At 44.8% G+C, this 144,179-nt stretch overlaps 2 protein-coding genes across 7 annotated transcripts; one reads left to right on the top strand and one right to left on the bottom strand.

Moving 5' to 3' along the window:
* Positions 1-34,848: 34,848 nt before the first annotated feature.
* Positions 34,849-102,272, top strand: FN1 (fibronectin 1). 6 transcript variants are annotated; one of them, XM_073306735.2, is made up of 46 exons: positions 34,849-35,217; positions 36,499-36,627; positions 37,730-37,867; positions 40,851-40,982; positions 41,559-41,696; positions 44,259-44,417; positions 46,341-46,538; positions 47,403-47,582; positions 49,370-49,546; positions 51,166-51,318; positions 53,357-53,485; positions 55,269-55,412; positions 60,060-60,181; positions 61,650-61,827; positions 62,181-62,357; positions 63,238-63,366; positions 63,493-63,582; positions 64,090-64,284; positions 66,172-66,444; positions 69,737-70,003; positions 71,212-71,306; positions 71,869-72,037; positions 72,556-72,642; positions 73,537-73,728; positions 75,976-76,248; positions 77,337-77,519; positions 78,909-78,998; positions 79,775-80,044; positions 80,836-80,952; positions 81,432-81,596; positions 82,478-82,633; positions 83,931-84,044; positions 85,778-86,047; positions 88,708-88,895; positions 90,264-90,351; positions 90,586-90,762; positions 91,882-91,971; positions 92,192-92,371; positions 93,117-93,206; positions 94,004-94,482; positions 95,389-95,527; positions 97,403-97,567; positions 98,807-98,932; positions 99,729-99,835; positions 100,708-100,818; positions 101,465-102,272. In XM_073306735.2, the coding sequence occupies exons 1-46, from the start codon at positions 35,067-35,069 to the stop codon at positions 101,537-101,539; spliced, it is 7,455 nt and encodes a 2,484-aa protein (XP_073162836.1). In that variant the 5' UTR covers positions 34,849-35,066; the 3' UTR covers positions 101,540-102,272. The 6 variants fall into 6 exon arrangements, with proteins under 6 accessions (XP_073162836.1, XP_073162837.1, XP_073162841.1 ...); XM_073306736.2 differs by lacking the exon at positions 55,269-55,412; XM_073306740.2 differs by lacking the exon at positions 75,976-76,248.
* A 4,844-nt stretch (positions 102,273-107,116) lies between these two features.
* On the bottom strand, positions 107,117-142,538 carry ATIC (5-aminoimidazole-4-carboxamide ribonucleotide formyltransferase/IMP cyclohydrolase). Its single transcript, XM_073306734.2, has 16 exons — positions 142,417-142,538; positions 139,656-139,782; positions 137,514-137,590; positions 136,137-136,203; positions 135,245-135,333; positions 133,736-133,887; positions 133,493-133,649; positions 130,018-130,143; positions 128,342-128,449; positions 127,060-127,145; positions 125,531-125,620; positions 123,813-123,941; positions 122,720-122,812; positions 110,132-110,314; positions 108,288-108,443; positions 107,117-107,442 (listed from the first exon to the last, which is right to left on the bottom strand). Exons 1-16 carry the CDS (start codon positions 142,436-142,438, stop codon positions 107,323-107,325), a joined length of 1,782 nt encoding a protein of 593 aa, XP_073162835.1. The 5' UTR covers positions 142,439-142,538; the 3' UTR covers positions 107,117-107,322.
* Between the last annotated feature and the right edge of the window lie 1,641 nt (positions 142,539-144,179).

Here is a 144,179-nt window from a genome sequence, read left to right as displayed (position 1 = left end):
TTGAGTTCTGAAACGACATATTGTTCCACAGCTTTGCAATCTACCTGCCTGACTCAGAGTTTAAGGCCAGACAGGACCACCATATCATTTAGTCTGACCTCCTGTCTATCACAGATCACTGAACACCCCCTAGCCACCTCCCACCAAGCAACAACCAGAATTAGATCAAAGTATTACAGCCTTCATGAGACTAAACTATTGTGTGCCACAGGGAGAGAACAAGAGGGACTGAGGTGCACCAGTATCTGAGGCCCCCTCCAATGGCAGGGCACAGATTAGTGAGATATACCCTGTCTGTCTTCCTACTCTTTTCCTGCAGCGTTCTCTGGGATGTGTCATTACTGCCTTCATCTGTGAACATCCCTTCACGGAGAATGATATCCAACTCTACATCGCTCAACATGCTCTCTGAACCATTGATCTCCTGCCTACCTGTTTGCATTAACTATCAGTTGTCTAAGCATCTATCTCATGCTATCTGCATGGTACCCGAGCGCTTTACAACTTTTTGTAATACAAGCTCCCTGCTGCATCATAAATTCCTTCTTATGGAGGCTTAGAAGACTGAAATCCTCTTGGGTAAACGGTCCTCTTTGTTTTAGGCCTCTAACTTTGCTGTCATTTTCCTTAACCACGATCTCAACTTCACTCCCAGGGTCAAAAATCAGAATTATTCTTTGTCCTGCAATATCTTTATCTTCCCACAATTTGTGTGTCGGCAAGTCTTCCCATCTCCACCTCTGGAACATGGCCAGACTTTGTCCTTATCTTGACCCTGTTTCTTTTTAAATGCTTACTCTGTTCATGTCTCGTCTCGTGTGATATGCTCTTTTATAAGCTTCCCAAACCCTTGCTCTCTAAATCTCATGAGGTTTGCAAATCTACAACCAGATGACTCTTACTGGAAGAAGTGGGAACAAATTCCACCCATTCTCAGACTTGTTTACTGGCTTCTTACTCCTGTCTATCACTTAATCCAGGGGTTCTCAAACTGGGGGTCACGAGGTTATTACATGTGGGGTCGCGAGCTGTCAGCCTCCACCCTAAACCCTGCTTTGCCTCCAGCATTTATAATGGTGTTAAATATATAAAAAGTGTTTTTAATTTATAAGGGAGGGTAGCACTCAGAGGCTTGCTATTTGAAAGGGGTCACCAGTACAAAAGTTTGAGAACAACTGACTTACTCCAATTCAGTTACTCTCCTGGTTTTAAAGATCCTCTATCTCACCTCTGACCTCATTAACCTATGCCCCTAGCCACTGACTTTATTTCTCTAACTCCTTCCTCCCCTATGCCTGCTATTCACTGCAGTTGGGGATTGCTATTTCATTGGTGTGGTTCCATCTCTCTGGAATTCTTTCCTTCCCCCTTGCTCTTGAGTCACTTCCTGTTTTCAATCTCACCCTACAACACCCCTTTTTTGCTTTTAGGTGTTGACTGACTCTTGATAAAGCATTTTTTAATTTCTTTTTATATAGCTCCTTCAACAAAGTCAATGTCACCGTATTTCAGAATACGAGTTAGCCAGGGATTACATTTGCAAGTATCACTGAAGTCACATTTAAGCCCTACTGCAGTGTACCAGAAAAGGGATTCCATCCTCTTCCAACATAACATCTCTTCTGAGAGTTTAAGTGAATCTTTGGTGGTGCATACATGTTGTGCTGGCCCTCTTCATGGGGTGAATTCCATCTCACCATTACAGCTTATCGCACTGAGTGTGCTGTGTATATGGTCACCAGAATTACTAAACTACATTTCAGGTTTCAGAGTAACAGCCGTGTTAGTCTGTATCCGCAAAAAGAAAAGGAGTACTTGTGGCACCTTAGAGACTAACCAATTTATTTGAGCATAAGCTTTCGTGAGCTACAGCTCACTTCATCATGCTTCTGCTAAATGCCTGTCTCCTAGATGCACGAAGAGCTTCCAAAGTGCCCACACAAATGCCTCCTGGTGAAATCCATAAATAGTTGTGACACTTTTCTCCTTTCTAGGAAAGTTTTGATGAAAGTGTACTTGCACAAATGTTTGGGGAGGGGGAGAAAGAAGAGGGGTCGTGATGTTTGTGGAAACAAAGTTCTGCATTTTAGCTGAACAAATAGTCACAAAGTAGAGCTGGTCAAAACGTGCCAGAATTTCCCATGGAAGTGAAATGCCATTTCCAGAAAGGTTTTGTTCCAAATAGGACCCAGACCTAACCATTTAAAAACATTTCCTGCACCAAGGAAATTCCAAAAGTGATTTTTTTTTTGGAAACATCAACTTTTTTCCATATAATTTTTCAAAAATGAAATGGAGCAGGCAGCTGCCATGACTGAAGCTCCATAGCAGCCTGCCGGCTTTTCAGCCACAGTTTGTCAAACCTGAAACTTTTCTGGAAAATGTTTCCGTTTGGGTGAGTCAGCATTTTCTATTGGGAAAAATCCCAGTCAGGTGTATTCAAAACCTCATGTTTGCAATATTCATCCTTCTGCTGCTGCTGAGTCACCAACTCTGTCCATAGGGCCCTGTGCTCTGGAATTTGAACAGATTGAAAGCGAGCAAGAATAAGAGCACTAAGCCACAGCCCAGAAGACAAAGCATATATGCAGAGCAATGAGGAGAAAACCAGAATGTGATGCCAGAAGTGCCTCTGGGACAATGCTAGTTTGGAAACGCTTGATTAGAAATGCATTACCCCAATTAAATGTGTTGTTTGTATAAGGTCCTGTATTGCTAATAAATCGGTTCCAATGAATCAAAAGCTTATGCCCAAATAAATTTGTTAGTCTCTAAGGTGTCACCAGGACTCCTCGTTGTTTCTAATGAATCTGTCCTGCCCACATATTTTATTGGGTACTAATTTAGATACAGCACTCTGAACTATTAGGATTGTATGGTAGCATTAATAGGCCCATTGTGCTAGGTTCTGCATAAAACACAGAATAAGAGACAGTCCCTGTCCCAAAGAACTTATAGCCTAAAGAGACAAGACAGAGGGTGGGAGGGAAGAGAGGTGAAGCAACCATGGTCACACAGCAGGTCAGTGGCAAAGCCAGGAATAGACCCCATCTCTCCTGCTTCATTGCCCTATTCACGAGGCCACACTATCCTCTCTTATCTTAGGGAAAGAAAATACCTAAGAACTGCTTTCTTTGGTTGCATTCATTTTAAAGGAAGCAAGTGAAGTGGTTTATTAAATAAAGAGAAGTTTGAGATGGTTGTGAACTTTTCCTTAGAAATCCACCCGTTCAGTATATCACCAGTGATGTTACACGGTAGGATAATATAACCATTGTACCCGGCAAGAAGTGAGCAACTGGTACAACAACAAGCATGGTTGGCTTCACACACCCAGCACCCCTGTAGCAGCAGGGAAACGAATGTCAAAAGCAGTCAGATCCAAGAATCAGGGCGTGGTTGCTGGCCACCCTGATGGCTCGAATTCCCCACTACCTTGCACCATCTCTTTCAGCTGTGCCAACTAGATCTAAAATACTACCACATGAGAATTCTCTACTCTTACACCACTGGGAGCATTTGAGACTCTTTGCCCTCACTGCACAAGGGTAAATGGCCACCTGCGGCCAAAGGAAGTTAGGCCCCAAGTCAATACGTGACAACGCTGTATGCCCCGAACAATGCAGCAACCACACCCCCCCACCGTGAATTGATGCAACCTGCGAATGGGAAGGTACAAACATTGCAATGTCACGACAATGTGTTGCAACTGGGGTTTGAGGAACCCCCGCCCCAACCAACCTTTCTAAACCCCACCCTGCAAATTTTAAAGCCAACCTTCACCAAGAAGGGGTGAGAAGGGGTCAGGAAAGAGAAAAGGAGCCCCCAGCTGGAAAAAACCAGAACATCACATCAGTGCTCTAGTGTCAGTCGACAGTGGTAAATATGGGCCAGATCTTCATCTGGGATAAACCGGTGAGTGGAGCTATGTCCGTTTACACCAGTTGAGGATCTCGGCTATTAAGTACTTAACCTTGAACAGATAGGGAAGTTTAGGGCAATTTTGGTAAGTGCTTGTGGTGTGGTTGGGAAAAAGTCTCTCTGTACCTGTACTCGGTGTCCATGTCCCTTCATAATAACCAAGCACAGAGCTATGTCAACATATGACTCAGAAGAGAAGGAGGAGGTGATGGAAAATAGGTCAAAGAAAGGCAGTGATGCTGGAAAAAAGCAAATAGAAACAGCCGCCAAAATAAACCATCTGTGGTCTGGGGGTGGGGGAAAAGAGTGTGTGACTAGGAAATATGTTAAGTTAAAAAGGAATTAGCTTTCCATACTTCCTAATACTTATAACAAGCCAGCTTTACATTCTGAGTGGGGTAGGGGAATGCAAGACATACCTTGGGATAGTTAAGCACAAACAGGATGACTAAGAAGTTTCCTTTCCCTAAATCCACCCCATCCCCCTAGCTAACACCACATTCCATCCTTATTTCCCATCAGTTGTCTACCAGAGTGTCTAGTGCTCCTCTAGCAAGGGAACCTTGTAGGGTTGTTAGTGAGTGACTCACAAGTCCAGCCATGCATAAAATACACAGGCAATAGATGAAGCCAACAGATTTTTGTTCTTAAGGGATCCAGAAGTGGCTTGCACGATGTTCCCATACACTTCAGCCCCTACTTTACATAGGTGCCCGTGCCCTGCTATAAGCCACAAAGCTGTAGCTATGGAATCTGTCAGGGTTCTCTAGCAAACACACACCAGCTGAGACACCCCATAATCCGTAGTGCCCAAGTGGTTCTCTTGTTCCCACAGAATGCTTCATTTTCATGACGTTGAAGCATTTTGTTTTGGTTTGGACTTTAATAAATATAAAATTAACGCCAGTTTAGAAACAAAAAGTCCCTTTGAGATGAAAAACTGAAACATCCCAGAGGGCTTTGACGAAACCCTTTGATTTTTACTTTTGTCAAAACAAAATTTTGACCAAAAAAAAAAAAATCCCTTGGAAAGTTTCCATATCAATGGAATGGCTTTTCCCATTGGAAAAAACATTCTGTTGGGAAGGTTTCAATGAGCTCTAATGACAACGCGGTTGCATAGATGGTTACACAGGGATGGATTCAGCACTTACACATTTGGACTGCAAAGAATTCAAAATAGCTGTCAAGTACAACACACTTTCAACAAAACAAATCACACGGGACTTTTCTGATGGCTGAAAATAATAAATCCTCCAGCATACATTGCATAAGGTCAATCGAAAAGATAGAGTGTTAATGAAAGCAGATCCTTCTGCTTTTCAAATAAGACATCATACTAAACCCCTGACTGCTTGTGGTCACTAAAGATCCCACTGCACTTGCCACAAGCGTAGGAGCAATAGCCCCAGAGTCCTGGCCCGGTTTCAGCTTGGGTAATTACATTCCTTCTACCTATAATTTCTCTTGTGGTTTTAACTGGAGAAGTTATTCTTCACTTCCACTTGTAAATGCTGTTGTGCAGGGATGCTGGTCAGAATGGCTGCTGCATTCCACCCCAGTCACAGCCATCTTTGCAAGGAGGGTGAGTAACTAAAAGCACTTGCGGATCCTTCAGGATGGAAGGTGCTCTTCGGTATATTTTGCTCAGATGCATCTTCTCCCCAGCTGTGCAACTGCTGCAGCAGGGGTGCTGGAACAATTTGCATAGTGGGGGTGCTGAGAGCCATTGGGCCAAATTGTAAACCCTGGATACAATGGAAACTACTCCAAGTCAGGGGGTGCTGCAGCATCCCTCACACCCTTAGTTCCAGCACCTATGTGGTGCAGTGCTGTACTCTGAGCCTTCCAACCCGTGCCGGTACGTTTCTCTCCCTCAGCCTTGATTTTGAGCCTATTATTTTAGCGCAAACAGATTGAGCTTAAAGTTTGCTGTCAACAGATCAGTTTATAATGAATATTTATAACAAACAGTCTCAGTGCAAACACTTCTGAGGATTTACACCTGTAGGCCCAGATCCTCAACTGATGGAAACTGGAGTAACTCCATTGAATCAATGGCGTCACATTGAATTAGATCACCTGAGAATCTGGCCCACAATAGTCCATTTCCCCAGTGAACCACAAGGAGTTGGCCTCCTTAGAAGCCTTTCATTGTTTCCCCCTGCTTGTCCACACAATGGGTAGGCTGCTGTTTTGTCACTGGTATTTGTGCTACCAGGAAGTGCTGCTGGCTGAGACAGGAAGTTTTAATTTCCCTTTCAGCATAACAATGACAATAACTTTTCATTAAAATGGCCATTCAGATTATTCACTTTTAAATGTCAGCTGTCAAGAGAATTAACACAGAAACCAGGGGAACAGCAGCTTGATCATGGAACAACACCAGTGGGTGTGTTTTTGTAGCCAGTGCAGCCCAAGCAGGGACACTTTGTGAACAGACAGTTTCTTCTTAAATTGAGAAGGATAATAAATTTCAGCAGGAAAAACAGAAAGCAAAAACAGCTTTTGAATCTGACCTTTCATACATATTCCAGGCCCAATTATCTGTCTAGCTAGCTTCTTATACTGGTGTTTATCACCTACTGAAGTCAGTAGGGTTGCACAGGTGTAACTGCAAAAAGTGGACCCCCAAGAGTTTTATAATCTAAACCAGGTTAGACTGCATTCCTTTTATGACCTTTGTTCTCCTGTTGAAAATCTACAACTGGAGGGTTAAGGTGCAAGGTGGGATAATTTATGTACTGGCTTGTCCCTCTGAGGATTTGGATTCCATCTTAGTTGGGTTAGCAGAAAAGAGTTGTTACCTTTTGAAAATGTTATAGAGGAGTCAGCTGTTGTATGCCTCGATCCCATGAACACTGTGATCTTTATTTTAATCTCAAACCAGTTTTACATTGATCTAACTCTCTTGACTTCATCGGAGTTACTTCTCATTTACATTGGTGTAAGATCAGAATCAAGTCCAATTGTTTGAGATGCTCAGAGATATTACTTAGACATTTTAACTGAACTTTTTTTGCCCTGTAAATCATGTATTGTAAATCTACCAGGTTTACATACCTTCTTCAAAATACTGTATCAGTCCCCTTAAACTTTTCAAATCCTTCACTGATTGCAGACTAACAGATGTCCTGTTACAGTCTTCCAAAAATGAATATCACCTTTTGGGCATCCTCCAAAAATAATATCAGGACACAAGAAAAAGTTTAAAAGTCAAGATTAGAGGATCTGGATAGCTCAGTAGTACAGTTGTGCAAATAACTGATTTTTCATAACTGTGGCCACCGAACTAAAACCTAGGGCAGGGGGGAATTAGTTTTGGGTTGACCTGAAATGAAATGTTTTTGAGTTTTTCAGTGAACTTAAAAATATCCAGTTCTCCTAGCCTACTAGGACTCGTGTCCTAGCCACTAAACCCCCTCCACACTCCCTAATTCTTTGATTTGGAGACATAGCAATAGACAAAATTGCTGGATCTGAGTTTAAGAGGCTGTTCCTGTAAAAAACACCTCTTTCCTTACTCTGCTGATTGGGAGCAAAAAAGCAGACACTACTAACTAAAGAATTAATTTTTTAAAAAGGGTGACTCATGCAAATCAAACACAATTATCTTCTCTACCTGTCTGTCAACAATGGGTTTTTCCCATGACAGACTCTGCTATTCTGGGATCTGCTAACAGTATGTGTCTGAGAAGCTATTCCAATGTGACTCACTTTTCTTCAGTTTGTTTTCAAAACACACACACACATGCGCGTGCACTTGAAGCGTGTAACTGCTATTTGGGTTAGGACAGAATTGCTATTTTTAAATGATTCTGCCAGACAGAAAGGATCTTTTGTTGATGGCTGTTCCTGCTGCTACTGCTTACACAAGTTTATACACATTTCTTGGGATGATGAATCCACAAGAAAAAAATAGAAAAATGGATTAAAAAACTCTAAACATGTATCCACATGTATCCACATCTTATCTCCTACCACCAACTATCAACATGTATAACGGAACTGCTGGCAATCTCACGAAGGGACCGTGAATAAGCAACTGATTAAGTATCCTGAATTTAGAAAACAAAGGAAATGTTGGATAAGTGTCGGTTTAAATAAGACATATTTTTAGCATTTAGCATTGTTTTCTTTTGAACTGCCAAAAAAAAAAAATGTCCATTTTACATGGATCTTGATTCCCTGGCACAGAGATCAGGAACACCAGGATCTAAATTAGGCAGTCTCTGGAAGGGATATTTTGATGGCCTTCAGTGATGGAAACCTTCTGAAATAAAGCCAAAGATGTTGGCACTCAGCAGAGTCTATTCAAGTGCATGTGTGTACCTCCAGAGGGGGAAGAGACAGAGGCATCTATTAGGTCTGACAGAAGGACCACCAGAATTCCAACACCATTTATATGCACTGCTAGCCCTTGGAAAATCTTTTTTAATGACCTAGCTGTGAACCCCTTAATCACATGGGTGAGCAGTTACTCCAGAGGCACTGTCAGGTAAGTAACTGCCCATTTATGTGAGTACGGGGTTCACGATCGGTCTCTAAAATATCAATGAGGTCCAGGCTTCTACTATTCCCAAGGTTCAATGAACCATTTTATAACATGGTTGGACCCCATCTAGACACAGGTCCCATCTTCATTACAGAAAGCTACCAGGCTGCAGGACCTGCTTACAACACGGTAGTGCCTGACATGTTTAAAGCACGTACACTACAAGACTGATCCAATAGGAGCAAACTATATTTTAGACCTGTGTCAGAGGGTCCACTCACCACTAGGGCACCTCCTCCTGGATGCTCTGGGGATTTGCTTCTTCCAGGTCCAACACCCCCTTCTGCTGCTTATTCGCACCCCCTGCCACCTCTCTTTCTCTCTGAGACTCAGGGTGGTGCTCTCTCTTCATGGCTTGGCCCTCCAGGTGACTGTGTGTTTTCCCCCTTCCAGGGTATCAAAGTCCTTCCTCAAAGATGGCTACCTTCCCTTCACTGCCCAAACCGTGCCACTTCCCCAGTGGCTGGAAGGGGAGCCCAGGCCTACCCTCTACTCCAGGTTCCAACTCAGGGACCCTCTGCTCAGCAGCCAAGGCCTGCACCATCTTAAATCTTGCTGCCTTTTCTCATGAGCCTTTCCCTACCCTTTCTCCATCTCATTTCCCTTCATTCCCTCTCTTCTCTCCAGAGAGTAGATACAGGCTCCCTCACTGCCAGCTCCCCGGCTTTACCCTAACCCTGCCTGTTTCTTCCCACTTGGGTTCTATCATCATTCAGGGGTTACTTAGGCCAGCTCATTCCCTTCAGCTGTGGCCTAGCCCGTTAACTGGCCCCTCCTCAGCCTCATTAACCCTTTCTAGACTGGTGTGGGGTGAACACCCCATCACATCCTGTTGTTAGTGAAGACGTGGGGACTGCCTTGGCAACCTCCCACTGTTCTGAAAAAAATGTGTAGCGCAGCTGAAGCTCTGAAACCTTCGCAGTGCATAAAGTCAAGATCATGTTTAACTCTATATGGGACTGGGGCCTTGTGCAGTAGCACCTCTGAAATTCAGTTAAACTCCTGTTCTCCAGTATCTGTGGGGCTTTGTTCTTTTTTCTACAAGGACCACAATCTCAACCCTTGTGGTTTAATTGATCCTAATCCCCTAGTCTGCTTTTCCTTCAAGCCCCTCAACCCCTTGGTTCTCCGGGAATAAAATGAGGCACCTCTGAAACTCATTTATATTGTGTGTGTATAGGGGTGCGGGGGGGTGAGAAAACCTGGATTTGTGCTGGAAATGGCCCACCTTGATTATCATGCACATTGTAGGGAGAGTGGTCGCTTTGGATAAGCTATTACCAGCAGGAGAGTGAGTTTGTGTGTGTGTGTGTGGTTTTTGGAGGGGGGTGGGGGGGTGAGAAAACCTGGATTTGTGCTGGAAATGGCCCACCTTGATTATCATGCACATTGTAGGGAGAGTGGTCACTTTGGATAAGCTATTACCAGCAGGATAGTGAGTTTGTGTGTGTGGTTTTTGGAGGGGGGTGAGGGAGTGAGAGAACCTGGATTTGTGCAGGAAATGGCCCACCTTGATTATCATACACATTGTGAAGAGAGTGGTCACTTTGGATGGGCTATTACCAGCAGGAGAGTGAGTTTGTGTGGGGGGAGCGGAGGGTGAGAAAACCTGGATTTGTGCTGGAAATGGCCCAACTTGATGATCACTTTAGATAAGCTATTACCAGCAGGACAGTGGGGTGGGAGGAGGTATTGTTTCATGGTCTCTGTGTGTATATAATGTCTTCTGCAGTTTCCACGGTATGCATCCGATGAAGTGAGCTGTAGCTCACGAAAGCTCATGCTCAAATAAATTGGTTAGTCTCTAAGGTGCCACAAGTACTCCTTTTCTTTTTGCGAATACAGACTAACACGGCTGTTACTCTGAAACCTGTCATTTATATTAGTTGCTTCCATTGCCTCCCCATGTATCTTATGCTGTAAATGTATAGCCCCTCATGAAATGGTGATGACTTCACATTTGAGAGACGCTCGGATACGGAGCACCAGACCTAGATACAGATGCACATCCAATCTCTCTCTGTAATAAACAAAAATCAAATAACAGGACAAGTCCTGACCCCTTTAAAATCAATGGGAGTTTTGCCACAGACTTCAATGAGGCCAATGAATCCAAAAACCCTTCAATCTGGACTTCAAATCCCAAATTGAGGAGTATTCATATCTCGGGTTTATGTTCTACCCATTATAGCCCTGATTCAGCAAGGTACTGAGTATGTCTATTCCTACTGAACTGAGCAGGACTACTCCTGTGCTTATGGGCTGTCCTGAATGGGGGCCTAAACAGATACGAAATTTAGCTCTAGATCTGGAGTTTAGATCCAAAGTTTCATTTCATAGAATATCAGGGTTGGAAGGGACCGCAGGAGGTCATCTAGTCCAACCCCCTGCTTAAAGCAGGACCAATCCCCAATTTTTGCCCCAGATCCCTAACTGGCCCCCTCAAGGATTGAACTCACAACCCTGGGTTTAGCAGGCCAATGCTCAAACCACTGAGCTATCCCTCCCCCCATCTTCAATACTGCGTGCAGATGTGGTCGCCCCATCTCAAAAAAGATATGTTGGAATTGGAAAAAGTTCAGAAAAGGATAACAAAAAGGATTAGGGGTATGGACCAGCTGCCATATGAGGAGAGATTAACAAAACTGGGACTTTTCAGCTTGGAAAAGACATGACTAAGGGGGGATATGATAGAGGTCTATACAATCATGACTGGTGTGGAGAAAATAAATAAGGAAGTGTTATTTACTCCTTCACATAAGACAAGAACTAGGCATCAACAAATGAAATTAATAGGCAGCAGATTTAAAACAAACAAAAGGAAGCATTTTTTCACACAACGCACAGTCAACCTGTGGAACTCCTTTCCAGAGGATGTTGTGAAGGCCAACACTATACATAACAGGCTTCAAAAAAGAACTAGATAAGTTCCTGGAGGATAGGTCCATGAATGGCTATTAGCCAGGATGGTGTCTCTAGCCTTTGTTTGCCAGAAGCTGGGAATGGGCGACAGGGGGTGGATCCCTTGATGATTCCCTGTTCTGTTTATTTCCCCTGGGACACTTGGCATTGGCCACTGTCGGAAGACAGGATTCTGTGCTAGATGGACCTTTGGTCTGAACCAGTATGGCCGTTCTTATGAATGATTTGATTTAGAAAAAGGAATGGTGTCCCCAGCCTCTATTTGTCAGAGAGTGGAGATGGATGGCAGGAGAGAGATCACTAGATCATTACCTGTTAGGTTCACTCCCTCTGGGGCACCTGGCATTGGCCACTGTCGGTAGACAGGATACTGGGCTGGATGGACCTTTGGTCTGACCCATTGTGGCCGTTCTTAATTTGTCCATTGTTGAAATGCAGCATGTATTTAACTGTGCACAGCAAGACAGATCATGAATGATACCATATCCTTTGGAAATAACAGAATGAATTCTTCTGAAGAATCGGTTTATTTTTCATGGTTGGTCTCAGGGTAAGCGTTTTGAAAATCTAAGTATACCATAGGCACTGACTTGCTTTTATCTCCTATAGCAGTTATAGCCTTGAAGGACACCAGAAAAGAAACAGGATGATATTGTGATAAGCAGATCCTATATCCCTTCCATCTTCACCTTCATTTATATCTTGTGTCCTTTCCACCAATTAGAGCTGGAACAGAACCCTGACTTTATGGCTGCTTGATATGCCCTATAGGAAGCAATCATCTGTTCCTGCATTAACATACTTCCTTCCTTAGTTCCCTCACTATTGTTTTCCAAATCAGCCTCTGGACAGCTGAAAACTTTCATGTTCATTGTACTGGTCATTTTTCACTTATTATTACAGATGCTTGATATTTTTTCATTGACTTTTTTTCGATGCAAAATAGGCTTTTCAACCAACCTGAAAACGTTCACAGAAAATTTTGATTGAAATGTTCTGATTTTTACACACACACAAAATTGAAATTAAAAAATGATTTTTTTTCAGTCAACATTTTCAGTTTCTAGCTTTGTTTTTTCACTGAAAAGCAAAAAAATAACCAGGAAATTTCAGACAAAAACAAAAATACTGAAAAATTCCCTAAAAAAAATAAATTTATCATTGGAATTTTCCAACGAGTTCATTTATTCTTCTTCTGTTATTATTCAGAACAGAGAGGAGAGAGGAAATATAAACCCACAAAAAAGGCACATAATGCACTCCACCAGTAACAACATAACGTGCAGGGCCTGATTTTCAGGAGCTTTGAGCACTTACATCACCAGTGGAAGACAATGGAGTATCAGGTCTTCAGTATCCATACAGTTAGTGTGTAGAGGGGAACCAGATCTAGTGGACGGCTCAATGGTAGGACAAAATACTTTGGAGGAAATGCCATCTATGTGCTCTTGTCTCACCTTCCCCCAAGTAAGTGGAGCTCAGCAGGGATCAGGCTTCATGAGTCAGGAGGCAGGGCTGGAGGGACAGCCGGTTTTTGCAGAATCAACCCCCAGGAAGCCTGGGACAAATCAGTGATGAAGTCAACCGAGGAGCTCATGAGTACAGGATTCTAAAAGTCCCTGGCCAAATGTCATAGGCCGCGGAGCTGAGGGGGGCCACCTGGGTCATGGCCTGACCACTTTTTGGCCAAGCCAAACTTGAATGGTGCTGTGACCTTGTGCACCAGGTGAGGGGGGAGCAAATCTGTCCCCACACACACACACACTTTCAATGGTGCTCTGCCAAAAGTGAACCCCGAGCTAGTCTAGAATGCAGTGGGACCAGTGTGTGTGGGTTCTTGATTTTAAAAAAGTATGCCACTGATACAGGTGGGTTGAGGAAAAAATATGGTATAATTGATGGCCCAAGAAACTTGGCCTCAGTAGGAGGGTGATACTAGCGAGGTCTAGTATTCTCAGGGCAGATAGGCGAGACAAAACAGCAAGGGCAGTGCCGATGTGGTAAGAGAGGCTATTGACTCAGCAGAAAGAAATACAACCAGTGCTCGGTCAGATTTAGTATACGTGGTGTATTTTGTTATGTATCTGTTAAAGTGTTGCTTTCTGGGTAGCACAGCTTTAACTCTCTAAGAACTCTGCTGTCTGCCGTGCAAGAAGCCATTTTGAGAGACAGAGTTTTTGCAGCCTGCCACAGAGAGACACCCACAATGCTCCCTCATGCAGATTGGTGTTTCTGGCAGCAGGTATATAGATCCATTGCAGGTGCCATTTGAACAACAATGCACAGTGTTGATATATTTCAGAGTAGCAGCCGTGTTAGTCTGTATTCGCAAAAAGAAAAGGAGGACTTGTGGCACCTTAAGAGACTAACAAATTTATTTATTTATTAAATTTGCTAGTCTCTAAGGTGCCACACGTCCTCCTTTTCTTTTTAGTGTTGATATAGGATCCAGAGATATTATCTCTGCCACTGCCAGTATTTTTCATCTAACAACCTTTAGGTATAGTGGTATTGTAACTCCTCAGGTCATTGTAATGTGGCACCCTGTATGTTTTTGTTTGTGTGGATATGTCCTACACCTAACCAATTATCTAGTCAGAAAAACTAAGGGTGTGTCTTCACAGCACAAAAACAACAAAGAGTCCGGTGGCACCTTAAAGACCAACAGATTTATTTGGGCAGAAGCTTTCACGGATAAAAACCCCACTTCTTCACATGCATGGATAGATCTTCACAGCACAGTTAGCTTGAATTATAATTCACGTGTTACCCCTAACTTGACTCTCATCAACACACAAAAATCACTACTCAAGTAAAGTGGTGCTTTAAACTCAAGCTAGCTGGACTGTCGGGGGTGGGGTGGGGTGGATTGAAGCTCAAATGATGCTGAGGCTCAAACTAGTAATGCAGTGGGGATGCAATAGCCAGAGTTACAATAACTCATCAATTGCTAATCCAACCACCCTGCTAATTCAACCTCTGTGCAGCTAATTAAATCACTCTGCATAGGGGGGAGGGATAGCTCAGTGGTTTGAGCACTGGCCAACTAAACCCAGGGTTGTGAGTTCAATCCTTGAGGGGGCCATTTAGGGATCTGGGGCAAAAATTGGGGATTGGTCCTACTTTGAGCAAGGGGTTGGACTAAAAGAGCTCCTGAGGTCCCTTCAAACCCTGATATTCTATAACTTCAGTGCTGCATTGAAGTGTGGTCACTTCAGCTAGCTGCCACTCAAGTGCGTTATTAACTCCTGTGTACCAACTTTTGCAGTGGAGACTAGCCCTCAGGGAGTAAGTAGACTTTACTAGTAGAAGCAGGATCAGCTTCCTCAAAGAACTGCACCACAAATAACAATTTCTCCAAGATCTAGCAGCCTATAAAATCAGTTAAACAGAACTTGTAGGACTACTTGTGATAGCACCATCTAGTGGTTTCCAGTGACATGATCGCTATCCGATGAGAATATACTCCCTTTCACCTTTTTTTCCCCTGAAGACAATGGTTCACCAAAGCTACTGCTTTCTGCTACTGTTGCAGCATAGCGAGAAGGAGAAGCTGATTAAAATGTCATCAATCTAATTTTAAAATAATGTTTGCAGCCCAATGCAATTCTCACGTTTGAGAGGCATCGGCCATTTTGTTATGCATGAGCGTGATTGGCAAAAGGTTTTGAGGAGAGGAGGATAAAAAGATGTTCCTTCTGGAATGTTGAACCCCAACAGCATCCCTCATGTTCAACCATACTCAAGAGTGTAACAGCACGACTAAGGATGACTGTGCAATTCATACAAAGCTATTGCTACTGCCGTGAGCTACTGTATTTACACTTTACGGCTAATTCACAACTGAGGACAGGCAGAATGTTTCCTTTGTTCTCCTGAGATTCTACAGTCGCCTGCAAACTCAGTGAGGTTTCCTTTTCAGGGGGGAGTAGATTGGAACCCTGATTTCTAAGTAATTTCCATGCAGGATCATACATGATCTCAACAAGCCTTTTCTCTGAAGCAATGGTGCTCTGTTTATCCTCACCCCTCTAATAACAGATTAACGTAGTTGAGTCTTATCCAGCAGTTCGATGAATATGAGATAGTTAGTGCATTTAGGCAGAAATTTTGCAACCCTGATATTGGCTAGAGATGGGTGTCAGCTAAAACCCTAGATCCAAACACCTCCAAGCTTTGGGTGTGTTTGAAATCCAAGCCCAGATTCACTTTTTGTAAGTGGACCCTCTCTTTGCAATGGGCCAGACCAAACCCCAGACCTGAGGTCTGAGATGTTTGAAATCCAGATCTGCACTTTTCAGCTTGGGTCCATCTCTAACAGCAGGGTTAAACTTCAGAAGATGTTACCTTCACTGGAAATGAGCCTGGCAGGTAGACAAGTTCAGTGTGCCGTTACCAGAATTGTACATGGAAATCAGTAGAGTGCATATGTACAAGTAGCTATGTAGTTATGGCTGTTTGTGTGCACAATTTGTGCAGGCAATGACAGTAACTGCATATAGAAGTTGGGGGCCAGATTCTAGCCCTAGTCTCAGCTCATATACATAGCTGCAGTGACATACAGGGACAATCAAGGGGCCACAACAACCCAGTGGAACACTACCCTGCTGCAGAAGGAGTATGGGGTGAGCATATGCACCCCTGTGCTATCCCCTCTTGGGGTCCCTGGTATAGCAGGCATCTTACATCATGACTCACCTCCTGGCATACTCCCTTGTGGCAATCCTGGCATTCCGGCACTTGCAGCTTAGATTCCCCATAACAAATTTCAGCCTACTCTCGCCACAAAGATCTCTTGGCCTTCCCAATAAGCCACTTCAGAGCATTCACCTTCCGTGGTAACAGAGTCCCTTAGCTCCAGTCCAAAAACAACATCAAAACAAGGTCTTCAGCCCCGCTGGGCTCAGACTTCACCCCTCTTCCTTACAGGCAGACGCCCAGCAGCAACAGCCTGTCTTGTTGCCGGCTCCTGGGGTCCAATCAACCCAATCTTCCAGGTCAAATCTGCCCTCTTACCCAGGGCCACTGGCAGGCCACAGCCCTCAGCCAGTTCCAAGTGAGAGCCCGGCTTCTGACCCCACATCAGAGCAGCCTGCCTCAACTGCTGAGCTTTCCACCTCTAACACCCAGCACAGGTGTCACAGGACAGGGCTAACTGAACGGGGAGCCCTGGGCTTCCTGCCCCATACAGGGGCAGGCTGCCCCGTGACAGGGCATGCTGGGGAAGGAAGGGGTGTGTTGGGGTGGGAGGGGAGTAGCTCAGGACTACAACTATTCTGAGCTGTGCAGCAGCCCACTGGGATCCTAGGAGGCTGCCATTAAGTAAGAGCACTTGGCTGCCAGGGGCTCACACAGTTCAGTCAGCAGACTACGGTACTTCCCCCTTTGAGACTCTGTCCTGGAAACCATTTCTTTCCATGCGCAGGGCTTCTTCACCTCCCACACCCTCCCCAAATCTCTCTTTTCTTAAGACTTCCCTCTTTGTCTTTTCATATTCACCATTCAAGGGGGAGACTCACCTGATCTGCCCCATCTGTCCGCCTCTGAAACACGTAGGCAAGCCCTTCCAAGTTCCTGCCTTCCAGTGTCTGCTTCTTACATGGCCACCCCTAATCATACTGCTGCCTACTGGGGCACTCATACCTCAGTGACCAGGTCTTCTACACCAGAAATACCAAGGCATTTCTCCCTTTTCAGGTGGCAGTGACCTTCCTGCCACTGTGCCACAAACCACACTGGCTGTATTTCCTGCTGAACGGCGCAGTGCGCCTTTTGCTGCTTCTGCTGACCCTGCTGGAGTTGCTGAAAGAGTGCTTGGATCCATAGCTGCTGCTCTGCCGGTAGACAAACAGCATCCTCCATCTGATAACCTGTGCACCCAAAGTGTCAGTCCTCTCCTATGATTCCAGGGGCGAGCCTTGCCCACGTTCTCCACCATGTTCCATGTTCTCTCACTGTCCCAGAGCACCCCCACCATGTTCTTCCAGCTACTCTTGCTGTTGAGGTGATCTGGCCCTTGACCCAAGCCACTCTAAAGCATTCAGCCCCTTCTGGGATTAACAGAGTCCCTTAGTCCAAGTCCAACACAACATCAAAACAATCTTCAGCCCTGCTGGGCTCAGCCAACAGCCCCCCTTACAGGCAGGACCCAGGGGCAACAGTCTCTCTCACTGTCTAACCACCAGCTCCTGGGATCAAAACAGGCCCACCATCTGGGTCAGGACTACCCTCCTACCAAGGACCTCAGGCAGGCGATAGCCCTCAGTCACTTCCAAGCTTGACCCCACATCAGAGCAGCCTGCCTACTCCCCTAGCCAGTCAGCCTCAGCTGCTGGGCTTTCTGCTGCTAACACCCAGCACAGGTGTCACAGGACAGGGCTAACTCAACAGAGTGCCCTGGGCCTCCTGGCCTTAAAGGGGCAGGCTTCCCTGTGACAGGGCATATCAGGGAAGGATGGGTGTGTTGGGGTGGGAGGGGAGTGGCCATATCGCTCAGGACTACAACCATTCTGGGCTGTGCAGCAGCCCACTGGGAATCATATGGAGGCTGCCATAAGTTAGAGCGACCCCCACTGGTGGTCTAAAATTACTCCAATGAGGAGTGAAATAAAACCGAATTTCAGTTTCTTGCCAGCGTCCTCATGCGTGTGGTCCATATTACACTCTCCAGACATGTGAAGCGATCACTCCGCAGGCGTTTTCTCGTCCATATCAGACCAAGAGTGGCACTAGTGGGCAGAAAACATGGCCTACATGCTCTGGCACAGACGTCCCCTGTTGTGCAGTAGTTCCTGAGCACAAACAACCCATTTAGACTGCTTCTGGTCATGGATGGACTAATTCATACGGGGAAGGATGCGAATGGCGACAGAGATGGCCAGAGCACAGGGTCACATTCAGGGGTGCCGGAATGGGGGAGGAGAGTTGGAGGCCATGACCCTCCCACTTTTTATCGGCTGTAAGGACAAGTGGCGGGAGGAGGGGGGGAAGTCTTGGAGGGACGAGGCGGCACAAAGGCAGGGGCTCAGGGAGAAGGGACGGTCCGGGAGGTAGGACCAGGGTTTGGGTGCTGGTGGCCCCTGCACTGTTAGGAAGCTTCTGCCACCCCATGTCACATTAATGCTGTGTGCAGCCATTTTGGAAGCAAATGGTGCAGCACCAGAATTTGAAATAATAAACATAAAGATGCAGTTTGGGTATAAAGTCTGGACAGTCATTTTCCACTAGTAATGATATCTTTTTGCAGCTGTAAAAGAGCATGTGCATATGACACTGCAAACAGTATAGACTCATTTTTAATAATAATAAATAATAATTTTATTTTTTTATGTAATCTCCGGCCTCAAAGGTTTAGATATTGGACCCCTTTTCAAGTGTTAGCACCACAAGTTAGGCAGTAAAATGTGTCTCCAAGACATTGGCATGTTCTTTCATCCTTAAAAGTAATAATGTATGTGGAAACAATAAGTAAGCAGATTAGTGGCTGAATTCAGCTGCCATGAAACCCGCTGAGTGACATTCAGGGTGACCCCCAAGTCCCTTTACCGTTTTAGGCCTAATCAATTTGATTGTCAGGGCATTTTAGGTATCTGGTTCCCAGATTTAAAATATTATAATACAAGTTGTGAAAGCCAGCAAAGAATCAACTGTTGGGCACAAATATCATAGGCCATATTCATTCATGATATAACTGCATGCAATCAATGAGGGGATAAATTTGGCACAAGGTGTTATATTATGGGTGGGGTTTTCACAGATGCCTAACAGATTAGAATACCGAATTCCCATTCCTGTCTAATGAGAAATTGGCATCCTGGAGATACTTTACGTGGCTTTGAAAATTCTACCCTATCTGTTAATTTAAAAGTAATTTGATTGGCTAAACATTCTAGTATGTCTCTTATTTTTTCTTTTAATAAAGAACTTTACCCCTTTCTACAACACTCATGGTTTGTTCCATTGTTACTTATGAGGGTGGAGTTTATTTAAGTGTCTGTCAAGGCTGACGTCAAACCCAACATTCTGGCTTTACTTACTTATTGTTTCTGTGGATTTTTAATTAGTAATGATATTCAGACATGAAATACTCTATTTCCAAAAGGCCAGATGAAAAATCTCATGTGAATCACCTCATCTGATTTCCAATATATTTTTTACTTATTTGGAAATGTTTGATGGTTTTCTAAATATGCCTTAATGAGACAATACAATATTTAAAAAAACATAAACCTATTTTTCATTTCTATTACCCAAAGCACTTTTGATTACTATCTCTGATTTATTTTTAAATAAACTAATTTTTTGATCATTAATTCTGTTATTTATATTTTGCACTGGCCAATGAATATAGATTAATAAGTATCACTTTCGTTTGCTGTGCATTTCTCATCAATTTCCTTTTCAGGGTCTCATGAAGAAATGCCTCCATGCTGGGACTGTAAATATTGCAGGAAAATATTTAAACCCCGAGCCTGCAAAGATTTAAGCACATGCTTAACTTTAAGCATGTGAATAGTCACCGTGAAGTCAGTGGGACTATTCACACACTTAAAGGTAAGCACGTGTAGTGGGATCAGAGACTAATTTAAAAAAAACCCAACAGTTTGCACTGAAATTTTTAAAAATAGTGACATTTCTATTAGTCCTAGAGTTTCAATCCTTCTATGTTAAATAATAAGAAAGATATTAAACAAAACAAATTGTGGACCCAATTCTGCTCCCACTGAAACCAAGGGCAAAACTCCCTTTAGCTTCAATGGGAGCAGAATCCAATGATATAACATTTTGCTTCCCTTGTAAATAGAAATATTGCCTCCCCTTTTCATCTGATATTGTCTTCCATATCCCACATGCATCCACTCATCATGGTCTGTTGCCAATGTTTGTTTTATTATCTGTCTAATTTAGGACCCCATCCTGCAGCCCTTATTCACATGAGTAGACTAGAATGGGACTACTCCCATGATTAAGTGCTTCTCATGGGAGTACGGTGAGTCCTGCAAAGTGAAACGTGTGTTTAACTTTATTCGCATAGCTAGTCCCATTGACATCAAGGGGCTACTCAGGTGAAACAAGTTAATTGGATTATTCCTGCATAAGTACTTGCAGGATTGAGACCTAAGGTTCTAAACTGCTAGCAGGAAAGGAATTTGTCTTCTTATATACCTGCACAGATTTATGCACACTCACAGATCTCTGTGGTGTGGGCTATGTAATAATAACAAATATTGATAATTAATAGTAAATAATATACTAGCTTTATTGTAATCGGATGCTTTACTCCTCACACCTTGCTGATCTTCAATATAGCTCTTCCCCCAGTAGTCTTTAAGGATCAGACTTATGTTTAAATGATGTAAAAAATGGGACCTAAAGAGGTTGACTGTGAGTAACATTGTCAAAACCACCTAAGAGACGTGGAAGCCTAAGTCCCATTTTCAAAAATGACTTAGGCACTTTGGCTTAGATCCTCAAAGGTATTGAGGTATCTAATCCCCACTGAAATTCCAATGACACTCTTTCAATGAGACTTAGGCTTCTAAGGCACTTCGGCATTTTTGTTTTTTAAAAGTCAGTTCTGGAAAACCATAAATAAATGCTACCAAACGTATTAACCGTAGTAGAGCAATGCTGAAGTACTATGGAGTTTTTTACACTCCTTTGCATTTCTGTGACTTTAATGTTTCCTCTTTACAACACGTAGATGTTCCAGTGTTTATATGCAGTGTTGTTGTAGCTGGGTTGGTCCCAGGGTAGAAGAAGAGATCTGTAAACTCAAAAGTTTGTCTCTCTCACAGGCAGAAATTGGTCCAATAAAACACATTGCCTCGCCCTCCCTGTCTCTCTAATTTATAATGAAAGTTTTGATCAAAATAGAATTTTTCTTCCTTTTTATTGGCCTATCTAGGATTTCCACGTAAGAGAATATTATGTCTCACTATGTTATTTTAGCCAGTGGAAAAGGGGTAAATTTTAGAAGCCGTGCTTAGGAAAACAGCACACAACATATCTTCTAACGAAATGATGGGAATTATACATTTCCTTTCCAGCACCCAATTTTTATCCACCTGCATCTTTCTGAAATGGTACCTGCAAATGGTGACTCAGGAGGTAAATGCCACTACCATGTGTAGTATTAATTTTTATTTTCAATGCTACATAATAATGGTTTTGATTATAAACAGAGAGAAGAGTCATGTTGCTACAAGAACTTTGCACTGATGTAATGTGGACATGCTATGTAGTGTACAGTAGTACACCAGATGGAAAATAGGAGTGCTTGGACTGGAAAGTAAGTCATGCTGTCTTTCCATGTTGTGTATAAATCTACAGAGCATAATTAAAAGCAGAAGCATTGAATATCTCCAGACTCTAAAGCCTTTACCTGGCTCTATAAATCCTTCAGCCATATAACAGACAGAGAGCTCGGTTTAAGCTAATCTAGGCAGATGGATTATTTGTGTTTGGTAACGTTTGTTTCACTGCGGCATGACTGGGCAAAGGGAAAATGTGTCCTGAAGTAAATACATGTCCTTTCTTTGCCGGCGGGGAGGGGGGAAGGGTGGGAAGAAAGAAGGATTAGTGACTGATCATAACATCATCTGTTCAAAGCTTCCTACCTCACTCAGTAACTGTCCAGCTTTTCTGGCATGGCCAGAATGACCGTTTTGTACAGTGTTCTGAGAAGCCCCCTGTTCCAAAGTGATTCTCATTGGTTAGAGGTTTCTTTCCTATTAAACCTTGCCCCTCTGTGTCCATATCCATGAAATGGGGATAATATTGATCTATCTTAAAGGGTCTTGGGTGGATTCATTAGTTACTGGGCCCAATTCTGTTCCTTTTGGAATCTATTGGAATGTTGCCCTTCAGTTTAATAGGTTAGCTGGCAACTAATGTAGCTATGTAGGGAGAGAATTCCTACCCTCCACTCCATACATTAAGGCTGCTGGCTACCAGGATCTCCCTGTATCAGTGTGCCTGCATGTTTGTTGTTGCTCCCATTATCACAACAAAGTGGATAGGGAGGGGATGGAGACAAGGAGAGAGTTAGTGGAACTATGACTGCCCACTCCCATGCACTAGTCAGAGAAGCTGGCTGGACATAAGGGAGGAGAATAGGGTGCGAATACCATACTGCCCTTCCCACACAGGAAAAGGGGAGCATGGGAGGACTAGTACCCAGGGTTCCTCCTGGGTCAGTGCAGCCTAGGCATCATCCCTCACACAGGCCTACGCCTGAGGGTACCGTCTGGCCCAATGGGAATAGAGATGGGCTGAATGCTTGGAAAGCGCTTTGAAACTATAAAGCGGCGTGAGTTATGGGATCAGATTCCCCACTGAAGTTAATGGGGCTGCACCCAACTGGAGTATCTAGTCCACTGCCTTTATTTATCATTATTTCATATGCAAAAATTTGTGCAGTATATTTAACTCTTTGACCACCAAGGCTTGCAAATACCGACGGATGGTGAGTGAAACTTCTACAAAAAACAAAGACAAAAAAGCCATTGTTTTTTGCATAAGAATATGCACTCCAAATGGGCTGGAGAATTAATTAAGTACAATGAATGTGTTCTTTAAAAACTGCATTTCAAATATTTATTGTCACTACAGCAATTCCTCATTCCAACCATGGAATGCTGAAAATACCATAAACGCTGTAAAAAAGGTAAAAGCAACAAATGGCAAGTTTTTGGAGGGTACCTACTCTAAATGTGATGGGCTGCATGGCCATTTAGTTCCTCACATAGTGCCTAACTCTGAGTCAATCCAATTTGAAAGCAGCCCAACAGAGAGCTATAGCTATGACCAGAAAACATGTGCAAACTATTATCAGCTTTGAATGCCAGCAAAAGAAAGGTCTAACCGACCATAATCATCATTTGGATGTAAGGAATTAATTCAAAACATTAATGATAGAGCAGAACTGCATGGGTTAGCCCAGAAAATCCTTTGCTGCTGAGAATCAGTTTGGAATTAAAGGAAACGTCTGAAATAAATTGGGTTTAAGGGTCTCTTTTGCAGCCCTAGCAAACAGAGATCCTTACCACAAAATTCATCCTTGGTCTGGCATAAATATAAGCCTGCTCAGAAAAAGCCAAAGAAAAGGTTTAGTATGGAGATTGGATTGCCACACAGCCCAAGACAAGATGGTGCAGGCATTGATGAAGTCTTTGGCTCACAGAGCTCAGCATACTGCTCACTTGACTGTCCCTGGCAGCTGCTGCAACACATTGGATAATTACAGCTCTCAGCCTGTTCCAATGCTCATCCAGAACGCAAGCTCTGCAGACAAACCAAGAAGTTTTTTTAAAAAGGGAAAGAAATCATTTTTATTGAAGGGGATTCTGTTTTGACTCAAGGCTAGCTCAGAAATGGCTGAGAAGCTAGAAGAAGTAGGGCTGGGAAAACTTGTTTCCTAATCGGACTCTATAGCTGATGGATTGTAGTGCAAACGGTTTGCTGAAATGGGGAAAACAAACCCATAGGACCAGATCCTTCACTGCTGTAAACTGCCTAAGTGTGATAGGGTGTCTCGCCTACACAGGACTGAAAGGGGTTAAGGTGGCCAGGGAGGCCTATTAACTTCACAAGCTGCACCTGGAGAAAGAGCCAGGAAGTAGGGAATTGATTGCAAGCAGGCTCAGCTGGGCAGGAAGAGGCGGGACCTATAAAGCCAGGAAGCTGGCACTAGACAAAGACAGGTTTCAGAGTAACAGCCGTGTTAGTCTGTAGTCCCAAAAAGAAAAGGAGTACTTGTGGCACCTTAGAGACTAACCAATTTAGTCTCAAATAAATTGGTTAGTCTCTAAGGTGCCACAAGTACTCCTTTTCTTTAGACAAAGACAGTAATCGCTCACTCCCTAGGAGGGGTGGTTGGAGGCTGTAGGGCCCTGTGGACTACAGTCACTCCCTGGGATGAGGGAGGATATTTGGAACTGGTGCACCCAGAAAAAGGGGGAGAGGGAGTGCCCAGAGAAGGAGCAGCGAGGACTGGGAGAGGAAAGCCCTGAGCTTCTGGGTAGAGGGTCCCTGGACTGGAACCCGGAGTACGGGATGGGTCTGGGTTCCCTACCTGACACTGGGGAAGTAGCACTAGTGGGCAGTGAACTGGAAGACCGCCAAGTTGCTTTGGGAGTGGCCGAGGGTTTGAAAGACTGTACCCTGGAAGGGTGGGAACGCACAGTGACCTAGCTGGAGGGCTGAGTCATGAGGAGGAGGATGCAGTTCAGGGAGCAAGAGAGGGGCTGGAGAGAGAGATGGAGTGATGGTGTGCAACCCCCGGGTGGGGGTGTTGACCTCGTGAGCTAATCCCCAGAGCAGCCAGGAGGAGGCTTCCATGGAGTTGACTCCAATGGAGCGACATACTGAATGACACCAGCTGAGGAGCTGGCCTCTGCCTAGAACAGTGGTCCCCAAACTGTGGGCTGTTCCCCCTAGGAATATTTAGGGGAGGCATGGTGAGGCCTGGGCCGTGGGGAGGGAGCACCAACCAGCCCTGCTCTGCCCCCAGTTCTGCTCTGGCTCCAGCTGCAGCCTCTGGGCCTGACCATGGCTCTGCCCTGGCTCCCAGCCCAGCAGCAGCTCGGGCCCCAGCCTCAGCCCCCTTACCACTGTCTGCACCCTTCCCACCCTGGGAGCTTCAGTCCTGGTTCCTGACTGTGGCTCTGGGAGGGGGTGGGGCGGAGTGCAGAGATGGGTGAATGGGATGTAAGAAGTTTGGGGACCACTGTGGTCTTTTCTAGAGGTTTTTTTTGCCTATTGTTTTGATACTGGGGCTTCCCAGGGATGCTAGGTGGGGCTGTTCCTCTCTCCTCTTTCAGGGGATAAAAAGAAAAGGAGGACTTGTGGCACCTTAGAGACGAACCAATTTATTTGAGCAGAAGCTTTCGTGAGCTACAGCTCACTTCATCGGATGCATACTGTAGCTCACGAAAGCTTATGCTCAAATAAATTGGTTCGTCTCTAAGGTGCCACAAGTCCTCCTTTTCTTTTTGCGAATACAGACTAACACGGCTACTGCTCTGAAACCTTTCAGGGGATAAGTCGCCTGTGTGCAGAAGGCCAGCACAAGACTGCGATTCATGGAATTCCTATCACTGGCTCAGCATAGTGAGGAGGAACGTTTGCTGAAAGTGTCTTCCATAGACCCCTCAAAATAGGGCTTAAATGGTGCGTCGGCCTTGTTCCGGCCCTTTGAATAGGGGCATATAGCACTATTAGCTAGTAAGGATCCACAAAAGAAAAGAGATCCTTTCTGCAGGATGAAAAAGCTTGGCGTTAAAAGCTAGTGTTTAAGCAGTGATGTGGACTTGGGGCTGAACTCTGTCTTTGTTCTACTCAGCTGAGCAGGGGAGTCAGGCCCATCTGATGGAGGGGAAGAGGGTTTGGCCCACCCATTGTAGCAGCCCTGTTTGGCTGTTCTTCCCCAGGAGGGGGGAAAATCAAGCTGCCTTCCTCGTTGTGAGACTGGCTCCAGCAAGGGCCCCAAATCCGGTTACTGGCAAGGAACTCCCAAGAGTCGGCAATACTGCACCCCTCTACCCTCACTGGTTGGACTATCTGGCCAGAGTGAGGTAGGGAGTTAGCTGTGTGCTCTCAAGAAGTGAGAAAGGAGTAGAGGATGAACTGTAGCTGTCCCAATTTCTTCCCAGGCTGGCCAGGCTAGCTATGCGATTCTCCATTTCGGTCCCAGTTACATACCCTGCTGTATCATCATCCTAAATAGCTGTTTGCAACAGACAAACCTTCTTCAGTGCATTCAGCTTTCTACAGAAAGGTGAGCACAACTGCTTGCTAGCCTTTGTCTCTGTATGAGACCCAATCTGCCTAAGCCAAACCAATGTTGGTGTGAGCTGCAAATGCTCTCTGCAAATCTGTGCTCATAAATACTATGGTTTATTGACAGGTTTCAGAGTAACAGCCGTGTTAGTCTGTATTCGCAAAAAGAAAAGGAGTACTTGTGGCATCTTAGAGACTAACCAATTTCTTTGAGCATAAGCTTTCGTGAGCTACAGCTCACTTCATCGGATGCATACTGTGGAAAGTGTAGAAGATCTTTTATACACACAAAGCACGAAAGTGTATAAAAGATCTTCTACACTTTCCACAGTATGCATCCAATGAAGTGAGCTGTAGCTCACGAAAGCTTATGCTCAAATAAATTGGTTAGTCTCTAAGGTGCCACAAGTCCTCCTTTTCTCTTTATGGTTTATTGCTGAGTTCACTTCAAGCTGCTATGGGAAATAGCACTGTAATTGAACAAGTACGTTCACTTTTTATATTTTTAAGATCTTTGGTGAAGAGTCATAACTAACTTCAGTAACACAAAGCTGCTGTGTTGCTTTCTGCATTACAGAAATGGGGGATTGTGGTAAAAGCTAAGGTATTTTTATTTTAAAATTACACAGTCCTAACACAAGGGCATCTAGAATATGGTTCCAAGCACTGCCTTCCAAACTGGAGGATACCCTATGGCCTCTGTAGCCACAGCCTCACCACAATGATACTGACAAAGACCCTGTTGCTTTGGCATTCTTAATGCGTTTGAAGTAGTCTGAACAAACATCTTGGAACGTCCCGCTGAGCAGCTCAGGCTGGGATTTTCAAAGGATTTTAAGGGATTTAGGCAACTCCAGTGGGATATGGGGCTCCAAGCTCAGTATTGCCAACCCCCAAGTTTCAAATCCAGGGGGTACACTGACAAAAATCATGAGATTGGCCTCAAAATCATAATTTTTTTAATAGATCACTGGTTTTCAACCTGTGGTCTGTGGACCTGTGGGAGTCCACAGGCTGTCTAAGATTTCCAAAGGGGTCTTCCTCTTTTTTGGAAATTTTTTAGCGGTCTGCAAGTGAAAAGGTTGAAAATCATGAGAATAGATATGGTGGTTTGTGGTGGGTCTTTTGATTTTTGAACTCCCCTTGCCCAGCCTGTGTGTGTTTCAGTTAGTGTTGCCAGAGTGCCAACAATTACAAAAGTGATTTAGCCTCCCCACATCTGTCCATGCCCCTGCCCAGAAATTATTATTGCCCCCTCTAGCCTCACCTCTAGTCCTCCTGTAGCTTCAGGGGTTCTTCAACTGCTATCTGGTCTGGTGGGGAGGAGGGAGCTGGATCAGGGTACCCTGAGCTGCCCTCTTCATAGGGGAGAGGAAAGGACTCCTCTGCCCCTGCACCGGCAGGTGCTGTATAGTGGGAAGGGGGAGGACTGGGGTGGCGTGGGGAGAGATGCAGAGGGGCTGCTGGGCTCTTTAGCTCTTATCAGAACACATAGTGTCCCAGAGAGCTCTGCTCTGTCTGCTTCCTGCGGCAGCCCTGATTGGCTGCTGGCCCCCATAGAGCAGCCAATCGGAGGGGAGTTCCCATCAGGCAGGGCTCTCATATGTGAGAGGGCTGCTGGTGTTTCCCATTGCATTGTTAGACATGCTGTGATGTGGGGGGAGCCAGTGAGAGCTAGTGACTCTAACTCCCCTGGACCCGCTGGAAAATCCCAGCTTGATGTCCCCAAAGTGGAAGGTCCATGGTCAAATGCTCAGCTGGTGCACACTCACGTTGTGGCCAGCTCTCACCGTGTGTTTGCAGTGGTGGGATTTCGATCAGGGCAGGAACTTGTCTGGTGATGACACAAAGCTGCAGCCCTCTAGTCAATTTCAACCATACCTGTGGGGGAAACCCCATTCTGATTGGCTGCCTGTGCCACCTGCCCACCTCCTGGGGCCCTGCAACCAATCCAAGCTGCTGCAGGCAGAGCTCTCCGTGCCCCCTGGCTTGGAAAGAGGCAGAGGGGGATGAAGAACCCCGGAGCTACCCTGCGAGGCTGGAAGGGGGACCCTGCTGCAGCACCCCCAGACATGGGGGAGGAGGGGTGAAGAACCCTGTAAACAGCAGATGTGAGCTGGGGTGGGAGATGGGCAGAAGTGATGAGGGGTTTGGGGGGGACAGGATTGATTTGGGGATGGGGAATAGGGTAATTGCTGAGCAGGGGTTGGGCAGGTGTAGGGGTGAGAGCCAAAATCACCTTTCCCAATAAATGTGGGAGTGTTGGCAACACTAAGTGTCTCTCTCTTTGACCCATACATGCTGTGATGGGTAGGGGGAATTCATCAGTCAAAAGACAGACCAAAAAACACACTAATATCTAATGATTTGAGGGAGAGGTCTCACTCATGGTTTTTGATCTCTTGGGGTTGGCAGTGAAATTGGCTTTACTCCATTAAAGTCAGTGAGGTTTCACTTGGGAACCAGGGCCCGCCACATGGATCCAGTGATGCTACCTCTCACAATTTTGTTGTGAGTCTTTTGATATTTGGTAGAGTTTTTTTTAAAGCCCCAGCTTAAAAATGGAAGTTTCTAACCCTTGTGGTTGCAAAGAAAAGCCTGAAAATTTCCAAGTGCACCTTAATGTTGTTTGTTTGTTTTTTTAAGGGCACATAAAAAGAACCCTCACATTTTTAACTTGGAAAAATTGCATGATTTTTAAGCCAGTCGTGATTTTGGAAGGGCCTCCAGACTGATTCATATTTTTTGAATGGCTCAGGTTGCTCCAGCTGCAGAACAGGAGCCACAGTTACAGAGTTCCTCATTGGTAGGAAGCCTCACAAATATCTCCAGGTTGTGGACCAAGGTAAATAATTGAATCCACAAAGGAGCGGATTTTCTGTGTTGCTGTCAGTGAACATTTAGAGCCAGGGAACAGATAGTTTTGAGAGGTGGGAGGGATTTCCTTAGCTTATTACTTCAAAGTCATTGTCACCACATTTGTGACCATTCCTATAGGCAGAAATGGCCCAGATTCCTGGATGAATGTGTCAGAACTGTTGCACTTGGAGTGAATGAAGTACTGTGCATGCCATGAAGAGCCCTGATGGTGCCATGAACCATGAAGGTGCCACAAGTCCTCCTTTTCTTTTTTCCTGATTCTATTGTAATGAACTAAGCTTTGACTGGACCTAATGGAACCACCACATGCTTGAAATTCTGATCTTGAGGAGAGTTCCAACTCACATTAGGAGCCCTTGTAAAATACTTGAGCTGCAGGCAACGTTTCCAGGTATCCCTGTGTCATGGGAAAGGAATCCAGGTTTGCTGTGATTATCACCTGTTCAGGACAGAGAGATAAGGAAGAAAAAGGCAATTAAAGCTGCATTGCATTTCCTTTGTGCCTCCTAAAAGAGCAATGTATAATTTGACATGTTGGTTGCTATCCTGCTTGGTGGGCGCTCTGTATTGTCTGGAATTAGCATGAGCTTAGCCAGTCGAGCAAATTCTGCTCTCTCACATGCACTCAGTGGAGAGCAGAATCTGCCCCAGTAGTGCACATTTTATTGGTGGGACGATTTGATTGGGCCAGGAAAATCAGGAGAACTTCTTAGGCATCCTTACGTGGTGTCTAGAGTAAATAAGGAATCAAAGGGATAAAAGATGTTTTCAGGAGGAAAACAAAGTGTCAGTATGAATCAAAATATCTGCAACTAAGTGCAAGATTTAGGACACTGAGTCCTATTAGAGATCAGGAAATGCCACTGAAAGGTGGTTACCAATTCAGACTAAGCACATCATTATGAGCAGGCTGTTGTTTCTTTAATTCCCATTGGATCAACAACTAAACTAATCCTATGCATTTGCAGCATCCTGAAGAAAGCTAAAGGAGACAACATAACCTCCATGAAAAGAGCAGGAGGAAAATTTGAAGTTTAACTGTAGGCAGTATTGTTATAATTACTACATGTTGTGTTATGATTAATCGGGTAGATTCCTTTGGGAGAGGCAGCTTCTGGAACAGCAGGCAGCCAAACGATGCTGAGCTATTTCCTTGAGTGAACCCTGTGGAAATGAGATACTTATGTATGACTAAATATCAGCCAAGATTGGGAATAATGTGATGGCTAAATAAACAGCTAATTTAAGCACCATGGCAAATTACCAGTTGGTTTCATTCTGTGAAATTCCAGCTGATGGTTCTGTATGAGAGAATGGTACATTTTTCTCTCTATTTGTAAATGTATATGGCAAGGCATTAGTCATGAAGACACCCACTTGCTAGCACTGTATTTCCAGTTGTTTTCAGATACTGGGTTGGTTTCAGGCCACATCTGTGGCTGGTACAAATCAGCATATCACTCTTGACTTCAAGGGGTCTAAACTGATTTACAGCGGCTGCAGGGCTTGCCTCCATGTACAGTCCACCCACATTTTTCAAACTAATCTTAAGCACCCACTCCTGATATGCTCTTGACAGTGATTCTAGATGGTGTGGACCACCTTAGATTGTGAGCCCCCTTGGATCAGGGGTAATTTCTGAGTGTTTGGAAAGTACCTAGCCCATTTTAAGTGCTACCACACGGAAATTATTGTCCTCTACTGAGATTGAGCTCTCTGGGCAGGGACTGCCTTCTTGTTCTGTCTTTGTACAGCTCCTCACACAATGGAGTCCTAGTCTGTGACTAGGGGTCTGAGGTTCTACCACAATACAAATAGTTAATAATAATAATACACCCATTTGTTGTCCCCTTCCTCTGTCTACTACTTGGCCTTGTATCCTCGGAGCCTCCGTCATCCTTAGCTCTTATGCTTTTGAGCAGAAGTCTCCCACCTGGCTATTTTAATCTTTCTGCACTCTAAGACCCCCCCCACACACACACACACACACACAGCTCCAAAATGACTCCGCAAATCACATGCGTGCAGCCTCTATTCCATTGGTGTAAACTTTATTAGCAGTTCTTGGCAAGACCAATCTTCTGTGATTAAAAACATCTCTTTTACCACCGATGCTATCATCATTGCAAACCCCTGGAGAGGAAAGTCTTTTAAAAACTTCCAAGCTGCTCAAAAGAGACATTTTCAGTCTCCCCAGATTAATCACCCTAACTTTAAACTAGGTGGCACTGGCTGAAGTGTCTTTTGTTATCTGTTTATACAGTGCCTAGCACAAGGGCATTCTGATGCTTGATTGGGTCCCCAGGTGCTACTTTACTACAAATAACTATAAGTGATATCCCATTACATGTGTATATTTCCTAAACTGACAGATTTGTTTTCTGATTTGAGGCCAGCTCAGCAATGTGATCCTTTCCAAATGGGTCTGGAAAAGTTCATTTTCATAATAACCATCAAGAAAAGGAGGACTAGTGGCACCTTAGAGACTAACCAATTTATCTGAGCATAAGCTTTCGTGAGCTACAGCTAAGGTGCCACTAGTCCTCCTTTTCTTTTTGTGAATACAGACTAACACGGCTGCTACTCTGAAACCTATAATAACCATCATTACTCTATAGCATCAGGTCCTAGCAATGCTCTCCCATAATCTCTTTCGTCAGGGGATTCCAAATCAGCAGTACAAATGCATTCTGGGATGACATTCATTAAACAAGGTCTCAGCTATGGAGACACATTTTTAAAAAAAAAATCAATTCCTGTTTTCAACATAAAAAAATTGGGTATTTCCCAGTTTATGATGACTTGTGTCTCTTAAAGGAGACTGTCCCCATCCCTTGATATGGCTACAGACAGTTTGGCGAGTGTACTGTGTAGAAGTATATCCTTAATCACTCAAAATAGTTTAGATCTAAACCGTTAAAACTGGGGAGGATTACAATTTACCATTTCATGGATGAGCTCCCCCTGTCTTACCCACCTACCTTGCTTGACAGGTCCAGTTTCTGCCTCCTGTAACTTACAAGCAGGTAAGACGTCATAGTAATGGTTGAGTAGAATGTCGCTGTGCAGAAGAATGCAAATATATTTTACATACCAAAGTCAGGTGGTTTACAAAGGAGCTGATTTCCCAGTGCAGAAAGTTTCTCAACAGCTTATAATGTGTCTATCCAGTGCCTAGTATGGTGTTCACTGATCGTTCAGTGCTTAATGTGCTTGTACAAACTCTGCTTTATTCTGTGTCTGGTTCCAACTTGCTGTGCATGACCACAAGAGCTCCACAGCACCTGGCCCAGACTCTGTCTGGGAAGCCCGTCCCTTAATGATGGTGTCTCCAGTACCATACTTAGTACAATTGGGCCCCGATCCTGACTGGGTCTAGACACATTCCTGCAAATAATAAATAAATACAAATAACTCAGTAAGGAGTTGTTGTATGTGGAATTTGACCTCTATCTTGCATTACACTTGATCTTCCTGTAGAAATCTCACTGACATCACTGGGAACGTAGCAAACAGACTGAGGGCAGCATGTGGCATTTAGCATCCAGACATGTCAGATGAACTGACCTAATAGATCAGGAACCAATCCAGCCTGTTGGGTTAATTATTTCTCTGTTAAGAATGCTCATGACATGCAGCGGTGGCTCCCAAGGCATGTGGGCCCAGATCCTCAAGGACATTTAGGCACCTAACTGCAATTGATTTCAATGGGAGTTAGGCATCTAAATATCTTTGCGCATCTGGGCCTTGGTAATTAAGAAATAATGGCAAAACTGTTATTGAAGCCTTGCTGATTATCATGGCTGATATTTATCCGTAGCATGATGGGCTACTACAAAAAAACCTCAGCACCATTTTTGCAGCACACTGGGGCTGCAAGTGGACTGGCCACACATGAGGGCCTTGTGTCGGCCATCAGAGAAGGTGGCTAGTCAGGGGCAGGCTAACGTAACCATGTTGGCATGGATCCAGTGACCCTAAACACACCACAACAACAAGGGGTACACACAGGGCAGTGTCAAGTGCTCCAGCCTACAAGCTGTACGGTGAGGGAGGTTGCATCTCTGTATTCTGGCTTTGGGGTGTGGATTTTTCAGCTCCCCAAAACACCCACAGTTCTCCTTCCCAGGGCTTCCAGAAGATGAAGTGGATTTAAGAACAAAACCACATTGCTCAACCCCGCAGCACTAGTAAACGTTCAATGTTATCAATGGCTGAGAGGAAAGAATTACTAAGTACCATTACAATGGTGGCAATGTGACCTTCCCACTACCATGCAGGAGATCCACCTGTGACTGCTGGCTCTTGGATCTTGCTCACCAGGGGCTGTTAAGAAGCACCCTGGGGAAGAAGGCATGGAGTGATTTGATCTGCAGTAACTTCCCCTGCTCTTTGAGGAGTGGCACAAGTGAAGTTCTGTCTAGTTCCTATTGGTGAAGAGAATCATGACCACAAAGCAAGATTTTTAGGTTGGAGGATGACTGTGAAGCAAAAGAAAAGAAGGGACCCTCAAGGTCCTGACAAGGATATAGAGGACTGAGGCAAATGAAAATAATTCTAACATCTGGTAACCAAACTTAAGTTCAGCAGTTAAGATTCAGACTTCTGACAAACTCTTCTATCTAAGAGGCTCAGCCCTTTTGTTAGCAAAATATTTATTATTCCAGAGAATTTTATTTTCAGTTTCATTTATTTCAAGGGAATTAAAAGAGGTGTCTTTATTGTTTCTCTCTCCCCCCCCCCCACCCCCTCAGCTCTCAAATGCTGCCAGGTTTGGGATTTGGATGTTAGAAAACCCTATAGTAATGGTTCTTGTCCAGTAGTCAAAAGTGAATCTCAACCATTGGGTCAGAGATAAATAAAGATGGGATGAAAAAAATAGGCAAACATTTTAGACTCCCTTCTCCCCTCCCCCCTAAAACCCACCAAAATATGGAGTGTCAGGTTTGCTTATGAACAAAGGGTTTAAAATGCCAACACAATTTCCAAGGGAAGTGATGACAGACCTTTGCCTTGAGTCCTTAACACTAGACTAGAAAAGGAATCAAGAAATACAGGTAGGGTTTCTAATTTCGTGGGGGGGTGGGGTTCCCCTGATTTTTTTTTTTGGTATTTATATTTATGGCTAGTTTCTAGATATGTGCAAAACAATGCTTCCCTTGTACTAAATGTGTAATACCTCAGGTCCCCCATGGATAAGCTTGCAGGGAGTAGGAGAGGGGTTTATTTAAAAAAAATTTTTTTTTTTTTAGTGTTTCCAGTGCCTTTTGCGAACACCTTTCAAGGCTGCCAAAATGATGTGGGTGCTTTCAGTGTCTACAGTATATATATATATATATATTAAAATAAAGACTGATTTTTCCTTTGGGCTGATTTTCACTATCTCCCCCCCCCCCCCCAGTACAGTGAAGGGAATGAAGAGCCCCTGCATTGGCCCCTTGGGGGGGGGGGCTATGATTTGACTTCCCAGGTCTTCCCCACCTCTCATGTCTCAGCATCCTCTGCTTTGCGAAGCTGAGGGAGTTTGAGGGATGGGCCAGGATCCCTGCCCGGCGCCTACCCCCCCAACTGAGCCAAGTTTCCGGGGAAGTTCCACAAACCCCCGCCCGCCCCCGGCGCTGGGGCGGCCGCTCTGCTGTTCGCGGCTGGATGCGCCCCCCCCCCCGTGACGTCAGCCAGGAGCCTGGACCAATCAGAGAGGCAAAGGGGTGTCCTGGTGGGGACCCTCCTCCCCGCCCCCTCTCTGTAGCCAGCCCTGCCGGGGGGTCCCCGGAGCAGGGGCCTATATAAACCCCCTGGAGCCGGCCCTCTGCCGCTCCCTCGCAGGCTGGAGGAGGAGAAAGAGCCCGGGAGGAAAGTGCAGCGGGAGCCGCCGAGTCCCTGCCCCGGCCGGGAGAAGACGAGCCCGATGAGAGCGGCTTGCCCGGGGCTTGCAGCCTGAAGAGCCACGAGCCCGCGCCTCTCCCGAGTGCCATTCCCTCCCTCCCTCCCTCGCCAGCCTTGGAAGATGCCCGGTAGCCCGGGCTGGCGGCTGCGGCTGCTGCTGCTTGCCTTGTGCCTGGGCACCGGGGTGCAAAGCTCGCAGCCCAAGGTAGCCAAAACCAGGAGGCAAACGCAACAAATGGTCCAGCCACAGGTTCCAAGCAGCCAGAGTAAACGTGAGTATCTGGGGGCACAGAGCCACCGCGAAGGGGGGGGGGGGACGGGACACGGCCACAGCTGTCGGGGAGACTTGGGGGTCCAATAGTGGACTTTAGAGACCAAGCCAAAACCTCCCGACGCGGGCTGCAGCCCTGGGTGTAGGTGCATTTTTGTGCATTCGGGGATCAGTGGGGATCCAAAGTGATCTCAGTGGTTCCAGCAGCTGGGTCAGATTTTAGTCCCTTTTAGCACTTCCAAGCCAGGCTGCAACAAGCCCCGCCTCGAGAGAGCGAGGGACTTGCGGGCGGTGCACTAGTGAGCTTGGGGAAAGTTTTCTGTTTGCCTTTGAATGTCTGTGAGTTACTCTCTGATGCTCCCCGGGTCCAGCCCAAGTGGGGCAAATTCTGCCACCCTTCCCTAAGCAGTTGACTCTGAGTAGCCCTGCTATTCAAGCAGGCATAGCATAATTTGCCCCTGTGTTTTTTGTCACTGAGGCAGAAGTATAGTGGAACGGGATCTGTTTTAGTTACAGCAAATGGTGATGAAATGTATATGCCAAACTTTTATTTGAACTAAACAGCTGATACTTTCATGTTTCAGTTCTGGGTATACGATTTTCATTCGAGCCCTTACTTAAGAAAACAATAGTTTTATTATTACATGTAATTAAAAATAACCTAAAAGCAAAACACTAAAACACTCTGTCTGCAAACACAATTTGGGAGATGTTTGCTGGAACAATTGCTGCCCTGACCTTTGAAAGCATCTGGGGAAGTTGAGGCTGCATCAGGGAAAAACTTCCTGGCACAAAGATCTATCTGGCTGTGAAATGATTTCTCAAGGGATGTGGTGGAAGCCCTGCTACTTGGCACACTTAGAACTGACCTGGACAAAACGCTTGTAAATGTAAACCTGGAAAACAAGCCTACAGTGGCTGGAATCTATCCAAAGCCCACTGAAGTCAGTGGCAGTCTTTCCACTGATTTGAATGGAGTTTTGGATCAGGCCCTAGATGAGATTCTGAGTCTATTAACTCTTTGTTTCAAAGTCTCTCTCAACTCCCGTACAGTTACTACAATATTTAACGTGGTGTAGATTGACATTTAGGTGCCTGATCTTGCTTTCTCTGTGTCTCCCAGACTCCCATTGTCTCAGTGGGAGTTTTGTATGTGCAAAGAATGCAGGATCAGGACCTAATGTATAGTCCACGCATGATTTAACTCTCCTTTTTGACTTTTGTTTGGAGCTCTGTGATTGAAGGAGGCTAATGTAACCCAAGACTTCTGTTTCTTTTTCAGCGGGCTGTTATGATAATGGGAGATATTATCAGATAAGCCAACAATGGGAACGCATTTACCTGGGGAACATGCTCGTGTGTACCTGCTATGGGGGAAGCAGAGGCTTTAACTGCGAAAGCAAGCCTGAAGGTAAGTTGGTAGGAGTCATGATGAATGAAAAATGGGTTGTGAGGCCAATTAAAATAAGCCTTAAAAAAATGGTAGACCACAGATCAGACTCTCTGCTCACGTTAATGGGCAGGAGAGTCATTTACACTGAGGATCTGGCCTGAGATTTTAAGAGGTAGTCTTCATTAGACATGGGCCTGCAATCAGAACCCTGGGCCCAAATAACATTCAACCTGAAGTTTGGATCTGAATCTGAACTTTGCATCCAGCTTCATCTCTATAATGATCTGACCTGACCCTAGATTTGAAATCCCTAACAAATGCAGAGTACACAGCAAATCTGGAGCCAAACTTTTCAGCTCTGACTTCTCTAAACTTTTTGTTTGATTGTATTGTCTGTAACTGTTAATAGGCATTTCATATCCTTATGTTGTCAAATATTTTTAAAAAACATTTTAAAAGTTGACTTTCATTTGCAACTTGTTTCACAGTCCTTCTAACTTGCATATAAGCATAACTTGCATAGTTGGGTGTAAGGTTGGAGTAATTATTCTTATACCGATTTATGATTATTTTGATCTCAACTATCTAAGTGTCATAGGGAGACACAGAATAAATTTGGATAAAATTTAGGTTTTGGATAACAGGGATTTTTAAATGTAACAGATGTTGGGGGGATGTGACCCTGTTTGGGGTAACAGGGACATTTGGATAATCAAACTGAACTTTATTTACTGGGCTGTATTCACTGGTTTGCTCTGGCTGTGTTGGTCTGCTTTGGTGATACAAAGCAGCCATAAACCTATCTTAATTGATGAGATGGTTTATGGCTGTCTTTTGTTGCTGATGCAGCACAAATCAGCTGGTTTGCAGTTGGGTAGAGGGCCTTTTGTGAGCCCTCAGTGCTTGAATGAATTCCACTCTGCCGACTTTCATGCTGCCACACTAATATGTGGCTGTTACTCTTCAGAGAAAACTAGACACATCTGAATTTTCCTGTATAAGGAAAAACAGTGGTGAGGGAGGGAGGGGAATAGGAGTGCATGTGGTTTGTGTTCTTGCAATTTGAATGCTACAGCCTGCACATTAATTAATCCTCACATGGACGTTATTTTCCCCTCAGCTGAAGAAACTTGCTTTGACAAATACACTGGATCTACCTATCGGGTAGGGGAGACTTATGAGCGCCCCAAAGACTCCATGATCTGGGATTGTACCTGCATCGGGGCTGGACGTGGGCGAATCAGCTGCACCATTGCAAGTATGTAACAAAGACCATATTGCTTGAGCCATTGCTCTTCAGTGTTGTGCATGTTCCTGAGAGGTTGGCCTGACAGCCCCAAGTGCAGTGCAGAATTGCTTATTACTTAGGAGTATGGGGACTGATGCAAAGCCCACTGGAGTCTTTCCATTGAAAAAGCTCATCCTCTTCCCTTCCAACCCTGATAGTCTATGGATGGTCCCATGGAAGTTAATGGAATTATTTGTGTGAGCAAGGCTAGCAGGACTGGGCCTTTAAGAGCAAATTAAAGGCATGTTAAAAATAGCGGGATAAGTGTGTTAGTGCCCTGCCAATAGGACTCGTAAAAAGTATTTCAGCTCAGATATCAGAGATGCATTGGCTCTTGAGGGCAACTCTAGTGGAGCAGCGTTTACTCACTGCAGAGAATGAAGGCCAAATCCTCAGCTGGTGAAAATCAACATAGTTTCAATGACATTAATAGATCTGTGCCGATTTACACCAGCTGAGGATGTGTCCCTTATCGTGGCCTCTGTAGTGACACCCACTCTGAGAATCTGTGTGCTGGAGATTCAGGGGGCCAGCTTGTGATCTCTCAGACCATTCCCAATGAGCTTCTTACCCGTTATGCTTCTCCTGTCTTGGCTTTCTCACCATCCGCTCCCCCTCTGCTGTCTTCTCACCCTTTCCTTTTGTTGCCTCTTTATCTGGAGCGCCTTTCCTTTGAGTTGTTGGGTCTCTCTTTAAGTCACTTCTTAACCACTTCTCTTTAGCTCCTGATTTAGACTCTCTCTGCAAAACAGTTTCTGCTACCGTAGTTGAAGAGCACTCTATCAGTATATTTGGGCTTAGATTTCCCAGTCCCTGTGCTGTTTTTGAGAATCACAGCTTTATTGCATCTTTCATACAATAGCAGGTTTGATTTGGTTTGTCGTTTATTTGCAACATGCAGTGCTGGATCCTTCCCATAGGACATCAGACTTGAACTCTCAATATCGGATGGAAGGAAATCCTGCAAAGGCCGAGGGGCTAGTTCTGCCCTGCATTCAGTGGAGTTGCATTGGGCAGGGCTGAGTTTGGCCCAGAATCAGTAATGGGAGATTTCCGGTTCAAGATGTTAAATAATTGTTAATCTCCGACTTCCATTTCTTCATCATGGATTTGATCCACAGCGCACTGAAATCAGTGGAAAGACTCCCATGATTGCAGTTGGCTTTGAATTAGGTGTCCTATCACTGCTATTGCTCAGATTGTTTGGTCATTTTAGGAATTAGACCAAGGTCAGGTGCCTCTGAATCTTGATCAGTGCTATGATCCTTATCCATTCAGATTCAGCCATTGCAATACTCCACTTGCTGTTCTTTCAGCAAATGGATCTGTGCTAACTAGTGGATCCAAAATGTATTTATTACAAATCCATCTGATCATAACACTGCCATCCAGGTCTTTGAATTGGCCTACAGTTTGTCAGCGCATTGAATTTTAGATTTAGCTGGATTAATATCAGAATATCAACTATAAGGTCCTGCCCCTTGTTCTCAAAATTCTGGCTAGCGCTCTTGGGCCTCCTGGTTCTAGGCAATTCAACAGGCCTAAATCGAGCTAGTTGAAAAACCATTTTCTTTAAAAAGTTGTGAACAATAATTTATTTGAAATTTTTAAACTTTTGTGGGAATGTCTAAATGAAATGAAAGTTTGATTTGATTTGACTCCAAAGTTTTCAGTTCAATTAAACTTGAAGAGAAAGTTTTGGTTTGGTTTTTAAACACTGAAATAAAACAAAAAATTGTAAACTAAAACAAAATGAAAAATGTGATTTGAAATTGAAGAAAATTTAATTTCTTTTCTTTAGCAATTTTCTACCAAAAAGCCTAAAGAAATCATTTAAAAAAAGAGATGTTTTTCTGCAAAAAAAAATGTTTTTGATGAAACCCCAAAGTCTCACCTGAGTGCTGTGGGTGACTGAAGAACTTCAGAAAGCATCAGTGACTCTTCTATTGGAACTCTTTCTTTGACGTTCAAGAAAGTGCTGCCCTTTGACAATAATTGTCAGCCAACTGGAATGAGGGTGGTCTAGCCTAGTGGTTAGAGCAGGCATCGGGCCCCCAAGGACTAGGCTCAGAGCCGGAGTCAGCAGCTAAAGCCCAGGGTCAAACTGGAGGGGCAGGAACTGGATACAGAGCCGAGTGTCAAGTGAGAGTCAGGAGCCAAAGGCCAGGCCAAACCAGATGGCAGGAATTGGAGCAAGCAGGGTAGAAGGCAAGGAGGGGCTGAGGCAGAGGCCCAAGATAAGGCAGGAGTAGAAACAGTGGTGGGTGTGAGCATCAAACAGCCAGTAAATTGCTGCGGCTGGTTTAACAGCCGGCCTCCTAGTGCCAGGTTTCAGAGTAACAGCCGAGTTAGTCTGTATTCACAAAAAGAAAAGGAGTACTTGTGGCACCTTAGAGACTAACCAATTTATTTGAGCATGAGCTTTTGTGAGCTACAGCTCACTTCATCGGATGCATACTGTGGAAACTGCAGAAGACATATACACAGAGACCATGAAACAATACCTCCTCCCACCCCACTCTCCCGCTGGTAACAGCTTATCTAAAGTGACCACTCTCCTTACAATGTGTATGATAATCAAGTTGGGCCATTTCCAGCACAAATGCAGGTTTTCTCACCCTCCGCCCCCCCCCCCCCCCCCCCACACACACACACAAACTCACTCTCCTGCTGCCAATCAGGTGGCATGGCCAATCAGGGAGCCTGCGGCAAGCCAGCTGTACTGATGAGGCCGCCTGGAGATTAGCTCTGCTGCAGGCCCCGATTCCCTGACAATAACTCTTTTCCTCTTCGCATTTATCTTCGCCAAAAGTTCATTTCACATTGCCTTGGGATGGCTGAAGAGGATGCCGTTTACATGACAGGGGATTGGATTGTTTGCTATTTTACAGTGAATATACACAGACCCAATTCTCAACTAGGTTATGACTAAACCATTTTCTGTTTGCCACAGATCGGTGCCATGAAGGGGGTCAGTCCTACAAGATTGGCGATACCTGGCGCAGACCACACGAGACGGGTGGCTACATGTTAGAATGTGTGTGTCTGGGTAACGGGAAAGGGGAATGGACCTGCAAACCTCTCGGTACGTAGTGATTTTTGACACATTTCTTTGAGAGATCAGGCTTCAGAAGTATTTAACAGATGTCATTAAAGAATCCTATATTAAAACAAAGGATGCTCATTTGAACTGATTCAGGCCTTTAGCCTGATCTAACTTCACCTGGTACATTTTTTTTTTTTCTGGTGGCCTCCTCCCATCTACCAATATGGGAAGGCAAAGGTAGTCATGACCCCCCCGGACACCTGTTTGTGACTCCCAGGGGGTTCGCAAAAAGAAAAGGAGGACTTGTGGCACCTTAGAGACTAACCAATTTATTAGAGCATAAGCTTTCGTGAGCTACAGCTCACTTCCTCAGATGTATATGTATATGTATACATCTGAGGAAGTGAGCTGTAGCTCACGAAAGCTTATGCTCTAATAAATTGGTTAGTCTCTAAGGTGCCACAAGTCCTCCTTTTCTTTTTGCGAATACAGACTAACACGGCTGTTACTCTGAAACCTCCCAGGGGGTTGCCATCCTCAGGATGAGAGCCCCTGGTTTTTAGAAATATTTAAAACAAACACAAAAACCCTGTCTTTTTTCCTCCATTCCCACAGCTGAGAGATGCTACGATAACACTGCTGGGACATCCTATGTTGTCGGAGAGACCTGGGAGAAGCCCTACCAAGGCTGGATGATGGTGGACTGCACTTGCTTAGGCGAAGGCAATGGACATATCACCTGTACCTCCAGAAGTACGTATCGATTTTCTCTTGCCAACGCTATGCAGAATGGCCAAGGTGCACTTCATTCTGCTGAAGCTCAGGTTCTAAAATGATGCCTTTTCTTATCCTTTCTTTGGGGCCCAGAATGCACAAGCTGAGACACTTAAGTAAGACAAAGGGAGACAACTTCAAGCGTGTGATGTGCTTGATATTACATAGAGAAGTAGGTGTAGTTATGCACTGATATACACTCCACATATCCCACAAGGAAGTCAGTGGAATTGTGCTGGGTTACAGACCATACACAGTTTGGCCTAGAATTGCCCCCATGGAGACACGGTGCCTTTAAAGGGGAAACTGTCACCTGGTTTATCTTTCTTGAGATTCTGGTATTATTAACAAATCCAAAAATTCCTGTAGAGCTCTAAAAATGCAGGGTTTGTCATTTTTTTAACATAATCTAGTACATCTGAAAGCCAAAACAATGATTATTTAGTCTAATGCTTTGTCTACACTGAGGATTTTGGTAATGGTGTGAACCTTTAGTGTAAACACTCTGCGATTGCGCAAAGATCTTTTAACACCAGCACATCACTTTTACACTCCAACTTTGTACCAATCCAACTACACTGTTGCAAAATATCCCAGTGGATTGGCCTATAACATGTAAATGGGGCCTTTACAAGTTACTTCTGCTTATTGCCGTCTCTTCTAGTATGACTGTACTGTAAAACAAGCTCCATTGTGGAGCTATGACAATTTGCACCAGCTGTACATCTGCCCCAAGGTCATTTGACCTGGTCTCTTGTACCTTTGTTATATGGGTTTTGAGATCTTCCTCTGTAGCCTTTAAATGGCCTCATGCCATTTAACTGGGAATTGGTCCTGCTTCGAGCAGGGGGTTGGACTAGATGACCTTCTGGGGTCCCTTCCAACCCTGATATTCTATGATTCTATGCCCAATTGCCTTGAGATACAAAGCTAATAGCTTTTTGCTAATATAAACAATAGAACTGTAAAGAAGTAAAACACATAGAGGTTTGGGATTAAAGTCAAGGTTCTGGAGAGAGGTTAGTCAAGAAATAAGCGATGAAACAAAACCAGCCTTGACCATTTCGACTCTGTTTGAAAACACATGGGGGAAAATAATTGATTGTCAAATGGGAATGGACAAAGCAGAAAGAAAGCATGTTATGTGCAAGCTTCAAAGTTATTATAATCAACACAAACAATTAGGCAGTGTCCTTCATCTCACAGTTCTGGAGTCTACTGTTGGACCTTATAGGCAATTGCAACCTATTCATTATTGGAAAAAAATGGGTTTTGCTTCCAAAATGGACTCACATCTATAAATACATTGTCTAAGTGTAAAATGATAGTTGTGGCCCACATAGTAGTCTAAGTACTGATGTGTGGATAAAATATAAGTGTTATGGCTAAGATTTTCCAAAGTAACTAGTGATTTGGGTGCCTAAATTCTTGGGTGCCCATCCTGAGACACCTGATCTTTCGAGGCCAAGTGTCCACATTTTCATATACATATAAATACATTACCAGCCCTGTAGCTACTTTCCACTTTCTTGGCAAATACACAGCACTGTGTCATTTTATCTACTGTGATTTGTTAATGTGTTTGCCACATGTTAGTTTTTGACCCAATGTACTCTAGCGCAATGGCAATCTGAAGTGATGCGTACCTCATTCCATAGTTGTTCATATAGTAGATGAAAGCGTTTTTGACCCATGATTAAATGTGAGTTATTGTATCGAGTTGCCGTTGCATGTGAGGGTAAAATGCTGTAATGGAAGAAGAATGAGTTAATCCATGTGGCTCTGCATGCAGCTAGAAGTAGTTTATTATGCTATCATTTGAACCTATTTGCTCAATTCATCATGGGTGGTAGATTATTTAAAGACAGAATTCCCAGACGCACATGTGAAACTTCCATTAACTATAATGGCAGTTGCTTGCATATTTCTGGGTGAAGAATTTGACCCAAAGATATTACCTATCAAACAGGATTTAGTTCCTTCCATGTGAAATAGGCCCACGAGGTTCAACTGGGCCCTGTCTACAGCATGCAATGACCATGCTAAGAAACCATTTAGAATTAAACAACATTTAAACTGGTTTCAGCTTAAGCAGGGTTTTCCCCACAATATGGACAAGGAACAAGGTGCTTAAAATGGTTTTGAAAACTATTCGCAAGAGTGGGCAGTAACCCAGGAGTTGGTTTCCCATTCTGCCTTGTCCACACTGGGAGCAAAAAGGTGTTATCGGAAAGAATGTTTTACCATTTAAATCAATGAGAGTTTTGCCATTGACTTCCAAGGGGCCAGGATTTCATCCAATGTTTTAGAGTGGCTTCCCAGCATGTGCCTTTCTGCAATACAGTCAGGGCTTTAAAGCATATGGATACCTTGGTAGGGGTGATGGAGCTCGGTAGTGGAAGACAAACTGTACTGTGGAAGATTAGTCATGGAATATCAACAAAGGACCTAGTATATTTGCTTTTGTGATTGGCATGCTGCTAAATATAGGAAAAACTAAGCCTTGCTTCCTTTGTTATAAATGTTTCCTTTCCTCTGCAGATAAGTGCAATGATCAGGACACCAAGACTTCGTACAGAATTGGAGATACCTGGAGCAAGAAGGATAACCGAGGAAACCTGCTTCAGTGCATCTGCACTGGTAATGGCAGAGGTGAATGGAAATGTGAAAGGCATTCAGCTGTACAAACTCCTGGCATTGGTAAGTGGTAAATCATATTGGTAATGTGGGCACTGAACAATACAAGTCACACACAAAAGGTTTTGTGCTGAATCACACAACACTGATTTAGGCAAAAATCTTGTCAAAGTTAACGAGTTATGCGAGAGGAAGATCTGCAATATTTAATCTCAAAATTTGACAGGAGACTAAACATTGTCATCTTTTGTGCATGAGCAAATGACAGAATTCATTTACACACAGTTTGCATGCACAAAAGGGTTTGCACATGCAGATTAGAACATGAGCATGTTCAAACGTGCCAAAAAAAGTTAGCATGCACAGATTTATGGACCTATAAATAGAGGCTATATCTTGAAAATGCAGCACTTTGGGTTAATATTTTTGAAATCTATAAGCTTTCTACAGAGTGACTTACTTTAAATTTCCTGAATTTAAACTTGCAGATCTTGTGGCTGTCAGAAGTTAAACTATTCTTTCTGGCAAGATAAACACACCCACTTATGCTCAAGCTTTAATATGTAGAAATGTTAAGAAGGCACTTATGTGTTCAATAAATTGCATTTTGTATATCAGATCCTTTGTGATTTTTGGTATGGGGTTTATTAATTTCCTGGTATACACTGTCCTCTGTCCTAGGTTTATAGCAAAATATTCAGCTTCTAAAGGTTCCTTGTCATTTTAATGATCTATTTCTGCTTTTAATGTGTAAATCTAGCTTTTTCCTGGAGTGGATATAAACTAGGTTTTGTGTTAATAATTTCCTACTCTTGCTATCACCAGTTCCACTCCGTGGTGGGAAAGCTAGTGTAGACAGACTCCAGGAAACCTCTAGTGCTTAAAGAGCAGAGCTCTGAGCAGATCTAAATCACGCTGTGCTTTTAAAACTCCAGTGGTTGTCAAAGCCTTGCCTATACTTTTGCTCCCATATGGGCTGTTGCAGGTAGAGCTAAACTGGTGGTAGGAAAAGTGGGAAATTTTAGCAAAAGCTTCCAAGTGTAGAAGAGGCCTCTGTGTCTCTTTCCATATTACTCTTAACTAAAGCTGCTTGAAAATTTTCCTTTGACAATATTTTTTTGATGGAAAATGGTGTTTTTTTCCCAAAATAGACTTTTCATGAAAAAACTTGTTTCTTTAGAGATTTTTCAGGTTTTTGGTGAAAAACTGGAAAAGAAAAAACAATCCACGCAGTTTTTCAGTTTGGGTTTTTTTCCTCCTTCTTTCCTTTCTTAGTTTGTTTCCATTTTTGATTTCAGTTTGCCATCCAAAACAGCAAAACATTTTCATCGGAAACTTTAAATAAATCTTACAATTTTGTTCCCCCCACCCCCCCAAAGTTTCCTGTGAAAAACTGGCATTTTTTGATCTGCTCTAGTCACAGTTGTTGGCTGTATAGTCGCTCTTGTTGCGGAGGATCATTAGCATGGATGGAGATTTTTTTTTTATTTTGTTTTTATGTTGAAATTTACTAATTGAAGTGCAAACAAATGTTATGAAAATCGAAAGCGATCAATAAAAATATCTGCAGATAATTATGCCTAAGAAAGTTAAATGCTTTTAAAGGGAAATTGTCACCTGGTTTATCTTTCTTGAGGTTCTGGTATTATTAACAAATCCAAAAATACCTGTAGAGCTCCAAAAATGCAAGGTTTGTCATTTTTTAACGTGATCTAGTACCTCTGAAAGCCAAAACAATGATTATTTAGTCTAATGCTTTGTCTGCACCAGGGATCGGCAACCTTTGGCCCGTGGTCTGCCAGGGAAAGCCCCTGGCGGGTTAGGCTGGTTTGTTTATCTGCCATGTCCACAGGTTTGGCCGATCGCAGCTCCCACTGGCCGCAGTTCGCCATCCCAGCATAGCACTTAACCTAGATTTTCTGTTCCTTATTTTTTGGTTTTAAAGCCTGCTGCTTAATCCCTCTTTTCTAACATTTTTTGCCTCAGGATCTGCATCCTCAACCTTCACAGATGTACGAACTGCACTTTACCAGCCCCAGCCTCAACCCCAGCCTCAGCCGTATGGTCACTGTGTTACTGACAGTGGGGTGGTATACTCTGTTGGGATGCAGTGGCTCAAGACACAGGGCAGCCAACAGATGCTATGTACTTGCCTGGGCAATGGTGTCAGCTGCCAGGAGACAGGTATGAGCTTTTGTTTTAATGCTCACCCCTAGACAAATCAAGGCCCCAGTGCAGCGAAAACTCTGAGCAGGTGCGTAGCTTTAACTATGTGAGTAGTCCCATTGAAGTCAGTCTTTAAGTGCTTTGTTGGATTGGGACCAACGTGCAAAAGGATTTTAACTACATAATTGTCTTTAGTGCAGCCTCTGAACTAAGATCCTGATACAAAGCCCGCTGAAGTCAGTGGAAAGAGTCTCACTGACTTCAGTGCATCAGGCACTAACAGAATTTCAGCTGTTGTTTTCACTTGTAGTGAAGCCCAGTTTCTAAAGACATAAGGACACACTCTCCTAAGTCAACACTCATAACGTGTCTTAATGTTCATGGCCCCTACGTGCATTGATGGGAGAGAGAACCCCATGGGGGTTTTTGTCCCTCACTGGAATGTAGGATCCTGGGGAATGTATAAGAAGGGTGTTCTGAAGAGCAAAATGAGGAACAGCAAGGGGCTTGGAGAAGGGAAAGGAAAGAATCAAAATTTCTTCCTCGTTTTGATTATTTGGGGCCTGGTTCTGTAGGACAGAAGTAACTCCCATTTTGTTACGTACATACGGCAGTGGGAGAATAAAGCTATGGGATGCAGAATTAGCAACTTTATTCAAACTAAGTTGCAGCAGTATGTTTCTGGGGAAGGATGTAGGTTGAATGATGATGTTACTTGGCTAGATCCTCAGCTGGTATAAATTGGCCTGGGACAATTGAAGTCAGTGCCATTTATACCAGCTGAGGATTTGGTCCAGAGAAGCTAGAGTTACTTTAGGGCATGAAGAACTGGAGTGGGGACACTGAGCCGTAATGTAATGTTGTGGTTTGTTTGGTTTAAAGCTGTGACCCAAACCTATGGTGGCAATTCTAATGGGGAACCGTGTGTTCTGCCATTCACCTATGGTGGGAAGACTTTCTATTCTTGCACCACGGAAGGTCGTTCGGATGGACACTTCTGGTGCAGCACAACCTCCAACTTCGAACAGGATAACAGATACTCCTTTTGTACTGGAGAAAATGGTAAGCTTGTCTAGAAAAATGTATTGGGGGGAAAAATAGGTTGAATTTCCAGTATCTGGGTATGGTGACTATAAATGCTGTCTGGGCCAGATGTAGCTTGTCTAAATGGGCATAGCTGCTGATTTACACCATCTGAAAAGATAAGATGAAAATGATAGCTCTGCAGATTAAAGTTACAGAGCATGAATAGTTCTTGTGAACATGTTCCCCATCTTCCCTGCGTCTTGCAAACATTAAACTCCCAACCCTGGGATGTGGCGAAGGTGTCAGTTCCCCTGGTGAAGTAGGAGTAGCCAGGGAAAAGGAGGAGATGATGGGACTACATGTCTATCCTTTTGCCCTTGAGGGTTTTCTTTAACTAGCTAGCGAGGGTCTCCTGTAGTGCTGTCTGGGAAAGGGCCAAGATCAGCATTTTTATTTAAGAAAATCTTTGTGTCCTATTGCTCTACCTACTTGACCTTAAAAATGAAGCTGTTAACCAGAGTATAGCTCACTGTCTTTGATACAAGGGACCTTTAGACCTCTCTTGGCTGGTTGAATTTCAACCAGTCAGACAAGAGACCTGGCCCATATTAGGCCATGAGGGTAGGACACTGCCCAGAGTCTTATCTGTGCAATCCTCTGATGTCACTCCCTCAATCCTGACTTCCCAGTCAGATTGCCTTATATAGCAGCAATCCTCATCTGCCACTGGGAAGGGGTGCTGTGGCATGACTAATGCAACATTCTGCATCAGCTGGGGGTGGGGTGGGGCGGGAAGGGCAATGGTCTGGAAGCCCATGGACCTTCTGTAAGACAGCAGCCAGACAGGGGAATTTCTGCTGGATCTGACCCTAAGTGAAGCACGGCTGAAGTTATTAATGTATTGGTAGATTTAGTAACGTGGTAAAATACTACTTCTCAGATCTGTTGTTTTTGAGCAGCCTTTCACTCGCATGAGGTTTTTTTTTTTTTTTTTTTTTTTTTTTTTTTTAATATCTTCTGGTTCCTTCAGATGAAACTCGAGATCCCTTTCCATCATGTCACATTTGTTCTGTTTTAAGAGAATTCGTGGAATTCAGCCGCTCTGAATTGCATTGGTGATAGGCGCCTAAGAGATCCCTTTTGCTCCACTGTGGGCCTGGGAAATCTCAATATAGGAGGACGCAAGCAAAGGCTTCATTCTTCCTGGCTATTTGTACATCATTGAGTTGCAACTGTTTCCTAAGGGCTGAGGTTTTATTTAAAGTCCTTGGTCACAGCCCAGCTCTCAGTTAAATCCATCCAGCCCCATTTACTTCCATGGGTTGTACATGTGTCATAGAATGGAGAGAATATTTGACTCACTGGACCAGTTCCCTCACCCTACTCCTGTTTGTTCCTGATGACTCTGTTGGTGCAAAGAAACTCTAAAGCAGACCTCTGATGATCCTCTCTGCCAGGGGAGTCTGTGGGCATTAGGGAGCCGCTGTTATGATTCCAATGCCGATGCCTTCCCTGGCACAGGGGTCCTATGTCGGATTTCCCTACTCTGATTCCCATGGCCAGGCCCACTCTTTCCACATCTGTGCATGGGGGATGGCGGGTGCTTTCTGGTTATGCAAATCCGTTGGATGTGGACCAACCTTTCACACGGTTTATATTTACATGATTAAATTAGTCTCCGTCAGAAAAGAGGGTTAAGGGTACTCTGAGGAGGGGCACATGCAAACTGAGGGTCCGTGCTATGTTCTGAAACAATTCCTGGCTCCTCTGAGGAGAATGCTGGCTCAGATACGTCTTTCTTTTACTCCTCCTGCTTTCTGTAGTTCTGGTCCAGACCCGGGGTGGCAACTCCAACGGTGCCTTGTGCCACTTCCCCTTCCTGTATAACAACCGCAATTACACGGATTGTACTTCTGAGGGACGGAAAGACAACATGAAATGGTGCGGAACCACCCAGAACTATGATGCTGACCAGAAGTTTGGCTTCTGCCCTATGGCTGGTAAGTTGTGGATGCTGGTGCTGGATGGGAAAATCTCTGGCTGGTCTCTGTTCAAGACCAGTTATTGAGGTTTCTGTTTAAGGCCAGTGGTTCTCGGACTGTGGCCCATGAAATGCATTGGGATGTGGAGCCCTTCCAGGTGTCCACTGAGCTGCATCCGTCACTGCGGTGAACCTTCAGTCATTAGTGGCTTCCAGGTAGCTGTAGCCCAATCCAAGTTGCTTCTAGGGCTTCTAAAGGTGTTTTTTGACCAGTGACTTTGGTATTACAAATAGAAAATAATTTACTCTGCCCGTTTGCTGCCGAGAATTCTGGGCCAGATCCTCAGCCAGGGTAAACTGCTTAGCTTCGTTGATGTCAGTGGCGCTGTAGAGGTTTACACTTGCAGAGGATCTGGCCTTATGTCTGCTGAAGCCTTCTTCCTCGCTACTCATCCTTTCCTCTTGCCAGATCTTGCAGTTGCGGATGACCCTGTGTTTCTAGCATCACACTGTTACTGTGGCAATTATGCAGGTCTCGGTTTATGCAAGCCTCAGTGATGTCCAAAGGAGTTGTGTGTGGTTAGAACGAAGGCAGCGGAGAGCATTAGCACTTCCTGCAAGATCAGAACACAAGGCGGCTATGAGAACCCATTTTAAACGGCAAACCTTTTCTAACTCGGTAGCAGCCGTGCTACATTTGCTAGCATGCATACAATCCAGTATGGAGCAAATAAAACTAGTAATGCTTCACACGAATAGCAGAGCCTCTTATGTGAGGATCTCCGTGTCTTAACAAATGTTAACTGAACCCCACAGTACCCCTGTGACATAGGTGACAGATACAAGGATCATTCCACCCGCCACTGAAGTGCAGCCACCTCTGAGATGGAACCCAGCACGTGTTAAACAGTGCACAGGAAGGAGATGTAACACTTTAAGACATGAAGTGGCAAAACAGAATTCCCCATCTCATTGAAAATGCAAAGGCAATTTTATGTCCAACCTGTGCTGGAATTCAGCCAGGAGATAAAATCCTTTAGAAACGGTAATTTAGGTGAAAGTATGGGAATAGGTCCTTGGCTGATGTATGTTGCCATAGCTCCAAATTCAACAGACCTACAGCAGCGGCGGGTCTGGCCCATGATTTTCCTTTGGACGGTGGTGAACGCACATTTTCGTAGAAGGCTTGTAACAAAAGACATTTTCCTCCACTTCTGTCTACCAAAAAGTAAAGTGACAATTAAGTGATAGTTTCCTCTTTCTTGTCGTCCTTTAAAGGCAACATGGCTGGGTCTTCACTCTCTTCACATCTGTGTAAAGTGAGTGGCCAGCAGTGGTGGGTTTTACACCCACTTTGCACAGCCATCCATAACTACACAGTCTGCAAAGTAGGGGGGCATCTAACAGGTCTGGAAGTAGAAAGACCTGATTTAGAGTGAATAAACTAATGTCAGGGACTTGCATTTAGAGAACATCAGCACCTAGTGAAAGTGAGATTTGGAAACCTAGTGGGGTCATAAAACCCCCATAGTAGAGTTTGGAACCTGTAACATCACGGGAAGATGTATAATGGATTATATGAATGTTTGTGCTCGTTGTAACTCTCACTAAATAAAACCCCTCACACTTCTTGAACAGCCCATGAGGAAATCTGCACAACCAGTGAAGGTGTCATGTACCGAGTTGGAGACCAGTGGGACAAACAGCACGACATGGGCCATATGATGAGATGCACTTGTGCCGGAAATGGCCGTGGCGAATGGACCTGCCTTGCATACTCCCAGCTTAGAGGTATGTGTCTTAATTTATGCACCAAGGGCCTGATCCAACTCTCATGGAAGTCAAAGGGATCCTTTCCACTGACTTCATCGGGAATTAGAGCAGGCCCCAAAAACAATTGTACTTCAACAGGTCTCACTTGTGGCGGCCAGGAGGTATATTTGTACAAAGATCCAGATGTTGTTTACAGTCAGGAATAGCACCAATTCAGCTCTCACTGACCCTCGATTAGCTGGATCAATGCACATCCTTGTGTTCTCTTGCTTACATTTAAGGTTCAGCACCATTGCAGCTACTCTGGTTGCTGAATTGGGGCTATTCTCCTGTGCAGACAAAGCCCCAGGCTAGGCTGAAGCTTGAAGACAGGGTTAAAGGGCAGTGCAGTCTTGCTGTGCTATTTTGAAGTGAGGTTTTTAATTCCTCTGTGTAGGATGAATTACCTTTGCAGGCTAATCTATATGAAAAGTTGGCAGGACAGTACTGAGATTTCTTTTAAGCAGCCCAAGTAGGGAAGTGCTTAGACAGAACCAAAAAAAGAGGACTTCAAAGGGGAGAGCATAGACATTTGATCATCCTAAAGCTACTTACAGCATTGAATTCATGTCTGGAAAAAGCAGAGTGGGTGCTGTCAGAGAGCCAAGAAAGGACGCTAACACCACTGCTGAAATTGGATATAATTTATACGGAAAGGCTCTCTCAAGGGCTTTGAGGTTTTCCATGCATCTTGTGCAGAACGGTGAGAGATGCACAGCTAAAGGATCTGCTGTTCAGTAAAGCTCCCTTCTAACTCTGCCTAAACGGCCAGCACTCAGCATTCTGATCTCTGAAGGATGGGTGTTGCAGGGAAGTGTGGGAGAGAGTGAAAGGAAACGGTCAGGTTAAAGCAACTTCTGCTGAAATGAGTGAAGTAACCTAGTCAGGAAAATATATATATATTTTTAAGGGTGTGGGTTCTCTCAACCCTGCTGATAGATCACAGCTTTCAGGAAACCTCTGTGGGCCTTCTTGTAATATTTCAGCATTTACAAAGCATCAGTGGATTTAGTCTCACAACACACCCGTGAGGCAGGGAAGTACTAGCCTCATCTTACAGCTGGGTAACAGCGGCAGTGCAGATTAAATGACTTGCCCAAGGACAGGAAGGCTGTGGCTGACCCAGAATTGAACATGGGTCTTTGGAGGCTGATTCCATGCCCTGCCCACTAGCAGTGCAGCTAAATCCTTCCATAAATAACAAGCCATATTAATGACGGTTGATTGCTTCACAAAGCAACTCACTTCTACAGGGGTTTTCAGGTTTGCTTGTTTTCTTAAACTAGCTTTTATTGACCAGATTGCTTTAAGGATAAAGGGTTAGGGCCAAGTCCTCAAATGGTATAAATTGCCATAGCTCTGTTGACTGGGGGATCTGGCCCTGCACAGTGCATCAGTGGGTACGAGTAATAACTGGGGCGTATAATACATCAGTTCCTCTCAGGGTTACAACAAAGTGTCGTCAAGATACCAAGCAAAAGAAAGTGCAGAGAACATTTTGGGCTGCATTGTGATACCCTTGCTCACACCGAGTAGTAGTTTACTTCCACTGAAATCAGTAAGGAGTAACGTGCTTCTCAGCTCGTGTAAGAATATCACAATCTAGCCCTTTATAAGCAAACCCAGTGATTTTTTTAATATGTCATTTTAGTTGCTGTTTCACGTGCTGTAATTAACATGCCACAGGAACCCCATTTGAATAAGGCTAAATACTTTGGGCCTGGATCCTGCAAACCTCCTTCCTACAAGTGTCCCTTAGCCACACAAGTAGTCCCCTTGATATCAATGCTGACAAGTGGACACAGGGGATCATAGTGTTTAATCCTATCCTGGGAAGATCACACTTATCTCTGACAGATACCTGAGGGGCTGTCTCTCTTTTCTAGAGCTTTTTGTGGCAATAAGTCTCATTGCGCTGATGGGGAGGGGGAAGAATATGTTCCATAGAAGAAGTATTCTATAACTTCTTTTACTTAAAGCAATCGTTGAGGGAAGTATTCTGTTTTCTCTCAAACAGATCAGTGTATTGTCGATGACACCACCTATGATGTTAACCAGACATTTCACAAGCGTCATGAAGAAGGACACATGCTGAACTGCACATGCTTTGGCCAGGGTCGTGGGAGATGGAAATGTGATCCTGTCGGTAGGTTAATTCCCAGCTGCTCCGCTCGCCAAGGCCAGGTCGTAGCTACGCAATAACAAGGAAATGTGTGATAGGGCGGGTGGGTGAATTTGGGCCAGATCTTTGGACAGAATCTGCCCTCAATCACACTAGGAGAAAACTGGAGTGACTGTGACTTCAGAGGAGTTGCAGCGCAGTGAGTAAGAGCAGAGTTTGACTTAACTCAGGTTATCTGACATGTCATGGGAGAAGCTGATAATATCTGCAATAACCATAGGTAGTGGCAACTTTACTCCTTACTGATTCCTCCCGTGGAGTATTCCTACACTATAATACACTCTAGCTTCAGTAGCTGCCAATGTTGCGGGCTAACAGATCATTTTTAGCAACCCATTCGACGGAACTCTGACAAATAAGGCGTTCAGCAGGGACCTCCGATTTTGTGCAATCAGCTGTTGTGTGGAGCAAGCCAGTAATGCTAAACCCTACCTTGTAAATTGTTCTTTTTTCTCCGCTTTGCCGAAATCTTCTGGTCTCTTGACTGAACTGAAAAGCATGGAAGATTGCACCAGCAAATATTATCTTACTGTGAACGAAACTTATTTTATTTGGCTGCTTATTATACTGGGCAGCCAAACAAAAAGCGAGCAAGCCAATGCTAAGAGTGCGAGTGCTAATAGCATGCCAGAGTTTAGCTAAAACCATCATAGTTCTGTACTAGAATGAAGAGATTTCTACTTTTCTGACCAAAAAAATGAACTATGATTTGGTGATAAGACTTAGTTGTTTGATCTGTGATTACCAACCCCAAGAGAACTTTAATATGTTTTCTTTGGCAACAGTTCAGAAAGCACTAGTGGTTAAATTCTGCTTTATTTATCGTATGTCTGCCCAGATTTACTGGAGATCATATATATAATGTCATATAATATCAGAGTTGGAAGGGACCTCAGAAGGTCATCTAGTCCAGCCCCCTGCTCAAAGCAGGACCAATCCCCAGTTTTTGCCCCAGATCCCTAAATGGCCCCCTCAAGGATTGAACTCACAACCCTAGGTTTAGCAGGCCAATGCTCAAACCACTGAGCTATCAGATAGTAAAGTTCTTGCAAATTGCTCCTTTGAAAGAAGGAAATAAATTTGTTTTAAAATGAGTTGGAAAATATCAACAAAGCTGCTGTCTGTTGAATCTTGTCATTGATTTCCCCAAACCTAGTCCCTATTCTCCCAAAGGGAGTATACAGTTAATGCTCACTGCAGTCCATCAGTAAGACTCTTACTGAGCCGGTTTCAGATATGAGTTATGCTCCCCTATGTCTGGAATCAGTGTGTTGAAGTAAATGGTGTTGCTGTAGAGTTTACACCTGAGTTTTGCCATTGATTTCATGGGAACAAGATTGAGCCTTAAAGGAGAGACGAACAGGTGCAGTGGCTGAAGCCGAACCAGGCTGTAAAATAATATCTGCTGCCCAGCTCCTTGTGGCTCCATTGACTCTAGGGGGCGGCAGGACTGCAGGATCAGAGCCTGTCCTTGGCATGCTGTCATTGTTCAAAACATACCCCAGCTGAATTAATATCCAAACCTCTGACTTGCTGTTGCAGTAGTAAATCTAGGGTCTGGATGAGTTTCCAAGTACCCTAGTTTTGAAGTTAGACTTCTGTTGCCCCTTTGAGTAATGCTTGGAGGAACGCTATTTGCAGTGTGTTTTTCCTCTTCTTCTGTATGTTGATCCAACATTTTGATTTTGGTTTTTTGGTCGTTTAAGTCAACATTTGACACTTACCTGTACCTGTTTTGTGCCTTCAGACCAGTGCCAGGATTCAGAATCCCGGACCTTTTATCAAATTGGGGATTCATGGGAGAAGTATGTTCATGGTGTTAGATACCAGTGCTATTGCTACGGCCGGGGTATTGGAGAGTGGCATTGTCAACCTCTGCAGACCTATCCAGGTAAGAATCCTAAAGAGTAAACACATTCTCCTGACTAGCTCTGTTTTAGTGTGCTAGGATGGGGTTGGCCACATGAGTGGAGCACAGGGTAAATACCCAGCCTGCTTCCTCTGCTGATCTCGGCAATCTGCATGTCCTTTCGTATCCTTGTCAACGTCAAATAAGGTTAGGTGGTTTTCCCTATATATAACGAGCAAGTAAGGGTTTGAATTCTCTAGGTTCTTTTGCCTGTGGATGGTTTGCAGTTGTTCAGCTCACAACATGGTAGGAAATTCCTGTTGGTTTTCTTCAGCAGCAGAACTGTTTCCACCTGAAGGTGGACACAAGAAAGTGTCAATCTTACAAGTAGAGGGCCAGAGACTGATCACCATAAAAATCGGAGTCATTCCATTGGCTTCACTGGGGTTACTCTAGAATCTAGATTCACACTAGAATCTGGCCCATTTTGGTTTTATTTCCACTTTGGTGTTTCACTGAAATGATAGCTTTGCAATCTATCTACTATCTATATATTGCTTGAAGAATCTATATTCTTACCCAACCCACCTGCTGAAGCAAAATGCACCATGGCAGGAAATGCCTTCCATGGTCAGTGCCCCAAGCAAAACTTTTGAACTCTCCTTTGCCCAATCAATTCTAGGAAATATTCAGAGGCAGGTCAATGTCTCTGTTTGCTGGTTTGTTCTTCCGTAGTTCCATGAACATAACGTGATAAGAGCAGCAGTTGCACCAACTCTTCTGTTTAAAGTTTGCTTCTCCAACTGGGCCTTAGTTTAAATATTAAAACTTTACAGGCAAACACTCTGACTAAAGGATTTGTAGAAAACCAGTTCCACTCTCAATGTATTGTGTGGTTCACTGGCCCAGACCTTGCTTCCACGTTGGTATAAATATTAAGTAGCTCCGTTAAAACGGACAGAGTAATTTTAGTGCATAACTTCTATATCACGAAGATGATTATTATCAATCCCATTTTGATTATTGGCAGAAAAATTTCTAATAAAGCCAGACTCGGAAAAAGGTAAGTACTCCGTTAACAACCATTGGACTGCTTTGGTATTTTACAGACCTGTGTACTTACTGTCTTATCACACACATTTCTCTGAGGCAAAACAGCATGCTCTAATAACAGAAGTATGTTGCAGTGAAGATGTAACTGTGTATGAGTGATGTTTTTAGTTTATATAAATGGAATGCTTGTGAAAACACAGATAAAGCAAAATAATAGGCTTGTGATTTACATACATACGTTGTCTTAAGGAGAATAAAATGAGATCTGTGAGTAGCTGGCAGGTTAGTACTCATAAGTAGAGCTGGTCAGGAGTTTTTTGATGAAATGTTTTTCCATCAGAAAAATGCTTTTTCATCCAAACTGAAGTTTTTCAAGAGAACTGTTAGCTTCGGACAAATTTTTCCCTTCAAAAGTTTGGGGGGCGGGAAATAAACAACTTAAAATTGTTGAAGCATTGCCTTTGACATTTTGGAATGAAAAATTCTGGGTTTCTGGTTTGCAATCACGTTTTGTTTTGAAATATAAGCTAATTATAGTAAACAACAAAAAAAAACGGATACATTTTTTTAAAAAATGTATTGAACTGATCAAAACACCGTGTTTTGACTGACAGAAATGGAAATATTTTGTAGCTCGTGAACATTTCTGAGATTTTTTGAATTTTCATCCTCACTGGGGAGTTGCCCTATGGAGGGGTGGGGGGCAGGTAATCACCTGCCTTTCTGCTCACTTATTCCAGCTCCCTGGTGAATTGGCTGTTCTGTACGGCCTGCTCATTCTCCACCCAGTTATGAGGAAGGGGCGAGGCAACACGGCAGCAGCTTTGGCCCCAACCCTACAGGCTCTGGCCATGCTGGTGGCCCATGAAGGGTATAAGTGGGCTCTTTAGATCCCCTTGCATCTTGTGTGGCCCTCATTAACCCAGAACCTGAGTGCCTCACAATCCTTAATGATTTATCCTCATGACAGCCCTGTGAGGAAGGAAAGGATGTGAGGCACAAAGCCTAAGAGGGTGTCTACAATGCAAAAAAAAAAAAAAAAAACCCCTGCAACCCCACAGCAGTGAGTCTCAGAGCTCGGGTCAGCGGACTTAGCATGAGCCCCGCAAGGCCATCTAGATGTTTGCCCTTGGGCTCTGAGAAACACACCCCATGCCTGGTTTCAGAGCCCGAGCTCCACCCCAAACTTGAATGTCTAAACTGCTATTTTTAGCCCCTCTGCCTGAGTCAGTTGACCCAGGCTCTGAGACTCAGCTCTGTGTGGCTGTGGTTCTTTTTTTTGCAGCGTAGACGCACCCGAAGTGATTTGCCCAAGGCCAGGCAGGAAATCTGTGGCACAGCAGGGGACTGAATCAGTGTCTCCCAAATCCCAAGCTAGTGCCATACTCTGTTTGACCTTGGCCATATTGCATAGTCTCTTTGGGTCAGATCAACAAAGGTACTTAGATTCCTAACTTCTGTTGATTTCAGTGGAAGATAGAAATCTAAATACGTTTGTGGATCCGGGCCTTTGTGCCTCCAGCCTTACCCATCCTTCCTCTCTCTCTCTGTGGACACAGATTGAGGCTCACAATTGAACTCTTATATGAGAGACAAAACAGGAATTGGATGGTAGAACTAAGGACTGCCAGTGAAGGGAAGAATGGGACACAGCCCTCTGGATTTCTTTGCTGAATTTCTTACTGAGCCTCATTGACGCCTCAGACTTCTAAAACAAACATCTCACTGAGTTATGTGAAATATGCGCTCCGTTAGACTGGAAACCAAGGCTTCGGACATGAGAGGGCCTGGAAATGTGCACATGAATCAAATATAAAGTTCCTGAATGTAGATTTGGGGTTAGACAAGCTTTGAAATATTCTCTGGGTGGGTATGGATTTGTTTGGGCTGGAAGTCTTTTTAAGTATATGCAGGTATGTATGTTACGCTGTTATCCAAACAGACCATAAAAGGAAACTTTTTTTTTAAAAAAGGAGGGGGATTTAATGGCTAAAATAACAGATCATCCTGCGGAGTCAGACTGCTCTATGCTGGAGTTCTCTGGGAACTTACACCTACTGTGTAAGACCATCTGAGTGTTCAATGACCTTTTCAGCATTTATTTGAAAGCTTTTCACAATGTGGTTCAGGGGAGGAGTCAGAGAAAGGAGCATAAACAAGACAAAAAGGTGCTGTGAATTATGAGCTTGATCCAATACCCAGTGGAATTGTGGGTGCCTTTCCATTGGTCTCTAGTGAGCATTGGAGCAAGCCATTAGCATCTTTGGTCCTGATTCAGCAAAGTACTTAAGCACATGCTTAAAGTCAGTGGGACATACGCATGTACGTAAACGCTTTGCTGCATAGGGATGCACTTAAAATACATGATTAAGTGCTTTTCTGAATCGGGGCCTTTGAGTTTACAAAAGTGCTCTGTTGCAGGCCTACAACTAAACCTCTGGGCTGTCGGTTGGCTTGTGGGCCTGTGTGTGCAAGTCATGTTTTTCCTCCATGCAGGTGCTTAAGGCAGTCGTTTCAAACGCAGGTTTTAAAATGAGTTGATTCAGAGATGTTGTAAAATGCATAGGGTCTTTTAACTGATGATCTTCAATCATTAGCAGAAAAACTGCCTTTTGCTACAGGATGGAAGAATGTGTCATTTGAATAAATGTAAAGAAAATTGTTAGAGATCCCCTCCTTTTTTTTTTTTTTTTTTGAAGCCTAAGGCTGGGGTCTTTATCCAAACAATCGTATGATGATATGGGGCTAGTCCCATTGAGAGATGGAGGTGCAACTTCCTGAATAAGAGGTTCACAACCTATCCCTAAACAGCTCCACAAAAATGTGGGTGTTTTATATGGAAACTTATTCTGCCCCTAGTTCTGCTTTTGTTCCAGTACATGTAAGAGATTTCTGAACCTTTTACTGGCGGTGGCCGTATTGTTGACCTTCTCTCCAGCTGGTCAGCATCTAAGATTCTCCAGCATTCTGAAGCACCCTGATTTTATTGGGCTGCCTTGTGCAGCTCTTAGGACATCGATCCTGCCTTGAGACAGACTATAATTAGCCTTGGAGATCAGTTTTAATTCTGGGAAAGCATTCCATGGACCCCGTCTAGCAAGGTGCTGGACCTACCCAACTCCCATTGGCTTACATGTTGAGGATCCTCAGCACCTTGCCAGAGGTCCTTAGCATGACACAGGATGAGGCTTTAAGTTAGCAGAGATTTTTTTGCTTTTAAAAATTAACCCAAATTGCAGCGAAAGGTAACTGATAAAATTTCACTTATAATAAGCGCATGTTGAAAAAGTCCTCTTATTCCCCATGCTCTGTCAAACTATCTGGCTCTGTTTTGCAAGTCTCTTTCCATACCACTTATGACACAAGTCTTCCATCACAGACACAAGTCTTCCATTGTAAGTTTTTCCAGACAGCATATGCTAATGCCTATAGAGCAAGATGAGACAGGTGTACCAGAGCATTCGCTATAATGAGTGTTGGAACCTGGGGGATAGAGTGAAAACCTATTTATTTCAAATGTTCATAGTAATATTGGACAAGCAAATGCATTTTGATTAATAAATCTTGGATGCACTGAATAGCAAACTAGAGGGGGAAACTCCCTAATTAAGTTAAAATGGGGAACTTCCCTTTCAGGTGCCACTGGTCCTGTGCAAGTGATTATCACTGAGAGTGCAAGTCATCCCAACTCCCATCCTATCCAGTGGAATGCACCCGAATCCTCTCACATTTCCAAGTATATTCTCCGATGGAAACCGGTAAGTGCTTCCTTCAATCATAATATAAATCATCTGCATTTGTAGCTCCTGACATCCATGCAAGGCTCTCAAAAGCCAAAAATCAAAACATTTTTGGTTTTGGGCTTTTAACTTTTTTCCCAATGAAAACCTGAAAAACACTAATGAAAACAGAAATTTTCTGATAAAAATTCCCAATTTCTTAAAATTAAAAGGAAAAAAAAAAAAAAGGTATTTGGGGGGGCGGGGCGGGAAGGATTGTTTTCATCCAGCTCTAGTTGCTAATTCAGTGATCTTTCCCTACTGTAGAGAACGCTTTCACTGAGGATTAAAAGTGACAGATATTATCTAAGCATGTACAGTGATTATGGATATTTGTGAGTGAGCATTACTGATCAATGTGCTTATGAATTTATGATTTCAAGTGGAGTTAGGTGCCTAAGTATCTTTGAGGATCTGGGTCTACAGAGTTAGCAAATATGCTGGAAAATTAGGCAGTTGATTATGTGTTGGATGACTAGTATAAATCCTTGTGAAAGTTTCCTTATTTGGAGGGAACGTTGGCTTTGTACCATGGACATATTACTGGAACAACTGGGACAGATTGTATCACCATAACGAGGAGGTAGAAATGAGCAGGATACAAAGATGTAAACATCTGGCAGCAGATTAAATAAACACAAGTCATTGCCTTCTGTAAAGTCTGAGCCAAAACTGGTTAGCCACAGCTTGCTGGCTTATTCATATTTAAGAATGATTCAATTTAACCAATGCAAATGAGTCGTCTGACAGTGCCCCCAGACAACACTCTTTATAGATGCCTACTCATCCATTAAACATGTTGGTGCATACCCACCGCTTGGCGTTACGAGAGCAATCTGGGCCTGGTCCAAAGCCCCTTGAAGTCCGTTGGAATCTTTCCACTGATTTCGATGGACTTTGGATAAGGACTTTGGACTTCCTTAATGAAATGGGCTTTAAACACTGGGGGCCTGACCTTAGCAAGGTGGGGATTTAGTTTAGCACTTCCCGTAGAAATCAAGTGTGGGTCAGAGGGGAAGAATCTTGCTGAGCATTGTTGTCAGAGGGTAGCTCAGTGTGTTACTGGATGATCTCCAAATATTGTACCTGCTGTAGAATTGCTGGCTGACTTTTCTAGCTTCTTGATTGATCGCTGGGTATATATTGCTGCTTAAACCTTTTCAAAGGAGAACCATTAAAATCTCAGGGCATATCCCTAATTTTAACAGGATCGTTATCCAGTATCCCATTATACATTAACCACAGCTAAATGCCTCTGGAGGGCCACAGTGCACTGCTAGCCCCTCCTCCTCCTGAGGACTTTTGTTCATCCTGATATTAGTCCTGCCACAGACATAGGCTTCCAGATGCCACCGTGATCGGCTGCCATATCAAAGCATAATTTGAGATTTCTGCTCTTGAGCTTTGGGGGTCTCTTTCATGGTATTGGATGTCTTTGTTCTCTTAGAAAAACCAGAGAGTGGTGTGGAAAGAAGCCACCATTCCAGGTCACTTGAACTCCCACACTATCTCAGGCCTGAAACCTGGGGTGTTGTATGAAGGGCAGCTCATCAGCGTGCAGCAATATGGACACAGAGAGGTCACACGCTTTGATTTTACCACCACTAGTACGACACCTATTTCTAGTAAGTAACCGTATGAAACCGTATTTCCATACAGCCGCTGTCCTACACTTTACTTCCTTGTACGATCGTTTCCTAAGTTATTTGTTTCCTGTGAAAAATTCAGCTGCATCCTCTGTGGATATTATAATAGACTGTTTTTTTTTGCTTATTTGCCACACTGCGTACTTGCCTTTTTAGAAAGGTAATAGGTACGCCTAGATCCTAGCTGGCGTAAATCGACAGAGCTCCGCTGAAGATGATAGACCCATGTCAGTTAACCCCAGCTGAGGAGCTGTCCCTTCATTTCTTTTGGGTTGGTATTTGTTAATTCAAGTAATACTTTCTGACATCTCCGCATCTGTTTTCCTTTGCAGGCAACACCCTTTCAGGAGAGACAACTCCACTTTCTCCTGTGGTTGCTACCTCTGAATCGGTCACAGAAATTACAGCAAGTAGTTTTGTAGTCTCCTGGGTTTCCGCCTCTGACACTGTCTCAGGATTCCGCGTTGAGTATGAACTTAGTGAGGAGGGCGATGAGCCACAGTACCTTGGTAAGGCAGATGTTTGAACCTGTTTGGCCAGGGTAGATTAGTGTAGCTCTGTGGTGGGGAGTTGCTTCTCCTACTCTTCTATCCGTGTGAATTCTTAGAACCATCCTTTTTTTGAAGATCTGACTAACTCTTGTTTAATATTTTTTTCCATTGAGATCTCCACATTCTGGAATATCCGCATATTCGACGAGCTGGGAAGGATGGGCTGGGGGTTAAAGCACTAGGCTGCGATTCAGGAGATCTCGGTTTCATCCCTCTCTCTGCCGTAGGGGCTCTGTGTGACCATGGGCTGGTCAACTTTAGTCTCTCCGTTTCTCAGTTCTCTCTCTAAAACGGGGATGGTAATATTTCACAGGAGCATTATGAGGATAGTGTTTAAACACTACCAGGAGTTGTGCTCCGGAAAAGACTCTGAGGGAACGGACAACATTCTCTGATTGATTTTCCATTCAGCTGCTGCCCCCTCTGAATGTTTAATATGAATTATGCATGAACCACCCAGATAATTCTTCAAACCCTCCCTGACAACTAGCAAATCAGGGTGCGAATTGGTGTCAAATCAGTGCTGGACTCATAGCAGCAGCTAAAGTCAGGCAGAGTGCAATTGGTTGCTGTGCAAACCTGCCACTGCACCTTACGGCTGACCTGGTCTCCCCTGGCTAGTCCGTGCCCCGACCTTCTTCTAAGTAGCCTGCCAGTTGTAGAGAACTGTCCTAGACTCTGGGGCTTTGTGATGGGACTAGAGAGCAGGCTCAGACCAAGCAAATGTTATCACAAGAAAATTGTGAGTCGACAGAACCAACCCAGAGTTTTTGGTTGGTTTGTTTGGTGAGAAAAAAGCAACATTGCAAAGTCTTTTCTATTTTCTTTTTTTGCAAAGATCTCCCGAGCACAGCCACCTCTGTTAACATCCCGGACTTGCTACCTGGACGTAAGTACATCATCAACGTCTATCAGATCTCAGAAGAAGGAGAACAGAATCTGATCCTGTCTACTTCCCAGACAACAGGTACATGTTGGGATGTGCTGCTTGGCTTTGGAAGTCTCTGTTCTGTGGATTGTTCTCAGATGTTCTGACATGTCTTGGCATCACTCGCTTTTCTCATCTGTTATTCCCTTCACCTCTTTTAAACAGCACCTGATGCACCTCCCAAACATAACGTGGATAAAGTTGATGACACTTCAATAGTCGTTAGCTGGAGCAGACCACAAGCTCCCATCACAGGTCTGCCTCATTTACATGTAACTATTTTAAACTGTTGAGGGAATGTTTGCAAAACCTGACATTCAGAAGAGAGGAACATACAAAGCGCCACAGAGCAGATGAGCAATTCTGTCCACCCTGGGACGCCACATGGAAAGTGTTTTTCAGACAAATGGGGAGTACAAGATGCCCCTTGCAGGCAGGCTGCAAGGAGCCTGTTTCATTCCTGATGGGTTTTCCAGTTTGAACCCTGGTTTGAAGCCTAGTTCAGTGGGCTGGGTGACAACTGATTCTGCGGGTTCACTTGCAGATCCAGGTTTGACTAACGGCAACCCCACTATCCTCTGCACCCATGGCCTCTGTCTGCCCCCACATCATCCCCATAACAAACCTGGGACGCATATTCTTAAAAGTTCAGGGGTGTTTTTTGGATCCCTGGGGGAAAATGTGTTCATATCTTATTTTTACAGTTCCTTGTGCTGGTGATAGTGATTGTGTCTGGTGATCATGTCTGTTTTGTCACATTAGGCTACCGAATTGTCTATACCCCATCAGTGGAAGGTAGTAGCACGGAGCTCAACTTGCCCGACACCGCTACCTCTGTGACCCTCAGTGACTTAATGCCTGGGGTTCAGTATAACATCACCATCTATGCAGTGGAAGAAAATCAAGAGAGTACTCCTGTCTTTATCCAGCAGGAAACCACGGGCATCCCACCCAAAGGTAATAGCCAGCATGCTTCCTGGGATATTGTTCATTCCAAAGCAATTCGTCAGACACAGCAGGGCCAAATGAAAAGAAAAATGCAGTCTCTGGAGTCCTGCTTTAGCTGTAATTGGACCACCAGCAAAGGGCATACAATCAACAGTGTCCTTTACCAGAAACCTCGCCAATGTTTAGCTCATGTACAAGCTTTAAACATTGACATATTAAAGTCAAATGCGGCTTTCTGCTAATCAGAGATGACCACTTTGGGATCACTTGTTTTCATTAGCAGAGACTTAATGCTTATTTAGGCCACGTCCACACTACAAAATTATGTCGACCTAGCTTACATCAGCATACGACCCCCACGGCTATTAAATCACTTGTGTGTGTGCCCACCTTGTGTCGGGGGCGCACGTCCTCACTAGGAGCGCTCGTATTGATTGTATCATCAGCGTGGGACGTTGTGGGATGGCTCCCGAAAGCCGGGAAGCGTCGATGTAAGCAAAGCAGTGTCTACAGTGACACTGCATGGATCTAATTACATCAGCCACGACTCTGTGGTGCTTGGGGGAGATTGCAGTATTAACCTGGCGCAGAGAGGAACTTGGCGTCAATGGGAGCCAAACTGAAGTGAAGACACGTACACAGCGAAGTCGATGCAAGACCACTTATGCAGAGCTCATCTTTTTGTTCTGTGGGATCCATAACTAGGACTCCTAGGTGCTTACTGCAGTACAAAGAATAAATAATATTAATAGCTAGCAGTAGGATGACGGGCCAGTCAAAAGGCTGATCCATGTTGTCAGACCATGTCTAGGCAAAGGGAAAATCTCAACAGATTTTTCTAAGTCGTCATAAAGATTCTCGTGTGAGATAATGTTACCAGTATTGAAAGGGTGTCTTGTTGCCATGATACTTCAGATGTCTAGGGTTTGGTACCCTGATCCATATTTAAACACCTGAATAATTAACCAGATTTTTTTCAGGTACTGAGCCCCTGCTGAAGTCATTAGGAGTGGAAATTGCTCAGCACTTAGGGATTTGGGAGCTTAACTGTAGGCACCGAAGTTTGAAACAAAATTGCCCTTGATGTAAAAAAAAGGAATCAATTAGGCTGTATAACAGAACCAAAAAGAAATGTTCTGAAAGAATTAGGGCCGGTGTGGTGAGAGTGGAATTGGATGTTCTTGCGATGAGAACAATGCCAGGAATGAACTAGGTAGGCCCAATGATTTTATGATTTGTCATTCATATAGTCTGAGAATTATCGATGTTTGTATTGGTTAACCATAAGGCATCGTGTAACTCATTTGCACAAGTAATCAGAAACCTCAGTTGAATATAAGACTCCACAACGGCTCTGATACTGCACCATTGAAGCCAGTGGGAGTTTTACTGCTGACTTCAGTGAGGCTGGGGTCATGCCCTGTAGTTGTTTAATTATAAAGGTATTGGATTTAAAATTAATATATAGACTCTCCAATCATTCATTAAAGCCTTTTTCTTCTTAATTAGCAAAATAACTTCTTGTTTCCAGTGATGGGTTTTTTGTTGTTTTTCTCAAACTTGTGGCTCTCTACAGAGTCGACATTCTGCTGTTATGTGCATTTGCTTTTTCAGTTTTAATTTTGTGCCAACAAATAATCGTGTGTAAAGCTTAGACTAAAATCTTCTAAGCCACCCAATGTAATTTCAGATGTACAGTAGACTCAGGTATTTTTGTAAAATCATTTCTTAAGATAGGGCTTATTTGACAGTTTCTGGTCTCAGTCAAACGTCTAAGAGTTTAGTTATTCAGTGAGAACTCACTTCTTCTTCCTTGTTCCGTACCTTATTCCTGGAGTCACCTTTACCATTCTGTAAGGAATCCTTCTGTATTACTGAATGTTTCTCTTCTGTCAGATGATGTTCCTTCACCCAAGGAGCTACAGTTTGTGGAAGTCACCGATGTCAAAATCACCATCATATGGACCCCACCATCGAGCACGGTGTCTGGCTATCGGGTGGAAGTCCTCCCAGTTAACCGCCCTGGTGTACAAGGACAGAAACTGCCTACTACCAGGAATTACTTTGCTGAGGTCACTGACCTTTTACCTGGAACGACCTATCTCTTCAAGGTCTTTGCAGTGCTCCAGGGCCGGGAGAGCAAGCCATTGACTGGAGAGCAAACGACTAGTAAGTGTCTTTCCTTGATGGTTTTTTTTTTTTATGGACTTGGAAGTGACTCTTTTCCCCTCCTTTAGAGTAACATGTAAATACATCACTTAAAGTGAAACAGTTCAATTTAGCCATGCAGCACCCAATAAGCAAAATGATGGGGGCTGAGAATTCAGCTGATCACGTATTGATCTCCTTAATAGATGTATTCTCTTCCAGTGCTTTCTGATAGGGGTTTAACTCTCATGGTGTTTGGAAACAATTTAATGTGGCTGGAGTTCTCTCTTTTTTTCTTTTTTAATTGATTGAGAAGGTATGTGCCCTTCTGGCTCATTGCTAGCAAAGGTCTGAGGCTGTGACTTTTCAAAGGCACCTAAGGGTGAATTTCAATGGGATTTGGGAGCCTAGCTTGCTTAGACTGCGTTTGTACGTCCCAATCTAAATGCTGATTGCTGCACGCTTGGCTTTCATTGACTGCCACAGGAGCTGTGCGTGTATCTCTAAGAACAGGAATCGGCACATAGTTAAAGTGACAATACATCCCAATGTTACCATGTCAGTCCTGGTTCATGATACGATGTCCTGCTACTCCTTTCAGGAGGCATGAATTGCCTCATCAATCAAAACGTTGGGGGTACAAAACGTTTATTCAAGACCTCTGGCTCCCCTGCTAGAAAGTGTTTTTACAGCCCTGTTTCACTGTTGTCACACAGAGCTTTGTTCAAAGTCCACTGAAGTCTGTGGACGTTTTTTGCATTGATTTCAATGGGACTTCGGATCAGGCCCATAGGGAGTGCGTGTTTCCCACTAATCAGTGTTCAAGGTCAAAGCCTCTCATGATTTTGTCAATGACGACAGTACAGTATCCGTGGCCCAGTCAGTGCATTGCAAAACCGCTCCTCTGGCTCCTTGGTGTGAGGAGAAGGGGACTTCCTGGCAGTCCCTCTGTCCCTTGCTTCCCACAACCATAGAGAGGCTGGAAGCAAGCAACTGAAGGATGCAAAGGAAAGAGGTGAAGCTCCGCATCTCTTTGATTTCCCCATCTGTAAAATGGATATAATGATACTGACCTCCTTTGTAAAGTGCTTTGAGATCTACTGATGACAAGCGCTGTGTAACAGCTAGGTATGGCTATTGAAGTGTTTTCCCAACCCAAGGGAAGCCGATCAAAGAACGTCAGAATGTGGCTCTTGTGAGTATTTCACAACCCTGAAAGAGTGGCCACAACAGTGTCCCAGTTTTTGATCCTGAAGTTCCACACAGGGCCAGGCTTTCAAAAGGGCTCAGCTCTCATTGATCTCATATTCTGAACGGTTGTTCTCACTGTTGAAAGTCTGCCCCAGAGTGTCTAAAAGAGAGAAGCAAAAGACGTTTTGATCTTATTTCATTTCCTCAGAAGGAATAAGTTTAGGTGCCCGGACATTTTCAAAAGCATCTACATGACTTAGGAGCACAAATCCCATTGAAAACCCTTTTTGAAAATCCCAACCTGAATTTCCTTTGCTGTTTACCAAAAAAAAAACCTCAAGTGGCCAGATTTTCCCCCAGAGCTCAGCTCCCATTGAGACCTAAAATTTCCAGTGTTTGTTCTCATTGGGGTTTGCCGGGTGCATAGCGCTTCTGAAAATCTGCCCACTTCATGTAGGTGCCTAAATGGGAGCTGAGCTCTTTTGCAAAACTGTCTCCAAATGTTTATTTGGAATGTGAAGCTGAGCCTAGCCATTTGAATAGGCCTGCATAGACCTTGTAACACACATCTGGAATTGTTTTTCATAGGCTGTGATCATCCACTTAACTGCTTTGTCTTAACCACATTGCTAAAAGTATTCAGATGCATTGTGTCCTGTGATTGAAAGTCCTGGGAAAAAGAAATAAGTCAGGTTGCCCAAGACAAACTCTCCAGCAAAAGTCTTCCCATGGTGCAAACTTGCTTCTCCCTTTGTCCTTCCGTTAAACAGTGGCCTACAAATAAGCTATGATCGTGTGTGCTTTTTTTAATCTGTTTTGCATGGGTGGAAGAAGTGATAAAAGCCTAACACAGCTGACCGGTCAAATTCTGTACTGGTATAGGTCTACATACGAGAGAGAGATACAACACTGTCATTTTGTGTGCAGAACAAGCCCGAGTGTCAGTAGAGCTTCAGATCCTCTAAATCGCTGGTTCTCAACGTGAGGATCATTAACAGGCTTGAGGAGGGTCGCAATAACTCTCCCTTTCTTTATGACCATCCTTCTTTTCTTTATAGACAGGGGTGGGGAAGGGAGTTATTTTTTCCCTCCCCAAAATTTTTTGATAAAAATTAAAACACTGAGTGTATGTCTATACTACCCGCTGATTGGCGGGCAGCGATCGATCCAGCAGGGGTCCATTTATCGCGTCTAGTCTAGACGCGATAAATCGACCCCCGAGCGCTCTCCCACCGACTCCTGTACTCCACCGCCACGAGAGGTGCAGGCAGAGTCAACGGGGGAGCAGCAGCAGTCGACTCACCGCAGTGAAGACACCGCGGTGAGTAGGTCTAAATACGTCGACTTGAACTACGGTATTCACGTAGCTGAAGTTGTGTAACTTAGATCAATCCCCCATGCCAGTATAGACCAGGCCTGAGAACCCAAAAACTGACTTTTTTTTTTTTTTTTTTTTTGGAGGGGTAGGTTCCATTAACCATTTTTTTTCCACAGATTTCCATTTAGTCAAACTATGTTCCATTTTAAAAAAATGTGTAGATGGAACATTTTTTGACTGATGCTAGCTGCAACATGGGATTGTGGCATGGAAAAGTTGAAAACTACTGCACTAAGCAACATAGGGCCAGCTTTTTAAAGGTATTCAGATGCCTAACTCCCATTGGGCTTGCTTTTTCCCAGGACCTTTCCTGGACCTTAATTCCTATAAGTAAGCATTTTGTCAGGGGTTAACAGCTCTGCTGCATTTGTTTTGGTCTGGATCCAGCACACCACCTAAGTACGTACATAACCTTAAGCACATACTTAAAGGTCCTGACATAGCAAAGCACCTAAGGATAAAAAGAATACCAGTATGGAGACACAGGAAACATTCCAAAACCCTTGTATAATTCATATAGGAGAGAGAAGCCTGCATAGGGTTATTTTACAGCATAGTCCCCCGCTTGACTATTTTAGATTAACGTATTCCTCCCCAGAAATGTGGTGGTGTTTTTTAATTAAAATTGGTGCATATGTTTTGGTATTTTTAAAAAATGACACCCAAGATTTTTCAAAAGAAAGCCTAGCTTTAGGCTTAAACCCATGGAAGAACTGTTAATTCACACGTTGCATTTTCTTCTAGAACTTGATGCTCCCACCAACCTAAGGTTTGACAACGTTACTGAGTCTGCAGTGTTAGTGACCTGGACTCCACCGCGTGCTCCGATCACAGGATACCAACTGACTGCAGGTCCCACAAGAGGAGGCCAACAAAAGCAGTACAACGTGGGGCCATCTGCCACCAAATACACACTGAGGAACCTGCAGCCTGGGTCCGAGTACACTGTCTACCTTGTGGCGGTGAAAGGCAACCAGCAAAGCAGCAGAGAAACTGCAATCTTCACTACTCGTAAGCATGATGGGTGCTTATTCATTTACCAATGACACTGTCATCTTCAAAAATGTAGACTGCATTTGAAACCGGCCCCTCTAACTCGTCTTTCAAAATAAGTCCTTTGAAATAATATTTGACTGGAGCTACTCGGGAAATGGTTCCCCCCCGTACTCCATAAGAAATTTAGGCAAAAACCAAAAAATGTTTCATTTCAATGAGAAATTTCTGATGAAATGTTCCAGCTTTTTGTTGAAAAACAAATCTAAAGCTGAAGATTTCCAAAGTGTCAGCTGTCGGCAACCCCAAACACCAGCACATTTCAGGCAAGCATACGTTTTTAGTTTCACCCAATGGATTTTGATTGTTAGTTGGATTTTCAAATTTTGCGGTGAAAACCCAGGGAAAAAAATATCATTAAAAGCTGACATTTCCCATGGAACTGTGCATTTTGATGAAAAAGCCATTTTTCCTCAAAAAGCATTTTCAGACAGTTCTATGTTTGAGCCTTTCTGGTGTGTTAGCTAGTGGTTGAAGAGAATGAGTAGTAGATAAAAGGGCTGTTTCTTCCCAAAGATTTTAGGGTTATGATGAGTTCGTTAAGAACCACTGCATGCTTGTAAAAAGAATAGATAGATTTTGCTATTCAAATAATGATGAAGCTGTGATATAAACAAAAATCAAAACCTCTCATCGATAAGGCTGATAACCACATCCTTTGTTCAATGGAGTGTGTGGGTTTTATATCAGTGTGAAGTTAAGACCAAGCGTCCACATTTATCCCTGCTGTAATATTATTGACTTCAGTAAAGTTACACCAGAGATGCACTTGGCCCATAGTGTCTGCCTTAGTGGTGAGGACACTGTGTGGGTCAGATAAAGAAAGCTATTGCCTTTCACATCTACTTGATTGGACTGAGTCCATTCCAGGTTAGGAATGTGTTGTGTAATTGTATACTTTTTAAATTGAATTGACAGTATTTTAAAGAATAAAATGCAAAATCTCAGCCAAAGCTTTTTCTGTGCTAAGTCTGTGAATATATGCTAGGATCAACCAAATTATGAACCCTGAAAACAAATATTGTAAATGGTAACAAACATTGACACCCCTTCCTCCCCCCCCCCCGCCCCTAAACATCACAAAGGGCTACCCACAGAGTTACAGATTTCTGTAACTCTCTGGGTAGCGCTGAGTTTGAACTCCGTTTTTTCTGTTCCTTTCACAGTGCAGTCCATGGGCTCTATCCCTCCCTATAACACAGAAGTGACAGAAACTTCTATTGTTGTTACCTGGACACCTGCGCCAAGGATTGGTTTCAAGGTATTTTCCCACTGAAGCCTTTGGATCTGTTTTGCTCTCTATTGCTTAATTCCATTAGCTGTCACCCAGCTCGGACCAGTTAAGAACGAATGGCCATAGACGATGGTTTGGGGAAAGAAGGGTAGTGACAAATATGGAAGTACTGAGTACAGCAGGGCAGTGCCTTGTGTTCTTAATCTGAAGTGACTATTCAGGGGTTAACATATTTAAGCAAAGGAGGTGATGCTCACACACGCCTGCTCCAAGGCCCATTGAAGTCAATGGGAGTCTTTCACCTGACTTCTGTGGGCTTTGGATCAGGCCCATATTTGGGGCCTCGAGAAGATCGTCCATCACGTGGCACCAGGAGGTTGCACTGTCCCATTCTGCTGCATGATGCTGTGTTCCTTGAGGCATACCCGCCTACAGGGCTATCCATGCCCTCTGTGTTCCAGCATAGGCTAACCTCCCCACAACAAATCAGCTAATCACTTTGGAGGATGTGTCAAGTGTGCTTACAGGCACCTCGATGGCTCATATGGGAGGCTGGAATGCAACCTTCCCCCTTTCTTCTCCTCTACAGCTGGGTGTGCGACCAAGTCAAGGCGGAGAAGCCCCACGGGAGGTGATTTCTGAGTCTGGTAGCATTGTTATCTCTGGCCTGACTCCTGGAGTGGAGTATGTCTACAGCATTTCAGTCCTGATGGACGGTCAGGACAGAGACACGCCGATCATCAAAAGAGTAACGACACGTATGACACATCTGACTATCCCTTTCTTATCTGTAATGCTCTAACTCTACTTTGCTAGGTCGTGGTGTGGTTGAGTGGGTAGGGTACTAGTGGAGGACTCGGGAGGGCTGGATTCTATTTGCAGCTCTGCCACTGCAGGATAGCCTTGGGCAAGTCTCTTTGCCTCAGTTCTTCCCTATATTTAATGAGAATAATGCTAATGATTTTCCTTTATAAAGCACTGTAAGATCTGGGCCTGAATTCAGTTGAGCGCCAAAAGAATTATTATTAGTAGCAGTAGTATTGCTAAACCCCTAAAACAGTGCGCGTGTGTGTCATTTTCTCTCTTCTCAGTCGCAAAGGAGTCTGCTCTCCCTTTGATTCTCAGATGACACTAACATTACTGCATGGGGCAAGTCAGAGTACAGCTCTGAAAAGAAGCTATTTTAGTTATTTCTTAATTTTAAGGGCTTCGGTTGTTTTTGTTTTTCAAATGACTCTTGGGATTGTCAACTCATCATGCACGTGGTTTCTTGTAGCATTGTCCCCACCGACTAACCTGCATCTGGAGCCTAACCCTGACACTGGAATCTTGACCGTCTCCTGGGATAGAAGCACAAGTCCAGGTAATTACATAGCGTCAGAAACGGCTCTGCATTACAAAAGTGTAGATCAAGAATAACTCCACTGATTTACTCTGGATTAACACTAGTGTAACTGATGGCACAGCGATTGTTAACCAGGCACCGATTAAATGTTTAGCTTCCATGTCATCTTTTGGCATATGTTGTTTTCAGTTACATTCAAATATCATCTGATAGAATACAAATGTTCTGCATTCCTGTATGTAAACGGTCTGTAACAGGTCTCTTAAAGCCGTACCTTCCATGTCAAACACTGACATTCCAAAGGGTGATTGAGGTTGCCTTTCAAGCCAGGTAGGATTTGGGGAGTGAGAAGACTGCTCCAGTATCCTTGCTAGTTAACATAGTCTGAAATAAAGAAACAAAGACCAAGAGGGTTTCTGGCAGGAAGGGAAAATGTGGGGTTAGTTCACTGAAAGTGAGTGTGGCATTTTCCAAAGCACCCAACTTTGGCCTAACTCTTCTCCCATTGATGTGGATGGGAGTATTTCCCTTGACTTCAATGGGAACTGGTAGGCCAATGCTAAGTGCCTTTGAAACCCCCCCCTGAGCTGAGAGATGTAACGTTTCCTATTTCTTGTCAGTAGAATTTTGGCTTTGGGCAACTCCTAAGAGTGCATTAGAAACTAGTCATGTGTCTCCTGTTAATGCTCATGGGAGCTGTGCAGCTAAGCCCCCATTGGACACTTCTTTGGAAATGTATCTCATGTGTCAATGCAAAGCGGACCGCTCTTGCGACGAGCAAGCACTTGCATGCCCAATTGAGGTTGACAGGGAGCATCTGTTTAATATCATCTGTATTTTCTCTGAGCGATTGTATCCAAGCCTGGTTTAAATAAATCCACCGCATTGATTCCTGTGATCTATGTATTTCAGGCATCACTGGGTACAGAGTTACCACCGTTCCTACCAATGGGCAGCAGGGTTACACCCTGGAGGAAGTGGTTAGTGCAGAGCAGAATTCCTGCATCTTTGAAAATCTGAGCCCTGGCCTGGAGTACAACGTCAGTGTTTATTCTGTCAAGGACAACAAGGAAAGCATCCCCATCTCCAAAACCATCTCACAAGGTAATGGAAAGATGAGAAGCAGCCTCGGTCACTGTAACAGACCAACCTTGTAAGCAGTCTGGACCTCCCGCTGACACTGGTGGTGGAGGATTTGCAGGCTTAGACCCTAGCAGCAAGTAGTCACTTGCCCTACGCACCAGTGCAGGTGAGTAAGGGGCCCCTTATACCCCCTTACGCATTGGCAGCCCATCCGCAGGGAAAGAGCTGTCTCTGCGGAACTGGTACACTGCCTCACTTGTACAGGTGGGCTGGTGAATGGGCAGGGCCTTGACTCCACCCCATGGTACCCCAGCCAGCAGACCTGCAGCGGTGAAGAAGGGGAAGCCAGGATGTAACGTAGCACTGGTAGGAGCTAGCGGCAGATTACTTCGTGGGTATTTCACGACGTACTGGGATGTCTCCACGTAACCCTCCATTGGTAGTCCCAGAATCACAGTTGTACGATGAACATCTGAATCCCTGAATGATGGGGAGTTTTGCTTTGTGAAGGTTTTGTTTGGCTTTGTTTCCGCTAAGCCATGAAACAGTGCCAGCTTGTGTGTTTGGCAAATGCTTGCTGTTAACCCTGCTTTTCGAATTTCTGTGCTTCGCTGAGTTACCGTGCACTCCTGTGGGTATCTACGGTAGCAGCATTGTATCATTAAAGCCACAACGGCTTTAACCCTGTACCATGCTCTAATGGGGGGGGAAAAAAGCACTAAAATGGCATCCTTTGTGTCTTTTTATATTTTTGAAAGGTGATATGGTAAATGCAGCCCATGAGGATAAATAGTTATTTTACAGAAAATGGACATTTCGCTACACTTTTTTATTCTGTAAAATACTTGTTTTTCATAACAGAGCAAGACATCTTTGCTCAGTTATTAAGCAAACCGGCCTATTGTGCCAGTTCTATCTGATATTTCCTTTTTCCAGCTAATTCATAATGATCCTATCGCAAGTGTAATAAGCCATAGGTCCTTTCTTGCTGAAGGGAGCAGCATCCACAGCTCCCACTGACTTCAGGATTCTGTTCGTAAAGTCCCAGGGCCAGACTTGGAGCTGGTGCAGTTCTGTTGACTTTAAAGGAACAGTGTCTGTTTGTTCCAGCTGAAGAGCTGGTGCCTGTAAGTTAAAGGCAAAGCAAAATCCCTGATTTCTGTTGGGTCTAACATTTGGGAAAGAAAAGCTTTGCTGAAGTGGTAGTGTCCATCGGAAAAAATCCCATAGCCTTGTTAACTCTGCAAACATCTAGGATGCATTTAGAAGGTTATTCAAGTGAATCCTAATTCAGTGGCTTGGTTTGGAGATTGTCAAGTTTGGTTAAGAAACCAAGTCAGTTTCTCTCAGCCACAGCCTGCTCCTAGCATAACATTCAGAGCTGAGTGATGCTGTGAGTGTCATATGGAAAACCCATATCCTAGAAAAGCTCATTTTTAACCACTTACAGTTTTTCTAGGCAAGCTTTCTCCCAAGTTTGGGGTTTTTGTTTTAGCACCCGTGCTGCAGCTGTAGCAGACTTTAAGAATACCGGGCCAGAACCTCAGCTGGTGAAAATCATCATGGCTTCTTTCCGGTCAATAAAGATACACTGGTTTACACCAGCTGCCTTCGTTGACTTAAAATAGAACTACAGCAGTTTTCACCAGCTCAGGATCCGGCTCACTCCAGTTATTTCAGCATCCCCAGTGGGTTGATGATTTTATGATCTGAACATTTGAAGCTGGACATAGTAATCTGACTGTTTGTTTGGTTTTTTTTTAAATTCTCAAGGGTCAGTTCTCACTAATCCAGTTTTCTTTTGCTTAAAGATTAACAGGCAAGAGAATTTTTTAAAAAATGCTAAAATTGAGTATTGTGTCTTTTAAGAGAATCCTTTAAAAAACCACCTCAGGGCCCAATTGTCTCAGCCTTACAGTAAGTTCAGTGGGAGTTAGGACCCTAAACTACTTAGGCTTTTGCACATCCCACCAGGCAGAGTCCAGATCTTCAAAGGTGTTTCGGCACCGAACTCCCACTGAAATCCTGCATTCCTGTCAGCTTCTTTCCCTGTGTAATCTGGCCCTCTGTATGTTGCAAGGTGCTATTTCGTGTAAAGAAGAGTGGCACAATTGGGCCCTCAGTAGGAAAATATTGCATATCACCATCATCGCTTGACCGTTTCCTCACTGTGAAGACATGTAACCTGATGAACACTGCCTTATTTTCCCCCCCTCCTCTTTTCTTTTGCCTCTGTGTGTCTTTGCTGTTCCCCTTGGCACTCAGTAGAGGTGCCCCAGCTCACTGACCTAAGCTTTGTTGACATAACTGATACAAGCATCGGCCTGAGGTGGACCCCACTAAACGCCTCCACCATTATTGGTTACCGCATCACGGTAGTTGCGGCAGGAGAAAGTGTCCCTATTTTTGAAGATTTTGTGGACTCCTCAGTAGGATACTACACAGTCACAGGCCTGGAGCCGGGCATTGATTACGACATCAGCGTAATCACACTCATTAATGGCGGAGAGAGCGCCCCTACCACTCTGACACAGCAAACGGGTGAATTTTGAAAACTTCCGTGTTTGTGACCTGGATGGTGTTTCATGCTGTCACTAACTACTAGGGTGACTGGGGCTTTCTCTGAGAAGAATTGAGCCACTCACTGTGATGCGGGGAGGGAAGGACAAGGACCGGCTTCTGTTTTAAATATAGGATGGGAAGGGCTATGCAGTTGGCATTTTTTTAGCCCTGTGCGTGAACTGCATTTTTATATTGCAGATAACTGCAAAGGCAGGGTCTTATTCATGTTGGCTTTTTAGCTTTTCAGGTTTCACTGTTAAACTTGACTTATATGATCCCCAAAATATAATATCCTGAATCACAATCCCCAAAGTGAGATGGGATCCCCCAAAGGGTGGATACAATTCTGGAGACACTCTTTGGTTTAGCCCCTGACACTAAATGACTAAATGGCTAAATGGTCAAGTCATTTGAGCTATTCGTATTTTTTTGGTGGTGGCCCAATTCTTCAATTCTTGCCTTAAAAGATGGAGAAGAAACATCGCTCCCTGAGCACACGTTAGTGACAGGCATGTCCCACTGTCAAGGTTCTCTGTAGTGCATGGGTAGAAGATGAACTGAGAATTAGTTTGTGCATGAAACCCCGGTCACATGTGAATAAGCTGCAGAGGTTCTAAACCCTTAAACACACAAGTAGACATAGAGGCGAAGGGTTTAATGGATCCTCTCCTCCCCTATGTATGCATGTATCAGTTTTGGATTAAATGACTTTTTCATATGTAAACTGCTGTATGGCAACTTAAGCCTCTCTTGGCCACGTCTCTCTAACCCAAGATGCAGCTGCAAGGCCAATATTACAGAAACCTGCCACCTTGTTTTCCAATTATCTCAACAGAATAGATTTAAGTATCAGCGATTTGGCAAGAGGTGAAAGGAGCCTGCCAGTAGCCTGAGTGTTTTTAACTGTAGTGGAACCAAATGTAGCTTAGGAGTATGTTTGCATGGATCTGACACAGTAGCTTCTTTTTTGCATGAGATACATTGTAGATTCCCTGAACGTCCACCTTGGTTAACTCTCACCTTCCAGAAAATGTTAAAACGACAACAACAATATTCTTTGCATGTAGCTGTTCCTGCTCCCACTGATCTGCGCTTCACCAACGTGGGGCCAGATGCTATGCGTGTGACCTGGACTCCTCCAGTATCCATTGAACTGACCAGTTTCCTGGTGCGTTACTCACCTGTGAAGAAAGAGGAAGATGTTGCCGAGCTGACCATTTCACCCTCCGACAACATGGTGGTTTTAACAAGTAAGAGGTTACCTGCGTAGGTCAGCTGGACGTAACGAACTTCTCTACAGCAGCATTGCTCAAGCTGAAGTCCATTGATGGTTGGCGGGTCTGCAGAGCACTTGCTGGTCTGTAGATCAATATGCTGGCTGTGGTCATATGGTATTAGCTCCCTCCCCCTGGTTTGCAGCAGTTACATTGCATTAAAATAGATACAAATACATAAAGTACTTTCCTTAATATTACTCCCCTATGTATTAATGGGAATAGCTGCCACGTGGACATTGAGCAGTCATGAAATGGGGAGACCTGGTTCTCCTGTTTGTGAATTGGAGGTGAGTTGGTCCATGAGTTAATTTCCCAGAAGATGTGGTCCATCCTCTGAACACATTCAGAACCCCAGCTCTCCAGTGAATTTCTTGTTGGAGACCCAGCATAAAGGGAAGGAAAAGCAAGAAATTGATTGGAATAAGTATAATGGACCAGATTCTCTGCTGGTGTAAATTGGCATAGCTTCGTTGATTTCCATAGAGCTATGCTAATTTACACCAGCGAGGGACTTGGTTCATTGTTTTAACAAAGTTAAAGTCCAACCATGTAAACCTTTTCATGCTAAGACAAGGACGATGCTTCATCATACTGGTGGGGGGCAGTTGAACCTGGTTAGGCATTAAGAGTAGGTACATATTGCCTATCTTGTTTGACAAAAAGTCAATGACTGGCAGTGCAGCGGTCTAGATGAAGACACAAAGGATCAAAATAAGCAAAAGGTCCCCTTTGAGTCTTTAGATTTTGGAAAGGAAAATAAATGCTCTAGCTGAAATTTCAGCAGTACAGTGTAACTGGTCTCTTGCATTTCTCACAAGCATATAATTAATTTGCTCATCTTGATACAAAAGTTGAGTTTTGTTGGGAGGACTTTCCCTAGAAACTGGACATGTTGGTTGAGGGAGAGACAGCACCTGCTTTAAAAATAAAGGACCACATTGTTAGCTGGCGTAAATGAAAATCGCTTCCCTGAAAGTCAGTGGTGCTACATCAGTTTACATCAGCTGAGGATCTGGCCCTGTGTATCACTAAATGCTCAGAGCTAGGAGGCCTGTATGGAAAACTAATCCCTGCTGCCAAACCCATCTAAATAATGTCCTTGGCAAATAACAATAAAAAAAGGAACCCGCCAACACTTGTTGCAGGCTAAAACTTCCATGAAACAAAAGGCCATTCCCATGGCAGAGACTGTTGAAGCGTCAGCTGGATTCAGATGTCTAGCTATCCATGGGGCTCAGGTTTTGCCCAGGCTAATCAAAAACCGGTCGCTCCACATACTGAGCCGTGTCAGCTAGAATTTGCTGAGGTTTTTCAGTTGCTCTGAGAGTCTGACAATTGCGAATGTGTGGTTTAATCCTTCAGGTCTCCTGCCTGGCACTGAATATCTGGTGAGCGTCTACAGCGTCTATGAGCAGCATGAAAGCACCCCTCTGACTGGTGTGCAGAAAACAGGTATGTGGATACCTGCTTGGAAAATGTCCATTTGCTTCTATCCCTCCTGTTAACCACTCACGGATAGGACAACGCTGATCACTGGGGGGACATAAAAGCCTTTAAGATTTTGCTCTCCTTGACATGTATTGTTATATTGTTGGAGAATTGCACAAAAGATTTTAAGGGAGTGATGCAGAGAGACAGCTTGGGAAGTGCTGAGCAAAATGGTCAAAGGGCCGGATCGTCCATTGGTTTTAATTAAAAGGTGTATAACTGACTTCAATGGGGCTATGCTAATTTACATCCACTGAGGGTTTGGCCCAATAAAAGACCAGTGTTCAGTCCCCCCAAGAGGTGTCCAAACACGTCACGTTCAGGTCCATCCACTGTATCCCTCTGACATTTTACAACCATGTATCAGAAGTATTCTGATGTTTTTGTACTTTGGCTTTGTCTGTTCTCTGAAACCAGGGCTGGGTGTTTTTGTTTTGGCAAACATTTAAAATTGTCAAATACCTCAAGTTCAGAGGACTCCAAATGTGGACTGAACTTGCAATGAGATTCCATTTTTTGCAACTATGTTCCTGTGGGGTTTTTTACACCACTGTATGACCCGGATCATTACATATTTATAGGTTCAGTGGTGAACAGTGTTTGGCAGGAGTGCAAGCAGGATTCTGAAATCCCACCGTGGGGTGGGGTTGGGGAAATCCCTCATCATTTCAAAATAAATGTATCTGTTATTCAAATAAACTGAACCTCCCTTTTCTTGGGGATCCTCCCGCCCCAACCAGGTCTTGATTCTCCAAGTGGCATTGACTTTTCGGATATAACTGCCAACTCTTTCACTGTGCACTGGATTGCTCCTCGTGCCACCATCACGGGCTACAAAATTCGCCACCATCTGGAACACAGCGGCACCAGGCCCAGGGAAGACCGTGTCCCACCTTCTCGGAATTCCATCACCCTCACTAACCTGGCTCCAGGGTCAGAGTACGTGGTCAGCATTATTGCTGTCAACGGCAGAGAGGAGAGCTTGCCCTTGGTTGGCCAGCAAACAACAGGTCAGTTTGGAAACAAGCCAGAAAAATGTACATTGAAATTCTCCTGCCCCATCTCGACAAGTTGTTAAACTGAATCCTTGCGGCTGGCTGGCGAGTAAGTGAACTACTGACAGCAGAGCAGAAAGTTGGCTAGAGGAGAAGGGGCTTGACTCAAAGGCCTCTGAGTTCAGTGGACAGACTCCCACTGATTCCCATGAGCTTAGGATCAGGCCCAAAGCACAGAAAATCTATCTGCTAAGGAGACAAGGCATTTTATCATACAAAGGAGTTTCTGAAGAGGTTAAGTGTTAATTCAGATAGCCCGGGCCAATGTCCATTGTGCACATTCTTTTGTTTTAAATGACGTTGGGTGGGCCTGCCTCAGGGCATCACACTACCAAAGCAAAGGTAAAACCCAGGGAGCTGCTGGTTGGCTCCTGGGCTGGTAGATCCCATGAGGATTGAGGTCTTTCTTCTTGCCCTCCAATGGCAAACATCAAAGCCCTCCCACTGAGGGGAGTAGCCTTCAGAAATGAGTTCTCTGGGCAATTTCCCTCTCCCCTAGGATTTTCTGCAGGAGGGACACATTTAGGGCTCAATCTAGTGGCCACAGAAGCCAATAACAATCTTTCCATAGCCATTGGATTCAGGCTTTTAGCCAGATATGACACCTAGAGACCTGACTGCAAACTGTGGGCGATTGGAAAGACTTGTTAGTAGCAGCAGCCTCCAGTGTAAGCGGAGTAACAGGAGCCTGGGGAGCGTCAAATGTTTTTTTTAATTTTCTTTCTTAACCCTCACCTCTTTTCTAGTTTCCGACGTTCCAAGGGACCTGGAAGTTACTGCCACTAGCCCCACCAGCCTGGTGATTTCCTGGGATGCTCCTGCAGTTACTGTTAGATACTATAGGATAACCTACGGTGAAACAGGTCAGTGTGTTCTAATATTACCACTTCTCCAAGAGCTCCCCATGGACACCGAGTGCGACGCTTTAAGCTCGGGCCATTTAAAACCTGCAGCAAATAGTGAAGGCAAATGTGATCGATGATTGGAGCATGCAGCATGCTCTCAGAACTCAGTGTGCTTATGGATATGCACTGAGAGAAGATTACCAATAAGTAAACATAATGGCTGAACTTTAAAGGTGGGGCAAATCATCTTTGCCTACCACATCCAGAAACTCCATTCATTTCAGAGGGAGTTCCATGGGCCTCTCGTTTGCCTCTTGGTTTGGGGTGAAAAAGGCTTTTCCAACTTATTATGGGTTGACCCAAATCTCGTTAAAATCAATGGGAGTCTTCCGCTGACTTCAGCTCAGTGGGTTTTGGGTCACCCCTTGCTTTTTTGTTTAAAACATGAGTAATTATCAGCATTTTCATCAGATTTGCTTTCTTACCTGCCCTCCCAGGTGGCAATAGCCCTGTCCAGGAGTTTACTGTGCCTGGCACCATGTCCACTGCCACCATCAACGACCTTAAGCCCGCAGCAGACTATACCATCACAGTGTATGCAGTGACGGGCCGTGGAGACAGCCCCGCCAGCAGCAAGCCGGTCACGGTCAAGTACAAAACAGGTGAGACACATGGACAGTGCTGCTAGCTTCTGGTTTATCTCATAATTGTCCTCCGTTTCAGTGGGCTTTGGTGGAGTTACACCCCAGATGGATTTGGCCCATCGTGTTCATAAAGTTACAAAATGGGATGGCGGCTTTTGGAGAAAGGAGTTTAGAATACGACTAAACAAACTTACCAGAGTTGTGGACTTGTTGTTGGGGGGAACCACTTAACATCCATCTTTGTTGGCGTGAGCATACCAAGCAAAGGCTGGCTCCTTGCACATGGGGTGTCAAACCACTTGACTGTAGGATGTAGGATGACTATTCTGTCTGCATCTTATCTCTGGCATTTTTAATGCACTGTAGCATGTAGGTACTCTCTGACCCTAATAGAAACTACCCTTGATGAGCTCTCTGGGACAGGGACTGTCTTCTTGATGGCTCAAACCCTATACAAACAACTAACTCCCATTGAAACCGAGGGAAAATCTCTTTAATGGCCCTTTTAAAAGACTTCCACTGCCATTAATGGGTATTGGATGTAGTGAGCTAAGTACTATGGGCCTGATATGTGATTCTTGATTGGGACCCTAGTCAGATTGTACACTGCTTCGAACGGGGACTGTCGACTGTTCTGTCTGTACAATGGGCTTCCATTGTTGGTTGACCTTTAGGCACCACTGTAATAAATGTGATCAATAATAATACGTGCTCTGATGGTACAAACAGTAAGTCAGAGCAGCGTGAGTTTTCCATTAAAGAAACAGTAACAGTCTAAGAGAAAAAGCAGAAGAAGTTGCAGGTGGGAGTTGCAGTGGGCCCTACAGACATGGGATACAGTGAGGAAAGGAGACTTCCTGCATTGCAGATGCTCACCGGGCTTATTTTTCGATGTGCAGAGATTGACACGCCATCCCAGATGCAAGTGACCGATGTTCAGGATAGCAGCATCAGTGTCAGATGGCTGCCTTCGACTTCTCCGGTCACGGGTTACCGAGTGACAAGCGTCCCCAAGGATGGCCATGGGCCCATGAAAACAAAAACTGTCCCTGCGGGTGAGTACGTCTTCACATCCCTAGGGATGTCGCTGCAGTTGCCTGGAGTCCATTGGCACCACTTCTTAAAACCCCTAGGGGAGTCACTTGAGGGTGGCCTGGGGCAAATTTCCCTCTCTGGGACTGAGCATGTTGTCTTAAGGGCTCTTCTGGTGACTTTGCATTTTGCCCTCTGGAAAATTTCAGTCTGTTTTACCAGCTGCACTGAGATTAGCTCTCAAGGCTGTTTGCTGCTGCAGTCAGGTTAATATTCAATCTTATTCCAAAAAGTAGTGAAGATCTGGCTGCATTAGTTTTGTTTCTCTAATGTCAAGAGACTGATTACAGGGCTCCAGCAGCCTCAAGGGGCCTCTGAGTGGATATGAATGACAGTAACACTCACTTGAAGGGCTCTTTGCGGAGCAGGCTGAAGGAGCCCTGGTATACGAGTCAGGCCAGGTACGGACAATCTAGTCAGACTCTGCTGACGTTTGGCATCCCAGCAGGTCTTAGGCCACAGTTCAGTACCCTTGCTCAGTACTGCAGCAAGGCAAATTCACCAAAGTTTGGTCCAGCTTTAAAAATAAGGCCCCCGAGTCAAAGCATGCAGTCAGAATTCCCCATGGGAATGAATGGGTAGCTGCTTGGCTGTGTTACCCCCCTGCTTCCTCCCACCTCCCCAAGTTCTGCAGTGAGCTCTGCCCATTCCGTGCAAGGGACTAGGCCAGGAAGCTGGAAAAAGATGAAAAGGTTGGCGAGCCATCGAAAACCCTGCCCGAGCTCTGTGGGTTCTTAGCAGACACCCAGAGAGGCTGCAGAGTTCCCACTGTGCTCAGCAAAGGCAGCAGGTATGCCATGTGACCATTAGTGACTGCATCTCTCTGCCCTCTCCAGTAGAATTCCCAGACGGAGCCACGCTGACTAGTCCCTGGTTTTTACATGGCGAATAGTGTGGGGCACATCAATCCTTCAGTGAAATTCCTTTTCCTGGCCCCTCCTGCTTTTCCCAAGCAACCCACACAGACTTTCTGCAGAGATGGGCAGGAGACAATCTGCGTAGCCACTTTTACCTCTACACGGCCACCACACACAGCTTTGACTATGCCTTTGCTCCCTTCTCTGCCACCTGGCACCAAGGGACTGATTTCAATGAGAGTTTGGTGCCTAAATACGTTTGAAGATCTAGGCTTAAGACACAAAACAAATATAAGGTGCCACAAGTACTCCTTTTTGCGAATACAGACCAACACGGCTGCTACTCTGGAAAAAAAATCATCTCTCTATTCCAAATTATCCCGGTGTTGTCTTTTCCTTGCAGATCAAACCCAAACTACCATCGAGGGCCTGCAGCCCACAGTCGAGTATGTGGTTAGTGTCTATGCTCAGAGTCAAAATGGAGAGAGCCTTCCTCTGGTTGAGACCGCCGTTACCAGTACGTATTTAATTTCACAGAAAAAAACAAAACAACCACCAGATCTACCTCTAGTATCTTCTGCTATGTAAATCCACTGTGCACAACTGGGAACTCCGGGGGGCATCTAGATCCTAAAGAAGGACAAGCGCCCCTCTCGTCAAGAAGTAGCTAGCTGGATCTGCTGCCAAAATATGCAATCCCCCAAAATGCTGCCAAAATATGCAATTCCCCCGCAATGCCAATGCTTTTATTTTCTTTCACTAAAAACAGCCTAAGCAAAATCATTTTTCTTTTTTTTGTTGGTCTGTTTGCCTTCAGCGAATCTTTGAAAAATGTTTTGCATAGACCTCATTTCTAGAGCTGGAGGGCAAAGGTGGTTTTAGAGGGCTAGATTTTGACTTAGAGCATTTGCCTATGCAAGGGACTAAGAACCCGCTTGACACCCTTATGTAGACCACTAGACCTTGGGACCAGGTATGCAAAAGCAAGCAGGACTTGCATACCCAATTGCTCACTCCCAAGAGCAGCTAGGTGGGCAATGGGCGGAGTCTTGGCCCATCTGTCTGTGTGCTGACCTGCTGGTATAGGACAGTGACCGAGTACGACTTGGGGCGCAAGGAGAAAGCAGGGAAGAACCTGTCACTTAGAGGGGTGTTTCTAATGCACAGTGTCTCCCAGGGCTACTCCTAGTGCATCATGGTTTATGAACCTGTCCTTGCTCAGGCCTGTCTGTAAAGCCACAGTCTAACCCAAATAATGATAAAAGTATGGTAAGCAGAACAGGCATTTTCTGGAAGTATTGCATAGGATTATTGCACAAGCTGCATCAGTCTGAAGCCAAAAGTTTCCTATAAAATCACCTTTGCTAACCTTAAAGCATAGGAAATGCAGGTCTATAGGGCTAACATCACAGTGCAGAAAAATGACTCTGTGAATCATTATGAAGGTTAATTCATATCTGATGATTATGGGCCCAATCCTCAGCAGGTGTAAATGGGGATTGCTCCACAGAAGTCATCACCGGAGCTGTGCGTATTTACCCTGCCTTACGATCTTGCACTCAAGTGTAATCTAATGAGAGGACGACAATGAGTGGCTCTAATTTGTGGGTATATTTGTGAGATAATTGTGTGTGTGTATATGGGCATCCCATGCACACTTGTTACACAGCCAAAGGTTTTTATTGATTCAGAATATAATCTACATAGTCACTTGCTATCATTACAAATGGTTTAATTGGATGTTAATTTATGAAAGAAAATCGCGGGACTGATGCTCCTCGGCCTTGTACGGTTACTTACACTAGTGAAGAGTGAGCGCAACGTGGGTGTGAAAGGCTAACTAAATCAGAATGGTGGGGCCTCATTTCAATGCACACCAAGGCTCCTTACCTCACTGTGCCAGTGTAAAGGAGACTCTTAGTGTGTGTGAATTACATTTCTGACACTTTAAGGCCTTTCCATATGAGCTGAGTGGCGTAAAGGGGCCTTAGTGTAAATGAGAATCAGACACATGGTGGGGTGAAATATTGGCCTTATTCAAGTCAATGGCAAAACTCCTATGGACTTCAGTGGGGCTGGCATTGCGTTTTACGCTCACGATGCAGAGGTGTAAAGATCTGTGCAAGGCAGGGGAGAATTGGGCACCTGCAAACCTGAAGACTGCTTTGCCTGTAATCAGAATGCTTTTTTCCCCCCCTCCCCACACCCTGCTTTTATCACATAACCTCTTACCATTAATTTGCCTAACAGACATTGACCGCCCTAAAGGACTGACATTCACTGAGGTGGATGTCGATTCCATCAAAATTGCTTGGGAAAGCCCCCAGGGGCAAGTCACCAGCTATAGGGTGACCTACTCAAGCCCTGAGGATGGAATCCATGAGCTAGTGCCCGCCCCCGACGGTGAAGACGACACTGCCGAGCTGCATGGCCTCAGGCCCGGTTCTGAGTACACTGTCAGCATCGTTGCCTTGCACAATGACCTGGAGAGCCAGCCCCTGATCGGGACCCAGTCCACAGGTACACCTCTGTCTACACCGCCCAGCAGGCCATAGCAACAGTGGCATAAGCCCTGGTGGGTCCAGAGTCCTTCTGTGTGCAGTTGGTGCCCAACTGAGGGAGAACGTCCGTAGAAGCCTGGGGGACATTTGCTACTGAGAGGGGGCTTAGTGTGGTTGGAGAGGTGGATGATGTTTGAAGATTATTAGGTATTTATCAGGTTTCAGAGTAGCAGCTGTGGTAGTCTGTCTTCGCAAAAAGAAAAGGAGGACTTGTGGCACCTTAGAGACTAACCCATTTATTTGAGCGTAAGCTTTCGTGAGCTACAGCTCACTTCATCGGATGCATGGTATTTATTAAGTAAACCTCTGGAAGGTGAGAGTTCCTAAAATGGTCAGCTGCTGAGGATAGCAGGGTTAGGGCCACATCACAGACACTGCAGAGTAGGTGTCTTCCATCGCCTTTTAGCCCCTGTCCCTACCAATCCTAGTGCAATTCTGGGGGTGATCTGGTCCCCAGCACACATTAGAGCAGCCTAGCCTGAGCAGACAGTAACAGTCCTCAAGAAGCCATCCCAGGAGCATATCACACACTAGCCACACCCCCTCCTCTCTTTGGATGCCCAGGATGGCAGTGGCAGGACCAGGGACAGATGCTATCAAGGGCAAAAAGGGTGGTGTCCTGTCCCTTTTGTGCTGCCAGGGCAGCACAGAAGGAATGGATTGGAGGCTAGGACCCATCCTTTAAACGTACATATTCTTTCAGGACAGTCCCTGCTATACCTATAGGCCACTTAACCCTTTTGTACCACAAGTGCATCCCAATCCTTCTTTGGCATTGCTCTGAAGGAAAGAGCACAGTGCTCTGTATGCTCACAGCCTGCCCCCAGCTTGTCATTTACACCTTTCCCACAACAGGGTAAGGGTAGGCTCTCTTCCAAAGAGTGCCTCCCGGACGTAACCATCAGGCCCTCGTTTCAAGGGTACAGCAGGAGAGATAAGACTGTTCAAGCATCTGATGCCTGACATGGAGTCCGTGAAAAGTTCCTTCAAGACAGGTCTAGACACACTCTGGCTCTGGATATTGCAGGTTCTCTTGTTTGCTGCCTCACAGCTACAGGTGTGCTTCATTGACAACACACACGTTGGTATGATACACTCTTTCACAGGAGCATGGCCGTCCTGCTAGAGACCACATCAGAGCCAGATCCTGCTAGTTCCATTAATTAAACTTTTTATGAACCATCCTCCTCCTCTACGAAATAAGAGAAACGTGCACACACGCACATACACACAAAACAATTACCATTTCTTCCTCTATTGATTTAGAATTTTCCGCTTGCTAAATAATTCCCAATTCACACCAGTGGTTGTATAAATTTCAACTGGGTCTTAGCTCAAGAACTGGGGACTGGAACGATTATGGGAGCTCTGTCTGCTACCAGAAATCTGAAATCTACTGCAGAGTTTCCCATGTTGCTATCAGGACTTGGCTGGCACTTTACCATCGATACCTCCATTAATTTGCAAATGAAAAGCTGACACTAAAATTCCCTGAGTGCAGGGAGGATTATGGATCTTAATTTACAGATTAATATAAAAAAGAAATTTAACTATCCTAAGTGCTAGAACGATTGAAACCTGTTTATACCTGTCATCAATGCAAACAGTAGGTCTTAAACCACTGTCTGGGTTTACTCTTTTGGGACCCTTTTACAAAACTATTGGAGTTCTGTTGATTTTCATGGGCTTTGAATGAGGCCCTCTTTCAGTAAGCAAGGGAGAATTCCATTGTATCTACATGCTGTAAAATCAGAGTGCTTTGCAGCCCCGTGGTAATGGTGGGCATGATGGTAAGCTATATATTTGTTCTGTTATAGACCAAGAATGACAACTAATAAGACAATCAATATGTCCCATGATGCTTCTTTTCTTTAGTTTATAGGAACCAAATGACTTCTTCTAAAACGTTCTTTATTCAAGCATTGAGTATATCAGCTCTGGAAGATATCCTATGTAAACAGCATTATGGCTTTCACAGCCCTGATTCCCCACTGCCTTGTGTAGTCATCTACACCTGTCTAGGTGGCTGTCAAATGCTCCCATTTGGGCTTGGCAGTATTTTTACATCCTCTCTGTACTCACTGGGCTGCCTTCTCCACTCTTGTGCCCTTGTACATCCGGAGTAACTCTGTAGAGATCAGTGGAGTTAGACCAGCTGCAAGGCAGTGGTGAAACTGACCTGAAATACCCTGTTGGGGGCATGAAGAGTAGAAAAAGGTAGAAAAGGAACGGACATAGAGACTGACCTACTGAATGTAAGCACCACCCTAGCCAGCTTTTCATAGCACTGCCGCAGAGCTTCTCTGCTCTTTTGAGCTGCCCTTTCCATTTCTGTTGGACTACCCAGATCCACCCATTTCTGTTGGACTACCCAGATCCACCCATTTCTGGAGAGAAGTAGCATCACAGATTTGGAAATCCAAGTCTGATCCTTGAACACCTTAGCTCCTAGGTATTATGGTGACGGGATGCAATAGCTACCCAAGATAGACCATTACCCTAGGCCCTCGCTTGTGTATTTCACACCTAGGATTATTTCATGCTCATGACTGATAAATGCCATCTTGACTGGTGCCATGTTCTTCCAAACTAATGGTCGTCTAATTACAATTTTCACAGCGATTCCTCCTCCAACAAACCTGCAGTTTGTTCAGGTAACTCCAACCAGCCTGAAAGTCAACTGGAATGCGCCCAACGTTCGTCTCACTGGCTACAGAGTGCGAGTGAATCCCAAGGAAAAGATGGGGCCGATGAAGGAAATCAACCTCTCCCCAGACAGCACGTCTGCTGTCGTGTCAGGATTAATGGTGATTTTTTGACATTTCATTTTAACGGGTGCAGCATGGGAGGGGAGATGTTGGATTTCTTATGCAATTCAAAAATGCTTTGGGCTGGAACCGCCGTGGGGGTAAATCATCATAGCTCCTGCCGATCTGGCCTTTGTTTTAAGTCTGGTTAGCTGTGGAGCATAGTCCCTTGGCTCTCAATAGTTAAGACAGTGGATCTGTTTGCTTAAACTGCAGTCTCCCTGTCCCCTCTTCACTCTGCCCCTTCCAGTAAAGCCTGGGGACTTCTCAGGCAAATATGCTTCTGTCATACACAAGCTACTGGGCTCGTTACCAGAGGAATGGTGAAATTCTCTGGCCTGTGTTATGCAGGAGGTCAGACTAGAGGATCTAATGGTCCCTTCTGGCCTTAGACTCAGTGAATCTATTTATCATTTTTTTGGAAGCTCCTGAATAATTTGCAAAAATTAAACTTTTCATTAAATCCATTTTCAAACCTGAACTGGGCCAGCTCCAGCCGCTCTAAACTGAATTAGTTCCAGAGGAGTCAAGGGCTGATGATCTGACTCCTTTAGACTGCGATCTGGAACCTCCATTGACATTTTTCCTCAAAGCAGAGCACTCTTTGGCAGTGCAATGTTTCTGTCTACATTAGGTAGCTCAGGACATAAATTCCCTTCCTTTCTGGAGTCCTAAGCTTTCTGTCCCCCAAACCTCCGTGTTGTTCAGGTTTCCACTGTAATTTCTTCTGCTTTCCTGTGACTGCTCACTGCCACTGTTATAGATCCGGCAATGCTGCAAGCGGAGAATTGCACACCTTTTCTTTAGCCAGCTATCTGGCCAGTAGATACTAAGCACTGCTGGCTAACATTCATGAAGGATCTTGGGTTCCTAGTACTGGCTGCCCTTGCTCTACCAGGCTTCCCACTTCCATTTTTTTCATGTATTTATTTCAAATACATTTTCAAAGTTAAGGTTTCAAGCAGTCACTAATAACAGTTTCAGCCTAAATGTGGTTTGCTTGGGAAAAAAAACAAGGGCCTGATTCTCTTCTGACTTGCATCTGTGTTATACCAAAGTAACACCATCGACTTGAACTGAGTTATGCTGGTTTAACGGAGATGAAAATCAGGTCTCACTTTTTTATTTTTGCATTTAACTGGAAGTAAGTCTAACCCTCCTCGTGATCTTGAGCTCACTTAATTTCTATTTTTTTTTTTTTAAAAGTTTCATGTTTAAATAGGACATCCATGGAGACTAACCAATGTGAATCTACTAACTTTTGGATAAGCTCATGCTTGTTTCCCTGTGTCCCAGCTTTACCGGCTTTTCTGAAGATCAGACAGTCCATGTAGCTCCCTTATCACTGTATAACTTTGTTATTTCTAGGTGGCAACCAAGTATGAAGTCAGTGTGTATGCTCTGAAGGACTCTCTGACTAGCCGGCCAGCCCATGGTGTGGTCACCACCCTCGAGAGTAAGCAATCATACTTTACTAATAGCAGCAGGTGCTATGCATGGAGTCAATGGGCTAAGTCCTGCATAAGGACCTAGCAGAAACAACTGAGTGAAGACATCAGCATGTGGCCCTTTGAAAATAGTTGATGAATGTCAAAGATTCTGCTAGGGGAATTTTTCTTGTAGCCCTCCCCTACCCCCTGCCAAATCATTGCTTCTGCCCGTTACACTGATCTCAGATCCTTCTGTGCAGATATCAGCCCTCCCCGCAGGGCCCGTGTGACAGATGTTACTGAGACAACCATCACAATCACCTGGCGCACCAAGACAGAAACTATCACTGGTTTCCAGGTTGAAGCCATCCCAGCAGATAGCCAGACCCCCATTCAACGGACCATTAGCCCTGACGTTAGATCCTACACCATCACCGGTAAATGAGATTCTTCATCAGACTGTCTCTTCTGCATTGTAATATCTTTCAGCGACCAGGCTCACTGGAGATACATTTGGTTGCTAATCTGTACTGGGGATACCTTGGTGGGAATGGAGCTCAGGTGGAATTTAGGTGCTACTTCTAGGTGGCTTCCTCATGCTGATCTTCTAACACACATACACATTAACCTTGAGAACCCTCTTTAAAGTCTTTGATCCTACCAAGCCCTCTGAGAGCAGATTGAAGATAACAGACCTTTCTTACATGGAGGGGTTGTAGAATCTGGCCCTGATTTGATGGGAGCACAGGAAAATAGTCTTGCGAGCATTCACATTTTGTCTGAGGATGGAAGTGTTTTCCAGAGCAGCTGCTAAGGAAGTGCACTTGTTCAGACCATTAATACTCTTGAGTCCTGGATTTTTCACTTGCACTTTTCAGACCTTGTTTCACATCATGATCAGAGCCTTGTTAGTCGGTCCAGACATACAGCTGTCTGATTTCATGCAGGACTGATAGTCTAGAAATATCTCCATTAGAAACCTTCTAAGAGCTGAATAGATCTCCAGTGACCATCATTCCCCAACCCTCTTGGTTCCATTCCCTAGATCATCTTTGCATTCACGTTTTTTCTGCTGGTTCTACTGGTACCTTGTTTTGTTTTTCTATTCATTATTCCTACCCTGATCATTGAAAACTAACGAGAACAATGTCCCCGTCTCCTTGTAGCAACCCTTTATGCACTGATTGGTCATAGTTTTGTGCCCTGTAGCTGAAGCTAAGGGAGAGCAATGGTGGGAGGAGGCTGAATACCCTGTTAGATGATGTGTATTTCTTGGATAAAGGTAATAACCATCTCGGATTTATGAGTGGGATTTTTCAAAAGCACTCTGCATTGACCCAAGTCTGCTCCCATTGACTTCAGCAGGAGCAAAGTTAAGCCAACGGGGTGCTTTTGAAAAATCTCACTTCTAATTCTTTGCAGGTCTACAGTCAACACATCCAGCCTGGGCATGAAGAGCTAGTTAGATTCTACCTGTAGTAGTGATTCCAGCAGCTTTCTGTATCACTTTTTAACCAGGCAAGTCTGAAACTGTAATATTTCTACTCCAATTCCAGGCTTGCAACCAGGCACGGACTATAAGATCTACCTTTACACCGTGAACGAGAATGCCCGCAGTTCCCCGGTAGTGATTGATGCTTCCACAGGTAATGGGTGCTTCTTGTTACATCGGAACAGAAATTATACTTGTGCTTTCCTTGACTTCGATCATATATGTAATTTACTGCACTTTACAGCCTTATTTTCCCCTCTTTGAGCATGAAGTGGATTGTGTCAGCGGGTGACTGCAACCCAGGGAAACCCATTATTTGTCTCAAGTCATGCTTCCTTTTACCACATTCATTAACTGAGTTTGTTTGCTCTTAGCCATTGATGCTCCTTCCAACCTGCGCTTCCTCACATCCACAAGCAACTCCCTGCTGATTGCTTGGCAGCCGCCCCGTGCCCGGATCACAGGCTACATCCTCAAATATGAGAGACCTGGCGCACAGCCCAAGGAGCTGATCCCTCGCCCCCACGCCGGCACCACGGAGGCCACTCTTACTGGTACGTCTTTTCCATTTGGGAGGTCATCTGGTTAATGCCTCCTGTACTGAACTGAGCATCCCACATAGATGGTGGCATTCCCCATGTGATCCTGCAGGGGGTTCAGGAGGCGTACGGTTACCAGCACCATGGGTCTTGGCCCAGGTGGGGATCAGACATTGTGGAGCTGTGCATGTGGGCAAAGCCTGGGATCCACTCCATCCCCCCCACGCGCCAGCCAGTGCCTCTGAGCAGGCACGGAAGGACAAATAATCTGTACCAGGTAAAGGGCTGGTGCAGATTACACCCTGCTAGAGCAAGGAGAAGCCAAAGACGATGTGGCTCCTTCGATCACAATTTGGCTCTCGCTTTGCTCCAGCATAGCACCACTGGGCCTGGCACAGGGCCGATTTTACTCTGACAGTCTAGCCCTAAATTTGGCAAGTATCCAGACTGCTGTAGATTTTTAGAAAACACAAGCTGAGGTGTCTTTAGTGTTCACTAATGGTGAGCGCTCCAGAGTCCAGTCTTTTCCCTCCAAAGGATTATGGGGGACCATCAATGTCATAACACGAGGAAACCTAAACGGATTATTTGTGCTTAGTACGACTATGATTGGAAAGTGCATTGTATTTGTACAGTAAGCACTAGCATTGGACACCATAGCAGGGAGCAAAACCTTGAGGAGTTTCTGTTTAGCTATCCCTCACTGTCATTTTGTAATTAGGGGTTTCCTTAAGCGTGAAGTCATTCTCTTCCTCCCCAGGTCTGGAGCCAGGAACTGAATACACCATCTACATCATTGCTGTGAAGAACAATCAGAAGAGTGAGCCATTGGTTGGCAGGAAAAAGACAGGTAAAATAATTTTCCAGTCCACCCCGATGGGAGAAGTTGACCTCTCCTCATTGGGGAATTAGTCTCTGCCTTGGGGGGATAATGTCTTCTCCAGAGGGCTAATGTTATAACATTGCTTAAAATATCCTTTTCACTGGTATATGTTGTTAATCAAATACAAGCTTTCAGGCTGCTAAGTGAAAGTATCATTTTTCCTTCATTTTCTTTTTCTTCCTTAAAAAGGGGGGATACATTTTTCATAAGCAGGGGTTCTGCAATGGACGAGGTGATCTGCTGGACAATGCAAAGCACAGTTCAGTGGGTTCAGACACTGAGGACATGAGATTGCATTCAGTTTTTCTTCCTGTGTACCTAAACCATACTTAAATGAAGGCTAACACTCACTTTTCCTTCTAGCCTGTGATGGGTTCAGTGGGAGAAGCCCACACAGACTGGAGCTGTTCATCTGATGCACACTTGATACATTTCAATTTGTCTGACTTTGTCTCCAGTCTGTGAGGTGCTACAAGGAGAAAGTAGCCAGTAAAATCTCTGTCGTCCAGCTGGAGACCTGAATAGCATAAGAGTAAATCCCTTAGCACATGCCTAAGATTTTCTTCAATTGGCAGACTATGAATGTCTATTTCAATCACCTCTTGTTCTCTTAATTTGAGCATTGGTGGCTTCTCTGGGTGCAGTGATCATAGCTTAATTGCTTTGAGTGGTTGACAGCGTTCACTGTAGTTGCCTAGCTTATCATAACTAATGCTGGGGCTTCAGGTGCTTTGCTTTATTGCTTCTAACCTTTCTTTGGCTAGACGAGCTCCCGCAGCTGGTAACCCTGCCACACCCCAACCAAGGCGGACCGGAGATTCTGGACGTGCCTTCCACTGTGGAGAGGACTCCTTACTTCACAAACAGGTTTGACAGTGGAAATGGTATCCAACTTCCAGGCACCAGTGGCCAGCAAACGTTAGGGAACCAGGGACAGCAAGTCTTCTTTGAGGAACACGGTTTTAGAAGGACCACTGCTCCCACCACAGCAACTCCCATTAGGCACCGGCCAAGACTACAGACACCAGATGTGGATGAAGAAATTGACCTTGTTAACAGGTACCTAGTCCAGAGAGAGGACTTGGTTGAGCCTTCATTCCCTCACTCACTAGGGCCCAGGCGCAATGATACCACGGGCCAGGAAGCTCTTTCTCAGACCACCATCTCTTGGAGGCCCCTGCTGGAGAGCTCTGAATATGTCATCTCATGCCAACCAGTCGGCACCAACGAAGAGCCTTTACAGGTAATTAATTGTTGTCTCTCAGATGCACTTTGAATGCTACCACAATATTGGACTTGACTATGGCAGTCCCCAGACATTTTAAGGAGGACCTTGGGATTCTAGTTTCCCGTGGTTGCATTGTAGGGTTGATAGAGCCAGAACTTGCCCATAAGATTCCATCTGCACTCATCCTAGGTACTTTCTGCTTGCCACTTCACCATGTAGTATTAGCAGCCCTGCCGGGTTAATGCTGTTTTAGCCTCTGGCTGAGGGCAGGGTGCCGTGCATGGAGGAGAACAGAGGGTATATTGGCTAAAACAGAGAGACCCTGGGCCTCTGTTTGCATTTCTCCATAAGGAAGTGCTAATACAGCGAAGGAGATGCATGGGAATTTTATCCTATAAATGCGCTTAAGGTTGTGGAATCTCCATCAACGGAGGGCTTTAAGAACAGGTTAGACAAACAGCTGTCAGAAATGGTCTAGATAATAATTAAACCTATCTCATTGCAGGGGGCTGAACTAGACTTACTGAGGTCCCTTCCACTCCTACATTTCTATGATGCTATGAATTTCAGTAGTGGAATGAGGCAGCCGAGTTAATATTGCTGATGTAAAGATGGTCTTGTGGCTAAAGTAAAACACTGGGAATTTTGGGGATTTGGGTTCTGTTCCTGTTCTACTAAAGACTTCCAGGGTGATATGGAGCAAGTCCCTTCACCTTTGTCTAAAAACTGAGACTGTAGTAGATCCCTACCTCACCATGGGACATGGAGGCTGAATTCATTGATATTTGTTAGGCACTCTGGGATCCACAGGACTGGGCCCCATTGTACTAGACGCTGTACAGTCATGAAGACCAGCCTTACCCTCTGCAGCCTAAGAAGCATACTCTTTCTAAAGCCAGTTTTGTGGTGATGTACTTGCAGTTCAGAGTTCCTGGAACTTCCTCTTCTGCTACCCTGACTGGCCTTACCAGAGGAGCCACCTACAACATCATCGTGGAGGCACTGAAAGATCGTAGGAGACACAAAGTTCTGGAGGAGGTTGTCACAGTGGGCAATGCTGGTAGGTTAAAGCTAAACAGTCTGGCCAAAATTCTGCCTTGCACCTCTTACCCACAGCCTGGATCTCACCAGGCACTCACTAGGCTGCAGTGCAATACATTAGGAGCACCCTGTTTTCTCATTGCACATCGTATTTACAATGGACACTGAAGAAACAATTCTTTCTGATTTTGTGGAGCAGATGACTATGCAGTGATAAGAGCTAGGCTAGTCTACTACCCAAATGCGCATAGAGAGCGAGGGGGGTGCCGACCAACTTCTGTTGGTTCTGTTCTTTTATTGGACCAACTTCTGGTGGTGAGACTGTCCTAGTGGAAGTCAGAGATGCTAGGCCTGTGATAATGCCAGTGTCGTGGCCGACATTCTCACCCAACATCGAATTACTGGTACCAAAATAATGTACCTACCATGACAAAGGGGTTACTCTGAGTCCATCTCCTCCTCCCTTTCTCTCCAGTGACCAGCGGCTGGCGATTGGCCAGATGAATTGCTGTGTCATCTCCCTGGTTAATAGAGTTGCCCGCTGGGAGGCTCTCTTTGGGCCACAGGGTCCAGCCACTGTCTCCTTTCCTGACAGCTGTGGTGTAACCAACACCTGTGCTGGCTATAAGTCGCCTGGCATGTTCGCTGTATACAGGCAAACTGGCTGGGTGGAGTCCGACTCCACGCATGGGCAGACTTCGGGAACTTACATGAGCAAGATCCCTCCGAGGTATTTCTTCTCCTCTGTCACTTGGGGTTTCGTTCTGTGCCAGAATTCAGCTCGACCCCCAGCATGCCTGCAATTTAGCACTCCCCCATTGTGCGTCACAGAATCCAAACGCCCGCTGCTGTGTGCAAGTCCAGCTCGTTTCTCTGTAAAGGTGGTGTCATAAATATAAAGGGAAGGGTAACCATCTTTCTGTAGACAGTGCTATAAAATCCCTCCTGGCCAGAGGCAAAGTCCTTTTACCTGTAAAGAGTTAAGAAGCTCAGGTAACCTGGCTGGCACCTGACCCAAAATGACCAATGAGGGGACAAGATACTTTCAAATCTGGAGGGGGGGAAAAGGCTTTTGTCTGTCTGTGTGATACCTTTGCTGGGAACAGATCAAGGATGCAAGTCCTCCAACTCCTGTAAAGTTAGTAAGTAATCTAGCTAGAAAATGTGTTAGGTTTTCTTTGTTTTGGCTTGTGAAGTTCGCTGTGCTGGAGGAAATGCGTATTCCTGTTTTTGTGTCTTTTTGTAACGTATGGTTTTGCCTAGAGGGATTCTCTGTTTTGAATCTGACTGCCTGTGAGATTATCTTCCATTCTGATCTCTCAGAGTTGTTCTCTTATCTTTTTTTGTTCTTCTAATAAAGTTCTGTTTTTTAAGAATCTGATTGGGTTTTTTGGGTCTTAAAAATCCAAGGTTCATCTTGTTTGTTCTCAAGCCTCCCCAGGAAAGGGGGTGTAAGGACTTGGGGGGATATTTTGGGGGAAGATGTCTCCAAGTGGTCTCTTCCCTGATCCTTTGTTAAATCCTTGGTGCTGGCAGCAGACCAGGTTTTTGACCTAAGCTGGAAGAAATAAGCTTATAGAGTTTCATGCAGGTCCCCACATCTATACCCTAGAGTTCAGCGTGGGGAAGGAACCCTGACAGGTGGGTTAGTCAGATCACTGCTTTCACGAATGCAAAACATGTGCGCGCTTAAAACCTGGCAGGTCCAAATGAAAATAACTGTCACCAATGAGGTTTTTATCATCACCCTACTGCTCTGCCAAATTCACCTGTAAAATAAATCCAAGCGAGTGCTCCGTCACTACTGGGAATGTGGCCTTCAGTTACGACTCTTCTCATTCGAGGTGTAAAGTATCCCCGTGTATGACGCCTCTTTGTTCTCTCTTCTTTCCAGTGTCTGAAGGAGTGAACCAGCCGACCGACGACACGTGTTATGATACTTACACTGGCTCCTTCTACTCCATTGGAGAGGAATGGGAGCGATTGTCCGAAACAGGCTTTAAACTCTGGTGCCAGTGCTTAGGCTTTGGCAGTGGTCATTTCCGATGCGATTCATCTAGTGAGTAGCTTGCTGTTGTCCATCCCTGCAGACAGACTGCTCCATTCCGCGCCTAATTAGCACTCATGGCATGTTTGGCAGATGCAACGTGACCCAAACGTGAAGCAAATAAATGCACACACTAGTACAACGTTTGCATCATTGAATGATGGAAAACTGGTTAACGGTGGTTAAACTTTGCAGCTTATCCAGTACTGCTGTTCACTGTATAAGCAATGGTCCTGTTTGTATTTCTCTGTAATGCTTTTGTGAGGAAATTAACATTTTCCCTTCCATTGCTAGGTGAGTCCAGTTAATGCTTAAAAATGAGAGATTGGGTGTCTGAAGTAGATCAGAACAGTCATTTCAGAAAACACCCCTGCGTAATTAAATATATTTAATCTCTAAATCCTAACTTTATATATCAGCACAATGGATTTGATATAACTCTCATTAAGTTCAGTGGGCATGGGACCAAAGCCCACGGTTTGGTTTGGTTTGAACGTGCCGTCATAACACCTTGAGGCTGGCAGTCAGCATTGCCAAGCAAACAGCACCACTGCAATTGCGTTTAGTTTGAATCTTTGCAGGACTCGGGCTTAAGTAGACCATATTCAGAGGAAGGGTAGGGGATGAAACAAAGTCAGCGTGATTAAGTGGTTCTATAGGGCATGTGTCTTACTGATTTAAACTGTGCTTTCTATTACAAAGTAAGCAAAGCAAAAAGGGAATTTCTATGTTGTATGTAGCTTTGAGAGTAATTGCTACAAGGCAGACATTTTTTTCACAGGTCTAATCATTCTATTACATCATTTGGTACACAAGGTTTAACTGTTGTTTTCCCATTATGTGTGTGACATGATTATACTGTGTATTTACTCTTTTAAAAGACTAGTACATTTCCTCCCCTGCCCCTCTCCAGTGCCTGTTTGTTTAAGCTTCCTTTTTATGTAGTTCCAGGGATTCCCTACAAATGACATTTTAAAATTCTGTCCCACCCACTCCTTCCTGGAGCAGCTCCTCCACCTTTACCCAATCTAAAATGGCCTCTCCTCTGCTTAAAGTTCTAGTCTCAGATCAACAGCTGGGAAAAGGAGGGACAACTCTGCTCACATCCAGAGAGTTGTGCCCGTTTACACCCACCGTGGATTTGTTCCCCCTCCAGTTGGCCCAGGAAGCTCCACAGATCAATTCCCTGCCCCTTAAGCAACAGGCCTGTGTAGAGTAACCACCTGATTGTCATTCCTCTGGTTCATTCAGAATGGTGCCACGACAACGGGGTGAACTACAAGATCGGGGAGAAGTGGGACCGCCAGGGCGAGGGCGGCCAGATGATGAGCTGCACGTGTCTTGGCAACGGAAAGGGAGAATTCAAGTGTGACCCGCGTACGTCCTTTCACATTGACGTTAACTCTGTTTCAGGCTTTCATCCGATTTGTGCTCTTAGAATCTCACCCTTGTGGCACAGAGTGGGTGGAACCTAAGCACTGCTCAAATGGGCCCATTTTACTCTGTGTAATACAGCACCCCATGGCGGGTCAACAGCAGTGAGGACTGAAGCTAGGATCTCTGGATTTTAGAGCATGAACTAAAAGACCCTCCTCTGTTAGACAAGACTGTAGCAGGCTCATCAACCTCCAGGCCTGCCAACAGGGTGGCGCAAAGGGGAAATTGCCCAACGGCTCGCAAGATTTAAAAGGACCCAGGGGTCTCTGGCTACTGCTGCGGGAGCAGCGATGGTAGCCAGGAGCCCCAGGCCCTTTTAAATTGCCCGGGCGGGCCGCAGGGCTCCTACGGGTGCACCCGACTGCTCTGGCCCCGTGCTTTGGGGGGTCCCACGGGCCGGCGCGGTCGGTCTCGGAAGTAACGGCGTACCATCACTTCTGCCCCAGGCCCTGTCCCCACACCCCCAGGGACGCCGTGGCCCTGGGGCCCGGAATTGCTCTCGGCTGGCCAGGACAGAGCACTGCATTGCCTTACAGAGGATGAGTAAACTGAGTGCTTTAAATCAGTTGACTCCCCCAAAGCCAATCAATGAGTCATTGGCAGAACTGGAGATGGGAGCTCTGGCTCCTGGGTTCTTGCTCTAGCTGCCCCACCGCCCTACCCCCAAAGTCTTAATCCTTAAAAGCAAATATAGACCATGTGACAGAATCTTGCTTCTTCCTCTGATTCTCCGCAGACGAGGCAACATGCTATGACGATGGCAAGATGTACCATGTAGGAGAGCAGTGGCAGAAAGAGTACCTTGGTGCTATCTGCTCCTGTACTTGTTACGGAGGACAGCAGGTAGGCAGAACTAGTCTGGCATGCTAATCCTGATGTGATGATGCATATTATTGGAAAACCAGTGGGGGAAATGTGACCTTTTATTAATAGCTTGCTAAAACCTTAGAAGTTCAGGTTTGAGTCAGCAATTACATGACCAGGGAATGCTGGCACCTCTGAAATAAACACAATTTGAAAGGCCCTTCCCCCACAAAATCAGAGCTGAATCTTGGAAAAAGTCGGAGTTGGTTCCCTTTGTGCCTCTCCGAGCTTTGCAAACCCGTCCAGTACACCAACTAGAGGTTCTCAAACTCTGGCCACAGGCCTTGAGTGGTCTCTGAAGATAGGGGCTAGCTCATCCTTCTTTCCAGCTGCTGAATTATACATACTTTCCTAACACTTTTCCAGCTAAGCAGTTGCTGCATGGACAGCTACATGCTCACACAGTGCTCAGGGGAGAGGGACATACAGTTGCAAGTGGGGGAGGTGGTCATGAAATAGTCTCACCGTTGAAATGCAACCCACTCTGGCAAAGTCTGAGAACCCCTACTGCAGGCTTACTTCATGCAAGCCCCTACACCCCTCTCACCTGTGAATCAAAGGGTGTCCACGTTAGCATCACACACTGCCAGAAGAGAGGCTGGTAGCAAGAAAAGCAACGAATGGGAATGCATAAGGAGGAAGGTAAAGCAGAGACCAGTCCCTAACTTACACTTACCTTCTACTTCCTTGCGGTGTGAATCGTCACTGTTACACTGGTATCAAACTGGAGTAGCTTCATCGATTTCAGTGCAGGTTCCCCAGGGATGGAATCTGATTTGTGTATAAAGTATTAACTTCATCTGCCATGAGGATCCTTAAAAACCGTGTCTAACCGAGCTGTGTTCCTCAAGGGCTGGCGTTGTGACAACTGCCGCAGACCTGGTGCTGAGACGGCCCCCGACGGCTCTGCTGGCCACTCCTACACGCAGTTTTCACAGAGATATCACCAGAGCACAAATACTGTACGTATAGAGACCCCTTGCTCATTCGTTACCAGTCTTGCCTGGTGCGGGGGAGTGTGTATTACCTACAACTCTTGTTAATAATCATCATGGATTAGAACTGCTTGCAGAATTCCGTTTGTTCTGCAGTTGACGTAAAGCCTTGTTCAGCAAAGAACTTAAGCACGTGCTTAAATTTTAGGTGCGTGCTTAAGGCTGTTGATTATAAGGGGACTTAATCGCAGGTTTAAGTCTCACTACGTGCTTTAATACTTTGCTAAATTGAGGTCCTAAATAACGGTAGTTCTTTTCCATTCCAAACCGTCACATACTAAGGCAGATCAATAGAATGGTTTGCAGTGAGAAATCTAAACAGCTGCAAATGCAAGGAGTTTGGCTGCATTTCTCAGCCAAGATTAGAATCATAGAATACCACGGTTGGAAGGGACCTCAGGAGGTCATCTAGTCCAACCCCCTGCTCAAAGGAGGACGAATCCCCAATTTTTGCCCCAGATCCCAAATTGCCCCCTCAAGGATTGAACTCACAACCCTGGGTTTAGCAGGCCAAAGCTCAAACCACTGAGCTATCCGTCCCCCTACATTACTACATTATAGCACTTGTCTCTTACAGTACTGAGCACTAACTGGTTTCCTTTCCTCCTGACAGAATGTCAATTGTCCAATTGAGTGCTTCATGCCCTTAGATGTACAGGCAGACACACAACATCGACCAGGAAAGTAACAGCCAGCAAGTCTTACGCCACCACCACCAAAAATCTATTTACCAAGATGACCATCCAAACAGAGTGATGCTAGCAAAACCAGATCTCTAATAAAGAACGGCCTTCTGCTCCGGAGTCACTTTCCCAGCTTAAGCTCAACTCACAGCTTCTCCAAGCATCATTCTTGGCGCGTTTCAGACTTTTTTCTCATGATTGATAGCAGCGTGTATTGTTTTGTTTTTCTCAGTGTTTGATACCATTCAGTATTTTCAAATGAAAAAAGTTACTAAATTGTGAATGGGTTGGGGATCAAAATAATACTGGGGCGAGGGGGGTAAATGGGATGGAAGGCTCCCTTGCCATGCAAACAAAAACAACACTACTACCGTTTAGAGGAAGGAAAGTCCACTGAACACTTCTGCTTTCACCTAAAGCGTGCAGCCAGCAATAACCTACGTGACTGCATACCCCATCGCTGTGATATTTAAAATATGCACAGTCCTAATTCTTTCTAAATGACCCTATTGTTTTTCTAGCTGTATCTTTGTATCTCATACTGTTATTTATCAGTTTTGTTCCCCATCCCTCAAGTGTTTTTATATGGGAAAAAACGTACTGAAGAAACTTCGTATGCAGTTGACAAAGAGGAATTTGGTGTAATTATGATTGGTGATTATTTTTTATACTGTAAGTGCCAAAGCTTTACTACTGTGGAAAGACAACTCTTTTAATAAAAAGATTTTACAAACCAAATGCGTGGCTAGTGATTTTTATAATTTTTGTTGTTGCAATGGGGTTCAGGGAAAGAAGGTGTATGCGGAACTGAAATAGCTTTGCCTCTGGAAAGAAGACGGGACAGCCATCTTTCTGCAATATGAAGTTGAAAACAGAATATTTGTTGATCATTTTCTTAAAGGAAGTAGCATAGAAAAAGATTATCTGAAATTGCAGTAGCCCCTGGAGACACCAGTGGAGATCGAAGCCCCACTGAGTTAGTACAAACCCCATCAAGCTAGCACACACAGAGTAAGAAAGTGATTGAGAGAGCTTCAGGGCAGGGACTAGTTAGATGAGAGACAAAGGATGGGAGAAAAGAAGTATTATCTCCACTTTAAAGATGGGAAACTGCGGGACAGCACTTAAGGCCTCATCCAACAAGGTACTTTAAGCACACATGTCATCTCATCAATTTTAATGGGATTACTGACATGCTTAAAGTTAGCCATATGCTTAAATATTTGCTGAACTGGGGTCCAAGCGACTTGCCCAGCATCCCAAAGGAAGTGGCAAAGCCAGAAATTGAACCTACATCTCCTGAGATCAGGCCTATGGCGTAGCTACACTATCACCCATACAGACTAAGCATTGGGGAAGACGATTATAAATTACCTTAATTCATCTCTCATAACTGTTGATGGAGGATAATGTAATCACTCATTTCTAAGCAAGGGATGGAAACGTATAAGAGAGACCTGTCTCCATTTTACAGGAATTTACTGATTCATACTATTTCACTCTTCTTCCAAAAATGAGCTGCTCCATCTACAGTCCCGACCCAGCAAATTAAAAAAATCATAATGCAGAATACAGTTTGTTCAGACACTCTTGCTAGTAAAAGTGATCTCAGCTGTAACCTTTAGGTGTTACTGTAATACATATAAGGGAAGGAATTAATTTTATGGCACCTCAGCAGACATTGCTCATACTAAGGGATGACAGATATATTTATATATCTAAAATATGGGAACAGGACAAAGAAATGGACAACTGTATTTCTAAACGGGTAACAACTGTAGAATATTTGGAAGAATGTTTTGCTGTGTTCTTGGTAAGGGAATGAAAATATTAGTCTGATCAGTTATTCACAAACTTCCTAGTTTATGATTTATATTTACTGCTGAAAAGATGCATCCCTACTCCACCCTGTTGAGAGACTTTCGGGTGTTTACTGAAACAGCAGTTTTACATTCAGATATTCAGTTTTACATTCATCCAGTAGACTACCACAAATGTAAAAATATTATCTCTGTAGAACTTGTTTTAAAGCAAAGTCAGTTGTATTGCAATGAATTAAACTAGGACCCTTTGGTTTGTACTGTCTGCATTGCCAAAACCTCCAAGCTCAACACTTACAAGGAAATACTAAATGTGAAAGCTTCCCTCATGATTCCTGGAGGCAAATTCTGCTCTTAGCTATATAGGAGTTGCATTATTCAAGTCAATAGAATTACTCTGGATTTACTTATAGACTGAGAATGGAATCTGGCTTCTTGACATGAGAAATATGGCAATAGAAAGCAATTGTTTTAACAGATTTCTATCAGGCAGCTGAACTGTTTGCGACGAGTAAAACTGTTGCAGCAAGAATGAGCAGTATCCCAATGTTGTTCAAATATGATGAGCTAAATAAGTACCTAAAATATACCAGGGTTAGATCTACAGAGAGAAAATTAGTTTTCTTTTAGACTACATTTCCATTATTGTCTCTTTCCCAAGCTGTGTTGTTCATGTCCATCCAGACCTCACTAGAGGAATCGATGCCTTTAGGACCTCAGCTCCAGATAACCAGTTCTCTCTAGCTAACTTAGACACAATAAATCCTGCATCTTGGCAGGGGGTAAGACTAGATGAGCCTCTTCTAATCCTGTGGTTCTATGATTCAGAGACATAGGAATTGCCAGTCTTCTCCAGGATCGTATCTTTGCCAGTGGCCAATACCAGATGCTGCTGAAGAATCTGCAAGAAACCCCTGTAGTAGCTACTTATGGGATAAACTGCCCCCAGAGAACATTTCCACCTGACTGACCCCAGTTAGTCAGATGTTGGTTTATGATCTGGAACACAAAAGTTTATATCCCTTCTAAAGCTCCCATTTATTCTTTTAATATTCTAACTCTGGATATTCTTGTCACGGGGCTAAACGACGTATTTTGGGGTGCCCTTGCTAACTATTAGTCAAGAGAAGAATAGAGGTTGCAGAAAAAACTGTGAAATGCAAGCCATATTTTCTTGTTGAATTTTTTTTCAAAAGGGGAGGATGTTTATGTGATGATTTCATCCAGCTCTATTGCAGAATGGGACAACAAAACTGCTCGAGGACATCAAAGAGAAGGACTGGTAAGTAGAGCTGGCCAGAAAATGATTTCCCCACATGGTGAGAATTTTTCAGATTTCAAAAGACTTGTCCCATCTCAAATTGGGATAAACCTTCAAAAATCTCTACAATTTTCACAAACTGGCCATTTTTCTCTCTTTTCATTTGGGTCAATTGAAATGTTTCATTTGCATATTTTAAACATGTTATATTTCAAATTTGAGCTTTTTAAAAATATGCTAAATCCAGCTAAATTGCTAAACAAAGTCCCCAAAACTTTTAGCTGGAAAAAATGTAAAAAACGGGACATTTAGACAATTTCAGAATTCTTTTTCCTGCAGGCAGTGGTTGAAGCCTCATTGCTTCGCTCATTTCAAACTCACCTGGATAAAGCACTCACACCTACAGGGCAAGGAACGATCCTGCCTGTCCTGGCAGGGAGATGGACAGGGCAGATAGCCCAGGATTTCTCTTTCATCTTTAACAGCCATCACTCTGCAAAGGTAAACTGATGACAAGATACAGGACAAGCGCGCCTCGCCTGGAACCTCCCAACCACTGGGGGTGCTGCAACCGGCCCATCTCACACCCACAGTGGGACAGTACTGGCCAGGAAGGCACAGTTAGGGCAGCATGGGGGATGCACTGATCCAGCATCACCCCTGCACAGCCTTCGCTGGCAGGGCAGCCTTTGAGGCTGTGCTGATTAAAGCTGCCCCTTCAAACTGAAAGCCAGAAGGAAGGCAAGCAACGGTACTGGAGTCCCATAACTCCCATTTGTCATGCTATTCCTTGCCTTACGCGGAGCATCACAGCATGGCACTATGATTTCATCGAAGCTAGGATCACCCTGCAGAGATTATTAATTAAGCAAGGTCACAGGCTGGGACCAGACACTCCCTCTCCGGGTCAAAACACTCCGTGGAGTTTAAGTTCCACAATACAATAGAGACTTAAAACCACATCTGTGAGCTCCTCAGACTTGGATCTGTGGGGATAAACTCTGCAGGCTCGAGAGCAGCTGCTATTTATCCACTTTACTGCTCTGTATAGAGTCTATCACCTCTGAATTCAGCCAGGACCACTTTGGAATTTATAAGCTCTGTAGGGGAGGAAAACGAATTGGCTGAACGGGTCTGAGGTTTCCCCTGGCATGTACAATGTAGAGACAGCTATTGCAAAACTCTGAGCTGTGCCAGTGACAAAAATAAAACAGGTTTTAGAAGTGCAATCAAAAGACATCCCTTGGAATGTGCTGGCAGTCGCAAATAACCAGCATGTTACTTTGTTCACATTAGAAAAACTAGTGCAAATCTGGAGTTTAGCAATCAGAGTTCAGCATGACGTAAAGTGAACTGTACACATCTGAGAACAGAAGTAGCTCTAGGCAAGACACCTATGTATGAATTCTGAATTGAACTCACTTGGTAGGAGAACCAAGCATGTAAGATCACAGGAACTGGTATTTTCCCTTTCACCTCTAAGAAAGCAATTCAAGCCCACCCTTTGGCAAAAACACTAGCAGGATTTGGTGTATTGAATCTGAAACTACCTGAGGGCTTGTCTACATTACCTGCTGGATCCACAGGCAGCAATCAATCCAGCAGGGCTCGATTTACTTCATCTAGTCTAGACGCGATAAATCGACTGCTGAGCCCTCTCCCGGCAACTCCGGTACTCCACCAGGATGAGAGGCACAGGCAGAGTTGATGGGGGAGTGTAGGCAGTCGACTCACCGCAGTGAGTCGATCTAAGTACGTAGCTGAAGTTGTGTAACTTAGATCGATCCCCCCTCCCAGTGTAGACCAGGCCATAGGTGCCGACTTCTCCTGGCGCCGGTGGGTGCTCGACTGCCCTATGCCCCCGGCCCAGCCCCAACTCCACCCCTCCCCCATTCCAATCCATTCCCCAAAGTCCCTGCCCCCTCTCTGCCCCATTGGACTTCTTCCCCGAATCCCCACACTGGCCCCGCCTCCTCCTCTGAGTGCACCATGTTCCCGCTCCTCCCCCATCCCTCCCGGAGCTTGTTAGGCTGCGAAACAGCTGTTTTGCGGCGGCAAGTGCTGGGAGGTAGGCAGAGGAGCGGGGACCTGGCGCGTTCAGGGGAAGAGGCTGAGGTGAGGTGGAGCGGCGGGGGGGGGATGGGGAGTGGGGGGGGAAGCTTGGCTGCCGGTGGGTGCAGCGCTTCAGCCATGGAGCACCCATGGAGTCGGCACCTATGGACCAGGCCTCAGATACGGGACCAATTACATACTCTCAGCGGAAAATGAGGATAAGGGATGGGACATGTTGGGAGAAAGCTGCTAGCTCAAAAGCAATCTGTATAGTTTCAGTTTATAACAGATTTTTATCAATCCATTACAAATGTGGCTGCAAGGCAGGACTTTCATAGTGTTCCATCAGCATTTTAATTAATTGGAAAAATCTGGGCTATAAAATTTAACTCATAAAATGAAGACACTTTCCCCGAACACACAAAGAACGTGGAAGACTTCACACTCAATTCAGCCAGGAACCGTGTATTTATTTTCAAAAGAAAAATTCCTTTGCAAGTATCAGCTTCTTTTTGCTTTAATTTGCAGCCAGCAGCAGGGGCTTTGTTTGCTGACTACACAAGGACACTCTACGGCATGTGCAGACTGGGTTTCCAGATGTAACTGGTGAAGTTATGGTCACGGCTTATGCTGGCTGCGACAGCCCATGGTGGAATCAGTGATGGAACAGCCGAAGATTGGTGTGAATGAGAGTTATTCCCAGCTCATCGCATGCTTCGATCACAACTTGGTCAGCAGCTGAGCCAGATGGGGCAGCAATAAACTGTACTCCGCTCTGAACAGAGATTTGGAGAAGCTAAAGGTTAGTGATGAAAAGCAAAAACAACTGGATGAATTGTGCAGTGAAACTGGGATATATGGTACAACCAGCACAGACTTGTGCTCTTCTCCAGTCCAGACGGTCAGCCCGCAATTCACTGTATTCCTGCTGTGCAATTAAAAACCCATGGCTGGCCCGTGCCAGCTGATTTGGACTCATGGGGCGTGGCCTGCGGGGCTGTTTAACTGCAGTGGAGACTCCCAGGCTTGAGCTCTGGGACCCTCCCACCCTGCAGAGTCCTAGAACCTGGTCTCCAGCCCAAGCCCAGAAGTCTTCTCTAGAATTAAACAGCCTCTTAGCCCGAGTCATAGGGCACGGGCCAGCTGTAGACATACCCTTGGAGTCCTAGACATGATCCAGGACCCCACTGTGCTAAGTGATGGTCTCTGCCCCAAAGGGCTTACAAGCCAGTGAGTAAGTTACTCACATGACTAGTCCTGGACTACTCCTCACATAAGTAACTGCTTGCCAGTGTGAGTAAAAAGTTCACAATCTGATCCTCTGAACTTAACAGCATTAGCTGGATATTTTTTGGCTATATTTGTCATACTTTAACACTCCTTTAATTCTAGAGCCAACATCAATGGTGGTTATCGAACACCAGTTCATGGAGAACCACTGTGCTCCAGAAAAAACCTCTTCCAGAATGCAGCAGTTCTAGTTGGCACATTTCAAGCACCATGTGTAGAAAATGCAGACACACATTCCCAAGTGCACGAAATGAACAACTAAATAAAGCAAAAAGCACCCAGGTGTTTCCCTTACGTCACCCTGACATCCAGGCCGCACAATGACCCTACCTGTTTAGCTCGGTCCACATTATCCCTAAAAGGGAAGAATGCATCCGAGCTGAGGGAGACTGCATCCAGCTGGCCAATCCATTCCTTCTTCTCGGCCTCAGAGAGCTGTGCTGGGACCTCTTCAAACAGTGCCTTCCATTTAACCAGATCGTCACCCTGCAGGAACAGAGTCAGCTTACCCTGATGGCATTCCCTCCTTTTCCTGCTCTCTGACTATCACCGTGCCAGAAATGGCTTCTGGACCTCCCTCCCAGCCACCTAGTCATACGAGGGATGTCATCTCTTTTACATCCAAGTTCACACCTGATCTTACGTGATGCTCTGCTGCTGTGAACTTCATACCAGGAATTCATTAGATCCGAAGTGACTGTGGAAAGAGATTACCAACTACTGCTCCTGCTATCATCCCTGCTCCTCGCTTGTTTCTAGCCCATATGCTTTGCTTGGCCTGTTTGTGCTATGCCACTCTGTGTGTAAACACAGGACACACACAAACAGGATTTGGTATAAGGAGCTTCACACGTCTGATGAAGAGGAGCTTGCCTTATGAGTCACCTTCTTAAACTGCACTAATCCACCTCCCATACCACCCCTTTAAGCAAGCAGTTGTTGATGTATGGATGATTCACTAGGCTCCCATTCCAGCTGTTGGGTTTATACTTTAAAAGGGCATATATGCTTTACTGAGGCAGTCACTGCCTGCAACAGCCTGACCCAGTTTGATTCTGGGAATCCAAGCAGCCACAGAAATGAACTGCAAAAATCAGAGTGAAAATACAGCAGGAAAAGTTTAAGTGCCGACCATACTTTGAACCTTTTATTCTTTGTTTTTTAAGATTCAGAATTAATTTAGTACCTGTTGGAGACTGCCAGATAAAACAGCGCTGGAGACGGACATCCTCTGAACAGGTAGAAAGTCAATGCTCCCTTACACTGCAGCACACAGTGGATGGGGAAATCAGGAGACCTGGTTCTATCCCCTGGCTCTCTGCCACTGACCTGCCGTGTGACCATGGGCAAGTCACTTCTCATCTTTGTGCCTCTCCGGCTGCCCCTTTTCTCTACTTATAGTGGAAGCTCTTCAGGGCAAAGCCTATCTCTGTGTATTTGTCCAGCGCCTAGCACAATGAGGCCCCATGCTCAGCTGGGTCCTTGAGGTGCCGCTTCCCAGTAGTAACAGCCCTCCAGCTACCTCTGGCTGCAAAAGACTATTACAGCTTCGCTGCCCACTTGTGTACCTAGGATAATGATTGTGGGGACAGCGCCTGGGGTGTGGACATTGTGTCTTCCCTAGGAGCTGGACAGGGATTATTTTCACACAGGCCAAACAGTTCTCAAACTCGAATGACCTCTGGCCATTAACAGTCTGGACCTCATTTGACCTGTCCCCAAATAACTGAATCCTGTTACCCATCCAACCCTCCAATACGCTCGACTTTCCCCCTCTACAAAGTGACTGCAGGAGACAGATGGGTGGCTTCACTAACCAAAAGACCCAAATCTGGTCCCAGTTATTACCTCCAGTTTCTGAGGGGCTAAGAGTGCAACCCAGGAAGCATGCGCAGTGTGGTGTGAACAAGGAGAGGCTCCTCTCCCTCAACTACAATTCCTCTAGCCAATTAAAGAGTGTGCTGTGAAAGGGTACAGCTCTCGCGGGACAGAAGATCCGGCGCTGTGATGCAAGACTGGGATGAGAGAGATGGAAGGGGTAAAAAGGGGCAAAGGACGAGACCACCCACAAGATTCAGGAATCCCTACCCTGGTCTATTTATCAACACTGATCCCACAAGAAACAATTTGCAGAACCTCCTGGACGGTCGTGAGGGAAAATCCTGGCGCATTACCTCGCCGGTGGTCCCGGTGACGTACTGATCAATGGCGTTGGAGATCTCCGCCCTCTTCACTCCAGCTTTGAACTTCATGGCGAGCACTTGGGGGTGGTGTCTCAGCCACCAGTGGTTTGCTTTGTCGCCGGCAAGACGCGTGCAGTGGATTCGGGACTGCTGGCCTGCCCCTATGCCGATAACCTGCAGTCACGTGCAGAACACTGTAATGAACAGCCAAAGCACGTCCCCGCGCACTGCGACCTTTATCAGAGCAGCCCCAACCCCAGAACCATTATAAACAGACATGAAGGCAGAGAAAACCCTAAGCCCTTCATCCTGCAAATTGCATCTGGGACAGATCCCAGCACTCGTGACTTCACTGGGGCTCCATAACTGGGTTCCGTGTGGACACTGGGGTCTACCTGTGTGCAACAAGAAGCAGGATCAGGACCCAAGTAACCAAGACTGGCACTGTGTTGAGGAGAACAGGCTCTGTCCATATTGTCTTTACATGTCTCCCAGGTTCAACTGCTTATACTTTAATTCCCCACCCCACACTTATTAGTATCTCTCTCCGTTCTATTAAATCAACACTTTCTAGCCCAGGCACAAAATCTACTCGACCCGCCCTCACTACAAGGATGTTTGTTTCTCTCACCCATTCAGTATGTGCCCCGTTACTATTTATTATTTGTGCTACCATAGCACCCTAGTGACAGACCAGGTCTCTATTGTGCTAACAGCTGGAGAAATGAACTAGCTAAATTTTTCTTCCTGAATTCTACAAGTACCTTCTGCCAAGGGAGTTAAACTATCACACCAAAAAAAGGTCTGATGCAGTTCTGGCTTTCATTGAAAAAGCACTCTGTCTGTTCCAGGAATGACTAGGCCTGGTGAGAGATTCTAGCCAGCCTACCTGTTCTTGGAAAGAGAATTCAGGTCTGTGTCTAGACCACCTCTGGGTGTAACCCAGGAGCTGTGATCAGCATGGTATAAAACCACTATATAGCTTAGATGCAACTTCTGGCATATTACAAACAAGCCCCAGTCACGGCTGATAAGGAGGAAAAATCAAGTATTCAATCTGGACAACTGGCCTGTCAAATCAGAACTTTGCAGCTGCCAATACATTTCCTATTCTGCCATGTGCCAGAAAGAGCAGGATTTAAAAATAGCTACACACTAAACGTAGCCCTTGCTTAATGGGTTTGGAGTTTAATATGAAACCGGTCCCCTGGGGACACTGCCTCCAGGAGCAATGTTTGAAACGGGACCTTTTCAAGCCACCGAGAATGAAAGAGGCAGTGTATCTGCTTTGCCTCCTCAAGCCCTGGTCTTGTCAGACAAATTCTTCACTCAGCATACAGCTTTTCCTTCTCTCCCTTCAATTTGGGGTACATCCTGGAGTTCATATTTTTGCAGAATCTTCTGCTCTCCTGAACTATAAGCCCCGACAGCAGTTTGCCCTGTTTAGCTAAGTGTGCCGTTAATCCCACACCTATGTATGCCAGTCTATATGGCGGATTGTAAACCACAACCATTAAAAGGAGAAGGAACAATATTAAAATAAATTAATAATTTATTTAAAAATCAATTAAAATAATCAAATAAATAAAATTATTTTTGAAAAAAATAAGTAAATACCCCCCCCCCCCCCCCCGGAACTATGCTGCTGAATTCTTCCCAGACGGCCAGTCGCACTTTTGTGACACGTCTTTTGTCACAAGTCCTGCAGTCTCCAGACCCGCTGGCTACTCCTGCTTATAAAGCCCCAGCATGCTTTAGGCTGGGAATGTCAGTCGCACACCCTGCAGCAAGCCCCCCCCGGAGGATGAGGTACACTCCTCGTTCTACAGTATTGCCGGGTTCATGGTGTAGAAACATAGGTGTGATGTTTTTACACCTCAGTGAATTTACAAACCCCAGGGACACCTGTTTTGTTATGCATCCTGTTGCCCCCCCCTGCAGCAGAAAGCATGCTGGGAAGCCACATAGAGGAAAAGCCATTGAGCCACATGACATCTGGACATGGTGCAAAATGACAGGCTAGATTTTAATGTATACGTGCGCTGGCTGTCCCACGTAGCCTGGTTCTTTGAGGGCATTCACACACGGGGCCAGACTCGGCACACAATTACTACTGGGTATAGTGCTTACTATTGCTGGTCCCACAGCCTTCAGTATCATGTCTACAGCCGTGTGCCTGTCTGTCTGAGGTATTAATGTGTCCCCACATCACTGCAGTATCTGAGCATCTCACAATCTCCAATGAAAGATCCTCACCCCACTCTTGGCAGTGCTATTAGTCCCATTTTATAGATGGGCACTGAGGTACAGAAACTACAGGTCTTGAGGTGCCTAATGTCCACGGATTTTAGGGGCCTTGTGGATGGCCTGCCTACCCACACTGGAGGGGAATGGGTTAATGTAGGCCTGAGAGGCCAATTAATCCACCTGGAGGGCAAGCCAGGCCTAACGAAAGATGAAGCCCAGCTGTGGAGAAGCTGGGTGATGGGAAAAGAGAGGCCGTCTGGAGCAGAAAGAGACTGCAGGGAGGTAGTGTACAACTCTGTAGTCACTCTTGGTAGTGGAGAGCCCTGAAGAGAACAGGAAGGAGCCTGGAGGACCATGATGAAGCCCGGTGGAGGTGAGATCATGAGAAGACACAGGATTGGAGCAAGCTCTGGGGGGGGAGCCTGAAGAAAGGCTACTGGTGGGAAGGAGTCCAGGAAAGCAGCAGCAAGGTATCTGACAGAGCACAACATGGCTGCTCAGCCTAGGGTCCCCAGACTGGAACCCAGAGTAGCAGATAGGTCTGGGTTCCCCATCAGCCACTGGGAAGGTGGCATGAAGCCCCCTGACAAAAGGGATGAGGATGATTTAAAGCCCTGAGTGAAGGGGTGCTGGAACCTTGGGGACTGAAAACCAGATGTAAGGATTGGGGTGACTGATTGTTGGACTTTGTTGTGGGGCTCAATGTGACTTCGGAGGAGGACCAAGCCATGAGAAGAGAGATCACCACAGGATTGGAGTGACTGTCAGCAGTGGATGCTAGAGAGGAAAGAGCTGCTGTGCCCACGCCCAGCCATGAGGGGGCGAACCAGTGGGGAGTCCACTCTTCTACATGCCTAAACACCTTGGACCTGAGCCTAGGTGACCTGTTCAAGGTCAAACAAAGCCTGGGGCCGAGCAAGGAGCTGAACTGTGGTCTTGAGTCCCACCAGGCCAGCCTCCCCCACAGCTGGAAGCTGAAGCCAGACAAATTCATACAGGAAATAAGGGGTAAATTGTTAACAGTGAGTAATTAACCACTGGAATAACTTCCCAAGGGTCATGTTTTTCCTAAGAGAAACACTAATGCAACCAGGAATTATTTCAGTGACATTGTAGGACCCGTGTTATGCAGGAGGTCGGCTAGATGATCAAAGTGGCTTTAGACTCTATGATCATCCTGTTCCTTTAGTTCTGTCTCTTCAATGGGACTGACTACCCCAGACTGGGCGCACAGCACAATGCATGGACACACATACACACAGATGCCCTTTGAAAAGTCTTATTAGGCTCCTGGCCCAGGGTAAGTTTTGTTTTGATGTACTGGTAAAGCACTAATCCCCCTCCTCTCATTTCCATTGCCATAGCAGGGGGTGGAATGGATTCTGTGCTTGGGCAGGTAGCTTTTCAGGGCAGTTTTGCAACGGGTCCTACTGAAAGGTGAACTGTCAGGCTGGAGGGAGGTTACCAGTGGAGTTCCTCAAGGATCAGTTTTGGGACCAATCTTTTTATTACTGACCTCGGCACAAAAAGTGGGAGTGTTCTAATAAAGTTTGCGGATTATACAAAGCTGGGAGATATTGCCAATTTAGAGAAGGACCGGGATATCATGGGGGGGAGGGATAGCTCAGTGGTTTGAGCATTGGCCTGCTAAACCCAGGGTTGTGAGTTCAATCCTTGAGGGGGCCATTTAGGGATCTGAGACAAAAATTGGGGATTGGTCCTGCTTTGAGCAGGGGGTTGGACAAGATGACCTCCTGAGGTCCCTTCCAACCCTGATATTCTATGATTATTCTATGATTATCATACAGGAGGATCTGGATGACCTTGTAAACTGGAGTAATAGTAATAGGATGAAATTTAATAGTGAGAAGTGTAAGGTTATGCATTTAGGGATTAACAACAAGAATTTTAGTTATAAGCTGGGGGCGCATCAATTAGAAGTAACGGAGGAGGAGACGGACCTTGGAGTATTGGTTGATCACAGGATGACTATGAGCCACCAATGTCATATGGCTGTGAAAAAAGCTAATGCCGTCTTGGGATGCATCAGGAGAGGTATTTCCAGGAGGGATAAGGAGGTTTTAGTGCCATTGTACAAGGCACTGGTGAAACCTCACCTGGAATACTGTGTGCAGTTCTGGTCTCCCATGTTTAAAAAGGATGAATTCAAACTGGAACAGGTACAGAGAAGGGCTACTAGGATGATCCAAGGAATGGAAAACTTGTACCAGAGGGATAAATACTGGAGAGGGAGAGAATTATTTAAGCTCAGCACCAATCTGGACACAAGAACAAATGGATATAAACTGGCCACCGGGAAATTTAGACTAGAAATTAGACAAAGGTTTCTAACCATCAGAGGAGTGAAGTTTTGAACAGACTTCCAAGGGAAGCAGTGGGGGCAAAAGATCTATCTGGCTTTAAGATTAAACTCGATAAGTTTATGGAGGAGATGGTATGATGGGATAACATGGTTTTGGTAGTTAAATATTCATGGAAAATAGGCCCAATGGCCTGTGATGGGATATTAGATGGGGTGGGATCTGAGTTACCCAGGAAAGAATTTTCTGTAGTATCTGGCTGGTGAATCTTGCCCATATGCTCAGGGTTTAGCTGATCACCATATTTGGGGTCGGGGAGGAATTTTCCTCCGGGGCAGATTGGAAGAGGCCCTGGAGGTTTTTCGCCTTCCTCTGTAGCATGGGGCACGGATCACTTGCTGGAGGATTCTCTGCTCCTTGAAGTCTTTAAACCACGATTTGAGGACTTCAACAGCTCAGACATAGTTGAGGTTTTTTGCAGGAGTGGGTGGGTGAGATTCTGTGGCCTGCGTTGTGCAGGAGGTCAGACTAGATGATCATAATGGTCCCTTCTGACCTTAGTATCTATGAAAGACATCCCCAGCTATTTCAAAACCAAAGCTCACAGGAAAGTGGAAACCCCCTTTCATAGTTTCTTCCTGCATCCATTAAGCCGACACTGAAGAGTTAACCAGATGGGCTAGCTTGGAGGACTGCTGTGCCTCAGACTTTCCGACGCAGCTAGATTGCAACAGATGTTAAAGCTATATGTCAAAGGCTGAGTAGAAAGAAATGAATAATTTGCCTTTTCATTCATCAAGATGAAATGACTTCACCTTTTACTGGAGCCATAAAACACACCTCCCCCAAAGAGTAAATGAAAGACCCAGGCTGTGGTCTTTCTTGGGCTGAGACTTCATATCATTTGTTCATAATTAACTTATTGCTACTGTGTTTAATAAATCCAGAGTTGAATATGAGCAATGTTACTGATGTCATAATATGAAATAACAAAAATACTGCCCAGCTTTTTTTAAATGGTGATTTTCTTCAGTACATCTCAAAAGCACTTTATAAAGTACGACCATTTTACAGATGGGAAAACTGAGCAAGTGACTGGCTGTGATGGGGCGGTTGCCCCTCACTGGCAGAAAAGGGGTTAAAAGCAGCCCTAGGGAAGCTGTGCTGGAGGCAGTCAATTAGAAAGGGGCTGAGAGGAGCAGCCAATCATGGCCTGGCAGGCCCATATAAAAAACGGCTGCAGGCAGAGCAGAGTTCAGAAGCTGACTGGAACTTGAGGGGAGAAAACCAGGCTCCTGGCAGGGGGAAGAATCATAGAATATCAGGGTTGGAAGGGACCTCAGGAGGTCATCTAGTCCAACCCCCTACTCAAAAGCAGGACCAATCCCCAGTTAAATCATCCCAGCCATGGCTTTGTCAAGAAGCCACAGCACTGAGGACAAATCAGTGCTGCAAGCAGGGACTGGGGGAACAAGAGGGAGCTCCTGGCTGTCTGCTAGGACCTGCAGGCTGAGGCCCTGAGGTAAGAGCAGAAGAGGGTGCTGGAGCTGCATGGGAAGCCGCCCCAGGACAATGGACTGCAGTTGCCACTGAGGGAAGTGGCTGGGTGGAGATTGCAGGTCCCCCAGAAGAGAGCCCTGAACATACACAGAACCCTGATGAAGTCAGTGGGGTTCTATCTGGCCACAGGGAACTACCTCCGCTGATGCAGTTTCAGCATCAGAGCTTTAGCTTTATTATTTCCCTGGCAACCTATGTAGTCTGGCTAAATTAAGAGATCTACTTTCATGCCTCTGGATTCATTCTGAGTAACGAGCAAAGTCTAATGCCCTCTTAAAGTTTAGATTATAAAGAATGTTGCAGTATATAGTCCCAAGTGGACAAAATACAGAGTGATAGCTGGAAAATGTCTACGATATTTAAAATAAAAGTTAAGATAAAAAGGTATTTTATCTTTAAGATACTCTGAATGAATGGAAAAGGGGGAAGCTTAATTGCATTTAATTTAGTAATAACGATCATACCCAACTCTCATATCAAGCTTTTCATCAGTAGCTATCTGAGCGCTTTACAGTGTTAACGTATTAATCTTCACAATGACACCATGAGGTGGTGCTATTAGCCCCCACTGTACAGATAGGGGAGCTGAGGCTAAATGACTTGCTCAGGGTCACACAGAAAGTCTGTGGTGGAGCAGGGAAATGAACTTGGGTCTCCCAGTGCTCTAATCACTGAGTCATCCTTCCTTTCCTGTGTCATTAAGGAGTGCAAACCAACATGCTGCCCAGTATTATAATGGTTGGTTTGGCCATTGCAGGAAAGCAGACAAAGTAAGGGAGAAGGTCCTTCCTGCAATTCTTGGTGACTGTTGGTTTACTGCAAATTAAATGACGGTTCCACAAATGCTTCTTCCCACCTCAATCTTCCCCAAGCCTAATTAGCAACCTGCCCTGCATGCAGCATCTGTTCCACTTACAATTCCACAGAAACTGAACTGGTTGAAAGAAATCATGGGTCACTGAGATACAAAAGCTCCTCTGTAAAAACTGAAAGAGGTGGGTTGTAGGTAAGGCAATCCCATGCGAATCAAAGGAATGGAAGTTGAGAGCACTCAGCACCGCGTAGGATTGAGCCAGTAGTCCAGAGACAGCACACATCAGATGCCTAGACTATGTCTTAAGACAGTTTGTCATGAATTATTGATCAGGTTTCCCTTCTCAGCTTCTACTTGGGGAGATGAACACTGAATATTCCAGGGAAGAAAGCTGATCTCAAAGCTGTGGGTAGGCGATCAGCACGTCAGTTATCTCCAGACAACACCGCATAGGGAATCGCTTCAGCTAGGTGACTTCTTAATTGGAATGCTACATGCAGGGACATAAGTTCTCCTCTATGTGTACCTCAAAAATAAGGGAGGGTGATGCCAACCCTTAGTCTTAAAAATCTATGAAATACCCTCTGGGATTCTATCTAGTCTGACCTCCTAAATAACACAGGCACAGAACTTCACCAGGTGATTCCTGCATCAAGCCCATGAAGGAGTGTATTTTAGAAACATTCAATTTTGATTTAAAGACGGCAAGTGATAGAGAACCCACTGGTTAATTACACTCACTAGTAAAAGAAAAAGCCTTATTTCTAGTCTGAAATTGTGTAGCTTCTGCTTCCAGCCATCAGATCTTGATCTTTCCATTAAAATAAAGGCAGAGTGTCCAATAACAACCAAGAGGAGAAACATGTATGCTTGGCTAAGAGATTTCCCCATGAATGTGCATTAGCAAATTATCAAGCAAACCTAGGGCAATGAACCAGCTGGAATTCTGCTTATACAAACATGATTCTAGCCCACTTCTCACCCATCACAAGGGCCTTTTCACATACACATGGGACATGCAGTACTCCAACCACTGCAGAAATATCTGCAGTAGCACATTAAGATCACCAGTAAAAAGGCACCAGGGGTTGATGGGGCTGCTGCGGTACTGAGTGAGCAGAGGGTGAAGAGGAACTCAGGCTAATCAGACCTTTGTCTTGGGGCAACCAGAATTAATGCTCTCGTAGATGGAGACCTATTTAAAAAGCCTCAGGGACAGAAAATGCCAACCTTCCAGCCAAACGACTTGTCAGAGCTATCAGAGTAGCAGCCGCGTTAGTCTGTATCCTCAAAAAGAACAGGCGTACTTGTGGCACCTTAGAGACTAAAATTTATTAGAGCACAAGCTTTCGTGGGCTACAGCCCACTTCATCGGATGCACAGAATGGAACATATAGTGAGACAGATTATATATACATATATATATATATACACACACACACATTATATATATATATATATATATATATACATATACACACACACACACACACACAGATAAGTTGGAAGTTACCACACAAACTGTGAGAGGCTATTTAGTTAAGATGAGCTATTATCAGCAGGAGAAAAAAAACTTCTGTAGTGATAATCAAGATGGCCCATTTAGACAGTTGACAAGGTGTGAGGATACTTAATTTAAGGAAATAGATTCAATTTGTGTAATGACCCAGCCACTTCCAGTCTCTATTCAAACCAAAGTTAATGGTATCTAGTTTGCATATTAATTCAAGCTCAGCAGTTTCTCGTTGGAGTCTGTTTTTGAAGCTTTTCTGTTGCAAAATTGCCACCCTTAAATCTTTTACTGAGTGGCCAGAGAGGTTGAAGTGTTCTCCTACCGATTTTTGAATGTTATGATTCCTGATATCAGATTTGCGTCCATTTATTCTTTTGCATGGAGACTGTCCGGTTTGGCCAATGTACATGGCAGAGGGGCATTGCTGGCACATGATGGTATATATCACACTGGTAGATGTGCAGGTGAACGAGCCCCTGATGGCTTGGCTAATGTGATTAGGTCCTATGATGGTGTCATTTGAATAAATATGTGGACAGAGTTGGCATTTGGCTTTGTTGCAAGGATAGGTTCCTAGGTTAGTGATTTTGTTGTGTGGTTACTGGTATTTGCTTCAGGTTGCGGGGCTGTCTGTAAACGAGGACTGGTCAGTCTCCCACGATCTGTGAGAGTGAGGGATCATTTTTCAGGATAGGTTGTGAGATCTTTGATGATGCGTTGGAGAGGTTTTAGTTGGGGGCTGAAGGTGACAGCTAGTGGCATTCTGTTATTTTCTTTGTTGGGCCTGTCCTGTAGTAGGTGACTTCTGGGTATTCTTCTGGCTCTGTCAATCTGTTTCTTCACTTCAGCAGGTGGGGATTGTAGTTGTAAGAATGCTTGATCGAGATCTTGTAGGTGTTTGTCTCTGTCTGAGGGGTTGGAGCAAATGCAGTTGTATCGTAGAGCTTGGCTGTAGACAATGCATTGTGTGGTGTGGTCTAGGTGAAAGCTGGAGGCATGTAGGTAAGCACAGCGGTCAATAGGTTTCCGGTATAGGGTGGTGTTTGTGACAATCGCTTATTAGCACAGTAGTGTCCAGGAAATGGACCGCTTGTGTGGATTGGTCTAGGCTAAGGTTGATGGTGGGATGGAAATTGTTGAAATCATGGTGGAATTCCTCAAGGGCTTCTTTTCCATGGGTCCAGATGATGAAGATGTCATCAGTGTAGCGCAAGTAGAGTAGGGGCATTAGAGGACGAGAGCTGAGGAAGTGTTGTTCTAAGTCAGCCATAAAAATGTTGGCATACTGTGGGGCCATGCGGGTACCCATAGCAGTGCCGCTGATTTGAAGGTATACATTGTCCCCAAATGTGAAATATTGACAGAGCCAGAAGAGTACCCAGAAGTCACCTACTACAGGACAGGCCCAACAAAGGAAATAACAGAACGCCACTAGCTGTCACCTTCAGCCCCCAACTAAAACCTCTCTAACGCATCATCAAGGATCTACAACCTATCCTGAAAAATGATCCCTCACTCACAGATCTTGGGAGACTGACCAGTCCTTGCTTACAGATAGCCCCCCACCCTGAAGCACATACTCACCAGCAACCACACAACAAAAACACTAACCCAGGAACCTATCCTTGCAACAAAGCCCGATGCCAACTCTGTTCACATATTTATTCAAGTGACACCATCATAGGACCAAATCACATTAGCCACACCATCAGGGGCTCGTTTACCTGCACATCTACCAATGTGATATATGCCATCATGTGCCAGCAATGCCCCTCTGCCATGTACATTGGCCGAATGGGACAGTCTCTACGCAAAAGAATAAATGGACACAAATCTGACATCAGGAATCATAACATTCAAAAACCGGTAGGAGAACACTTCAACCTCTCTGGCCACTCAGTAAAAGCTTTAAAGATGGCAATTTTGCAACAGAAAAGCTTCAAAAACAGACTCCAAGTAGAAACTGCTGAGCTTGAATTAATATGCAAACTAGATACCATTAACTTTGGTTTGAATAGAGACTGGGAGTGGCTGGGTCATTACACCCATTGAATCTATTTCCTTAAGTTAAGTATCCTCACATCATCTTGTCAACTGTCTAAATGGGCCATCTTGATTATCACTACAGAAGTTTTTTTTCTCCTGCTGATAATAGCTCATCTTAACTAATTAGCCTCCCACAGTTTGTATGAAAAAAGAAAAGGAGTACTTGTGGCACCTTAGAGACTAACCAATTTATTTGAGCATGAGCTTTCGTGAGCTACAGCTCACTTCATCAGATGTTTACCGTGGAAACTGCAGCAGACTTTATATACACACAGAAATCATGAAACAATACCTCCTCCCACCCCACTGTCCTGCTGGTAATAGCTTATCTAAAGTGATCAACAGGTGGGCCATTTCCAGCACAAATCCAGGTTTTCTCACCCTCCACCCCCCCACACAAATTCACTCTCCTGCTGCAGGAGAGTGAATTTGTGTGGGGGGGTGGAGGGTGAGAAAACCTGGATTTGTGCTGGAAATGGCCCACCTGTTGATCACTTTAGATAAGCTATTACCAGCAGGACAGTGGGGTGGGAGGAGGTATTGTTTCATGATTTCTGTGTGTATATAAAGTCTGCTGCAGTTTCCACGGTAAACATCTGATGAAGTGAGCTGTAGCTCACGAAAGCTCATGCTCAAATAAATTGGTTAGTCTCTAAGGTGCCACAAGTACTCCTTTTCTTTTTGCGAATACAGACTAACACGGCTGTTCCTCTGAAACCTGACAGTTTGTATGGTAACTTCCAACTTGTGTGCGGGCGAAGGGTGGTGCTTCCCTTCTCGGGCTCCCCGGGGGAAGGCGGGCCGGGTGACCCTCGCCAGAGGAGGGTCCAGCCACCTCCTGTGTGTGTGTTGTGTGTGTGTGTCTAACTATATGTTCCATTCTATGCATCCGACGAAGTGGGCTGTAGCCCACGAAAGCTTATTCTCTAATAAATCTGTTAGTCTCTAAGGTGCCACAAGTACTCCTGTTCTTTTTGTCAGAGCTATGTAGCACATGCCACCAGAAAATACAGTGAAGTAACGCATGGGTGCATTTTAACTCTAGACGAAGACAATCTGGTGTATGCAGATGAATAATAAGGAGGATGGATTAAACAAGATATCTTTAAAGGTGACCTGCAAAGGAAATAAATTGGGATTGCGCCCGATTTTGCTTCTGTATGATGTATATTGGTGAGGGGAAGAGACTTTCAGGCTCCTCTTATCAAAAAAAAAGTCTGCTTTTTTTTTTTAAAAAATGTCTCACAGGGTTAATTGAATGATGACATCACAACAGCAAGCAATTGAGAGGGGAAACAAATGTCAGTCTGTTAAAACTCTTTGGTAACATTTAAATACAATGCCTAATGAACACCTGGGAACAAATATTTCTGTTAAAAATTCACACCCCATCTGTTCATTTATGGTGTAACTTTTGACACCACACATGAAAGGCCACCCTCCAAGGTAAGTCTTCCATCAAAATCAAGGAAGACTTGACATTCCTGATACTCCAAAGTTAAAAGACAAAACAGAATAAAAAACCTCATCTGTTTGCAAAAAGCCCTTCTTTATACATCACAAATCAGCAAACTAAGGCAATTAAAATATATCCTTTGCGGATTGCCTTTAAATTAAACACTGTCAGACACCAGGTGTGACACCCACTCTCACATGGTAATGCCTGAAAAGGCCTTTAACAAATGAATGCCCACCAGCAAAAAGATCCCTCTTAAAAACCTGGACAGAAGATTTAGAAAAAGAATGATTCAGGCCTTGATCCTGCAAACATTTAACAACATGAACAAAATTATTCAAGTTTTAATTCTTTGCAAGCTTGATCCCTTAGTCTCTCAATCACCATCGATTCCCTTGTTGTGAAAAGATCCCAGGATTTCACGTTCACAGGCAGCCACTTGAGAGCTATCGAACTTGAGCTACTGTTCCATGTAACAATGTCTAAGCCAGCTTGCCTATACTTGTTTAATAGCTTCCAGTACACTAAGTGATTTTACACCTGGTGCCTAACAAAAAGTACTACTGGCCAGTTTGGCTGAGACAGTATACCCCCCCCCCCCCAAGCAGCCCGGTTTGGTTACCTGCCCATTCTTAGCATAGCAAACGGAATTGGACTGGGTGTACTTGACAGCGACGGTGGCTACAGTCAAATTTTGGATAGCAGACTCAGGCAGCTGAAACAACAGAAAGCAATAACGAATGTATCCCTTAAATAACTGAGATTTAAAACATTCTGCAATGGGCTATAAATCTGCAAACCAAAAACCACTACACGTGCTATAGAATACCAGAGGAAAATGACTAAAAATTACCAATAATCTGATTATCTACTAATGTCACCAGTTCTTGTGGCCCAAACCAACCCCAAACTCAGGCCTCAACAGCTAAGTGACTGACAGTCAAACACTGGCCCTAATCCTCAAAACATTCGTGCACTTGCTTAACTTTACACAGGTGAACAGTCCAGTTGAATTCACTACTCACATGTACAAAGCTAAGCTTGTGCTTGCATATTTGCCAGATCAAGGCCATAGCTTGAAATGCTATTGACAATTTTATTTTACACTCATTCCGCTACTAATTTGTTAAATGGTTTTCCCATTGACCACGTTTCTCAGCTCCCCTTGAAGAAAGTAGAATATTTCTACATTCATATAGGTCTGCTACTGCACAGTGAAACATTCGGACTAATGTAAACCACATGTAAACTAACTGCCCACTGGTGATGTGTAAACCATCTGTGTATGGAACAGAGAGATCTAGGAGTTTATACAACACAATGCAAACAAATGAGACTATTAAACAGTGACTCAGAATGACACCACAATGGTTTCTTACTGTATTGCTGTGGAACTGTGGAAATTAAGAGAGGGACTTCCTATTTATAATCCTGATAATCAGCAATAAAGAGCTAGATCCAGCTCATCTTACTCAGGCAATGGCTCTACTTGCATGAGTAGACTTGGCCCAGTGCACCATTCTGCCGAAAAGACACGTCTGCCTGAATGTTTTAGGGCCTCCTATGATAGGATCTCACTTCCTTTCCTGATTGGAGCCCACCAGTTCACTCAAACAGTCCTCTTGTTTCTCACTAGAATCACAGAATATCAGGGTTGGAAGGGACCTCAGGAGGTCATCTAGTCCAAGCCCCTGCTCAAATTCTCTTACACTTACATTTTTGCTTTTGCTAACAATGTTCTTGAACAGTGACTGGTCAATAACGCCGTTGTTCCTCTTCTGTGTGAGATGCAACCCAAAGAGGGTTCGAATCTCGTTTTCCTCTGGCTCGTAATCAAGCTCCATCTAAAAGCAGACAAATAGAAAGTAGTGCTGCACGCTCTTTGAACCCTTCCAATCCAACTTCCAGCAATGACCCTTTCAAATCTGACTTCCAACAATAGTTTACCTTAAAGAACAATGTCAATCTTTTACATAATCCAAAAGAGATGAGACGAAAAGCGATGGGATGCCAAAACAGACGTAGTACCAGCAAACTGGAGCACCAACTTATCAGCACCAAAACATAAAGTGTCACTTTAAGGGAGAAGATAGGAGTCTGCACACTGGATGTTTACCCACACAGGGCCAGACTGTGGCCCACAAAGATCCAAGCGCAGAAAGAACCCTCCCTGCCCAGAACTGCCCCCTCCCATGTGGCAGTGGAAGAGGGCAACCATCTTTGCAGATTTCCCCCACCTTTACAGGGGGCACAGCTGGAGTGTGGAGCAGGACTTGGGGAATGCGTGTTGTAAGTCAACCACCAAGCATAAGGTCCCTTTATAGGGAATTTGGTGACAAGCAGCGATTGAGTCTCTCAAGCATTAAAGATTTACTAGTTACTACTGCAACCTTGTGCGACTGACAACGGGAGGAACCAGCCTTCAAGGCTGCCTGTAATTTCTTTCCTGCTTGCCTGAAGCACCTTGAGCCACCTTCTCAAGCTTCTCTGACAGTAATGCTTGAATCCTTCTCTCATCGAATAAGTTGGAATTTATATGCCGCTACTTAAGCTCTTAGCTTCCCTGTGTGTGTCAGCCTCTCAGAGAGGGGCTGGGATAGGAGCGACATGGATACTTTGGCACTAGTATAAAATCTCCTAGGGAATCTACAATTTAAAGTCACGTGTACGCTGCTCAGCACACGTGAGCAGGGGACATGGAGATGGTAATTTGAATTATCTGGCAGCGTCATGTTAAATATTTGACAAGTAATATGGAATCAACGTAATATGGAATCATACATTACCGCGGAGTCTAAACTGTGCCTGCAACGTGATGATTCTTCATCACATGGTGGTTTTTTTTTTAAAAAAACGGCTTGCTGTTGTCTTTGGTTGTACCCACAGATTGATCCTGAGATCATACAGAAGCTGTTTTGTTGTTTTAAAAGGCTGTGTGCACTGATGTAACAAATTGCTCAATTATAAGATTAATGACAAAGCTGGAGAATTTCATAGACGATAGGGAGATTAGAGCAAAGTGGAGAGCAGTCCAGAAATTTTATTTCTGTAAAGTACTGTTGCTAATGTGCATGTCATTACAAAAATCAGTGAAGACATCATGAAAAATGTTCTGTTTTTAATATAAGCCTTTACTAGATCTTCATGGACATGCCAGTCTGTGAAATTCTAGATCATTTAGAAATTGAATCCCAAACTGAATCAAAACCCTATTAGCTCAATGGGAACGTTCACATGCTCTTCACTGGGCTTTGGATCAGGCATGATCTGTGTGTAGTTCCAGAGCTGTAAACTCTGATTTGTAGAAAAATATTTCCAAGTAGTATGGAGAGAAGGCCACAGAAAAAGAAGCTTATAATGAAAATGGAGCTGTGGGCGGGCTGAGAAGTCTACATTGAGACCACAAATACTATGAAACATGTAGCATACCCACCTGGAGGATACAGTAACTCCCATTTTTCTTTCTGGAAAGGATTTTGAGAGCTTCCTCCTCATAGCCTGGGGCCACTATTCCATCAGACACCTGCAAAACACACACATACACACAGCATTAGCCCCCCAAGGGGAAAGAGCAACACTGATATGCAATTTTAGATACTGTCATTAGAAACACATTAGAGGCCTGGTCTGAAGCCAACAAGAGTCTATGGACTTCAAGAGACTTTGGATGAGGGCTCAACCCTGCAACACTCACAAGTGCAAGTAGCATTACAAACGAGCATAATCCGTTTACGGACAATAGGATACTCACATGCTAAGTGTTTGCAGCATCCAACCATATGGATGGGTGCTACAGTGCCTTCAGGAGCATGTGTTTTTCCCCACCGAAGTCAATGGAAACACACCTCCCACACATTTCCTATGGGTGAATTCATTCCTGTATCTATTCAAGACAAGTTTCTTGTAATGGCATACCGGAAATACTTTACCTATTATACAGAAGGGAGGTTTGTATTACATTCTCTTTACTTTGAGCATCTCTGAAATTCAGGGTGATCAGTAAAAGTCCTGGTACCTTTGTGAATGTATTTGTCTAACTGGGTTCAGAAGAGATGCTTTTTTGATGATGGCAGGTTTTCTTTTCTAAAAACATCTTAACACTTGCCTACACAACAGAAGTGGGATTTATATATGGAGCAGCACCTTTCGGACCCAGGCTCTGACTGGTCAGAGACAGACAAAGAAACTTTCGGATACTTTGAGGACACAAATAGTGACGGAATGGAACCGCATTGTCTCTAACAGCATTAAAAACTGACAGGGGTGGTTTATTTTAGGGCCATAAAGTGATACATTTCCTTTTCGTTCATACTCTGTTTTCTTCCCTTCTTAAATAACCCTCAGTGATACCATGCTCAGCCTACAACAAACACTAACACTGTTTGGTTACGTATTAACGTTGTCTGGTTTAGTTTTGCATTCAGGGTTGTCATCTATTCTAGTGACTTGGGCGATATGCTCAGTTACGTAGCAGAATTCGGAGTACTACAGGGTCGTAGGCTCAGTCTAGTGGTAGGCAGCAATCTACAAATGCATTTCTTTTCCCCCAGAAAGAAGGAGGCAGGCAGCTGTAGGGACGACTAGGAATTCCCCACTGTTCCGCCAGAGCTGTTGAATCACCTATTACTGAAGTACAATCAGGGGTTTAGAGACCTGCTTAAGCGGCCGATGAAGGTTATGATCCACTTTGGAAATTAGTAGTTTGACTGTTCAGTGTTCACATTTGCCGCCACTGATTGCACATGAGCCACAGCTGGGAAAAAAAAAATCAAGACTGATTTAAATTCTGCACCCTGGATAGCAAATGATCAGAATGGACCAATAAATACAAATGAATAAAGCGGACAGAAACAAAAATGGACCAATAATAAAAAAAAAATGTATGATGGAATTGCCATTACAACCAATGAGTTCACCAAGAGCTCTTCACCTTTGCAGAATAACTTGCGGTTTTACACTAACCTCTCTAGAAATGATTTTAGCAGTCGGAACATCACAGATATCAGAGAGAGCGATGAAGTCACCAAACGAAGACATCCGATCAGCCCCTGTAAAATAATGTTTAAAAAGTGATTCATCTGCAGCACACACACAAACCCACCCCTCCGCCCCACCAAACCATTCACGACTCAGTTTCTTTCCTCAGAGTTTGCTAATTTCATCACAAAGCAGAAGAAAGGGACACTTAAGAATCACAAGAAGGAAAACAAATCTAAGGCAGTCTCCCTGCCACAAAACCCATCCTAAAAAATATTTCTGTAGGTTCCTATTTTCCTCCTGCACATTCTCACTTTCGAAGCTTCTGTAATGAATGTCTTATAGAACACTGACTTTTCTAAGGGAAACCAGAGTCAGAAATGTACATAACAGCGATTTTGTATTTTATATTTAATGAACTGGTGCTCATTTAAAACCAGAGACAAATCGCACCAGATGACACTGTGGAGGTTTCTCGTTCAGCCAGGTCAATGCTCTTCAGTGTTACCCTGCAACAACCTAGTCCTTCTAATCACTTGCCTCTCGTCACAGAGAATGTCAATTGTCTAGTAGTGCTTTTATATGAACAATGACCATCAAAGGTGACCTACAAATTGGGCGGGGGGAAGGGGAGGAGAAGAGACTGGGTGCGTGCCAATTATTTCCTTTTGAAACTGAGGTTTTATCTACCCTGCTTTTCCTGGAACGTGATGGACAACAAGAGAATGGGCAGAATGACATCAAAATATCAAGAGTGAAATCTGAGCCACTGAGAAGGGGCAAAAGGATTTTTAGCTTTCCTTTTTTCCCCTGTCAATACTTTAAACTCAAATATAAAACAAACGGTTGGGAGAAAAAAGATTTCTTTATGAACTATTCAGCAGTACCCCACCCACAGTTGAGGGCTGAGAGCTTCCAATCCAGTTCTCTGGTTGTTCAGATTCCGCCAACAAAAGCAGGAAAGAGATTTCTTAAGTGAAAACAAGCAGGAGTTGGTTGAATTAGCTAAACTCACTTTGACTGAGAGCCAGTCCTGATTTGAATCTAGGTCCCTCGAGAGGAGAATGGATTGCGCATTAATCAACAGAGTTATTTAGACTCTTCTGGAGAAGAACCAAAAAACACAAGATCTACCCGGATCTTCTAAATATCACCATAAACTTGCAAAGAGAAGAACCTGTGAACCACACGGCACATTGCTCAGGAGCAAGTACTATTGGTCTTCTCAGTTCTTTGCACAGATTAGTTTTTTTACTTGCCATCCCACCTCTTGCTCGTGCATATGCAGTTGCCAAAGGTGTCAGGGTTGCGTGTAAATCATGCACCATGCAGGCCTGAGCTTCTTCCACCGTGAGTGGCAGTCCAACAGCAGCACCTAGTGGATAAAATGAGCAAAGACAGTGGAAGAAGAAAATGAGAACTATATTCTGGTCCAACTCCTTCATATCAGCAAAGGTGCCGGGGCATTTTAAGGAGGTGAGAGGACAGATATTGCAATGGCATTCGAAGAACAGAGTGTGACGGGTTGGATCACAGAAACCCCCTTGGGACTGCCACCTGATGTGCCAAGACTACTTCTGCCCCTGCTTTCCCTGCCAGCTTGAGACTCCAGCACCCTGTCTTGCTGGGCCAGACACGCCCGTCTGCTCCAACACAGACCCAGGGTCTGAACCACAAGCCCCAAAGCTGCAGACTTAGCTGAAAGTAACTTAAGAAGTGTTCCTGCCTTTAACACTCAGATGCCCAACTCCCAATGGGGTCCAAACCCCAAATAAATCAGTTTTACTCTGTATAAAGCTTATACAGGGTAAACTCAAATTGTTCGCCCTCTATAACACTGATAGAGAGATGGAAACAGTTGTTTGTCCCCTCCCCCCCAGGTATGAATACATACTCTGGGTTAATTAATAAGTAAAAAGTGATTTTATTAAATATGGAAAGTAGGATTTAAAGTGGTGCCAAGTAATAACAGACAGAACAAAGTGAATTACCAAGCAAAATAAAATAAAACAAGCAAGTCTAAGTCTAGTACAGTAATAAAACTGAATACAGATAAAATCTCACCCTCAGAGATGTTTCAGTAAGTTTCTTTCACAGACTGGACGCCTTCCTAGTCTGGGCACAATCCTTTCCCCTGGTATAGCCCTTGTTCCAGCTCAGGTGGTAGCTAGGGGATTTCTCATGATGGCCGCCCCCTTGTTCTGTTCCACCCACTTATATATCTTTTGCATAAGGCGGGAATCCTTTGTCCCTTTGGGTTCCCACCCCTCCTCCTCAATGGAAAAGCACTAGGTTAAAGATGGATTCCAGGTCAGGTGACATGATCACATGTCACTGTAAGACATCATTACCCACCTGCCAGCCCACACGTATACAGGAAGACTTACAAGTAAAACAGATTTCAGAGTAGCAGCCGTGTTAGTCTGTATTCGCAAAAAGAAAAGGAGTACCTTTTCTTTTTGCGAATACAGACTAACACGGCTGCTACTCTGAAACCTGTCATTAGGCAAGGCACTGAATTTAGCCGTATGGAGTGGAAATCTATCAACTTCAATAGTCTCTAAGGTGCCACAAGTACTCCTTTTCTTTTTAAGTAAAACAGAGCCATCTACAGTCAATTGTCCTGGTTAATGGGAGCCATTAAGATTCCAAACCACCATTAATGGCTCACACTTTGCATAACTACATTAGGACCTCAGAGTTATATTTCATATTTCTAGTTTCAGTTACAAGAGTGATACATTTATACAAACAGGATGACCACACAGTAGATTATAAGCTTTGTAATGATACCTTACAAGAGACCTTTTGCATGATGCATATTCCAGTTACATTATATTCACGCTCATTAGCATATATTTATAAAATCATATAGAGTGTAACGTCACACAGAGTGTCTCTATTTCTTCCATAAGACAAGTATCAATAAGATCCCACTCTTACCTGCAGGACTGACATGTTTGAACGAGGCTGCTGCGGGAATACCTAAAGCCTGCTTGAGTTCTTTCACCAACTGCCAGGCATTCAGAGCGTCGCACAGGTTGATGAACCCAGGGGATCCATTGAGAACTGCACACAGATCATAAATGCACATTAAAGGGCGAAGGCCCCTCTCTCCAAGGAGCCTGAATGCCAAGTACAAGTTATTTTAAATTTAAACTGCTACCGCTTAGAATAAAAAATTATACAAACTGTTTTCTTTTAAACACACCGAGCACATAGGGAAAGAAAGATCTGTTTTCTGCCCAGCTGCTTTGGATATTGTATAGCACGGGGTGCACAGAGTGGAGCCCAAACATAAGGCCACTATTCTACAGGACACCCACAGAGGAAGGACAGCCCCGCAGTTTACTCACTGCACTGTGACTCGGGAAAACCGGGTTCAGTTTCTGTCTCTGCCACAGACTGCCTGTGTGACTTTGAACAAGCCACTCAGGCCCTGATCCTCAAAGGCACTTTGGCATCCAACTCCCACTGATTTCAAACTCCCATTCCAATGGGAGTTGGGAGCCAGATCTTCAGGCATTTAGACACCGAGTATCCCTGTGCCTCAGTTCCCCACCTGTAAAACAGGAATAATAGCACTTTCTTCTACCACCCATTAGTCTTCCATGTCTACTTTGGGCAAAGACGGTCTCTTCCTGCCTATATACATTCTAGCAGTGTGGAGCCCTAACCTCTAAAGAGGACATTGTAATGTAAGTAGTTAAAGAACATAGGAATACTTTATTTAAATATGTACATTTCTGCTCCTTCTATGGTGGGTCTTCTCAGAAACCCAAGGGTTTTTTTGTTTGCTTGTTTTTTAAGCTAAGTGGATATGGCCCTGATTCAGCAAGATACTTAACCACATGCCTAACTTTAAACACGTGTGCTGCCCAATTGACTTCAGCGGAACTACACACAGGGATAAAGTTAAGCAAATGCTTTTCAGCAAAGCACTTAATCCGGACCTTTAATCAGAAATGCTAAACCAGAAGAAGAGCACAATCTCTCACAGCATCCCAAATATGAAATAATCCCATCATATTTTAATACTATCATGGCATGTGCACACTCAAAACTATAAAAACAAAGAACCACCTGCATTTGTGAGTCTGGATGGGGCGGGGAAGGCTGATGGGGGAAAAAATTGTTCTTGTGTTCCTGAAGGAGACTAGGACACCTGAAACTGATATGGTTCTGCTGACATTCAATGTAGATTTACTAGCAAATCAGCTAGCAAGAGTCTCTTACGAGGTTCTTGAACTAAAACTACAAGGAAATGTGAATCATTAAGACCATTTCTTAATAGTATACTGCCTATACATGAGGCATGAAAGCCAGAACTTCCGAACAGCGACACTGCAAACACCGTTATGAGGAGACCAAAAAAAAAAGGCGCTATCTCCACCATATTTGAGGGTCATTCTGATATCATGGGGATAAGGAAAGGGAAACCAGCAGAAAACTATTTGGAGAAGCATGAAACAGAAGCCCTGCCTATATTAAAGGATCAGCTAGAAAAACAAGTGAAATGGAGAAATTTTGGAGCCACAGATGTCTGAAAGGATGCTAAATAAGGAGAAGAGGAAGGAGAACATTTTAAGAAATAGTAAAAAGGTTTTCCTTCCTGGGTTTTAGTAATAAGTTTGGACAAAATAAGCTGTAGCAACTCAGCCCTTATACACTGACTTAAATGGCACTGCATAGATTTACACCAGTTAAGGATCTACCCTTTAATATGAAATTACAGTAAATCTTGGACAGACTGTAGACACCGATTTTCCTCATGACAGCTACTGTGTCTCACTCTGTTCATTCGTTGAAATGCTTCCTACTCAACAACCAGCTCTTTACTAGAGACCTTTGCTGTGTGGCATTTGAACTAAGCAACTGCAAGGCACTTCAATCTTCCAGGCAAACATCATGCCACAAAACAAGCCGGCTACTGTAATGGAAAGAAATCTTTTTAGAACTCAGGTGCAAGGCTGGAAAGTACATCATCATCCTCATACGATACCAGCTCATCATCCTGCTTCTTTTCAGAAAAAGCAAACCGAAGTATTGATCAAACACTTTTGCATTTGCTGCAAAATTAACAACAATTTTACCATCTCCACCTAGTAATGGGCCCAGACAACTGCTAGGATTTCTTTTGTTCCTAATTGCGTTATGTGTGTTCCACTATTGTGGGGATAGGGAAAGAAAACTGCTGCAGGAAACTAGGTGGAAAAGTGTAAAACAGAAACCCCTTAAGAATCAGTTAGAAAAGTAAAAACAAAAACAAAAACAAAAAATTCTAGAGAACAAGTTAGGCACGACTTGACTGATTCTGCCTGATCATAGGGAAATAAATACATATATTGCCCTAGGATCAGGCAAGACCAAATCAAGCACCAATCTTACTCTCCCTGGGCTTCCCATAGCCTTGCTGGGGAGCAAGCAGCCAGAACTATGTTCTGCCTACTCCCCCGCAATACAGCAGGCAACCACTGGGGGAGCTACTGACCAAGGGACAACACCTGCACACCACACTCTAGCCCAGGGGTGGGCCCGGCCGGAGCTGCAGCCACGCTGCCCTGGTGCTGGGGAACTGTGACCGCGAGGGAGGGAGGCAGGGGAGGGGCCAGGGGCTAGACTCCGCCCCGCTCACCACGCTGCCAGAGAGTTGGGACGGCTCCTCCGCAAGCCTGTCCTGACCCTACTCCCTGGCAGGAGCTCGGGGGCCAGAGGGAAGGGTCCTGCGGGCCAGATGTGGCCCGCAGGCCAGAGTTTGCCCCCTTCTGCTCTAGCCCAGGGGTGACCAACCTTTGGCTCCGGAGCCACATGCGGCTCTTCAGAAGTTAATATGCGGCTCCTTGCATAGGCACCGACTCCAGGGCTGGAGCTACAGGGGCCAACTTTCCAAGGTGCCGGGGGGTGCTCACTGCTCAACCACAGCTCTGCCACAGGCCCTGCCCCCTCCCCTGAGCCTGCCATGCCCTCGCTCCTCCACCTCCCCTCCAGAGCCTCCTGCACGCCACGAAACAGCTGATCGGGCGGTGCGGGGAGGGAGGGGGAGGCACTGATCAGTGGGGCTGTTGGTGGGTGGGAGGCACTGGGAATGGGGGTGGGGGGAAGCAGATGGGAGGCTGCTGACATATTACTGTGGCTTTTTGGCAATGCACATTGGTAAATTCTGGCTCCTCCTCAGGCTCAGGTTGGCCACCCCTGCTCTAGCCTCATACCACACCACAACTTGTCCTGGGACTGCAGAGCGCGTGCTGGGAGGTGGCGCGCCCTCTTGGCGCCAGAAGAGCTGATCCAAACACTTCCCTTTTAAAGTCACAGAGCACGGCCCAATGCAGAATCAAATACGCATTTTCCCAGCTGTCACCCTGGAGGGCCACAGGGTGAACTCTGCTGCTGTAGCTCAGCCAATCCTTCTGTGTCTTACCAGTCAGAGGAAGCTTAGGCCTCAGCGTGTAGAGCTGTGCAGGGGTCTGGTGGGGATTCATGCCATAACGCAGAGGAAGCTGGGATACTCCCTTGCTGTACTCTTTCCTGAAGTAATCGGAGATAGCTCCATCATACTGAGCAGTGTGAGTGAAAGCCTGAGGACAAAACAGGCAAGACTGTTTGGTTTCTAGGACACGCTCTCCAAAGGGAGCACAATTTTGTTCTAAAGAAAGGGCCAGACCTTCAGTGCCAGCTGATGTCTGGTTTCCAAGGAGGTGTCTTTACTACTAGATGCCTTCATCTCTTCAGCCACAGAGGCATAATCTGCAGGGTCACACACGACCGTCACACGAGCATGGTTCTTTGCAGCAGCACGTAGCAGGGTTACTCCGCCTTCAAAAAAGAAACCCAGAAGTGTGTAATACTGCTCTTCTGTATCCAAAATACCTGGAACAGCACATCTTAATCTAAGGTTGATGCCCTCTGACCTAGAGCTAAGGTATCACGGTTCCCTTCTCTACTAATATTCTTTGGTGCCTGCCATCTGAGGATCTCAAAGCCCTTTGCAAATATTAATGGTCCTGTATGTAAGCTCTGAGATCACCTTTCCCTCTTAAACCCAATCACACACAGCTATTAAAACACCTTTGATCGCATAAGATGCCTGGTCCTTGCAAGAGACCTGGTGACCAGACACCAGAGAAAGGACATAATTCAGAACCTTTCTCTTCATGAGATGCTGATCAAGGATGCTGTCCTGTTAGGTTAGTAACTAACATGAGGAGCAAAGCTACGTATCAGAGAGAAATCCACATTTGCAAACCCTCCCTAGATGGCACCAAATCAAGGGTCCTACCCAATTTCATGAGGGAGTAAACTGTGCACAAAGACAAACCCCTGCATTTGTAACTGCTCCTTTACAATGGTGATCTGCCTGGTGCTTTTAACTGCTTAGCTTTTCTTCCCCAAAGCTTCTATTTCTCGTTGCACTGCCGTGTGCTACAGGAAGACACTTAATCTGCTCTCCACACTGCAAAAGAGTCTGCCCAACCTGCCACTTCTAAACAAAACCCCTGCATAGACACCTGGTGCTTCTGTAAGTCAGGCTTCACTATTCCACCAGCTAAGCAGTGCGCTCACCAGTCAGTTAGAATGAATCCGTGTTGCTGTAACTTTCATTATTCTATTCCTGAAGGGCACTCCCATTTCACCTTGCCACCCCAGCCTGATCAACACCCACCCTTCCTCAACTGGCAGTTGTCATAATGTTTTGCCAAGTGGTCATGACCATCTGAGCGAAGTGCCTTAACACTGTAGTATAGATCAACCAAAGAAAGGCTCAGAGAGTGACAATATTATTATCACCACTGCAGACCTTTATGTGCAGACCTTTATGGGGGGGGGGGAGGAAAAGCTCAGTGGTTTGAGCATTGGCCTGCTAAACCCAGGGTTGTGAGTTCAATCCTTGAGGGGGCCATTTAGGGATAAGGGGCAAAAATTGGGGATTGGTCCTGCTTGGAGCAGGGGGTTGGACTAGATGACTTCCTGAGGTCCCTTCCAACCCTGATATTCTAGGATATGATTCTATGGATGCATGAAGTCTCCATAGGGGACTCTATGGATGCATGAAGAGGGACCGAGATCTCTAACGGACCAGAGATCAATGCCTTTCATCAGCTATCACATTTCCCATAGCTATCACGTCAGCCCTCAGTGAAAGTTTTGCTCTCAGAGTTTCCCATGGACTTACCGATGTCTATGTTTTCAACCGCCTCCTGTACAGTGACATTTGGGGAAGACACTGTCTTCACAAAGGGGTACAGGTTACAAACCAAAACTCTGGAAAGTGAGCAGGGAAAACCTTGGGTTACTCGTCAAGAAGTAGGGTAGTCAAGTTGGGCGTAGCTGTTTCCACAGTACAGTCACTGTTTTTTCCTCATGTCCTCATCTCTGACATGAGACCAGCACAAAATCCTAAACTCAGATCTGTGCCTCTCCTAAGGAAGTGGAGATTGCTAAAACTCATCGATTCATACATTCTAAGGCCAGAAGGGACCACTGTGATCATCTAGTCTGACCTCTCGCACAACCCAGCCAACAGGACTTCCCTGTATTAATTCCTGGTTCCAGCTCTGCTTGAACTACACCATCTTTTTTAGGACAACATCCATTCTTGATTTTAAAATGTCCAGTGAGCGAGAATCCACTTGCTAAACTGTCCCAGTGATTAATTACCCTGAGCTAACCATTTTCAATATGGCCCTCTTAAGCCTTTCATCTTCCAGACAAACCTATTTTGCCATGTCCCATTCATTTGGGCCTCACCATATTTCTAATCACCTTTACTACCCATCACTGCGTCTTTCTACAGTCTTCGTGAAGAGCCACACCCTCACCTGGTCACTTTGTGGCTGCTAATACCTGTATCTATGCAAGTCAAAACAGTGAATGCAATGGCTTACCATCTTGACTTCAACGCAGCCATGCAAATTACACCAGCTGAGGATAAATTCCCATATCTTTTAAGTCAGTTAATCAAAATTAGATATAGAGAGGGTAAATCATTGCTTACTGAAATACAGAGCAATGAGGACACTTTATTCCCTTCTGAATTTAGCCAGGCCGCATATTCAGACATTTACCTTACAAGGCTGAACCCCTGTTTGTCCATATCAGCTCCATCTTCTGGACTATTACGAGCCAAGATTCCTAATTATAAAAACAGTAGGTTTTTTAACAAAGGATAATTAAAACTTTTTCAGCATCTTTCTTCAGAGTACATGCTCTCTCTGAGATTTTATTCCATAAACACATTCTGATTATGTTTAAATTACAACAGCAGCAGCAAAAAATCCCATTGTATTGGCTTTCTGGTTGCTCAAATTTCACTGTAATAGATTTTCCAACACTAAATCCCAGGGGAACTCCAAGTGCTGAACACAAAGCCCCAAAACAACCAATTAATGCGCAGCCAGCTGCTTATCTTAAAACATGGGAATGGTCACTGAAGGCTTTGGTGCATAGGTAAGGAGGAAAAAGCCACCCGTGACTTGCCACCCAACAATACATAAACCCCATGAAACAAATGAGGAGGTAAAGTGGAGCCTGGAGCAGAATGAGACAGCTGACAGGCGGGTGTACAGTAAGTGGGACAGGAATCCAGAGCTGAACGTCCCCTGAAGAGACCCTACTTTTCCAGTCCCCTCAAGAGTGTGAAATCAGATGGCCAAATAGGTCCAACCCTAAGAATCTTAAGTGCTGCAACAGGAGATGAAGCACTAGACAGCTCCTTGGCCAAATACCTGGAGTTCTTCCAAAAGTAAGAGTTTGAATCACCTCAATGAACAGGGAGCCAGTGAAGCTTACAAAATGCAGGAATCACCCACCAAAGCCAAAGCTGCCATGGGGCCCCATTCTGCAGGCCAAATTCATCTACAGGCCAAATTCAGTGGAGCTGCACCTGCTGGAACAGGTTTAAATTTCAGTCTGCCAGGAGTTTGCAAGGGAAGCCGAAGGCAGGCCACACTGCACTGCAGTAAGATCGCTGCATGTCACAACTCTCAAGTACTTTCAGAGCTGGGCAGCTCTGCTCGCAGCTGAAACCAGGCTGAAGTATTCTTCCTGTAGATACGTGCTACTCCCAGGATGCCGAGCCGTTCAGTGTGGTAAACCATGATCAACAGAGAGGGCAGCCATTGCACATGAGCCTCCTGGCATGTCTCCTACTCAGTGAGCAATGCCTCCTACCTTGTTGCTAGAGTGATGAGAGGGGACCCCTCAGCCTCCAGCATCCTGGAGGGAAGGAACTAGTCTGACGAAAGGGTGCTGGTCAGTGTGCCACACATTCTAACAGCCAGCGAACGACGCAGCTCCCGTTGATTGCGTGTGGGTTACAACTGGGTGACCTGCAGCTTCATCGGTCCTCATTCCCCAGTTCTTCCACCCAATCCCCTGAAAGGCCATCAAGCAAGCCACCTTGATTTCCATTTCAAAATGGAAGGACATCAGCAACCACTTACCAGCATGGACTGCGGGGTGCAGGGTTTTCACACGTCCCCCTAACATTTCAGGAAAGCCGGTCAGATCAGACACATCTCTGCTCAAGGGGGAAACAAAACGTTGAAATGACTGCTCAGCACTTGACAGACGGAGTGGCTCTGCAGGATCAAGATTCTCATTCCTGGCCTAACCTGGTCCCATTTAAGTCAATGGGAGTTTTAACACTGGCTACAATGGGAGGAGATTCAGACCCTAAAAGTCTCCAAACTTTAAAGGGATGCCCAAGATTAGGAAGGCCAAATATTAGACTTTGCAGCTTTGCGTGGCTAAAAATCATGACTTCTCTGTCTCCAATCGCTAATGAAGAGAGAGCACGATTCTTGTAAGTGGAAGGGCCCTGTACGTTCACAAGACTGGAGCAGATGGAAGGCATGATACACTAGCAACGTATTTATCACACAACTCAGTTTCTTCCAGTATTGCATCCTTGTCATGAAGGGCTGATAGACATTTCAGGACAGGGAGTCAGGGAAACTATTCTGCATTAAGGTAGGTATGATTTATGGTTCCACTACGTCTGGCATCTCTCTGACATAGCTAGCAAAATGTTTCTGCTAATAACGGTTACTTGCAGGACCATGCTAGGAATGCTTATTTAACTCTCTTCCACAATTTAACCAATTTCCTACACTTAACAAGGCACAGAGCTATTCTTTATGTAAAACCTACATCCAACACAGCCCAAAAGGGGAAGGACACCGCTTTCCAGATCTGCCCTGAACAGCACATCAGGAGTTCCCAAAATAAATAAATAACTCTAATGGGCATCAGCTGCTTTCCCCGGGAATGGAAACTCAGTAGGTCTTTTTAAATCAAATTAAGCTGACGCGCGCAATTATTTTGTGAGTGGGCTTTTATTCTGAAATAACCAGCCAAGTCAATGTGACTTACAAAAAAATACAACATAACCTCTGTCTTAATCTATTTATTCGGACAGATATGGACTAGATAACTTAATAAGAACTTGTACAAGTGAGCTGAGAGATCAATCTTAGAAGAAACGTTATATGTGGAAGTTGACTCAAATCGTTTTAAAGATCCAGCATTTTAGATGCAGTATTATTTCGCTCAGACAGAAGTTCAAGATATCAGCACCATTCCTCCTGTAAAATGTGGCTTTAATCCCACTGCTGTTATGTTGTTCACTGTTCTTCAGAGTTAGCCTTAGCTAACGCATTAAGAAATTATGGATTTGCTTTTCATTTCCTTCACCTCGTGACTGTTTATAATTAGAAGGAACTGTAAATTGGGGAGGAAATGAGACTAACGTGACCATCCCAAAGTGCTGTCACCTCTTGAGAGAGGGACCAGAAACACAATCTCAGGAGAATTTTGGAGGAAGCATAAATTCATGGAGATGCCGCCACAGCTTCTCTTGGCATGGTCATTCGCGGAGAAGGTGAACAACAGCCAGTCAAGACAAGCGCTTTAACAGATTTGCCATCATTACACTGGAAACTATTTATATTTGACTGAAACTGCTTTTGAATGGTGGCGTGCGGAGACCCAGAATCAAAACATTTCCTCAAATCATAGGCTGAACTGCATCGAGACTCTGCGTGCCTCCCTTTTCAGTGGAGGAGTGCTCATGCTTCCCTGCCTGTCACATACACGGAGGACATCCCAAATCATTTGCCACTTTTGCAAAGCTGGGCCACCGTTTTCAGCTAGACAATTTGTGGTTTTGAACAGAAATAATCTACAAATCCCCATAAAACCCTGTAACATTTCCTACTCTCCAAGAAAGGGTAAAGACCAGTTTTCAGATGCCAGCACAGACTAGCATTAAGGCCTGATTTTTTAGGACAATACATTACCTGAAAGGAGAGGAACTGGGTCAGGGCAAAATGAGAACACCGGATTGCAGGAACCCTCACTTCCCCATCAGTCACCACACACACTCCCTCATATCAACATTCTTTGGACTCAATCTGCTTCCAGCCAAGGAGCCAGACCTTGAGTTTTGTTGCATTTAAATGGTATATTTCCCTCCCCATCTTTGCCTCAAATCACAGCAAACTAATCAAATGATTTAACATTTTCAGACGTTTGATATATTTTTGGTTGGGAATAATGTTGACACTGAGAGAGAGCGCTCTTACCTGACGTTCAGGCCAGCACCCCTAAGACAGTTTGCCGTTCCTCCAGAGGCAACCAAACCCAACCCAAGAGAGTTGAGGCATTTTGCAAATTCTATCAGGCCAGTCTTGTCTGAGACACTGAATAAAGCTAGGAGAAGAAGAGAAGAGAGGGAACATTCTGGTAACACACAGATGGATATTTTCCCCTTTCCCACATTGCATAAAGTAATAAAGTAACAGACTTGAGGCCAAATATGCAACTAACTTCACTAAACAATTTTTAAATCAAAACTAGAAATTACTTCCGTAGACGAGCTGCATGCTCAAATGCCAGCAGGGTCTGCTGCCTGGCTGAGTAACTGCACAATCTAACAGTATCATTAAACATTTGCCCGTACTCCTAGAAGGCTATGCGGCCTAGTAGACAGAGAACTGAATTGGCACTAGGTTCTACACTTCCAGCTCTGTCACTGGCTTGCAGGATGACCGAGGGCAAGTCACTTTGCCGGTCTGTGCCTCAGTTTCCCCACCTGTAAGACAGGAATAATGACACTGACCTACTTCGTAAAGCACTTTAGGATCTATGGATGAAAAGATAAGAGCTGGGTATCATTTATAATAATAGTGTTTGGGTGAGGTTTTGGGAGTGAGATTTGAATGGCCTCTTCCCATTCATTTTAAGACTAATGATTTTAATTATTGATATGAATGGGAATTATGGGGTGGGGAGCAAATTATGTTGACAGCTTTGAAGAGCTCAGTCAGGATATTTTTCTAAAATATACCCTTAGCTCCAGTCATAAGGTGTTTGCTTACACAGTAAGGAAGACTACTTCCCGGCTGAAGTTTTCTGGCCTGTGTAGGGGGTCAGCTGAAATACCACAACGGTTGCCTTCTGGCATTTCAAATTAGTCTAATTCCACCTGCAAAACCAACATTCAACTGGACATTTTTTTAATGCTCGAACTGAGTGTCCACAACTCTGAAAAATAAGGCCCTTTGCAAAAATAGCAACTTGCTTATTTCACTTGGCCTGTGAGTAGCTAATGGAAACTTTACAAGGGAAGAACAACAGTGTCTATGAATGGATTTATTCACGTGGCGCACAGTGACCGTGAATTCTTATCTGTTATCTTAGCAGTGCAGATTAATGGCACCTACAACCCACAGTTCACAGATCCAGCACACTGATATCATGAAGCCCTGAACTTGCAATCATTTAACTCTGAGTAACTTCATGCATAAAAAGTTACTCAGAGGTGTTTGCAGGGTCAGAGACTAAATGCACCGAACAGGAATGAATGCAGTTGCTACTGTCCTGAGCATTAAACACACACTCTCCTAGGGACGTCTTCATTTTATGATGGGTAAACCAAGGAAAAGAAAGGTTAAGATACTTGCCTAAACAAGTGCCATAGCAAATTGGTGTCAGGAATAGAAAAAGCAGGCCCAGTCCCCTGCTGTAACTACAAGATCTTAACCAAGGCCCTGACCAGGGGTTTGGATCCGCACATGCAGACCCCGGGAGCACCAAAGAACTGATTGCAAAAAGCTGGGTTTCTTAACAGTTCCAAGTGAGGACACCAGGTCCCAGAAGATCAATGAGCAAGTCATAATGAGCAGGGAGGCAGTTTTTTATTCCCTATTTTGAAGGAGCTTCTGTATATTCATAGCTGCATCTGCTTATACTTCCAACCAAGTAACTTCTTAAAAAACTCCTAAAAGGAGTAATTGTGGCACCTTAGAGACTAACAAATTTATTTGTATTCATAGCAGCATCTGCTTATACTTCCAACCAAATAACTTCTTAAAAAACTCCTAAAGGAAAAAGAGTACTTGGGGCACCTTAGAGACTAACAAATAAATTTTTCCTTTTGCAGATACAGACTAACACGGCTGCTACTCTGAAACCTAAAAAACTCCCGTTCACGCGATCAGCCCTGCAGAGCCAGCACAGCTATGGAGTGAGCTGGGTTCTATTCAGCTCCAGACATCACCCCAATCATTAACTAAGGCCATGTCCACACTCACAAGCTTACTGCGGCGTTGCTGTAAGCGGACTTGACGGGAGAGAGAAACGTACTTTTCTCAGGGGGTGTGAAAAAACCAAACGCCCCCCCCCCCCCAGAGCAACAAAAGTTCTGGTGACGTAAGTGCTAGTGTAGACACGGCCTGAACGCCATGTGAACAGTCACGGCATGAGGCCAATTCATGATTGTGCCTTGCACCTTGCGCAGTTATTTACATCTGTGCAAATGGCAGGGTCCCAGATATAAAAGGCTATTTGGACACATTTTGCACATGCTTTACAGTCAGCTTACACTGGTGCAAATGACTGCGATGGGGACCCTGGACAATTGCAAAGGGAACCCAACCGAAACCCCAACTTGTGCTGTTTGTTTCAAACAGGATTTCACTGCACCCCTGCTGGGCGAGGGGGATTTTTTGGGGGGGGGAGGAGGAGGAGAGAATCCAACTGAAATCTGTTTAACGGGCAACACGAAAAAACCCACAGGCCCCGCTTCCGACCTGCCCAGGGACATACAGAGATCGGGTCGGCAAACAGCGGCTCCCAAGCGCCCTCAGCTCGTCTCCCCCCCGCTTTCCCCATGGCCCGGGGCAAGAGCACGGCAAAGCCCCAGCAGCGCCAAGCCAGGCCCAGGCCCTACAGCCCCGGATCCGCCCCCACCCCGGGCCCGGGCCCGCGCCCGCGCAGCCCCCACCCAGCCCCCGGGGCCCGGCCGGGCGCTGCTGCAGGGAAGGCTCCGACCGCGGGCGTTACCCAGCTGCCGCCCGCTCGCCATGCTCCGCGGCGGGCCCGATCCGGCGGCGGCGGCGGCTGCACGTGGGGCGGCCCCGGGAAGCGCCGGGCAGGAAGTGGGGCGGCCGCTGCATGCTGGGAGCGCCGGGGAGGGGAAGGGGGGGGGGCTGAGCCGTCTGCAGAGACCCAGCCCCAAGGGCGGGGGCGGGACCGCGGCGACGAGCAAAGGGGCCGGGCCGGGCCGGGCCGAGCCGAGCCGCGCCGCGCCCCCCAGCTCGGAAAGTGTCCCCAGCCTAGCGGCGCCCGCAAAACCCTCCCGGGGCGGAGGCAGTTTTACGAGCAAAAAAAAACAAAAAAAAAAACAACCCCCCCCCCCCGACCCAGCACCCCAAGGCCGCTCTTGGCCCGTCTGGCGTCTGACCCCGCGCCCTAGGGCAAGGCCACGTTGTGTAACAAAATCCCACCCGGCGCCCCCCTGCTGGCAAAACTTCCGAGCACCGACCTGGCCTGGGGCAGACCCCACCTCTTCCCCAGCCAGCCCCCCACAGGGCCAGAAGGTCTTCCAGATTTCCATCAAAAGCGCCAGACCCATTTTGAAGTTCAGTGAAAGGGCAGGGTACAAACCCAACACCCTTTGGGCAAAACCTGGTTCTTGAGTAAAATGGTCAGAGCAAGTTTCGTCTCAAAACCAGCATCCCTTCCCCACGCCTGCGATGTGCCCTGAGCAGATGTGGTTCTCAGCCAGGGGTGCGGGCACCCCTGTGGGCCCACACAGGTCTTTCTGGGGGGGGGGGGGGGGGGTCCACCAACTCACGCAGCTATCTGCCTGGTTTAACAAGACGCTACATAAAAAGCACCAGCGAAGTCAGGGGCAAAGTAAAATTCCCTACAAGGACGTATACAGCTCTGTGTACTATACACTGAAATGTGAGTACAATGTTGATATTCCATTTGATTTATCTTATAATTCTATGGTGACAAGGAGAAAGTGAGCCATTTTTCAGTAATAGTGCGCTGGGACCCTTTTATTTTTAGGTTTGATTTTGTAAGCAAGTAGCTTTTTTAAATGAGAGGGAACTTGGGGATAGGCGAGACAAATCAGACCCCTGAAAGGGGTACAGTAGTCTGGAAAGGCTGAGAGCCACTGGAAAATTAAACCTGTAAGAAAAATGATGCATTTCCCCATTTTGTCCTATAGGGGAAGCCAGAGAGCTTTGGTTCCTTGCAGACCACCTCAGTCTGAAGCTTAACCTCAGAATATAAAATTCTGGGCGTGCTCACCGAAAACAGATTAAAAAAAAAAAATAGCCAGTTTAAAAAAATTAAGTTGACAGCTTAAATATAGCTCAAGTGCAAGAGCAGAGCAACAGTGAAAATTAGCGTGTGCTGGTGCTGGCCTATATAATAATACCAAGCTCTTATATTGCATTTTTCATCAGCAGATCTCAAAGTACTTTTCAAACAGGAAGTCAGTATCATTATCCCCATTTTACAGATGGGGAAACTATGTAGGGGTTTGCAGTTAAATGATAATATGGACTTGCTTGGTAACAATCTACACAGCAACTCGACACCTGCAGCTGGCCTTATTGGAAATTCCGGGGGGCGCCCGTCTGCTTCTAAAGGCCCCTCTCCCAGCCTTGCGGGGCGAACCACTGAACCCCGGACCCAACTGAATTCAGGGGACAACTAAGGAATAGCAGGGCAGGGAGTGAAGGTCACAGGTTCAGAACTAGGGATCCAGCGGGGGACACCGAGCGGAGAACCCCAAACAGCGCCCACTG

This window comes from Lepidochelys kempii, chromosome 11 (assembly GCF_965140285.1).
Source record: "Lepidochelys kempii isolate rLepKem1 chromosome 11, rLepKem1.hap1, whole genome shotgun sequence".
NCBI lineage: Eukaryota > Metazoa > Chordata > Testudines > Cheloniidae > Lepidochelys > Lepidochelys kempii.
The sequence above is the reverse complement of the archived record's forward strand: the minus strand, read 5'-3'. Positions and strand labels throughout refer to the sequence as shown.

What these genes read in the sequence shown, in the direction of transcription:
- FN1 (XM_073306735.2), top strand. Translation starts at nt 35,067, where the DNA reads ATGCCCGGTAGCCCGGGCTGGCGGCTGCGGCTGCTGCTGCTTGCCTTG. An exon ending in AATCAGCTGCACCATTGCAA is followed by an intron (nt 37,868 to 40,850) that starts GTATGTAACAAA and finishes TGTTTGCCACAG; the next exon opens with ATCGGTGCCATGAAGGGGGT. An exon ending in CGCCAAGGATTGGTTTCAAG is followed by an intron (nt 71,307 to 71,868) that starts GTATTTTCCCAC and finishes TCTCCTCTACAG; the next exon opens with CTGGGTGTGCGACCAAGTCA.
- ATIC (XM_073306734.2), bottom strand. Translation starts at nt 142,438, where the DNA reads ATGGCGAGCGGGCGGCAGCTGG. An exon ending in TTGTTAGCAAAAGCAAAAAT is followed by an intron (nt 122,813 to 123,812) that starts GTAAGTGTAAGA and finishes CTGTTGTTTCAG; the next exon opens with CTGCCTGAGTCTGCTATCCA. An exon ending in ATGTGGACCGAGCTAAACAG is followed by an intron (nt 107,443 to 108,287) that starts GTAGGGTCATTG and finishes ATCTCTGTTCAG; the next exon opens with AGCGGAGTACAGTTTATTGC.